The sequence below is a fragment of the Ceratotherium simum genome, chromosome 5, assembly GCF_057802395.1.
Source record: "Ceratotherium simum simum isolate JZ-2026a chromosome 5, ASM5780239v1, whole genome shotgun sequence".
Taxonomy (NCBI): domain Eukaryota; kingdom Metazoa; phylum Chordata; class Mammalia; order Perissodactyla; family Rhinocerotidae; genus Ceratotherium; species Ceratotherium simum.
Window position 1 is genome coordinate 46,698,202 of NC_141904.1, and position 141,915 is coordinate 46,840,116.

At 40.8% G+C, this 141,915-nt stretch overlaps 4 protein-coding genes across 9 annotated transcripts; 3 read left to right on the forward strand and 1 right to left on the reverse strand.

Moving 5' to 3' along the window:
* The first annotated feature begins 6,770 nt into the window (after window positions 1–6,770).
* ZNF502 (zinc finger protein 502) lies at window positions 6,771–28,285 on the forward strand. Its single transcript, XM_087431669.1, has 5 exons — window positions 6,771–7,671; window positions 12,390–12,476; window positions 13,077–13,190; window positions 13,736–15,301; window positions 26,060–28,285. Exons 3-5 carry the CDS (start codon window positions 13,136–13,138, stop codon window positions 26,935–26,937), a joined length of 2,499 nt encoding a protein of 832 aa, XP_087287795.1. The 5' UTR covers window positions 6,771–7,671; window positions 12,390–12,476; window positions 13,077–13,135; the 3' UTR covers window positions 26,938–28,285.
* A 5,726-nt stretch (window positions 28,286–34,011) lies between these two features.
* Window positions 34,012–40,586, reverse strand: KIAA1143 (KIAA1143 ortholog). The gene is made up of 3 exons (XM_004419588.3): window positions 40,428–40,586; window positions 36,331–36,475; window positions 34,012–35,641 (listed from the first exon to the last, which is right to left on the reverse strand). The coding sequence occupies exons 1-3, from the start codon at window positions 40,533–40,535 to the stop codon at window positions 35,427–35,429; spliced, it is 468 nt and encodes a 155-aa protein (XP_004419645.1). The 5' UTR covers window positions 40,536–40,586; the 3' UTR covers window positions 34,012–35,426.
* Window positions 40,587–40,701: 115 nt separating this feature from the next.
* On the forward strand, window positions 40,702–108,586 carry KIF15 (kinesin family member 15). 2 transcript variants are annotated; one of them, XM_087430838.1, is made up of 36 exons: window positions 40,702–40,809; window positions 51,088–51,130; window positions 51,518–51,701; window positions 52,069–52,117; window positions 53,485–53,561; window positions 58,503–58,540; window positions 59,568–59,665; window positions 60,798–60,977; window positions 67,069–67,278; window positions 69,127–69,252; window positions 69,419–69,541; window positions 71,620–71,743; window positions 72,827–72,903; window positions 73,318–73,527; window positions 74,412–74,589; window positions 76,560–76,701; window positions 77,444–77,585; window positions 80,865–81,056; window positions 82,152–82,259; window positions 82,670–82,775; window positions 83,694–83,859; window positions 87,609–87,759; window positions 87,966–88,051; window positions 89,083–89,152; window positions 90,040–90,126; window positions 90,734–90,838; window positions 91,923–92,045; window positions 96,990–97,136; window positions 97,783–97,884; window positions 98,185–98,349; window positions 100,418–100,527; window positions 103,037–103,109; window positions 103,599–103,636; window positions 107,089–107,254; window positions 107,505–107,636; window positions 107,966–108,586. In XM_087430838.1, exons 3-36 carry the CDS (start codon window positions 51,520–51,522, stop codon window positions 108,026–108,028), a joined length of 4,146 nt encoding a protein of 1,381 aa, XP_087286964.1. In that variant the 5' UTR covers window positions 40,702–40,809; window positions 51,088–51,130; window positions 51,518–51,519; the 3' UTR covers window positions 108,029–108,586. The 2 variants fall into 2 exon arrangements, with proteins under 2 accessions (XP_087286964.1, XP_014646693.2); XM_014791207.2 differs by lacking the exon at window positions 52,069–52,117.
* Window positions 108,587–116,749: 8,163 nt separating this feature from the next.
* Window positions 116,750–138,998, forward strand: TMEM42 (transmembrane protein 42). Of its 5 annotated transcripts, none has more exons than XM_087430842.1 (4): window positions 116,750–116,966; window positions 118,806–118,952; window positions 120,388–120,471; window positions 137,632–138,998. In XM_087430842.1, the coding sequence occupies exons 1-3, from the start codon at window positions 116,775–116,777 to the stop codon at window positions 120,436–120,438; spliced, it is 390 nt and encodes a 129-aa protein (XP_087286968.1). In that variant the 5' UTR covers window positions 116,750–116,774; the 3' UTR covers window positions 120,439–120,471; window positions 137,632–138,998. The 5 variants fall into 5 exon arrangements, with proteins under 5 accessions (XP_087286968.1, XP_087286967.1, XP_087286966.1 ...); XM_087430841.1 differs by lacking the exon at window positions 137,632–138,998 and adding an exon at window positions 121,971–122,178; XM_087430840.1 differs by lacking the exon at window positions 137,632–138,998 and adding an exon at window positions 121,991–122,178.
* The last annotated feature ends 2,917 nt before the right edge of the window (window positions 138,999–141,915 follow it).

Consider the following 141,915-nt stretch of genomic DNA (forward strand, 5'->3'; position numbering starts at 1 on the left):
ATGGAATGGAATAGAATGGAATGGACTGGAACGGAGCCAAAAATTATGGTCTCACTGCAATTTTTAGTGGCCTGAGCAGCACTGGAAAGCAAAGATAATGCTCCCTGCAGTCTCTGTCACAATGACTCAATTCTGCTGATGTAGAGAAAAGCAGATATCACACTACGTAAAGAATGATCATGGCTTTGTTACAATCAAACTTTTTTATGGATAATGAAATTTGAATTTTATGTAATTTTCACATGTCACAATGTGTTATTCTTTTTTTTTTTTTTTAACTTTTTCCCCAACCATTTAAAAATGTAAAAACCATTCTTAGCCTGTGGTCAGTGCAAAACAGCTGGTGGGCTGGATTTGGGATTTGGGTTGGTGGCCTTGATTTGCTAACACTTGAGGTAAGCAAATGCTGAGTTTATTTACTTTCTAGGCAAGGAAACACACGCTAGTTAAGAAATTCTCTGGCTAGTTTCCTGAGGAGCTTTCTGTGTTAGGAAAGTGGGGGTTCATGGTGGTTATGCTAGTTAAGCTTGCACGCTGGATAGGACTGAATGAGTCCATAAATCTGTACATGATTAGAGTTAAAACAAATCTCATTGTTCATTGGTCAAGAAAGATCTTCATTGACGTGGGTGAAGGTCTAGGTTGGTATGTTTCAGTCGCTCAAAGTTAGTAGACATTCACAGCTTTGACTGGAGGACGATCCAAGTTCATGGTTGTTTATCAGCTTCAGCTGCAGTGAAACACAGCAGTCAGTGTTATGTTAATATCTCCTAGGTAAGTGCTATTGCAAATAGAAAGTTTAGAGAAGGTTTTCAGCCTCCAGAAATGGAAAGCCCAACTCAGAATGGGTTAATCAGTAAGGAAATGTTTTCACTCAGGTTACTGGATAACCAAAGGTGGAGTGGGCTTCAGGGCTGGCTCAGGCTAGCAGCTTGGCTTATTTCACTTGGAATCCCTTGTTCTGCCCTCCTCTGAGTACGGCTTCATCCCCAGGCAGAGACCAAGATGGTTATAGTATTCTGGTTCTCACATCCACTCAAAACTTGGTCCCCAACAGGAGAGAACTGCTTCTGGAAGCTCACTCAGAATGCTGAAAATCCTTCCTAAGAGCCTCCTTTCTCTCTCCCTAGCCCCTAAAAGATCATATGTCCTGGATAGATTACAAAAATGGCTATACATTCTTCCAATCTCTGTACACATGCCTCTTTGCAATGCGATTTGCAGCTCCTCCCATTAAAGTGGTAGAGTCTATTTCTCTACCCCTTGAACCCGGGCTCAGCATGTGAGTTGTTTTGGTCAATGAAACATTAGCAAACTTGTTTCAAGCAGAGGCTTAAAAAGTGTTCCCACACTGGAGCTTGCCCTCATTTGCTGCTGTTTGGAACTCTGAGACTGCCATGTGAAGAAGCCCAGGATAGATTACTGGAGGATGAGAGACCATGTGGAGCAGAGACAAGCCATCCCAGATGAGACCTGGCCCCCTACACCAATCAGCCTGCCAGCCTCAAGACATGCAAGTGAGGCCATCCTAAACAACTCACCCTGAGCAGCTCGGACTAGGAAAACTACTTATGTGACCCACAGAATTATGAGAAGTAATAAATGTTTGTTGTTTTAGGCCATTAAGTTTTGGAGTGGTTTGTTAAAAGGCAAAAGCTAACTGATATATGCTCCTTCTGGAGGCAATCATAGGCAAGGGGAATTGTATTACTCTTCAGTGAATCAAGAGACTCCCTCAGAGCTGGGTTTAGGATCTGTTTCCGTGACATCCATGGCTGCATAGAAGAGGGGTGGATACCTAAACAAAACAGATTTTTTTAATTAATTTATTTTTTTTGGTGAGGAAGATCAGTCTTGTGCTAACGTCCGTGCCAATCTTCCCCTATTTTGTATATTGGATGACACCATAGCATGGCTTGATGAGCAGTGTGTAGGTCCATGCCCAGGACTTGAACCCACGAACCCTGGGCCACCGAAGCAGAGCGCATGAACTTAACCGCTACGCCACCTGGCCGGCCCAACAAAACATACTGTTGACAGGAAGTAAAAGGGGAGAAAATGCATGCTGAGTTTGACCACTAATAATATCTACCAAGTATACTCTCATACCAACCTTTATGATGCTTCTCTATATAAGAAAGAAAACTAAGCCACCATTAAAAGGACATCTCATAGGAAGCAACATATATTTCTGCACAGGGAGTGTGTCATGGAGCCTGCTTTGAGAGAGCAGCTGAGTTACCAAAACTTGGATTTCACTAGAGCAGGGGTTGACAAACTTTTTTTGTAAAGGGTCAGATAGTAAATATTTTAGGTTTTATGAGTCATATGATCTCTGTCACAACTGCTCAACTCTGCTGTGTAGTGTGAAAGCAGTCATAGACAAAAGCAAATGAATGGGCATGGCTTATTCCAATAAAACTATTGAAAAAAACAAGCAGTGGTCTTGTTACCGAGCCCTAAGGGACCAGTGACAGACAATGGGTCCTTTTGCATGGAGCGACTTGCACCAATAGAACAAGACCGGGTTTGGAATAGCAGAGCAGAAACTTTATTCATTAATCAATGAATGGGGAAGGCAGAGCTCATGCTCTAAAACACCTTCTCCCAAGGGAAGATGAGTAGGGTTCTTATGGGATGTGAAGAGGGAGGGGTCTCGGCATCATCGCTCTGGGCAGGGGCATTTGGGGAATGTGCAGATCTTCCCTTCTTGCACAGGGCACCTTTTGCACATGTTTCCTTTTGCACATGGCACCCCATCACCATCTTGGGCCTTTCTGGTTTGGACTGGTTCTGCAGCTTGGTTAGCTGGCAATGTTCTGTCTTGGTTCCTATAAGCAAGCACAACTTAAAAACAAAGCATCAGACGTGGAAAATGGTTTAGGGACTTCCCTGGGTGACAGGCTGGATCTGGCCTGTAGTCTATAGATTGCCAGCCCTTCCATGAGAGAAGCAACAGGCAATGTTGTGCAGAGTGTACTTCATGTAATCAGCTGCCACCCAACATGTACATCTGTATTGTACATATTTCACATAATTTTTTGGAGAGGATAGCTGAGTTACCAGCAGTTGTATTTCATGGAGAGAAGCAAGAATACAGTATTGTGCATTGGACAGTACATGTACCCTGATGTGAGAAGAAAGGTATGTTAACACCTTTCAGAGATAAACTTACAACTCTGTGCCCTGTTTTCTTTACATAACCTGATGAGGGGAATAAAGTTAGGCATATTTCTGTCTCATGTAGAGAAGCAGCATATATCTTTGTGGAGTGTGTAGTTCTAAACTTTCTTGGGAAGAATGCTGAGCTATCAAGAATTATACTTCAGGGGTCAGCCCGGTGGCACAGCGGTTAACTGCGCACACTCTGCTGCAGTGGCCCAGGGTTCGCAGGTTCAGATCCCAGGCACACACTGATACACCGCTTGTGGAGCCATGCTGTGGTGGCGTCCCATATAAAGTGGAGGAAGATGGGCACGGATGTTAGCCTAGGGCCAATCTTCCTCAGCAAAAAACAGGTGGATTGGCATCAGATGTTAGCTCAGGGCTGATCTTCCTCACACACACACACAAAAGAATTATATTTCACTCAGGGAAGGCAGCGTCTTTTCTGTACATTATAAACCATGCCCAATTACCCCCAAAGTAGGTTAAGCATGTTTAGGGTATAAGCAAAGCAGGAGCCCAAAGAAAAAGAAAAAAATTAAAAAGAATTTAATATTTCAAAAAAATGAATTGAAGTAGGAGAAAATTCAAAACTTGATTGAATTCCTTAAACTTATGGTTATTAATTTTTTAACTGAGTGTTGAGATTGGGGTGGCTCATCATACTTTTTAATGCTTAGTGCCTCAAAAGATCTTCTAAATCTAGCACTGACTGTGTATTATTCTGTGTTGTCTACTTCGGAAGAAGAGGTGAGTTACTAGCAAGAATATCTCACTAACACGAATAATATATATATTTCTAAACAGCATGTTCTTCATATAATGTGCCGTGGTGAAAAAAACCCCTTGGTTTCCCATAATTGTATCTAACAGAGAAGGGAAATTCACCTCTGTGGACTGTGTATTTCCTGTAATCTGGTTGGACTGAAAAGCTGAATTACTATTAGTTTTATCTTCCCTAGAGATAAAACTTTCCGGTCTGTAGACTATACTTTTTCATATAATCTCCTTCGGGAAAGTGAATCAGTTGGGAAAGCATTTGGCTGCATATTAAATACCCAACTATGGTGGATGGTCCAAAAGAGGTTAATTTTTTTTTTTAATCACTTAGCACGGCGTCCAGGGTGGGAAGTCCAGGGCTGGTGTAGTAACTCAAAAACCAAGCTCCTTCTTTCTTCTAGTCATGCCACTCTTATAATGTGGTTAGCATCTTTACACTTGCTCCTCATGGTTACAAGATGGCTGCTGCATCATCAGGCTCACAACTATGTTTCAAGATGGAAGAAGTACAAAGGACAAAAAAACATTTTTCAAGTGAGTCTGTTCTTTTTAATTAGGAAAACAGCAGTGTTCCTGGAAGCTCCACCTGTATGCCTTCCACTTTTATCTCTTAGGCCAGAACTGTGTCATATGGTCAGCTGTAGCTGCAGGAGAACTTGAGAAATCTGGGCACAGGGCCACCTTGAATAAAAATTTGGTTTGGTGAGTAAGGCAGATGAGGAGAATGGATATTTCAAGGGCAACTTGTAGTGTTTGCCCTGATATCCTTGCTAAAATGGTGATCAATGGATCTGAAATTCGTGTATGTAGTTCTGGCCCCCTTAGAGATAGTGTACGGAAAAAAGAGAAGATCTAGACAAGGACAATTGAAATGATGGAAAGGGAAGAGGAATGGTCTGCTGTAGCCTGCAAAGGGCATTGTTTTTGAAGTTCAAAGTTCTGGTCTTCTGGCCTGATTCTTTAACTTACAACCTGTGATATTGGGTTGAGTGAATTTTCCTAAGCATGTTTTCCTTGTCTGTAAAATGAGCACAGAGCATTAGAAAGAAGAGGAGAAATGGATACTGGGTAAACAATGGTAAATAGTACTAGTAGTTGCATCTCACATAGAAAACCTACTGACATCTTTGCAGCATACACTTCGTGCAATCTTTTTTGGTGGGGTGGTAGTGGGAGTTAAACATGATTTACCAGGAGTTTCTGTTTCCCAAAGGGAAGTAACATTTATCTCTGTAGAGTGTGTACTTTGGGTAATCTGGGGGAAGAAAGATGATTTTCCCGCAGTTTTTTCTCTCATACAATGTACAATCTATGTAGAGTAACTACTTCATGTAACTTATTGGAACATAAACTGTTACCAGCTCATATCTCCTATGACTCTGACGATGCTGAATTTGAAACTCTTCCTCTCATATTGCTGATTTTCCTCAAAAATTTCATGATTTTTAGTGGTCTATTTCTATTTAGAGATGATAATCTAGGTGGATCAGTATCAGTAATGAAAGTGGAGGTCCTTAGCTCCAGAAAGAATTCTGATTCTGCTGGTTCATTCAGTCATCCACCAAAAATCTATTGAGTGCCTACTGTATGTCAGCCACTGTTCTAGGTGTGGTTATAGTGTGAATAAGAGAGAGAAGGTCCCTGCCTTCATAAAGCTTACATTCTACTAAGGGAGACAGGAGTTGTGTAGACTGAGGTGATAGATGGGAATACGCCAGCTAGATGGTCCTTCCTTTCACATGTGCAGAGAGCTTGTTTTTTGTATTTAATCTATGACATTTGCATTTTTCAGTTTCTCAAAAATGCAAATAATCTTGTCTTTATCCTTGTATCTGATTAATGGATTCAACAAGTGCTTATTGAATACTTTCTCTGCCAGACACTGTGCTAAACACTGGGATATAGTGATAAACAATAGCTCCCTGTAATTGGGGAGAGTGGTATAGAGATGAATTGGGTCCCTCATAGTTACCCTTGGGTGGAATGTTACCTGTGTATATCTCCCTAATAATGTATAAAAGTGGACACGTGTGTATATAGGAGGCCGCTGAATAGGAGGCCAGCTAGAGCTGAACTACTCATAAGGAGCGATAACAGAGTGTAGGCAACAGCCACAGAGTCAAGTAAGGTTTGGCACCGGATTTTGAAGAACCAGTATGACTTGAACAGATAAGGTTGGGGAGAGTAGGTGGAGGGGAGGGAGACTATCCCAAAGGGGCAAATCCTGCAAAATAGATCCAGGGTCAGAGACTTCAGGGGGCCAATGGGAATTCAGTTATGCTAGAGGAGAATGTGTATGATAGCAGAATAAGACATATTGTTGGTTGAGGTCAGTGTATGGGGGCCTAGATTGAGAATTTGTCCATTATTCTAAGTAAATAGTGGATCATTCAAGGTTTTTAATCAGGGGCTATTTTTAGCAGATGGAATATACCAGGCCTTGCCAAGATGGCCCATTCTGACTTCTACCCAGCACTCTTTCCAAACCTAACGCATTCATCTACTGTTTTCCTGAGGGATGAGAGAGTCACTGTGTTCCGGGCCAACGTAGTCTTTAACGGGACATCAGGAACGCAGTTGGGTTTAGAGGGAAACCAGGCCGGCACGCCGCCTTTGAGGCCTCCGTCGACATGCTCCTCCCGCTTCCTAGAGAAGAGAGGAGGGATGCGCGAGACAGGGGCGCGGGGCCGCTGGTGACGCACTACCGGCCGCGCCACTGCTCTTCCGGCCTCGGCGGATAAGCCGTGCCTTGGGCGTCCGTGCACTTCTGGGATCGCAGTCGCCGCCCCGCGGGCAGCCCCGGAGCTCACGGTGAGCGGGCGGGGTCCCGGGGAGGGGAAAGGAGGCGCTCCAGGCGCGCCTCGGCGGGCAGCGGGTCGGAAGCTTACAGAGGAAGCCTGCCCGGGCCTCGCTCTCCACCCGACTGCTGCCTGCGCGTGCGGCCCGGAGCTGCCGGCGGCCGCAGCACTGCACTCACCAGGGCCCGGCGCAAGGCCGGGCACGGAGCACACGCCTGAGAAGACGGTGGAGTGAATGATGATTGAGTGATGGATAAATGGTCAAGAGCTAGGACCGGTGTTCGGAAATGAAATCCCGGGTCTCAGAGTTCTCGCTCTGGTTACCAGCTACTTCTCTCAATCGGTCTTGCAGCCTGGAAACTTTTTTAGGGACCGTCGTAATAGGAGACGGCACATAGTGTAAAGCGCCCTGGGTGGGGAGTCTCCAGACCAGGGTTATAATTCCCGAGGATACGGAGGCTGTTTGTTGATCTCTAAAGATGGACTGTCTAGTAGTCCCTGCCTTTCTTTCTTTACAAGGCTCATTTGACAGCGTGTGTGTGGTAGCGCGTATGCAAACGTTAATACTTTATAACAAAATGTTACTATCCGTTACTTGCCAGCTACTACACAGAATTCAGGGACGAGGCTACAGAATGAGTGACGTTGGAACCTGCCAAATGGGAAAATGCTTCCTAGTGCTGGATGATGTATAAATGAGCAGGTTCTTGTGATCATATTTTAAACTACATTTATTTAGTGCTTAACATGTACCATGCACTGTTCGAAGCAGTGGTGCTAATTTATTTAACCTTCACAACAACGTATTTGTCGTTTTTAACGAGGAAATTCAGGTACGGAGGGAATAAATGATTTGTCCAAGGACACATTGCTGCTAAGTGACCCAAAGCTGTGGAAGAGATAGATCTAGTGTGCCGCTGCAGCCTGGGTGAGTATGTTACTTTTGGCCGACCGACAAATCCAAGAAGGGCTTCAGAGAGGAGTACAATTAAGTGTGATCTTATTGAAGGAATTGTGATTTCAAATTCTTGAAAAACCTCCCCTGGCTTGCCCAGAATCCTTCAGCTAATTATTGAGGGGTAATGAGGTGGTAGCAGGGAGAAAGCTTACAAGGTATGAGGGGGAGCCAGCTCTCTATTGCCTTTAACAGGATGAAGCTATTAAAAGCTTCTTTCCTTTTATCCTTCACTGTAGTACCCATTTCCCCCCAAATCTAGATTTAGACCAATCTTTTTAGCATCTTTAAATCACTGACAGTCAGATTATTCCACACTAGGCTTTTGTGAAAGCGCCTGTACATTCCTTTCTGGGAAACTTGTAGATGAGAGGCTCAACAGACTGTGGCCCAGGAGCCAAATTTAGTCGACCACCTGAAACACAACCAAGCTCATTCATTTATATGTGGTCTAGTTCTGTTTTCAAACTATAAAGGCAAAGTTGAATATTTGTGACAGAGAGAGAGACCATATAGTCCGTTTAGCCCACAAAGCGTAAAATATTTACTTTCTAGCCCTTTGCAGGAAAAGTTTGCAGCTTGACATGAACAAACTGGTGACAGCGCAGATGATCCACGGTTGGAGGAGAGCGGTTGTCACCAAGATGTATTTTCTTCTCCGTAGATTTTCCTATCAAATATAATGATAATGCCTAACCCCTGTTGAGTGCCTACCATGTGGCAGATGTCTTTATAAATGCTTTACATGAATTAACTCATTTTGTCAAGGATTCATAGAATGTTAGAGCTGGAAGGACTCGTGGATATTATCTAATTTGTGACCTTTTTCTGATAAATAGCCTGTCATGTAGGCCCACTGACATGAGCTATGACAGAGCAGTTTCCAGACTCCCAGTCCAATCCTCTTTAGTCTTATTCTGAACGGAAGGCCAATGCCATATCCATTGGATCTGGCATTTTTTGTTTTTGTTTCTGTCTTTTGGGGTGTTGAAACCTGTAAGTGAGATCTGTCATTTTTGAAATAACTTTCTGTGACTATAAAAGTAATATATGTTTATTGTAGGGAAAGTAAAATGTATAGAAGAGTATAAAGGACGAAGTAAAGTAACCCATTAAATGACCCAGAGATCAGTGTGTTAACATTTTGGTGGGCTTTCCTCTGTCCTGTCTGTGTCTTTGTGTTTTGTATATATCTGTGTATTCATAAAAATTTCTGTTTATTGAATGCCTACTTAGTGCTGATATATGTGTGCATATTTTTTGTTTTAGTGTTTTGTGTCCTCCTCTTTTAACATACTGTATTTTCTCATGAATATTCTTTGAAAACATGATTTTTAGTAGTTTCATAATCTATCATATTGATATGTCAACAATATTTACCTGTGTTTTAGCAACTATAGTAACAATGTGATCTTTGTACATAAATCTCTGATTATATTTTTTTGACTTTTTTCTCTGATTACAGAAGTTATTTATTCCTACAGGAAAACTTCCAACATTACAAAAAGATAGGCCTTAAGGCAAAAGTTTACTGTAATCTTATTTCTCAGAGATGATCATGGTTAACAATTTGATATATACTTTTAGAGATTTAAGTTAGTTTTTAAAAAATAAAGCAAAATATAGGTAATAGAGGAAATTTGAGAACTAGAGGGGAAAATCATTCATGATTCACCATATCACTGTAGTGATTGATGATTAATTTTCCTTCTTGATCTTATTCATATGCATATTTTAACATACATATATGATGTTATGCTGTAGTTGAAATTTTATCCTGCACTTTTTTCCATTTACATATAGTAGAACTATTTTCAGGTGGTCACATATTTTTATTTTTTATTTTTATATTTATTTATTTATTTGCTGAGGAAGATTCGCCCTAAGCTAGCATCTGTCGCCATTCTTACTCTTTTTGCTTGAGAAAGATTGGCCCTGAGCTAACATCTATGGCCAGTCTTCCTCTATTTTGCATGTGGGTCGCTGGCTTGGTGAGTGTTGTGGGTCCATGCCTGGGAACTGAACCCTGGGGCCACCGAAGCGGAGCGTGCCAAACTTAACCCTTAGGCAACAGGCCAGCCCCACAAATTTTTATTTTTAATTATCTCAATGTCTATATAATTTCCACCAAGTGGAAGTACCTTAATTTGCTAAGCCTCAGTGTCCATCAATAGAAAAATTGTGTTTTCCAACAACATTGCAGGGGATTTTTTTTTACAGGTAACAATAGAATTCAGCTTTTTTCCTCTTTGGGAAGTTACTTCTCTATGAAAAAGTTTTAATAGTAGAATTAGTAGGTCAAAGAATGTAGGCATTTTTATGACCTACTAATGGTTTTGAGGATCTTCTGAGATACATCGCAAGTGTTGTATATACATAATGAGTATTCTCTTCTGAGTTCCTGTACCCACAAGATGGTCATCCTGGTATTCCAATTGCAACTCAACCTACACCTTTAAGACCTGATATATATTGCAAAATTACCTCTAGAAAGATGGTACCAGTTTACATTCCCACCGGTGGCATGTGAGAAGCTTTCTTTCCCTGCATCTTTGCCAGTCTTGAGTTTCAACATTAAAAAGAAAATTTCTAATTTGATATAAAAATTTATTTTTCATTCTTTTAGTTTCCACTTCTTTGATTACCACCAAGATGGAACTTTGTTTTGATATGTTTATTGGCCTTTCGTTATTCTTGGTGTATTTGTTGTGCTTCCCGTTTTTCTATCAGTTCATCTTTTTTCCTTATTCATTAATGGGTCTGTCTGCTCCTTGATGTGTAAACCAAAAATACTTTTCCTAGATTGTTTGTCTTCGAATTTTATTTGTATTTTGGATGTAGAAACTATTGCTTTTCTGTGGCCAAATTTATCCAGTTCTGTCCTTTGTAGTTTGTGCTTTTTTGTAAAATGCTTAGGAAAGTCTTTCCTAACCTTAAAATCAATCATTTGTCAATATTTTATTATGTGGTTTCATTTTTTTATATTTAAACCTTTAATCAGTTTAGGTTTATGTTGGTATATGGTGTGAGGTAGGAATCTTACCAAGTGTTCTTTCCAGGTATTTAAACAACAATTCCAACATAATTTATGAATAATCAAATTTTTATGATTAAAAATGCAAATTTTATTATATATTAAATTCTTTTATTTATTTCTCTCTCTTAGGGGATTAGGAATCTCTAAAATCAAAACCCAGAGTTAAACTTACTTTGAAATGTGTAAACTCACTGTTGAGGTTTTCCTAGCCACACTCCTGTGATGATTTTATCTGTTATTCCCAGGATTTCAGTTACTCTCTTTATGACAAAAACTCTAAGTATAAGTTTTCAGCCCCTACCTCTCTCCTCCATTCCAGATACTTATGCCTACTTTCTTTTTTTTTTTTGTGAGGAAGATCAGCCCTGAGCTAACACCCGTGCCAATCCTTCTCTTTTTTGCTGAGGAACACTGGCCCTGGGCTAACATCTGTGCCTATCTTCCTCCACTTTATGTGCGACGCCGCCACAGCATGGCCTGACAAGCGGTGTGTTGGTGCGTGCCTAGGATCCGAACCCAGGCCACCAGCAGCAGAGTGCATGCACTTAACCGCTACGCCATGGGGCTGGCCCCCTATGCCTACTTTCTATGTGGATATTTCAAAACTAAATGTGTCTTCTTCCTCCCCAAACCAGTGTTCCCACACTCACTAAAGGTCACTGTCATCACTTAAGCTGAAAACTGGCAAATTATCCTTGACTTCTCCCTCTCCCTCACACCTACCGCAATATTCATCCAATCCTGTGGATTTGGTCTCTTAGGTGGTCCAGTCTCCTTACTGGACTGCTGAAACAACCTCCCAAAGGGTCTTCCACCCTATACTTTGCCTCCCTACCTTCTACCCCTTATACAGACTTTTTCTCTATGCAATGGGCAAAAGGATGTGTTGTTTTTTTTAAACAGCAGATCTAATCATGTCACATTTTTTTTTCAAACCTTTTCAAACCCCTTTTATGGCTTTCTGCTCACTTCACACTCCCTAAAATGGTTTGCAGGGTTGTATTTGATCTGGCCTTTGCTTGCCTCAAGTTTACTTTATTTCTGGTGCTTAATACTTTGTTTTACTGAATCTCTTTCATTTTTCCAAAGTACTGGGCTTGATTTCTTTTGTATAGTCTGTTTCATCTCTGTGATATATTCTTTTCCCTCCTTATCTAGTTCCCATATATCTCTTCTTCAGAGAAGCTTTCTTTCACAGATGAGATTAGATCCCCCTGCTCTACATTCCATAGCACCCCATATTTCCACTTTTGTAATTTGTGTATTCGCAACTACTGGTTTCATTCTTTGTCTAGCTGTGATGCAAGCTCTGGGCAGGTGGGAGCATATCTGACTTTTTCTCTACTGTCTACCTCTGATTATACCCAAACCCAAACTGTACTTCATGAGTCTCTGTAGGATTATGTGGTGGGTCCCCTCTATGCCCCTCCTATGGAAGAGGATTAGGAAATCCCAGATAGGATCCTCTTAAACCTTTAAAACTCAACACAGAGGCACAGACCTTGATGAGAAGCCCTCAGGACCAGCCTTATTATGTACTTCAGCAGACTCTCCTATTCTTTCATGCCTTCTGAGCTCTTGATTATGGTAAAACCATCTCTCTGTCTTCTTTTTTTCCTTGAAATAATGCTGCCATTTCTCCTTCTCACTTCAGGGTAATATGGAGAGACATTTTTGGATGAACAGTTGTGATTTTGAATTCCAAACACCAGAAACTCTGTACTATTTTTGCAAATCTTTTGTAAGTCAAAAATTATTTCACAAAGTGTTTTTTTTTAAACTGCAGACTACAATGTTATATTGAGTTGTGCCTGAAGAAAAACTGTTCAATTGATATGACATCTAGAAAAAAGAGCAGTCAGTGTATCTCTAGGCTGTATCAAATAGAGTTTCGTGACTGCTCTGCAGCTCCTTGGCATATAGTGGAGGTGGGTGGATCAGACTTGTTGTGAGGCCATTTCCCCATGCAACTTTTGACTATAGTCGTTGGCTGTTCCTATAGATGATTGTTTGATGGACAGATACTAATTGACATAAATATTCTTGTCTATTTCCTAGTTATCTTTGTCATTATAAATAACATTCTGATTTACTCATTAAGCACTTGAGTGTTTGCTAGTATGTCAGTCTGAGTGGCTGTCACTTTTTGGACAGCTGACAAATGTTGTGAACCTAGAAGGCTGGAAGCCAACCTTGATTCTTGCTGATGTAGTCACATTGCTATCCTGACAGGTTTTCTGTGAGTTGTTAGTTAGTAGCCCTAGGCAACAGCTCTTTCTCATTTTTCTGTTTACTGGGATAGTGATATCCCCTCCCCCACCTTTTTCTCCCCTGTGAGCAGGGCTCCCAGTTTTCCAACCTTGAAGTGTTTTACAATCAAAGCAAAGAGAAGATTTGTGGATGTTGAATATGCAAGCAGGTGAAGAGAGAGAGATTGGAAGAGAGATTTGTCCAGGTGAGTGAGCAAGGGACAACCAGTGGGAGAAACAGCAGCGCTTTGGGAATTTTACAAGAGAAACTGAATAAAGCTCAGGAGATAAAATTACCTTCTCTTTTAGGGGTGTTGGGGGTGGACATGGGTGAGCATGTCTTGGGGCCAACTTTTCACCCATACTCATTTTATCTCTCTCATTTCCAGCATTTGCCCTTTTACATTCTCCCACTATCCGTTCTTTGAATATAAACCATCCATGTTTCCTGTCTTGCCCTAATCGTTAGCCTGTTTTTTTATTGTTTTCCCTTTGTCTCCATTGTCTCTGGTTCTCTCACGCCCTGGGTGTCTGCAGCTGCCCTTTCCATGGGGTTTCTCATTAATGGTGATCACCTTACCCTGGTGCAGATCTCTTCCACTCCTTGCAACTTTGAATTACTTGCCCCACTTGCTTTTATTGGTCCTTACTCAGTGGCCGTTACTGAGACCTGTCAAAGTTCGGTCCCAGAACATCAGGGGCCTCCACTCTGCCGTGCACAAGAAATACTCATTCTGATGGTTTCTTTCAGGTTGGGTGAACAAGCCTGCTTCAGAGCAGGATGTCTCTGTAATTGCTTCACCAGGGATGGTAGCAAAGAGACTCCAAGAGGATGAATACCAGGATTCTACATTTGAAGAAAAATATGCATGTGATAGCATGAAGGGAAACCCTCCCAGAGAGGTTCCTGGGCCACTCCTTTTCCAGGAAAGAGGTTTTGGAGGAATAACTTTCATCCACAAGGAAGTACCTCCTGAAATGACTGGCCAAGAATATCATTTTGAGAAAAGCTTGCTTTTGACCTCAAGCCTTGTTACACATCTCAGGGTTTCTACAGAAGAAAGCCTACATCAGTGGGAGACAAGTAGCTTACGCACCAATGAGATTTCAGACCAAAGTAAGTGTCCAACCCCCTCCACACAGAAAAAGTCTTGGCAGTGTAACGAATGTGGAAAAACTTTTACTCAGAGCTCATCCCTTACCCAGCATCAGAGAACTCATACTGGAGAGAGACCCTATGCATGTAAGGAATGTGGGAAAGCCTTTAGTCGTAGTTCATTCCTTGTTCAACATCAGAGAATTCACAGTGGAGTGAAACCATATGGATGTGAGCAATGTGGGAAAACATTTCGATGTCGATCATTTCTTACTCAGCATCACAGAATCCACACTGGAGAGAAACCTTATAAATGTAATGAATGTGGGAGTTCTTTCCGCAATCATTCACATCTCACTGAACATCAGAGGATTCACACTGGAGAGAAACCTTATAAATGTAATAGATGTGGGAAGGCATTCAATCAGAACACTCACCTCATTCATCATCAGAGAATTCACACTGGTGAGAAACCTTATTTATGCAATGAATGTGGCTCTTCTTTTCGCAAACACTCAAATCTTACACAACATCAGAGAATCCACACTGGGGAAAAACCCCATAAATGTGATGAATGTGGGAAAACTTTCCAAACAAAGGCAAACCTCTCTCAGCATCAGAGAATTCATACTGGAGAAAAACCCTATAAATGTAAGGAATGTGGCAAAGCTTTTTGTCAGAGTCCTTCCCTTATTAAACACCAGCGAATTCATACTGGAGAAAAACCCTATAAATGTAAGGAATGTGGCAAAGCTTTTACTCAGAGCACCCCCCTCACTAAGCATCAGAGGATTCATACAGGGGAGAGACCCTACAAATGCAATGAATGTGGTAAAGCCTTCATTCAGAGCATTTGCCTTATTCGGCATCAGAGAAGTCACACTGGAGAAAAACCCTATAAATGCAGTGAATGTGGCAAGGGCTTTAATCAGAATACCTGCCTCACTCAGCATATGAGAATTCATACTGGAGAGAAGCCCTATAAATGTAAAGAGTGTGGGAAAGCCTTTGCTCACAGCTCATCTCTTACTGAACATCATAGAACTCACACTGGTGAGAAGCTCTATAAATGTAGTGAGTGTGAGAAAACCTTCCGCAAGTATGCACACCTTAGTGAACATTACAGGATTCACACTGGTGAGAAGCCTTATGAATGCATTGAATGTGGAAAATTCTTCAGACATAGTTCAGTCCTTTTCAGACATCAGAAACTTCACAGTGGTGAATAAACCTGGCATTTAGGTTATGACAGTTTCTCTAGAAAGAGTGACTAGGAATCTGGCTGGCGGGAGAGGAGCAGGTAGAGTTCCTGGAGGGAAGGATGAAGAAGCCTTGGCCACTGCACTCTGAAGAGTATTTCCAGAAACGGAGGTGGGAGCTTGGAGAATGCAGAGCCTACTCCAGGTGGGCATATGGGAATATAGAGTAGGAAAGAAGTTCCTGCTTTTCACATAAATCCTTGCTGCTTGCCACTCTTCTCTCCCCATGCGACTCATACCTTGAGGTGCCATTTGTTAAGTTAGCGCTTGTGTTTTCCTCACTACACCCCTGCCCCACTTTCTCAACTTGTCATGTATGTTCACTGGCCAGTAGGCTGAGGTGCTTTCCAAACACTGTCATTGTAAAAGTGGCAGCAGTTCTGAGGTAGTGCTAAGTAGCCTCCAGGTGTCTGAGGCAGCTCTGACCATGCTACTGTGGGGGAGGCTGCCCATCTGTCGAAGTGGTCCTATGAAGCACAAACGAGTGAAAAACAAAAGAATACATTCATTCAACCAATGAGGGGATATGTGGCAAGAACTTGGCTGATTTCTACAGATACCTTGGTGAAGAAGGCTTTTATCATGTGAGGGAAGTCTTTCCTGACCCTTTCAAGCTGGAGGGTGACTTGAGGCTAAGAAGGTAGTAGGAGGTCAAGAGAGACTTCTCGAATGATGCCAGTTTGTGGGAATGGAGTCAGATTTGCTTAGACGGCCATGGAGAGGAAGGCCCAACCACTGTCCTAGAGGCATATTGGCTTACCCAGGTGGGAAATGGTCTGTGCTAGGCTGCTGGTGGTAAGAGGCCTCAGAGCAGGAGGCCTGTATGTGACTGAGCAAGCCACATATCCCTGCCCTGGACTAAGGGGTACACCTATCTCTTTTAAGTTTGGCTGGGCCACTGGTTTGCAGGGACCAGGGGAGAGGGACCCACAAGGTTAACAGTGTCCAAACAAAGTGAGACTTAGTTTGTTGGCCTTTAGGGAAGAGAAAGCATTAGTGATGAAGAAAGACAGCCATTTAGGTTGGCTGGAGTTGGGGGCTGCTGGACCAGTCCTTGAGAGAGTGTTGATCACTGTATTGGGGAAGGCTAGGTTTCATGTAGTTATGCTGTTACTGGCTATAACCATAGATTCGTTAGATCTCATGTGTTTCTGTTTTTATTGGGACTGTCTTATTCCTGGATATTTACCCTTCCCTGCAGGATAGGAGTATCTAGGGAAACATCTCTCATGGGATGAATTTGGAAAAAGTTCTGGAGAGAATTACCTCTTTTTCAAATCCCTGAAAATCAAGACAGCATGGTTTGCCACTGACTTTGATGGTATTTTATTCTTTTGAGAGAAAGGGCATGTTTTTCCCTTTGTTCCTCCACTCCTTTTCATGTTCTTAACTGCTACCCAGAGATTCAGCTGTAGAAGATTAAGTGAGGATAGCCTTTGATATTTGAAATAGTTTTTATACTCTGAAGCTTACACAGTTTTTGAAAGATGACTATTAAAACGACGAAAGTAAGTTGATTCTGGAATGGTTGGTTATTTGGAACTCAGCATTGATTTTTTTTCCAGAGCAATTGTCTTGTCAGCATTGTTTTTGGCCACTAATTACTATTAATGGGAATGTGGCAGAAATATCACATACACTTTGCCCTCTCCAGCTATGAAGATTATGTTCTCAAAACTTGGCATGGGCATTTCATAATTGAGTAAATTAATACCTTATGGGCAAAAATAACCCTAGAAAACTTTATATTTTATGCTCATGAAAAAATATATATATAGTCTACTAAAAGCAAATGTCAGTGTATTTATACTTTCCAACTGAAAAATACTATAGAGTTCACTGCTAGCACACAGTAAATGTTCAATAAATAAATATTTATTTGTTGAATTAATATAATTTAATGAACGTTTGCTCACCAGAAACCATAGGAACTTCCTGATATGTGGGTAGGTATTTGGAATACACGCATATGTTGGAGATACTGCGGGATTGGTTCCAGACCACCGCAATAAAGCGAATATTGCAATAAAGTGAGTCACACGAATTTTTTGGTTTACCAGTGTGTATAAAAGTTATATTTACACTATACTGTAGTCTGTTAAATGTGCAATAGCATTATGTCTAAAAAATAATGTACGTACCTTAATTTAAAAATACTTTATTGCTAAAAAATGCTAACCATCATCTGAGCCATCAGCAAGTCATAATCTTCTTGCTGGTGGAGGATCTTGTGAAAAACACAAATCTGGGCCAACCCCAGTAGCCTAGTGGTTAAGTTTGGCACGCTCTGCTTCAGCAGCCTGGGTTCGGTTCCCAGGTGTGGACCTACACCACTAATCTGTCAGTGGCCATGCTGTGGTGGTGGCTCACATACAAAAAGAGGAAGATTGGCAACAGATGTTAGCTCAGGGCGAGTATTCCTCAGCAAAAACCTGAAAAACAATACAAAAAAAAACCTCACAAATCTGGAAGCACAATAAAGCGAAGCGCACTAAAACGAGGTATCCCTGTAATATACACTACTGTCTTTGGAGTCTTGAGTGGAGATTAGAGAGGATAGGGAGAGTTTTCTTGAGGAAGAAATGAGAAAACTTTAAGGGTGAAAGATGTCTAAGTTCTTGTTAGAAAGTTTTTCTAAAATGGAATGGACACAACTCTGAGTTTGTAATTGTCAGGCTAAGAGAGCCTGGTACCATTTTCACTTCCTGGGGAAACAGGAAGGAAAAGAACTCATCGTCTTTCCACGGCCCTTATCCCATGGTCTGACACTTACAAATATTTGTTCCTGATTTTCTCTCAGTTGCTGGCCCCCCATCTGCCTAGTCACTCCAGCTTGGCCCCAAACCTGCGAATTGCCCTCTTCCTCAATCTTTCCTCTTCCTCAGTCTTCATATCCAATCAACCACTATATCCTGTTGACACTATCTCCTACGTCTGGAAGCCATCTTCACTGTTATTGCTGTAGTCCAGCTCTGCGGTTTATTTCCTAGACTTTTTTTTATTTTTGTAACCAGTCTTCAAGTTTCTTGCCCTACTAGGCCATCTTTCACATTTCTTCTGAATAGTCTTTGCAAGACATAACTGTGGCAGCTCTGTTGTTTTCTCAGAATGAAGTCTTAGCCCCTTAAAGAGGTGTCAGAGGCCCCTCATCTGGCCCATGGCTACGTCACCATTCTCAGTTGCCATTTCCTGCCTTGCATGTTCTGTTCCATAGTGCAGATTCCTGTGATTCTGCATCATCACTGGAGTCTACTTTGGCACCTCTGCACATACTGTTCCTATTGCCTCAATTCCCTTTCTTGCTTCTGCTTGCCTAGAAAGCTCCCATTTGTCACTTATGAATGTGCTCAGGTATGTATAAAGCTATCTCTGACCTCACATATTTTTAATTATTTCTGCATTTTCTGTATTACATTGTAATGGCTTGTTTACAAATCTTTCTCTTCCCACTGAACTGTCAGCTCCATCAGGGCAGGCGCCATGTGATATTTATTCATCTGTGTCCACAGTCTTTGGCACTTAGAATGTGCTCAGTAAATATTTGTTGAGCTCAACTAAAATATTGAGTCGGACAGTTCTCCATGCCAACCTACAGGTTGTGACTTAGGTCCACAGTTACCAGCAGAAGGGAGGTATAGTGAGTACATGAGTGTATCCATGAAGTGTTTGCCAGGAGCAAGAATTCTGAACCTTTCCCCAAGACACATAGTGTATGGTTGTATTAAGCCAACGATCCCATAAGAAAAGGTAACATTTTGTAGCAAATAAAAAAAAATATTGTCTTAGAAATTAGGCATTTAAATGTCCTATCACAGTTTAACAAAGTGCTTTCAGATATGTTGATGTCAGGCTCAACAGGAAGAGAGATGCATGCAGCTGTAGAAGCATAGCTATGTCAACTGGAATATCCATGAAATAAGATAGGCAGGAGCTGAGCAGAGATGCTGGCCTGGCAGGAGAGGAGTTGCGCTTAGAAATCCCAATGTGGAAGCACTTCCTGAGCTCATGGCTTTTCCTTGGGCTCTGGAATGAGAAAGGACTGGAATGTGTTGCTTATTCTCAGTGTGCTGAAATTAAATTTGTGCCTTCACAAGGACACGGGATGAGGCCACATCAAATCCTCAAAACAACGAAAGGGAAAACAGAAAGGTGGTTGGATTTGCCCAAAGTCGCACACTAGTAAGTGTCAGGTGAAATTGAAACTCCAGTGTCCTCTCTCTCTTTTCTTTCAGATTTCTCTTTATTGGTTGTACCTCTGCTCCATGATGCCTCATTACTTTTGTCTATTATAAGACACAAGTATATTGACCATTTATGGCTCCTACTTTGCTCTACTCCTGAGGACGGGAGGAACTTACTTAAGATCAAGAAGCTTTTTGGCCCTCAGAATCAGACCTTACTGTGTGTAAGTGAGGGTGAAAAATAAGTTGATGTTGCATTTTGACTTCGCCTTTCTTCCTACATAATGGAGAAATCTAGCCTTGACCCCAGGTGGTTTCAGTTTTACTCCCCTTTAGCTACTGGCCACAGCAGGGCTAAGGTCATTGTAGTTTTGTGGAATGTTTTTGGTGTCCATCCTTCCCATCCATTTTCCACCTGTCAGTGAAAGAAGCTCAGCCCAAATTGCGTTTAAGCACCAGTTTCCTGTTTCTAGTAACCTGCTCTGCCTGGGGTACCCCCTTCAGGGTTAGTTTCCACACAGCAGAGCCTGCTGACTTAGAGATTCTTTGAAGCCTTAAAAGTTAGAGGGAAAAATGATTAGGCCTAGGCTCTTTGGCCTATGGGACGTTAGGGCTAGGGAGGAGAACCTGCTACCTGATTCCAAAGAAGTGCTGAGAATGTGACACCTAGTAAAAAGTAAGGCAAGCTCACCATGATTGTTCCCTGGCATGTCAGGTGACAGTTCTACAAAGGGTCCACTTTTAGCTGAAGATGGTTAGCAATGGTCTCAGTCTGTGGCATCTCCACTCCTGATTTCAGCCTCCTAAAGGGACTCTATTTTGGGAAAACAGCCCATCTGGAAATTTGTGCAGATGACTTCTCTGCTGCATCTCATTTATTTATTGAAGTGTTTACTGAGTGCCTGCTACTGCACACTAGGGATATGATGATAAGCAGACAGCCCTATTTTTCTGAGCTTGCAGATAAGTAGGACTGCCTGGAAATGGATCAGGTGCCCTGCTGCCGTTGCCTTTATCCCTGGAATACCCCTGTGAGGATGAGCCCTAATGTGCAAGTATTTCCTGAATGAGGACCAGCATGACCTGAAGTTTTGCAAAACCGGGGCAGGGGCACTACCTTGAGTGTTGGAAAGGTCACGGAAGCCAGTGCAGAACAATGGGGACCGGGGCTGGGATTTGAGGAACATTATAGGACAAACATTTTTTAAGTATCAGAAGTGCTTGATAATTTACACGAATTAATCTCATTTAATCCTCACAAAAAAACCCTATAAAATTTGGTACCATTATTATCTCCGTTTTATAAGTGAGGAAACAGTCATAGAGAGGTCAAGTAATTAGCCCAAGTTCACACACTGAGGATCTGGGACTTAAACCCGAAGCAGAGCTCTTGTTCTTTTGGCCTACTGTTGAACAAAGATCTCGAAGAAGTAGGGTGTTTGGGGTTTCTGTGAGGAGGCCAATTTTCTGGCAGGTGAGACTGTAAGGAAGATTGAAGCCAGCTTTGTGAAAGCCTTGAGAAGACCTCCAAAGGACAGCGACATGGAAAAGAGTCTTTAGGAAGATAAATGTGATCGGGTTGGAGGATGAATTAACTCATAGTAAGAACTCCTTGTGGTCGGCCCCCCACTCTCACTTCCTTTCCTCTTCCTTATTCCGAGAAGGGGCATGACGAAATCAGTTTGCAGGCTGTTTTTGGAGCCGGGGCTCCTGGTCGGGGCACCAAAGCCCCCGACTCTGTGCCGGAGAGGAACCACCGAGATGAAGCCGCTCCCGCCTTCCTAGAGAGTAGAAAGCAGTGGTTATTTACTGTGGCGCGGATTGGTGACGTCACGCCAGCAGGGAGCGTCGGGACTTGTTCGGCGGCCTGACGCCCAAGTGTCGCGAGGTTCGTCGAAGCGGCGTAGTCGGGGGTGCCCTGGGGAGCAGTGTCTTCCCTGCCCGGCTGCGGCGGTTGCGCCCCGGCGCTTCTCTCGGTCCCGGGCTGGCCGAGCAAAGCGCCTCATCCTTCTAGGGGGCAGGGACCTTTGGCCAGCTCGCCCTGAAGAGGGAACGGAGAAGTCTGTTGAGAGCCCTGGTCTGGGAGTCGGGAGACCTGGGTTCCATTTGTGTGTACCTGAGCCAGCAAGTGAACTGTTGAGTACTTCCGTTTTCTGATTTCCAGAGCGAATATTATTCCACGCTTTGCCGCTTCACAGGGTTGTGCGGGTATGTGTGATAGTTATCTCCGTCCTTTGATTTTTCATTCTTTAATAGCAACAGAGTAGGTACTGTATGAAGACGTATAGACAATAATAATTTAATAGCAGGTACTATTTGTTACCAGCCGGTATTCTTCTAAATGCGTCCCGTATATTAACTCATTTATGCATCATCATAACCCTATGAAGTAGTTATTTCCATTTAACCTTTGAAAAAACTGAAGCACAAGAAGGTTAAATAACTTACCCAAGATCATTTAGCTAATAAATGGAACAAGGATTCAAACCCAGAGAGTGCTAGCCCCAGAACCCATGCTATGCTTGTCTTCAAGTTTAGTGGAGGAAGACAGAATGTAATAAGAGTATTAAAACTCAAGAGTGGTAAGTGGTACAGTAGAGACGTGTGAAATACTTTCCGAGTGTTGAGGAAGAAGTGCTTTGGAAAGGTGAAGAGAAATTTTCCGCAAGGAACAGATATGGTGGTTCACATTTGACCTGAATTAAAATTTGACTAGAAGTTTGAAAATAGTTTGTTCATTGTCACATAAGACGTGCTAGTGGAGTGGGATGGATTAAACTGGAAACCCGGTCCCTGCCATTTAATACAGTGTTCTTTCCTTTCTATTCAGAGGGCTTCTTAAAACCTTTCCTCTTAGGAGGTGGCCCTAACATCTTCAGACAGACTCCGCCTGTCCTTTGTTGGAGATTCTGCTCACACAGAGGCAGTCTTAACCTCTGATTGTGGAAGAATAACTACTGGGGAGTTTTCCCTGCTGTTGCCTCAGCCCAGTCTCAACAAGAGGTGATCTCACTGCTTGACACATAGTAGCTGCTCAGTTAGTACTTTTCAAATAAATGAATTGCATAACCAGCATCAATAAAAGACACACTGGAAGGGCTTGATTTGAGGTTTTTGTTCTTTTCCCATCTGTTTTTAGAATTAATCACAGAACCTTAGTACTAGAGGAAGCATTTTAGATAACTATTTTTTCACTTTCATTTCACAGATAAAAAAAAAAATCACAGTTGAAATTGAGTGTCTTGCTTCAGGTCATTGAACAAATTAGTGGCAGAGCAGAGACTAGAATCCAGACCTCTTGACTCAGTCCAGTGGTCATCTCACTGCCCTCTACTGTAGCCCACAGTCTTTGACTTTTGAAGTCAGTGTCTTCTTCATTAGGTTTGGAGTTGGGGGGTGGGCTTGAACCTTATCTCCTGTGGAGGAAATTTTACCCCAGGATGCTTAGTTCTTAGGAACACCTGTCCTCTTTTTTTGTGCATTGTCACGTCTCTCTGAAGTCTACCCACTCACTGACTTTTTTGTCATTGGTGATACTCTTCTAAGGAGAACAACGATATTCTTTCCTTCAGACTTAAAGTAGTCGTTAGGCATAGGCTATTCCTGGGTTCCCCCAAATCAAGAGTATGAAGGAAGTAGGCTGACAATTTATGAGTGCTCTCTCTCCTTCCTTCATGCCCCAGATTCCTGCCCTTCCTCAAGAGAAGAGTCCCCAGAAGACAAAGCAGTGTCACTTATGTTCCTAACAGCTTGTCTCTGGGTAAGTGAAATCTAACTAGGGAGCCCAGGATGGGTTGCTCTGGGGGTGCTCATTCAGCAGTGGTGGTAGACCTGTAGTGGGACCCACCAGTGACCACTGTACCTAGACCCTGCAGACTGAAAACACAGAACCACTCAGAAGTGGGAGCATCTTACTCAAATCAGAGTGAGAGCAGCCTATTGTGGAAGAAGGCTGTGGAGTAACTGGTTATAGGACAGATCAGAGAGTGTACTAATTTCTTATCACAGGCACTGAAACTGTAGCAAGACTAGCTACCTGCTCTGCAGTCATCTGGTGAAACCTCACACTGAACTGCTAAGTATGATGCCTTAATGGTGTAGTGGTTGGATCTGGGAAAACTAATAGTAAATTATTGGAAGACCCATTGCCAAGGTGATTGCTTCCTCAGAGAATATGCAAGGGGCTCCTGGCCCTGTTTGGAACAAGAGCCTAAGTAATCACAACTGCCATTGTTATTGGCCATCAGAAGGCATCTTGGAGCCTGGGTGTCTGTTAAACTCAGTAAGAACAGTACTGGGTAAACTGTATTTTTAGGTTATGGGAACTCTGTGAATAGATCATGACTATTTATGTCCTGAGGAATTCAGTCTAGTCTAATAGGTACACATAATATATGTATACATGGGTTTGTATATGTGTACATGTTGAAGAATGTTCATCAGAATACTGGTTTCTCTGGGTGGTAGGATTTCAAGTAATTTCATTTTTGCACTAACTGTTTTATAGAATGAGCATGCTTTCTTTCTATGATTAAAAAAACTTTTTATTTTGGGATAATACAAATAAAATAAAAGTGTGGTTAGCATTTTGGTTTTATGTTTCACTGTTTAAACCGCTTGGAGTTTATTTTTGTATATGGCATTCATACTGGAAGTTTATACAGCAGATAAAGATGGAGAGATTCAGGCAAAATAGTCAATGTATTTAACAACCAGTGTGGTACAGGACTGCCCAATCAGATCAGTCTCTGACTATAAACAGTTCGTGCAGATATACCAGTGTGTACCTGTTGACTCTCAACCCCAGTTGATCTGTATGTACCAACATGAAATGATCTTGAAGACGTGTTCATTAGTGAAGGAAAAAAAAAGCAAATTGCATAGCAGCACCTATAGAATGATTTTATTTATGGAAAGAGAATCAAATGCTATATGTGTACAGAAAAATATGTAGAAAAAAGAAGATTATACTCCAAACTTAATAATGATAATCTCTGGGAAGGGAATGGGTTTGTTTGGGTTGGGGGTGGATGATGGGTATAAAAATTACTGTTTTATCCATATTATCTAAATATTTTAAAGTGAGGATATATTGATGTGTAACTTGTATAATTAGAAAACTAAAATAAAAAGGAGCCTCAGCAAATAAGAATGTCAGTGTCTCCAGCGCCATCCAGGGAAGAGGTTGCTCTGATGTGTGGTAGCTGAATGTCTTCATTCTCTGATTCCATGTGCCTTTATTCAGGATGTCAGGGTTTCACAGTTTGGTGCCATTAAGATCATCTAAGTATTCCACTCTTTCTCCAATTCTTTGCTTCCCAAAGAATGTGCTGATGACAGTGTCTTCATTCCCATACTGTTTTTCTGTAGTGGAGAGAATGTGTTAACCAGCTGGACACTGAGCATAAAAGTTTTTCATTGTGAATTAGTAAAGTGACTTTCTGTTTTCTACATCATTCTCCTTGTGAATCTGATTAGTATATATCCGATTCTATATCCGATTAGTATATATCTGATTAGTATATATCTGAAGCATTTCTTTGGCTTCAGAGGTGAGGGCCAGGTCCTGGACCATGATGCTGTAGTGAAGTCACTGTCCAGTGGGACCTTCTTTTCCAAGGACCACCTCTGTCTTACTTTTCTGTAAACACAACAGTGGTATCTTATTTTCTTTCAGTAAGCAGGACTCGAGTTTTCAAATATAGAGATTCCCCAGTTGTACCTGGGGGAAGAGCTGTAGATGCTGAATGTTTTAGAGAGAAGGAGTAGTCCAAAGACACACCTGTCGAGGTGAGTGAATAAGGAAGGATTGGTGAGATGGACCTAGTAAAAGTTATAGCCTGGATCACGTTTGAAAACTGGAAAGAAAAACTCTTTAATTATCACTAGTCTGCCAAGATATTGCTTATAGGCAGCCTAAGGAAATATAATTACTTTTCACCTGTTTTTTGAGAAGTAGAGACTATAGGTAGGTAGTAATTTTCCCCAACACTTAATTTACCCAAGATAAGTATACTTACCCTTTCACATTCTCCTACTGTTGATCACTGTGGGTGATCCTGAATTTCCTGGATTAGTTTTTAGTATTTGAGTGTTTCAGAATCAATCACAATAAGGAATTTTACAGATTTCCCAAGACCTGTCACTACTTAATCTCTTTCTCACTATTACCTATTCTTATCTATTCCCCAGGTATTTGTGATCTCCTTTCTCTATTGTTGAGAAGAGGGTAAAAATCAGGATTCCACAATGCATGTCCCCTTTTCTGCATAGAAAACATTTTTCTTTGTGAATTTTTTTTCAGGCAAGACCAAGCCTGATGGCAAAGTGTTAAATGACTTGAGGAAGATGTGGAGGGTCAGAGAACCTGGTCATCAGGGATTTGCATTTGGAGAAGTTGAACCTGCATGCTGAACAAGGAAGAGGAATGATAGAGAGGACAACACGTGCACACATACACACGCACCTTTCCCAGGGGAACAGTGTTACTCTAACCATAATCGTCTTTGAGGAAGTACTTTGTAAGTATTGAATTTGAGAGAAAGTTTCCTCTAAGCCCGAACCTATTGGACAGACGCCCCTTTGTTGTGTTAAAAGCAGCATGAGTTCAAGCCAGATTTCATTGCAAATGAAACATCAGAGACTTAACGCACAGAAGAAACCTTCAAAGTGTGGCGAATGTGGAAAATTCTTCACTCAGAGATCATCTCTTACCCAGCATCAGAGGATTCACACGGGAGAGAAGCCCTACGTGTGTAGTGAATGTGGAACTTGTTTCCGTAAACAGTCAAATCTTACTCAACATCTGAGGATTCATACGGGAGAGAAACCTTATACATGTAACGAATGTGACAAAGCCTTTCAGACAAAAGCAATCCTTGTCCAGCATCTGAGAATTCATACTGGAGAAAAACCCTATAAATGCAACGAATGTGGCAAAGCCTTTTGTCAGAGTCCATCCCTTATTAAACACCTGCGAATTCATACCGGAGAGAAACCATATAAATGCTCTGAATGTGGCAAAGCCTTCAGTCAGAGCATATGCCTTACTCGTCATCAGAGAAGTCATTCTGGAGATAAACCTTATAAGTGCAAAGAGTGTGGGAAAGCCTTTAATCAGAGTGCATGCCTCATGCAGCATCAGAGAATCCATTCAGGAGAGAAACCCTACACATGTATGGAATGTGGAAAAGCCTTCACTCAGAACTCTTCCCTCATTGAACATGAGAGAACTCACACTGGAGAGAAACTTTACAAGTGTAGTGAGTGTGAAAAAACTTTCCGCAAGCAAGCACACCTTAGTGAACATTACAGAATTCATACTGGAGAAAAACCTTATGAATGTATTGAATGTGAGAAATCCTTTAGGCACAGTTCAGCGCTTGTTCGACATCAGAGGCTTCATGCTGGAGAATAAAACTTGGGACATAACCAGTGTGGAAACACTGGGTATGAAAAGCCATTTTTTTTCCTTCTAAATTCTTAGGAGTTTAAGATTCAGTCTTCAGCTGGCATGAATGTTTTGTATGTTGAGCAAGAGGCAATGTGTCCTAAAAGTTAAGAAAATAGACTCAGAACTAAATAGTCTTGAGTTTGATGCCTTTTCTGTCACTTAATAGGTGTGTGACCTTATCCTCTCTGAGCTTCAATTCCCCTCCCCCCAAAGAATAATGAGGACACTTACTAGGGTTCTCTAGAGAATAAAATGAGTATGTAATAAATAACTGCCATGAATTTTTTTTGAGATATAGATGTTCCAAAAGTTTATAAATCTGGCTATTGAAAACAGGCAGAGTTCAGCAATAGTTTTTTTTTTTTTGGTTCTCATAATGTATTTTTTCTTAAGAACATTCTTGAAATTGGGTTGTGATTTCATGCTTAATCTACAGAAGGCTATTTAAACAATAATGTCTAGATTTAAATGATAACACAATTTAAGACCAGTTTATCCTTGAAAAAACTCACATTTAATCAGAGGAAAAAAAATTGGGATTTGAGTGGACATTGTGAAATGTACTTCTGGGTACTCTGAGGAGCTTGAGTTAGATTTGGATACCACCCATTGCATCTAATTTCACTTCAAGCTCTACACCTCTCTTTGCCATGAAAAGGGGAGCCTCGCAGACTAACTGAATCAAAACTCACATTGCAGGACTTTTATGTGTATTTGGGGGCTGATGGTGAGGACAAGGTACATGAGAATAGAGAGGAGTGGAAGATAGAGGAGAATGTAAGCATGTTTATGAGGATGTGGCTTGACTTGTTTTAAACTCTTAACGGAAGGAGAGAGTGGGAGACTTGAGTTCTCAGGTGCCTGCAGGTAGTACCACTGACCAGCAGCTAGCTGCCCTTCAAGGGAAGGTGAGAACAGTGTCGGGGATGTGTATGGGTCGGGGGTGCCTCACTTACAACAAACAATGGCTTCTTAAAGCTCTCAAGAAGCAAAGAAATCAAAGGATACTTTTGATGGTGCTTCCTGCAATGCTAACAAGCTGTTTAATGTAAACAAGCACATCTAACACTAACAGTACCTTTGTAGGAAGGTAGGATCTATATTCCACATTCAGAGTCAAGGAAAAAGAGAAGATACTTAGACTTGCTCAAAGTCAAACAGGTAATGTCAGAGTTGAATCTCAATGGAAATCCTGGTAGTACCAAACTCACATACAGGTAATTTTCCGTCATTAAGCCTTCCCATTAAATTGTGAGATGCCAAAATTGTGAAAACCATTAAAGAAAATAAAGGTTTATTTTTTCAACTTAAAGTAATGTGTGCTTATTGAAATACATTTATAAAATGAGAAGAGTGGAAAAAATCGAAATGACATGCTTTCACCATTCAAATATAGTTACTTTAGTATATTTATTCCAGCCTTTCTTCTGTTTAGCTTTTCTTTCTTCCCTTTAAAAAAAAATAACTGTGATCATTGTTCTATATACAGTACTATATCTTGCTTTTTGATTTAACATAAGGATTTAGCCACTCTATTATAGACTTTCTGTAAACTTCATTTTAATAGCTGCCTAACATTTTATTGACCTGTTCATAGTTTACTGATTTGTTTTCCTACTGTTTGATATTTAAGTTAAGGCCATTTTTTTCTTATAAGTCAGCTAGTCCACTTAGTGCAAAGCCTGGCATGTGGTATGTACTCCTGTTAGCTTTCTTTTTTTTTTTTTTGTGAGGAAGATCAGCCCTGAGCTAACATCCATGCTAATCCTCCTCTTTTTTGGCTGAGGAGACCGGCTCTGAGCTAACATCTATTGCCAATCCTCCTCCTTTTTTTTTTACCCCAAAGCCCCAGTAGATAGTTGTACGTCATAGTTGCACATCCTTCTAGTTGCTGTATGTGGGACATGGCCTCAGCATGGACGGAGAAGCGGTGCGTCGGTGCGCGCCCAGGATCTGAACCCGGGCCGCCAGTAGCGGAGCGTGTGCACTTAACCGCTAAGCCACTGGGCTGGCCCTGCCTGTTAGCTATTAATTCAGCACTGAAACATCTTTGTATAGAAAGCTTTTTCATCATTTTAAATTATTGCCTTAGGATTTTCAGAGGATGTGAACTTTTTATCTTATTTTAAAATTTTCATTAATTTTTCTGACTAGATAATAGCTTATGGTTTAAAATTCTAAAAGTACAAAAAGCATAACAGTGAAAAACCTTCTTTCCAGCCACCCAGTTGTTCCCCCACTCCACCTTAGACACCAATATTGGAAGTTTTTTGTTTTCCTTCCAGAGATAGATGATTATAAATAAGTAAACATATGTTTCCCTCCTTCTTTAAAAATTGACTTTATTTTTTAGTAGTTTTAGGTTCACAGCAAGATTGAACAGAAAGTACATAGAGTTCCCATGTACCTCCTGCTCCCACATATGCACAACCTCCCCACTATCATCATCGTGCACCAAGTGATAAATTTGTTATAGTCCATGAACTTACATAGTCACACCACTATCACTCAAAGCCCATAGTTTACATTAGGGTTAACTAGCAGAGTTGTGCATTCTGTGGGTTTTGACAAATGTATGATGACATGTATCCACCATTATAGTATCATACAGAGTCATTTCACTGCCCTAAAAATCCTCTGTGCTCTGCCTATTCATCCCTCTTTCCTCCTAACCCCTGGCAACCACTGATCTTTTTACTGTCTCCATAATTTTGCCTTTTCCAGAATGTCATATAGTTGGAATTGTATAGTATGTAGCCTTTTTGATTTGGCTTCTTTCACTTCGTAATATGCATTTAAGTTTCTCTGTGTCTTTTCATGGCTTGATAGTACATTTCTTTTTAGTGCTGAATGGTATTCCATCGTCTGGATGTACCACAGCTTATTTATCCATTCACCTACTGAAGGACATCTTGATTGCTTCCAAGTTTTGTCAATTATAGATATAGCTGCTGTAAACAACTATGTTCAGGTTTTTGTGTGGACATAAGTTTTCAACTCTTGGGTAAATACCAAGGAGGGCAATTGGATCACATGGTAAGAGTATGTTTAGTTTTGTAAGAAAGCACCAAACTATCTTCCAAAGCAGCTGTGCCGTTTTGCATTCTCACCAGCAATAAATGAGAGTTCCTGTAGCTCCACACCCTTGTTAGCATTTGGTGTTATCAGTGTTCTGGATTTTAGCTATTCTTTTTTTTTTTTTTTTGTGAGGAAGATCAGCCCTGAGCTAACATCCATGCCAATCCTCCTCTTTTTCTGAGGAAGACCAGCCCTGAGCTAACATCTATTGCCAATCCTGCTCCTTTTTTTCCCTTTTTCTCCCCAAAGCCCCAGTAGATAGGTGTCTGTCATAGTTGCACATCCTTCTAGTTGCTGTATGTGGGACATGGCCTCAGCATGGCCAGACAAGCAGTGCGTCGGTGAGCACCCGGGATCCGAACCCCAGGCCGCCAGTAGCAGAGCGTGTGCACTTAACCACTAAGCCACGGGGCCGGCCCAGTGATGATCTTAAAGGGTCCCTTCTATCCCAGCTCTGGGATCATTTATGCCTAAATCTTGTTAAACCTGGGGCTGCCATTAGCCTAGAATGATTGTGGGGCCAATGGGGAGGATTTCTAACCTCAGGCCTGGACAGATGCCTTCTGTCTAGCCTTTCTCCTGCCTGAAAGACTTCATGCATGACTCGGGAGAAGCAGTAGGTTGGTGAGAGTAGATGTTAGTCAAAAGACTGTTTCCATAGCAGGAGGCTCCAGAAAGCAAAAAACTCTGGAAAAGACAGGGCCCAGGACTGGGAAAAAGGCCGAAGAAATGGAAGTTTGAAAATTTGGAAGACATATGTCTTGCTTCCCAGTTTGACAGTTTGGCCCTGGTTATCTTGAGCCATGCAGCCAGAGATGATTGTGTGTTGCACTGTTCTGTGTCAAATGTAAGAACACCTTTGACCTTTACATTGGGTGGGAGACTCCCTCATGAGCTGCAGGACTCCTAATGGTTTTCTTTTTTAAATCCCCCTTTACCCCAATAGTACCTCAAACTGCACTGTCCAATACAGTAGCCACTACTCATATGTGGCTATTTAAATTTAAATGAATTACAACTTAGTAGAAGGAAAAATTAAGTTCCTCAGTTGCTCTATCCACATTTCAAGTGCTCAATGGCCACATATGGCTAGGGACCACAAAGCTATAAAACACTGCCATCATTGTGGAATACACTATCAGACAGTGAGGGCCTTGATGTTTGGCTTCCCCAGACAATACATTTCAAAATTTTTTTGGAGGCTGATATAGATTTATCAACCTTTTATTTTCACAAGCACATTAAACTACCATTTGTTATAACCATTATTTCATAGAAGAAAGTATATTTTAACACCAAAGGATTAAGAAAGCTATAATCTCAGAATAAAGGACTTCTTCAGAAGAAAGGGTAAGTTGGCATCTTTGCACGGACACTTTTGGCCCCCAGAGAAGCCCGGGGGTCTGAACTGACATTCTTGTGCCATTGCTATCTCCTAGGATTTTGGTCTCTTCAGTACTGGGCACTGGTTGCCCTTGAGCCCTATCCTTGAAAAGGGCATCAGGAAGGCCTTAGCGGGATCTTCTTGGCCTTTTGGAAGTGATGAGCCCGTCTCAGTGCATCATATCAGGAGATCATGATGTCTGCATGAGTTATTACTGGTAATGTTACCTTTGATCATTTAGATGAGGTGGTATCTGCCTGGTTTCTCCACTGTAAAGTTACTAGTTTTCCTTTTGTAATTAGTAAGTATCTTGTGGAGAGATACTTTGAGACTATGCAAATATTCTGTTTTTCAGCATATTTTTGGCCACTAATTTTGACATCTTTTGATGAATCTTGAAAACACCACCTATGTATTAGTTTCCTATGGCTGCTGTAAAAAATTATCACAAGCTTGGTGGCTTAAAAGGACAGAAAGGTATTCTCTCACCATTCTGGAAGCCAGAAGTTTGAAATCAGCTTCATTAGGCTGAAGTCAAGGTGTTGGCAGGGCCACACTCCATCAGAAGACTTTAGGGAAGAACCTGCTCCTTGCTTCTTCCAACTTCTGGTGGCTGCCAGCATTCCTTTTCTTGTAGCTGCATCACTTCCATCTCTGCCTCTGTCTTTACATTGCCTTCTCTGTGTTGAATCTCCCTCTCTCTCTCTAAGGAAATGTGTGATGGTTTTTAGAGCTACCTAGATAATCCATAATTATCTCTTTGTCTTGAGAGCGTTAATTTAATCACACCTGCAAAAACTTTACCATATGAGGTAACATTCACAGGTTCCAGAGATTAGGACCTATCTCCTTGGAGGTTGCCATTCAGCCCATTGCAACTTATTACTGTGGAATTTGCCAAATGGTGATTTTCTATTTCCATCATTTCTCCTACATTTATTGATTAGAATTCTATTGTAAAGACCTATCCCTTCTCCCTTACTTATTTAATAATTTATTTATATTGATAAGAATTTTATTCTATGGGTTGCAATCCACTCCTATCATTATTTTTTTGTTCACATTGTTCCAGAGTTGGCCATTGGTAATTAGCGTTCTACTGTAAGGAAGATCTATCCCTTTCCCCCGCTTATGTCCTTTTGATATGCCCCCATTATTCTTTGAGGACCCCTTTACTTTTGGGTACAAGATGTTCCAGGTTTGTTTTTTTTTTTTTTTACTATCTTTGCCTCAGCCTGCAATCACACTATTGGCCTACCTGTCTAGTCCTGCTCATATGATCCATTCCTGAGAAGCAAGGGGGCGGTTCACGAGGAAAGACTGGCCTCTCTTCTCTGGCCCCAAACTCACTCACCTTTCTCAGCAAAATAGATCCTGCAGTTAACAGAACCCACTCTTCTTAGAAAGCAGTTTACAGAAGGTGAAGCAATTTGCTTAAGGCTGCTCAGCAGATCTCACATGCCAGCATATCTTAGTCTTGGGCTTTCATTACAAGATGTGCTAACTGGCTTCTTAACACTTATATTGTTAGAAATATCACCTACAGTAAGACCTCATCAATATGATAAACTTCAAGATTTAAGACCTTTTAAACAGTATTTCATATTGTTTAAATTTTACATTTTATCTCACTTATTGTAGTTCTTATATGACAGGTTTTATCAGTATTTTTCAAATTTGAGCACGCATCAGAACCACTGACAGGCTTGCTACAGAGAATGCTGGGCCCTACCTCTGAAGTTTCTGATTCAGTAGGTAAGGCCTGAGAATCTGGTTTTTAAGTTCCCAGGGGGCGCTGATGCCACTAGTCCAGGATCCACACTTTGAGAACCACTGGTCTATTAAAGAAAAAATATGCATTAGAGAAACTCTCATTCATTCTAACTATATTTCTTATGCTCTCAACATGCTAGGTACTGTTCTGTGTACTGAGGATACAGTGGTGAATAAGACGAAGTCCTTTCCCTCAAGCCTCCCACCTCTAGATATTAAGACATATTAAAATTTATAGTAATTAAAACAGTGTGGTGTTGGTACAAGAATAGAACAAAAACCTGGCTTATATAACAAGTATACATTAAAGACAGATAGTATTGCAGAATGGCTTCAGGACTAGTCTGTGTGATTCAGAGAGAGCCTACTTCAGGGCCCCCTAGCCCACTCACATGAATCACTTTCAAGTATTCTTTACACTAGGTCTTAAAATGGGGGAAAAGATAGATGTGGCACCAAATTCATGACATGGATGTTCTGAAATTCATAATTTCTGATGGATGTGGCTGGTGAAGCATGGGATATTGACAAGTGCCCAGTTTTGGTTGACTTGCATTAATGAGGAAAATTGTTAGGTTATTAAGCTAGGTCTTGAGGAACTACTTGGAAAGGTTCTGACTTTACGGTGCTTCTCTCCTTCCCCTACCCCAACACTTAAGAGAAATTTCTCATTCAGGTGGCCTTTCAAGTAAGTGGGAAAGAGATGTGGTTCTAGGACAATTAATTATTTAAGAAAAAATATACCAAATAAATCCCAGATGGAACAAAGATTAACATGTAAAAAAACACAAAGAACAAGAAAATATAGGTGATTCTTTATCTGATACAGAGGTTGAGAAACACACCACAATGAAAAAAGACTCATAGAATATATCATTTACAAATTAGTAAGAAAAATATGACTATGTTAATGGAAAATGAACAAAAAGTTAATTTAAAAAAGAAATACAAAATAGTCTGTTAACATATGAAAAACAGTTTGGCCTCCTTGGTAAGTCAAAGAAAGTGCCAATTAAATTTAACTATTAAACACCATTTTCAATACATCAAGTTGACAAAAACAAAAAGGCTGATACCAGCCCAAGACTGGTGCACTGTTATCATGGATGAGGTGAAGTGGGCTCTTGTAGATCGTCAATGAATAAAATGGTAGAAACCTCTCTAGAAAGCAATTTGAAAGCAAGCATCAAAAGCTTTAAAAATATTCAAACACTTTGATCCAGCAATTCTGCTTCTAGCAATTCATTCTAAGGAAATCATCAGAAATACACTTGGAGGTTTCTGTGCAAGCACGTTTGACCATGTAACAGAAACCCAACGGAGGCTTAAATAAGAGGGTGTTGACTCTTCTCATGTATCAAGAAGTCCAGAGGTTGGCAGTCCAAGGCTGGTGCAGCAGCTCCTCGAGGCATGCCATCAGGATCCAAGCTCCTCGAATCTTTCCACTGTCCCACCCAGACAGGGTGGTGCCTTCCTTATGCCTAAAAATGGCTCCAGTAGTCTTAGGTTTCCTCTCTGTGCTCCAGGCAGGACCGAGAGAGAAGGACAAAGGCTCATTCTTGCCAAATCTGTCCTTTTGTATCAAAAAACCTAGTTGCTTTATTAAGCAGACTTCCACTTATATATATCTTTTTTTTTTTTTTTTACAGTGTTATCAACATAGTCACCACATTATACATTAAATCCTCACTTGTATAAGACCCACTTGTATCTCTTAACTTGTCAGAGCTGTCAGATGGCTACCCTTAGCAGGAGCTGGGAAAGTATTCATAACTAGGCACATTGTTGTCTCTCCCATCCAAAGTGGTGTTCTGCTAACGAGGAAGATACAACAGGGGATCTGTTTAATTACGAAATCCTCTGTAGCTATTAATGTTAGGTTTTTGAATTTTACTGACCTGGAAAAATGCTCACAATATAATGCCAAATGAGAAGGAGAGAGAACGTACACAATACAATCTCAATTTTGTTTAAAAAAAATATAATTTACATACATACACACCCTGCACATGGGAAATAACAAAATGTTAACAGTTAACGTCTACAGAGTTAGCATTTCAAGTCAAAGGCGTATTGATGGAGACATAGTTTTTATCTTACTAAATTTTTTTCTGTATTTTCTAAAATGAACTTGTATTATTTTTATAGTAGGAAAAAATGTTATTTTAAAAAACACCCCATAAACTCTTAAAGAAGACTAAGTCCAAAGTGTTTACACTTATTCATTTTCATCTTCATTGTCGAAAGAAAGGAGGCTACTGTTTTTGATTTGCTTTTGTGAGTTCTTTTTAACTGAGTCTTGCTTATTTATTTCATTTTCATTTGTCTTCTTCTTTTTTGAGCTTGCTGTTAAACCTGAGTATTTTTCATCTGAGGAACGCTTGACTGGTTTTCGATACAGGATTCTTCCATCAGCTGAAGCTGGTTCTTCATCTGCAGCAAAAACAAAGTTAAAGAACTTTCTTCTCTCCTCATTATTCTCCCTTTATTGGAGAGTCAAATGGCAAGAAAATATCATACTGTATTTAAGGATGTCCTTGAGTCAATTCAGCCTGGTCTTCTCCACTGCCTCTAGCTCTGTCCCACAAGACATGCAATCACTTAATAAAAACTCACTTACTGAAGTATTCCATAATACTGCCAGTCCCAATTAATTAAAATCAGCCTGCATTTTCAAGTACTTTGAAAAGTGATTGGAACTCTAGCATTTTCCCCTAAAAGCTTTGTAATAAATATTTAGAAATAATGCAAAATATACTATATAGCATACCACACTTCAGGCACTAATTAAATAGACCTCTTTTGACAAGTTTGGAAACCAAACTACTTACTTTTTTAAAAACCAGATGTTTTTACTTAAATTCACACTTAATCCTGATAACAACCCAATAAGGTAGGCATAACAACTCAATAAGGTAGGCACAATTATTGTTCCCATTTTACTGATGAGGTAACTGAGGCTGAGAGGTGAAATAACTTGCTCCAGGTCACACCTCTGGTTAAGTGTTAAAGCCAAAGTTCGACCCTGGAACTGTCTCCTTCAAGCATACACTATAGATAAAATAATTTCATACTCCAGGCTCCTTAAATTGTTAGAAAAACCAGATTACTTTCAGACATACCAGCTTTGGCAGCCTTTATTTCTGCTTTAATTTTCATGACTTCTTCAGCTGACAGGTCTCCCTTTTTTAAAACCACCACTTGAGGCTGTTCATCTTCTTTGTCACTGTGATCACCATCTTCATCTGGGAGCTGAAGCTGGATTCTCTAGGGGAAAACACAAACACCATGTGTAGGTAGCTGACCCTGAACCAAATACAACCACTGTCTCGATGAGAAACTGTAATTACTAAAGTGAGGGGGTAACTTTATTGACTAAATGTGTTTGGCAATGAATTTTCAAGTAACTCTTAAGGGCCTAACCTCACCACCCTAGGGAAGAGGTATACCTGCCAGTTACCCCGGGGTGCCTATCCAATGGGATTAATTCCGATTTCAGCAGGACCCAGCTGGCAGTTCCCAGTGTCAAGGGCCCTCTGCTTCAGGTACTGCTGGCATTACCAGCCTACTCAGGGCAGTGCTGAACTACATGAGTTCTCTCTGCTCTTCATCAACGCTTTTCACTTCCATCTCAAAGTGTGACAAAAAATAATCCAACAGCACCAATGTACAGAAAGCAACACATAAAAGGTACTTTTTCTCCCACCTCTGCTCATCTCTCCTCCCTTCCAAAAGCTAGTTTGGTGGGTATCCTATCAGCTGTTTTCTAAGTGTATGAAAATATAGAGGTATATAAAACATTTTGTATACTAACAGATACTGTACATACTACTATATGACTTGTTTTCTTTTCTTTTTAAATTAAGAAACTTCCCAAACATAAAAAAGTACAGAGAATAACATAACAGAAACCATGTACTCACTATACACATGTAACAAATGGTAACATTTGGCCAGTTGATTCAGATTTTTAAAAATGTCAGTCACCATAAAAGCCTCACTCCTCCAACTTTATTACTGAAAAAATATCTTTGCACAATACCTTGAGATACATATGGAATTACCTATTTTTAAAAATCATTGCCTAGTATTTAATTATATAGATGATCATCTCATGGTTTATTTGGCCAGTACCTTGTAAACAAAAATTTTGGTTGCTTCTAGTTTTTTTCCACTATGCCAAAAATTTTGCACACATTTTTGTTCACTTTTGTGAACTTACATGTAAGATAAATTCCTGGAAGTGAAACTGCTGGGTTGAAAGGCATACCTACCCGTCAGACATTATTCAAATAGCTTGTTAGTCCATTTCTCACAGAGCCTTCCTTGTCTCCCAAGCAGGGAAACAAAGCCCTGCAGGATCTGGCCTCAGCCCACAACCACAGCTTTATCCTCCACCGCCCTCATGGCCTCTGGATTCCAGCCAGGTCTGAGTACTGTAGATCATGACTGTATTAGCTCCTTTGCCTCCCTGGTCTCTGAACAAGTACTCAGTGCCTAGAAAGCCCCACTGACCCTGGCCAACTCTACTCAATCTGCCTTCTAGACTCAGAGCTTCAGAAGTGCTTTCCTGATCTCACCCCCTCTTCTTTCTCACACTGTGTATAACTCATAGATAGTATATACCACACTGCGTTATCAATGTTTTTCTATCTGACTCCAGTAGGCAAGCTCCTTTGAGAGAGATACTATGTGTTTCATCTCTGTATCTAGAGGCAGAGAGCCTGGCAAATAGCAGGGACGCAAGAGGTATTTGTTGATCTGCTCATGAATGATCAATGGGATGAAAAATGATGAACTACTTGAAGCCCTGGCAAACTACTCACAGGCACACTCATCCATTCTGCCTACATCCCACGTCTGCTCAATCACTTGACAAGTGCATTTCTCTTTAATGATATCCATGTTAGTTCCCTGATTATCCATTAGTTTTGCCTATTTTTCTCTGAAAGTTTCCAATGAATGACCACAAACAAGTAGGTAATAAGTATTTTTAGCCAAGGAAATGGGAAAGTGAAATAAAGTCTTTCCTGGTGTTCATTAGATTGAGAATCATTATTTCTGACTCTCTTCTCTTATTGTTTACACAACTGGCTGGAAAACAAGAGAAACAGTCTAAGGAAGGGTGGCAGCAGCCACTGAGGACATTCAAAGCCACTCCTGAACTAACTCTGGAGAAGGTAATTAAGATGATTTAGCTCAATTATATAATGACTTCCCATGAAACTCTTCTTTTTAACATATCACTAGAATGATAATTATATGCCAAACTAAGAATGAAGTTGGTTTCACAAACACAGAAATACTGGGTATCTCTCTATGGAAAAGTCCCTTGATTAAATAAATAAGCCCAAATCACTGATATTAATTGGAAAGCTTTCCCCCTCAGCGTGCTCCTAAAATAGCATTCCAAGCTATAATCTTCAAGGTGTTAACTATGCACACATGATCATCACTAGGACCTAAAACAAACTATAAAATTAGGTCTCAGGGCCGGCCCGGTGGCATAGCAGTTAAGTGCGCGCGCTCTGCTGCAGCGGCCTGGGGTTCGGATCCCAGGCGCGCACTGACGCACCGCTTGTCAAGCCATGCTGTGGTGGCGTCCCATATAAAGTAGAGGAAGATGGGCACGGATGTTAGCCCACGGCCAGTCTTCTTCAGCAAAAAGAGGAGGACTGGCAGATGTTAGCTCAGGGCTGATCTTCCTCACACACACAAAAATATTAGGTCTCAAATTCTCATTGCTGAATCCATGTCCCTTTTTGAAACCTTATCCTCTTTGTCATCATCACCATTTTTGTCCTGGGGATCAGTTACTCCCTGATCAAGTTATCTCAAACCAAAAATGGCTCTTTGTTGCCTACTGCATAGTCCATATGGCCTCACCTCCATCAGTCCCTCAATCACCTCTACATACAGCCCATGCCTCACCACCTCTACACCTTTACCCCTGCTATTCCTTCCATCTCTACCTGGTGAACTACCTATGCTCAAGATTCAGTCTAAATATCCCCTCCTCTACGAAGCCCTGCCTGATGACAAGCATAGTCATCTAACCAATGTAACTAGTCACCCACCACTTGGTGCCAGGCACTGTGCCAGGTGCTGGGAAAATACAGAGGGATTAAGATCCTAACTTAGAGAGTCAGATTTAGTGGTTGAGATACACAGGAGAGCAAGTAGCTGCAAAGCAAAATGATGAGTATTACAGATGAAACATGGGTAAAGTGAAGAGAAGAACAGAGCAGGAGTAACTGTTTGGGGGAGCTTGGAAGGGCTTCACAGAGGTGGTGACCTGTGAAGGCAGAGACAAGGCAGGCAGGAAGGTGTTAAAGAATGTGGCATTTTGGAGATCCATCTCCTTGCCCTTTCAGAGCCTGGCACAGTGCCTGGGTTTAGCACATACTCACTGGATTGAGCAATTTCACGTAAGTCAGTCTTGTCTCCTCTAAGCTCTAAGTGACTTGAAGGGTGGTTCTTAGTGCAAGTGCTAGACACAAAGTGCTAAATAAATTCTTTATGTCTCCAGGCATCCCCTAAGCATAACAGTCTCTTCCTACTCAAAGAGGCAGGGCAGGTTTTGGTGTGAACCAGTTCAGGTAGAAGCCTGGGAGAGCTCAGAAGCTGACTCCAACTGAAATCCATCCCTAAACTATTCGGGTGTGGCTCCTTCCTTAAACTCCTCTTTTTCTACTCAGATCCAACACATTCCAGGCTTTTGTTTACTTCTTTAAAAAATATGCTTACTTTTTTTGTGTGTGTAACAACCAAGCATAGGAATAGATCCAGGGCATTCCTCCAAATGATTCCTCCAGACTCGAGGCCTAGGATATCAGGTCATTTAGTCGACTGGCCTCAGTTTCTTTACCTGGAAAATGGGACGACGCTACCACTCACCCTGCAAACTACAGGTTTTCGAATACCCAAGTGAGAAAGAAGACACAGGAAAGTGATCTTTCTGAACCCTCTATCGAGGACGAGGCGCTTTGCCTGCGTCGGGTCATTTTCAAGAACATAGCAGCACTCTGAAAACGACAAAAAACCTCCTGGGCGCAAGAGGCTGTAGTTGTTTGAAAAGGACCAACCTGGGGTCCGAAGCCCACCCGTACTGGGGGCCGGGCGCGCGTGACCCGTCAGTACCTGGCCTCCAAGTCGAGGCAGAAGCCGGAAGTGGCGAGGCGGCGGCGTTTCCCAGGTAACGCGACCAGCCCGGGCTCACCTTGGTCTCCAGGGTGGGCCCTTCCCTGTAGCCGACCCGTTCCTTGAAGCGAGCCAAGAACGCCGGCTCGGCTGGCCGCACGTACGACACCTGATTCCGCTTGCTCATGGCTGCTCTGCGGAAAAACAAGCTCACCGGGCCGCCTCGAGACGGTACAGGGGCGCCGACTCGTGACGTCACGTAGGCCCCGCCCCCTGGCTGGAGGCCGGGCAACATGGCGGCCTCCGTACTGGCGTCAACGTCCGAGCCGAGCGCCAAATTCAAATTCGCGGCCATCTTGAGCGGCCAGAAACTCTGCTGGCAGCGCGGCTGGAGGTGAGGGTGTCGGCTGCGTTGGTCTCGGGATCGATGCGTGAGGGCGCCATGGCGCCTGGCTGCAAAAGTAAGTAAGGAGCCTCGGCTTCGTGACCCTGTCCCCGCCCCCAAATACAGGTGTGAAAGGACGGCCGCCCTTGGCCGCCCGCAGGGTTCCCTGCTGGGCGTGAAGGGCAGGAGCGGACTGAGCGGCCGGGGGCGTTTGGAATCTCCGTCCCTCAGAGACAATACACCGACGGAACAGCCCTCTTCCCTTCCGTCTGTGTTCGGGCGCACGCTCCCAGCCAGGCACCGGTCTAGTCACCTGGGCTGAACCAGAAACGAAAGCCCTCATCCAGAGGCTTGGCTCAGCGACCTGCCCATTCTCCCCTCGCGTCCTCGGTCCTGCCGTTTCGTGTCCCGACCGGGGCTGCCTCTCACCACCTCCTGCGTTTCCACATTACTGACCTTCCTGAAGGGGAGCACTTACTCCTGATCCAAGCACGTCTTTCTCTCTTGGAGGGCGCGCTATAGACTCTCCCCAGATAAGGGACATTTAAAGCACAGAATTCAGCGGTTCTTTATCTTCTCACAATCCCTATTTTCTCCTCAAGGAGACCTGTCCAATTTCTTCCTTTTTTCAGGGAAGGGAGCGCTGTCATTTTTGCTTTTAATAAACCCTTCAATTTTCACTAATTTCTTGGTCCTTTGCTGTTCCTGAGTACGTACCGCATCTCTTACGTTGCGTAATCCTTGACGGAATCTTGCTTTTTAAGGCGGAGTTGATGGATCTCAGTGAATGGTATGAATGGTAATGAGAAGAGGCCTGTGTTAGAAGATGGAAGAAATTGTGAACTTCTGGTGTTGACCTTTCCAACAATGTTAATCCTTCTAGGTGTCGTTTGTAATTCTTTTCTCTGTTTGTTGTTTCATTATCCTTTTAGGTCGATCATACCATTACCTGAACAACTTATTGTGCTCTCTTTTTCCATCTAAAATGTTCCTTTTCCTCCACCGTTTTCAGTATTCAGGGAATATTAGCACACAAATTGTACGTGATTGGACCAAAATGTTTATTGTGCTTTCTGCACAACCACAGTATTTGTTCAGTAAATCTGGACTCAAGCAAGAGAACTGATGCCTGTGATATAATTAGAGCATCTGTTTGTTTAATGAGAAGTGATATATGTATGTGCCTCTCTATTAAAGGACTCTGCCCTGTCCATATATATCACTTGCTTGAAGTGATGGGTGCAAGGATTTTCATAGCTCCCCTTTGTGATGGTGGTGATTTCCATGGAGAACCCTCCCGCTCCTTTAAGTTTGTTGGCAAAGTTGAGGTTGATGACATCCCAGATAAGTGCCCTTTGCATTCCCAGCAGTCCAGAGACCTGGAGCGTGAAGTGGGAACACATGGGAGGAGGGAGCCCATGCAGTGCTCTCTGCAACTTTTACTTTTGTGCCAGTGAAGGTTATTTCTTGTGACGTCATTGGCACCATGGGTTGCTGACTGTGAAATCAGAGAAATGAGAATGTGAAATATAACCCTAATGAAATTGACTGAGTTTAAGATGACCTTTCCAGGGCCGGCCCGGTGGCTTAGCGGTTAAGTGCACGCGCTCCGCTGCTGGCGGCCCGGGTTCGGATCCCGGGCGTGCACCGACGCACCGCTTCTCCGGCCATGCTGAGTCCGTGTCCCACATACAGCAACTAGAAGGATGTGCAGCTATGACATACAACTATCTGCTGGGGCTTTGGGGGAAAAAATAAATAAATAAAATCTTTAAAAAAAAAAAAAAAAAAAAAAAGATGACCTTTCTGAACTTAATCGTATTTGGTCAAATGATCCATAGGTATTTATCTGGACTGCAGAGGTAAGCTTCTTATGGGCTTTTCAAAGCAGGAAGACTTTTTAAAAAATGTACTGTTTTGTTGAGGTATAACTTACATACAATAAAGGACACAAATCTTAAGACTACTGCTCAATGAACTTTTCATATGAATATACTCTTGTGACCACCACCCAGATCAAGAAATAAAACCGTTCCTGTACTCCAGAACGTTCCCTGTGATCCTTCCTAGTTAATAGCCTTCCCTTAACCATTACTCTGACTTCTGTCACCATTGATTAGTTTTGCCTATTCTTGAACATCATGTAAATGGTACAGTATTTATTCTTTTTTTTCTGGCTTCTTTTGCTGAACATTATATCTGTGAGCATGGTCTATCTGTTGTATGTAGCAGCAGTTAATTCTTTTTCGTTGCTGTTTAATGTTCCATTATGTCAGTATACTACAGTTTGTTTATTCTCCTATTGATGGACATTTGGGTTCCTAGATGGGCTATTATGAGTAAAGCTGCTGTGAATACTCTTCAACATATTTTAAGGCAGACAAATTGAGGATCTCAAAGTTGAAAGAATTTTACAGTGAATGCCCACAAAGGACCTTTTGTAATGTCAACATTTTATGGCAGCCACATGAGCAATTTTTATCTTCCCTTTATCCTTGGATTAAGATGCTGCATAACGAGGTGCTTAAGAGCAGGAGCTCTGGATCCAGAATGCCTGCGTTCCAATCCTAGCCCTCCTCAGTGACAGTATTTCCTCAGGTCTCATTAGGAATAATGCCAGAACTCCTTAGCACTTTTTATTTCATTTTATCTCACTATTGGCTTATAAGCTTTGCTGCTGCTTTTTTTTTTTTAAGTAAACATATCATTTTGGAATAGTTTTAGATTTACAGAAAAGTTGTACACATGTGTAAATTCATATTCATCCAATCACTAGCTCTCTCTGTGAACCTCTCTTCTCTGATTTTTTTACCTTACAAATTCTAGCTGCCTTGGCTTCCCCAAACTCTGAACTCTTTCTTCTCAACTCAGCAAGACCATTAAGCTCTATCTGCACTCCCCTTCCTGCACTGTGGTCTTGAGACCCCAGGCAGGTAAGCTGGAGCAACCAAAGGGCTCACCTCCATTTCCCTTCTCTCAGGATCACTTTATTGTGCTGTCTGTTGTCCAGTGTCTGAAAACTTATTGCATATATTTTGCCCAGTTTCCTGGTTACTTAAGACAGGAGAGTAAATCCAGTCCCTGTTACTCCATCATGACTGGAAGTAGAAGTCTGGATCTGTTTTTGGTTCATCTTTACACCTCGGGTATGGCCTTTCAGTCTCCCATTTGAAAGTGTGAAACATTTATCAATGCTCTGAGCACCAATTTTTGTTACTCTCATCTGTGAGTCTGTTAAAAGCTCTGCCCAAATGCTCAGCCTCTTAGCTGTAGCTTTTAGAATCTGTGATCGCTTCAAGGGAAAAAGCAGCCTCACATGCTGTGTTCACACCCCTGGGCTGCTGTCTCTCTTGGACTTTGGCTCCACAATTCCTGACCGCCTTGGCAGGACTCCAGTGCCTTCAGGTAGATGTTTGCTGTAGTTTTTCTGCTTTTCTACTTGCTCTCAGGCAGGAGGGTTGAGCTGAAATAAACTAGTCCTTTACTTCTAGACTGTAATATTAAGAAAAGCCTTACTCTAATAAGTTCAGTTTTCTTCCAGGATAAAAAAAAAAATCTGTATCTGAGGAAGCATGAAAGGTAGAAAGAAGATGAAAACAAGTCCTATTAGCATAAAGAAAAGCTATAACTGTGGCCCATGATAGTGTCATCGTTTTCTGCTACACTCCTGCCTAGCAACTCAAATCCTGGTTCTATTATTTCTAGTGCTGACATGCAGGGATGGCCTGAACCTTTTAATTTCAAATGGCTAAAAAAGAAAGCTTGGGTAAAATGGGATATCTTTTGCTGTTATCTTGAGGATTCATGGTTGTTATAGATGATAGTTGTGTTAGTCTGTTTGGGCTGCTCTAACAAAAATAACATAACCTGGGTGGCTTTATAAACAACAGACATTCATTTCTCACAGTTTTGGAGGCCAGGAACTCCAGGATCATGGCACTGGCAGATTCCGTGTCTGGTGAGGGCCCGCTTCCTCAAAGAGGCTGTCTTTTTGCTCTAATCTTACGTGGCAGAAGGGAAGAGCTGTCTCTCTGGTGTCTCTTTTATGGGCACTAATCTCAATTGTGAGGGCTCTGTCCTCATGACTTGATCACTTCCCAAAGTCCCCACCTCTTAATACTATCACTTTGGGGGTTAGGATTTGAACCTATGAATCTGAGAGGGACACAAACATTCATACCACAGAGGTGATAAAGAAATGACTTGTCTATCATTTGTATAGAATAAAAAGGTTGACTGCATTCATTGACTGCTTTCAGCATGGTACACTGTCTTTAAGGACAGCTGAGATTTAGGTGCCTGTTTTGAACTTCCTCCTCATAAAACCTCCAAAACGTCATCTGAGTTACCTGTCTGACTAAAATCTTCCTATTTTTTGCTGACCTTTTCTGCTGTCAGGATATATGACCCCTACTCCTATTATCTATTCTAATCTTAATTTTCTTCTTTCTCCAGCTCCTCATAAGGACCAGACTTCAACTTTCCTAACATGAACACTTTCCTTTTGTATCCTGGCTTTCTCATTTGTTTTTACTTTTGCTAAAGTTACAGAGGGGCTGTTTCTTTGATGCCAGCTCTTGGGGGAAGTGTGAATTGGGCAGGTGAGGAATTGGGCAGTCTGTGGTCTGTTTCCCACTTCACAGACATTCATTTGCTTGAGGGTGTAGCTGGAAAGGGTAGTCTCCAGAGATCAAATTGTTCTGTGGTAAACATTTACTTTGAGCTCTTATGCTATGAGCAGAATAGAAATTAAGAAGTCCTTTTTGCTGGTCTCCTAGTATCCATTCATTCAAATATATTTATTGAGTGCTTACTGTGTGTCAGGCACTGCTTAGGTAATGCTTTATAGTCAATTTGGTAGAGAAAGAGTAAACAAATTATATATTAATGACGGCAGTAGTAATAAGTTCTTTGAAGGAAAATAGGGCCAAGAAAGGGAGTTAGAGTGATAGATAGGTGGGGAGACATGCTGTTGTTTCACATAGGGAGTGGTTGTGGAATGCCTTATTAAGAAGGTGATATTTCAGTAAATACCTGAAGAAACTGGGGAAACGTTCCAGGGAGAAGTTACAGCAAGTTAGAGGTACTGAGTGTGGCATGTTCAAGAAATAGCAAGGAGTCCACTTTGGCTGGAGTGGAACCATGGGTGTAATAAGAAATGAGTTGTGAGCTGGCAGTGGAGGGAGGTAGTGGCACTAGATCGTGTAGGGTCGTGTAGGCTACTGTAAAGACTTTGCCTTTTACTCGGATTGAGATGGAAAACCACTGCAGAGTTTTGAAGAGAGGAGTGACTTGCTGTGCCACACACACATATATTTATTTATTTTTGTAACTTTTAATTTTGGTATTATTTAAACTTATGGAAAAATTGCAAGAGTAGTACAAGGAACTCTTGTATAATACCCTTTACCCGTATTAACTACTTTACCTTTTGCCACATCTGCTTTATCATTCTCTCTCCTCCCTCTCATTCCCAATTGTGTGTATATACGTATTATTTTTTATGAACTATTTGAGAGTAAAATGGTTAGTACTACTAAATGTTAGTACCACTAAATACTTCAGTGTATAATTTCTAAGAACAAGTATATTCTCTTAACTAATCACATTGAAATTATCAAAATCAAGAAATTTTACATTGCTATAGTACTGTTGTCTAATCCACAGTCTATAGTTTACATTTGTCAAATGTTCCAATAATGTACTTTTATATTTGTTTTCCCCTAGAACCAGATCTCATACCAGATCTTTCATTGCATTTAGTACTCGTCTGACTTTTTATTTTATTTTAGTAACTTAATTGAGGTATGTCACATACCGTACAGTTCATCCATATAAAATGTAAAATTAAATGGTTTTTATATATTCACAGATATGTGCAACTATCGGCGTAGTCAATTTTAGAACATTTTCATCACCTGAAAAAGAAATCTCGGGGCTGGCCCCATGGCCTAGTGGTTAAGGTTGGTGCACTCTGCTTCAGTGGTTGGGATTCATGGGTTCGGATCCCGGGTGCCAACCTACACCACTCGTCAGCCATGCTGTGGCGGCGACCCACATGTAAAGTGGAGGAAGATTGGCACAGATGTCAGCTCAGGGCTAATCTTCCTCAGCAAAAAAATAAAATAAAAAAATAAAAGAAATCTCATATCCTTTAGCTCTCACCCCCCTGCCTCCCCAGCTCCCACCAGCCCTGAGTAACAACTAGTCTACTTGCTGTCTAGCTCTATTCATATTTAAAACAGCATCTTGAAGTCTCTAACTATTATTGTTGAATTGTCTATTTCCCTCTTCATCGCCACCAGTTTTGCTTCATGTGTTTTGGTGCTCTGTTACTAGGTGAATATATGTGTATATTTGTGTTATCTTCCTGGTAGATTGATCCTTTTATCACTATAAAATGTCCCTCTTTATCTCTAGTAGCTTTTTGTTGTTGTTGAAGTCTATTTTGTCTGCTGTCGGTACAGCCGCTCCCAGCTTTCTTGTGGTTGCTGTTTGCACGAGAGATCTTTTTTTCATCCTTTTACTTTCAATCTATTTGTATCTTTGAATCTAAAGTGTGTTTCCTGTAGGTAGTATACAGTTGGAGCATGTTTTTTCATCTAGTCTGACAATCTCTGCCTTTTGATTGGGTTGTTTAATTCATTCACATGTCATTATTGATATGATTGGATTTACGTCTGCCATTTTACTTTTTGTTTTCTATATGTCTCATGTCTTTTTATGTTTCTTTATTCCTCCTTTCCTGCTTTCTTTTTTTGAAGATTTTTTTAATGATTGCTCTAGGGTTTAACATATACATCTTATCAGAATCAGCTTTGGATTTATACTAGCTTAATTCCAGTGATATAAACATTATTCCTATGTGGCTCTATTCCCTTTCACCCCCTTTTTTGGTATTATTGTTAAACATGTTACATCTATTAATGTTACAATCCAACAATACATTGTTATAATGATTACTTTACCATCTTTAGCCATTTCCTTAGTCTAATACAGCTTTGTTCCTACCCACCTTCTTTGTGCTGTTATTGGCAGATATGTTATACATATATTATGTTTCTTTTTGTTATAGATGCAAAAAGATATTATATACATATTATTTTATACAATTGTTTTTTTAAATCAATTACGAGAAGGAGAAAAATAGGCATTTCTGCTGTCCTTTATAATTATGTAATCACCTTTACCTGGTGCTCTTTGAATTTTTCATGTGGATTTGGATTACTGTCTGGGGTCACTTGCTTTCAGCCTGAAGAACTTCCTTTACTATTTCTTATAAGGCAGGCCTGCTAGCAACAAATACTCTCCAGTTCTTCTGGCCTTCATTCTTTCTGCTGAGAAGTCAGCTGTTAATCTAATTGGGAGGGTCTCTTGTAAGTAAAGAATTGTTTTTCTATTGCTGCTTTCCAGATTTTCTCCTGTCTTCGACTTTCAGCATTCTTTCTATGATGTGTCTGCTTGTGGATCTGTTTGTGTTTATCCTTTTTGGAATTTCTTGAACTTGCTGGATGGGTAGGTTGTTTTTTAATGAATTTGGGAAGTTTTTGGCCATTATTTCTTTGAATTTTTTTCTGTTCTTTCTCTCTTTTCTTTCCTTCTGGCACTCTCAATTACATGTATGTTGGTATGTTCAGTGGTGTCCCACATTTCTCGGAGGCTTGCTTCATTTTTCTTCATTCTTTTTTCTCTCTGTTCTTTGGCCTTTATAATCTCTAGTGATGTATCTTTGAGTTTGCCTAATTCTTTTTTGTGTCAGTTCAAATCTTCTGTGGAGCCCTTCTAGTGACTTTTTATTTCAGTTATATGTTTTCAACTCCAGAGTTTCTATTTGGTTCTTTTTTATAATTTCTATCTCTATTGATATTTTCTATTTGACGTGACATTGTCATCACACTTTCCTTTAATTCTTTAACTATGATTTCCTTTAGTGTTATATACATGTTTATAATGGTTGCTTTGAAATCTTTTCCTGATAAACCCAAGTCTGGGTACTCTCACAGGCAATATCTGGTACCTGCTTTTTTTCCAGTTTTTGGGTCACACTTTCTTGTTTCTTTGAATGCCTTGTAATTTTTTGTTAGAAACTTGACGTCTTAGATAATATAGCAACTCTGGGTACTTGTCTCCCCATCCTCGGGATTTGTTGTTTGCTTGTTTATTTGTTTAGTGACTGGCTGGATTATTTTAGTGAAGTCTATTTCCCTCCCACAGTGTTAAGTCTCTGATGTTGCTCCTCAGGGAAGCACAGCTTTGGGTATGCCCACAGTTACCCTGGGATGACAGAGGTTTTGGTGGGGATCTTTTTCTCTCTTTCCCTGACCACACTCAATTGTTAAACTCCAGGAATTGCTAGCTGATTTCCCTATTGTTTTCAACAATGCCCTGGGACATAAATTGTGCTACAAACTAATCCAATTAAGTTCTTGCTCCTTTGAAGGAATAGTTTCTGAGGTCTGTGTGTGATATTTGTTCTGACCCCAGTAGAGCTGCTCCCAGCAGTTTTATTCCCCAATTCTCTCCTGCAAACTAAGAGGTCTGCACTTTAGCTTGTATCTTGAATCTCCTCTTAATTGCCCTTCACTACAGCCTTCACTGTTTTTGAGAATGCCATTAGGCTTGAACTCCTCCATGCTAGGTTGCAAATGAAGTCAGCTCCTCTGGGAAGAATTTAGGAGCTATCTGTTTTATGGCCTCTCCGCTGAGGCAGAAATCTCAGTGCCTAGCCTCTGGAGCTGGGGGTGGGGACAATGACAATCTTCTCTCAGAGACTCCTCTGCTCTAGTTGCTGAGTATTTGTTAGTTTGTGTGTGTGTGTGTGTGTGTGTGTGTGTGTAGTAGGTCCTCTTGACTTGCCTCTCCTAGCCAGGAACCAACGCCTCACAAGTCAGGACAAGGGTGATCAGGGCCCCAGTGTTCTTCGCATGCTATGTCCATGGTAGAACCTCATTCCACGAGTGGGGCCTGGGTGGGAGAAGGGAGCCCCCACTTCTCAACCACGCTTGCCTGGGACTTAACCTCAGCAACAGGCAGCTGGCTGGAGGCAGGATGAGAAACTCTGGTAACCTGCTCTTCCTGGGAAGAAAGCCCTCCAACTGGGAGCTGAGGGGAGAGGGATCCCTGTGTTTTTGGCCTTGCGGTCTGGAATGGAGTCTCCAACTCACTGAGCTGGTAGGGAGGGAGCAATCTTGGTTCAAGTACCACAGACTCTCACCTTTCTTTTGGAATTATCGTAGATTTTCTTTTTCTTTTTTAATTTTTTGTTAGGAAGATCAGCCCTGAGCTAACATCCATGGCAATCCTCCTCTTTTTGCTGAGGAAGACTGGCCCTGAGCTAACATCCGTGCCTATCTTCCTCCACTTTATGTGGGATGCCGCCACAGCATGGCATGACAAGCAGTGCGTCGGTGCACACCCAGGATCCGAACCCAGGCCGCCAGCTGCAGAGCACACGCACTTAACCGCTACGCCACAGGGCCGGCCCCAATCATAGATTTTCTTGAATAGATATTTATTTGCTGTTTGCCTTTAGGACCATTTCTAGAGGCTTTAAATGGTTTTTATTTTTTTATTTCACCAGTTTCACTGGGCACTGGGTCAGTGGAGTTCCTCATGCTGTTATGCTGGAAGTTGATCTCTGACTTCTTTTTTAACTGAATCATTCTGCCTGTTGGGTTGAGAATAGATGGAAGTCAGGAGATGAGGGAGTGAGAGAAGCAGGGAGACTGTTGTAGTAACTCAAATAAGGGATGTTGCTGGCTTGATTCCATGGTGGTCACAGCAGTGGATTTGACAAGAAGTTGTAGGATTCTGGATATGTTTTGAAGATAGAGCCAAAGATTGGCTAACAGATTGGATATGGAGTCTGAGAAAGAAAGGGGTCAGGGATGACTCTAAGGTGTTTGGCCTGAGCAACTGGAAGTATGGAATTGTCATTAATTGAGATGGAGAAGCATGTTTGGGGTGGGAGTGTGATGATCAGGAGCTCAGTTTTGGACGTGTTAAATTTGAGACATTGCCTATTGGACATCCGACTGGAGATGTCAAGTAGGCAATTAGATGTAAGAGTTTGGGGCTCAGGAGAGTGGTCCAGGGAGAAGGTTTAAATTTGGGAATTGTCAGCATATACATAGCATTTAAAACCATGAGACTGGCTGTCATCACCAGTAGAGTGGGTATGGATAGAATAGAGAGGAAGATCAAGGCCTGGGCCCTGGAGCACCCTGCTGTCAGGAGGTCAGGGAGCTGAGGAGACTGAAAAGGAGTGTCAACAACTGAACAGCAGTCTAGATAAGAATGGGGTTTTATATTGCACTTTCAAACACCTCTAATGACTTCTTATTTTTTTTTCTAGCTGAGTTACGCAATGTGACAAATTGTCAGTCTAACCAGCCAAGGTAAGGAGAAATGTTGATGGGACCAAAAGATTTAGGGATGTAGTATTCCTAAAACAACCATTTAGCATAGTAAGGGGTACTTGTTTCAGACTTAAGCTTGCTCCTCGGCTGCCTGGAAATTTGGAAAAATCACATCTCCTCCCTGCTACCTGTACTCTCACTTTCCAGGCTAAGAGATAGAATCAGCATATCTGATCATCATAATTATCAACATAATTATGGATATTATCAACATAATTCTCCCTTGGGATGACTTATTTTATTATTGCTCTTAAGAGGGAAGTCAGAGACAAGGAGTGCTTGGAGCTCTTTGAAATCAGCTCCCTTAGAAACTTGCCTAGTTTTCTTTTCTCCAATAAACTTAGTTGCTATATTTTTTGTCTTTAGTAATGAAGGTGATACCATCAAAGTTTTTGTGCGAATTCGTCCACCTACAGAGGGTTCTGGATCAGCTGAGGGAGAGCAAAACTTATGCTTATCTTTGCTCTCCTCTACGACTCTCCGGCTGCACTCCAACCCTGAGCCCAAGATCTTCACGTTTGATCATGTTGCACACATGGACACCACTCAGGTAATGAAAGTTTGGAGGCTTAACTTTCCATTTGGAACATGTAAGATTCTGTTATTTGTGAGGATTTTATTTCTAGTCTCTTTCGTTTGATAGATCTCGGATAAGGAAGCTCAAACATTCCAAAAATATTTTAAATTTAATTTTATTAAATATTTTTCTTCCTTCATCAAACATCGTACCAGAATGACAAGCCTCCTTTACTTTACTTTCCCTCTCCATCTAGTGAGGGTATACTTTTGAGAGCCATGTGGATGATTGATAAGTACAGTTGGACTGCCTAGTTTAAGGAGAGTGTCTTAGTTCTGGCTGCTCTAACAAAAATATCTTAGACTAGCTGGCTTAAACAACAAACATTTGTTTCTCACAGTTCTGGAGGTTGGGAAGTCCAAGATCAAGGCCAGGAGATCCAGTGTCTGGTGAGGATTTGCTTCCTGGCTTGTAGACAGCTGCCTTCTCACTGTGTCCTCAGATGGTAGGGAGAGGGAGAGAGGAAGAGAGTTCTCTCATGTTTCTTGTTGTAAGGGCACTAGTCCCATCATGAGGGCTTCATCCTCATGACCTGATTACCTCCCAAAGGCCCCATCTCCAAATACCATCACTTTGGAGATGGAGTTTCAATATAAGAATTTTGGGGAGGACACAAACATTCAGTCTATGGCAGAGAGTGATAGATTTAAGATTACTATGATGTCAATAACTGCTTTTCTAATTAAGGACAATTTAGTTAAGATCTAGTCAGCACTATCCAATAGAACTTGCTGTAATGGTAGAAATGTTCTGTATCTATGCTGTCCGTTACAGTAGCCTCTAGCCACATGTGGCTATTTAAGTTTAATTAAGATTAAATAAAAGTTAAAATTCAGTTTCTCAGGTGCATTAGCCACAAGTAGCTATTGAGCACTTTAAATTTAAATAGCCACATATGGCTAATGGCTACCATGGTGGACATCACAGATCTTGATTATTCCCTTAGACACATGGATGCTTTTGGTAAGACATTTCGATCTTTAGATTTCTTTTCTTTTCATGTGGGGCATGGCTGGATGATGGAAATATAAAGTCAGCCACATATATAATTAAAAATTTTCTAGTAGCCACATTTAAAAAAAGTAAAAAAGAAACAGGTAAAATTAATTGTAATTCTGTATCTTATTTAACCCAGTACATCCAAAATATCATTTCAACATGTAGTCAGTAGAAAGCAATTTATTAATGAGATATTTTCCATTCTTTTTTTTCATGTTCATTCTTCCAAATCTGATGTGTGTTTTACATTTACAATGCATCTCACGTTGGACTAGCCGCATTTCAGGTGCTCAATAGCCACATGTGGCTCATGGCTACTGTATTAGACAATGAAGGTCTAGGCATTCTTGCCTTGTTGATAAGACTGCATCTACTTATACGTAAAAATGAAAATGAAAATCAGATATCAGTTATTTAGTACAAGCTGGTGAGAAAAGCACTGAAGAACACATAGGGCTATGTATGTTATGCTAATACTAGTATAATATTTGCATGCAGTGTGCTAAACAAAATTCTGTATAAAGTCTAGATGTGAGCTTTAAATCTAATTGTATAGGAGATTAATGGACATAATTATATTTAATGTTTTATCATCTTATATGTTTTAGCCTTTTTTCTATAGCGGATGTGATTTTCATGTTCACGAGTATTAAAAAATCTAAGCACACAGTTTTTATTGTTATATTTTAGAATGTAGTTTAGGAAAACTGTTTTCATTTTTATGGAATGTTAACATATTTAGTGCTTACATTTGTAGGAGTCTGTGTTCTCAACTGTGGCCAAAGGCATTGTGGAGTCTTGCATGAGCGGTTATAATGGTACCATCTTTGCATAGTAAGTTATTGACTGTGTCCTTATACAAAGGTACAATAATAAGTGCTTCTATTCATTTTCTATGGCTGCATAACAAATTACCACAAACTTAGTGGCTTGAAACAACACAAATTTATTATCTTAAAGTTCTGTAAGTCAGAAGTCTGACACAGGTCTCACTGAGCTAAAATGAAGGTGTCAGCAGGGCTATGTTCCTTTCTGGAAGCTCTAGGGGAGAATCTATTTCCTTGCCTTTTCCAGCTTCTAGGGGTCACCCATGTTACTTGGCTTACAGCCCCCTTTTCTATATTCAAAGCCAACAACATACCTCTCCAATTCTTCCTTAGTCACGTCTCCCTCTGACTACAGCTGAGACAAATTCTCTAATTTTAAGGACTCATTAGATTGGCCCCACCTGGATAATCGCAGTGGCAGGGCTACTATACCTTCTGGAGAGGAGAGTATCTACATATATTATTTGGAATTCTTCTGTAAGGAAGATTCATCTCTTCTCCCTCATTTATATATCCAGTTATTTATTTATATGGTATGGATTCATGTATATTTATTTTATAATTTGGGTTATCATCCAATACTACTATTTTTTTTTTTTTTTTGTGAGGAGGATAGGCCCTGAGCTAACATCTGTGCCCATCTTCCTCTATTTTGTTTATGGGACATCACCACAGCATGGCTTGATGAGGGGTACGTAGGTCCACGCTCAGGATCTGAACCCATGAACCCCAGGCTGCTGAAGTGGAGCATGCAACTTAACCACTGCGCCACTGGGCTGGCCCCAAATACTGCATTATTTTTATCTCGTTGCTCATATTGTTCTAGCTTGGTCGTTGGGAACTGTTTAAGATTGGTTTCTATGTCTCTTTGGCATGTCACATCCTTTTGTTTTTTGAGCACTTCCTTACTTTATGTTGCTACAAGATGGTCCTGGCTCGTCTTATATTTTCCCTGTCCTAGACCTAGAATGGGCCATTTTTGCCAAGGAGCCCTGGTTCCTTTTATTGGAGAATGGTATTTAGAAACCAAGATCTGGGCATTACGTGTGTTCGTTTTACTGGAGTGTCAGTGCTTCTAGGCCTTCTCAGCAGATAGAGCTAGGTAATATATGTGTATATACTAAGTCATGAATATAGACAAGTCCATAATTGTTTCTGTATCTATCCATTTGTATATATATTATGCTAGACATGAGTTCATACTGTTGTCTCTGACTCTAATCCAAGGGTTTAGAATCCATGTGAGTTCTTCTAGAATCCAGTGAATCCATAGGGTTCATTCTAGCCTTCGTTTCTTGTTTGTCTGTAACTTCTCTTGCTGACAGTGAGAAACCTGGCTCCCTTCTATCATCCATTTGTTTATTCGTTCAACCCCAGTACATGTGTAAAGCAGTTTCAGAATTGTTAGCCTGTATCCCTGTGAGAAACGAATTTACTGAATACAGTGTTTATGTACAGATCCCACTTTTTTAAGCCTTACAATTTCCAGTCAAAACCTCATTTTCTGGGGGCTGGCCCCATGGCATGGTGCTTAAGTCTGGCGTGCTCTGCTTTGGCAGCCCGGGTTTGGATCCTGGGCATGGACCTACACTACTCGTCAAGCCATGCCGTGGCAGCGACCCACATACAAAATAGAGGAAGATTGGAATGGGTGTTACCTCAGGGCTAATATTCCTCAGCAAAAAGAGGAAGATTGGCAAAAGATGTTACCTTAGAGCGAATCTTCCTCGCCAAAAAAAAAAACACCTCATTTTCTGAAGTTACTTAGATCAGCTTCTTTTCCACCCAGCCCCTTCAGTGCAGTTATGTCATGCACTTGTAATACAGTTAGACGCATTCTGTCCTGGGATCTCCAACATCCTAATTGATGTATTTTGCTTCTTTATTTAGTTTGCATATTTTGAAGTTCACCCTTTGTGATGTACAGTTGCATGATGTCTTGACAAACGCAGAGAACCATGTTTTTACCACCCCATACTGAAGAGAATGGTACCTTCACCTTAAAAGTTCCCTGTCTGACAAGGCCGACCTGGTGATGTAGTGGTTAAGTTCACACGCTGCACTTCGGCAGCCCAGGGTTTGCAGATTTGGATCCTGGGCGCGGATCTACACACTGCTCATCAAGCCGTGCTGTGGCAGCATCCCATGTAAAGCAGAGGAAGATGGGCACAGATGTTAGCTCAGGGCCAATCTTCCTCAAGCAAAAACGGGAAGATGGCAACAGATGTTAGCTCAGGGCCAGTCTTCCTCACCAAAAAAAAACCAAAGTTCCCCGTTTGTCCCCTTTGTAGTCAGCCACTCCTCCTTTCCCCAACCCCTAATGTCCAGGATCTACTAATATATTTTTCATTCCTATAGTTTTGCCTTTTCCAGAGTATCATATAAATGGAATCATACAATATGTAGCCTTTTGGCATCTAGCTTTTTTGTCTTAGTAAAGTGCATTTAGGATTCGTTTATGTTGTTGCATGCATCAATAGCTTATTCCCTTTTTTTGTTTTTGGTTGCATAGTATTTTATTGTATGGATGTATCACAGTTTGTTTATCCATTCCCCTATTAAAGGATATCTTGGTTGTTTCCAGTTTTTAGCAATTATGAATAAAGTTGCTACCAACATGCAAATATTGGTTTATGTGTGAACATAAGTTTTCAGATCACTTGAGTAAATACCTAGGAATGCAATTGCTGGGTCATGTGGTAAGTTTATGATTAACTTTTATAAGAAACTGACAAACTGTCTTCCAAAATGTACGTTTAAAGTGAGTGATGATCCTGAATTTCTAAATGTTGGCAGCCATAAAATATTGCTATAGGTTTAATGTGGGAATGTAAGCTGGAGGTCCAGAAGGCATTGTGACAACTTTGGCATGTATACAAGGTGAATTTTAGTATCCTTTCAGATTTATTTCATAAATAGGAATATAATTTGTAGTATAATTATTTTTTTTTCTTCTATCAATAGACTTTCTAATTTTATTTTGAACTAAAGGTTTTTAATAGGATGTAGTGAATTATATAATTTGTTTTGAGCAGATGTTTCTATTTGTGTATGTGTGCCCCTAGTTCATCTATAATTGGCTCAAAACACAGGACAATAAAAAATACTTTAAGAAGTTTAAAGCTTAGGCTCCTATTGCACATACATTCTTCCTTGAAAATTGAACTTTCCTTTCATGCTTATTTTTCAGTTGTGTTCAGCAGAACTAAATATTCTCTCTTGAGCAGTGAGGCAGATGACTGTTTTCTCATATGTCTTGTCAAGAGAAAAAAGATTTTTTTTTTCATAGAATATTTTGAGTGGTAAAGTTAAAAATTGTATTGGGGGTCCAGCCCGGTGGTGCAAGCAGTTAAGTGCGTGCACTCCACTTTGGCGGCCTGAGGTTCACAAGTTCGGATCCTGGGTGTACACCAACGCACCGCTGGTCACGCCCTGCTGTGGTGGCGTCCCATATAAAGTAGAGGAAGATGGGCACGGATGTTAGCTCAGGGCCGATCTTCCTCAGCAAAAAAAAAAAAAAAAAAAAAAGGAGGATTGGCATCAGGTGTTAGCTCAGGGCTGATCTCCCTCACAAAAAAAAAAAAAAAAAGAATTGGAAATAAGAGCCACAGTTGCCAGAGATTATACATCTTCAGAATTGTTTTCTTTGAAGACTTTGTAGGCATACTAGTTGTAATGTTTAATTTGTGGCATATTCATTAATAACTTAATCAAAATTGCTTTTGGTAGTCGAGGGTAGAAATGAGAAACACTTGGAGAGAAATGACCATTTGATTTTTTGGATAGATGAGCATGCTCCCTGGTTTACCTAAGACAGTCCCAATTCTAGAGTAATTATTAGCAGTGTCCCCTTCACTCTCAAGTAGGGGACTCAATAATATCCATTTCTCAGTCTGAGTTACTAAAGAACTTTTTTTTCCTACTTCCAAAAGAAAGAGGCAAACAAGTACACCATGCTGTTTTCTAGCTTTTGGGGCATTTAACCAAAAAGTAAATTCAAAATTTCATATTTGTGCTGTGAATCCAAGCTAAAGACATTTGACACTCTGCTTGACATCCGTCTTCAACATAAACTTTTTTATTTTTAGTTTTTTATTACTCCTGTTTCTTGGGATAGCCAAGGAGACACAACACTACACACAAAAATCAAGCCTATAGCATAAAGTTTTTTTAATTGCTTTATTTATTTGTTTATTTAATTTTTGCTGAGGAAGATTTGCCCTGAGCTAACATCCATTGCCAGTCTTCCCCTTTTCTTCTTCTTTGCTTGAGGAAGATTAGCCCTGAACTAACATCTGTGCCAGTCTTCTTCTATTTTGTATGTGGGTTGCTGCCACAGCATGGCTGACGAGTGGTGTAGGTCTGCTCCTGGTATCCAAACTCACGAACCTGGGCCGCTGAAGCGGAGCACGCTGAACTTAACCGCTATGCCATGGGGCCAGCCCCAAAATTGCTTTATTTTTAAATGAAGACATTTTAGTATCTTTTAAAGGCAGAACTTAGGAAAGGAATTGCTGCATTATTTAGAATAGCAAAAATTGGAAATAAAAGTCCAGGTTCTGGTTAAATAAATTATGATATGTTCGTGGAATACTATGCAGCTATTAAAAATAACAAGGTAGAGCTCTCCTGACTTAGACAAAACGGGTTGCAGAGCAGTATTGAAGAGCATCATTCCAATTTTGTAAATAAAGATTAGGGAAAACTCTGATGGCTGTGTTTGTATAATCCAGAAGCATACCAGACAATTAACAGTGATTAGCTCTTGTGGTAGAATAGGAGAGAAAGAAAATGAATTATTCACTTTTTACGTAATATAATTTAAAAAAAGAAGGAAAATAAGCTCTTAGTGGGAAAAATGTATATACTAATAGACCATATTAAAATAGGAGGGTAGTCTTCTAAATTTCACGTGTAAAAATAATATATAAAACATTCTTTTTTACAGTGGACAGACTGGCTCAGGGAAAACATTTACTATGATGGGTAAGTAAATTAAAGATTGACATTTGCTGGCTTAGTCTACTCTTTCTCTGATGACAGCACCTAGTACATTTTTGGGGAAGGCATAATTCTATATATGATGTTGACCTCATAAAATTAGGGCTATTTCCCAGGCTTCTCTCAGACTACGAGGTCCATGATAACAAAGTCCATATTTGCAGCTATGTTCCCAGCTCAATGCTTGGCACAAAGTAGGTACTCAATAAACGGTTTTTGAGTTGGGTTCAATGAATTTTTATATATTTATATACCTGTATAACCTCTACCCAGATAAAGATTCTTAGTAACTGTCCCCACCCCCATCCCCTGAAGTATGTATTACTCTGACTTCTGTCATCATTGGTTTTGCTCGTTTTTGAACTTTTACAAATGAAATTTTACTGTATGTACTCATTTATGTCTGGCTTCTTTCTCTCAGCGTTGTTTCTAAGGTTCACTCATATTGTTGCATGTAGTAGTAGTTTATTTCCATTGCTGTATATTATTGTATGACTATACCACAAACTTTCCATTCTACTGTTGATAGACATTTGGATTGTTTCCAGTTTTGGACCATATGAATAGTGGTGCTGTGCACATTTTTTCTTGTACCTGTCTTTTAAAGTCAGTCTGTGGGATATATATCTGGGAGTGGAATTGCTGTGTCAGCCCATGAGACCCAATGTCATATGCAACAAGTAAAGTACAATTATTTGATATTTCTGCTAATTTTGGTACCTGGCAGCAGGAAACATTTGAAACTTGATACCTAGGTGGATTTTTTTATTTTTCAAACAACAACTACTTTTTAAAATTGTGGGCCTTTCCATCAGTCCTATTGATAGGTAGGTTCTATTGTGCAACCTCTCACAGACCAAAATTTAACTTGTTTGGGGGCACAAATAGGAAACTGATTATACAATGTGTTATCTTATTTCTGTATAAATTGCCTTTCAGTGTTACCACTTCAAAGGACTCCTATAATAGAATAAAAATGAACAGCTATATATATTTTTTTACATTTTTTTAGGACCATCTGAATCTGATAATTTTTCTCATAACCTGAGAGGAGTAATCCCACGAAGTTTTGAATATTTGTTTTCCTTAATTGATCGTGAAAAAGAGAAGGTAAAACTTACCGTAAAAATAAAGCAGTTCTATGAATAGCTAGTTTTGAGTAGTTAGCTACTAATAATTAGCTCACGATACGTGGAGGGGTAGTACTTTACAATGTGGATAGGCAGTGTGGTACAAAAAAACTTTCAATTTTTAAGATAAAATTAAGGATTCTGAGTTTATTATTTTCTAAAAGTTTTCAGTTTATAAAACATACATCATTCATGAATCCAGATTGCTGGCTTAAAAGAAAGATGAGTGTAGTGCTTCTTAGTCTCTCAAATTTTGCAAGAGAGAAAGGTAAAGAAAATCTTAACTGAGGAAAACAGAGATTCGCTAAGCCCCATCACCTGCTACCTGTACCTAGGCTCACAGTTGACTGCAGATGTCCATAGATCCTCATGGCGTCCAGTAGTGATGGGCCCTTCCTTATCTCCTTTACAGCACCTGCCACCACCTGACCATGATCTCCTTGCTCCACATGTGGTGTGGCTCCATCACCCTGGGGATGGGGGCTTCCCTCGTCCATTGACTCCCAAGTTGGGCCATTCTCACGATTGTGCTTCTTTAGCTTGGTGAATTCCAGGCTTAAGAGCTATTCGTGTTATATGTTCTGTTCTACAAAGGAGATTGATATATAACATTGGTTTACCATTTACTCCTTTACAGAAACTATCCCTAACCGTTGCAGTTAGGCACATTGCATGCCAGTGACATAAGTTTAGTGCCGTGCATTTCTGTGGCTAAAAATTCTATAGAGAGGCTTTTAAAATAAATTATTTTTGGTCTTTTAAAGAATATTACACTTGCTTCAAATAAAACTTTATGAGGAAGTCCAATATATAAGACATAAAAAGGGAATTGCCCATCTGGACTGCTAAATTCCCATCTCCCTGACTTGGTGCTGAGGCATCTCTGGAAACTTCTAGGGCTCCTGGGGCCACAGTGATGCTGCTTTAAATGTAATGATATGTTGAAACTAGTTATGTAGATTTTTAAACTGACTTTTAGGTATCTTGTATCATGTAAAGGATAATATTGTAGGAAATTTATACCTTATGAAGCAAGTGAAAGATTAATGCTCATGAAAGATAGGGATGATCGCATGAAAATAATATATCTAAACGGGGCTTCTCTTTTACAGGCTGGAGGTGGAAAGAGTTTCCTTTGTAAGTGTTCCTTTATTGAAATCTACAACGAGCAGATCTACGACCTACTGGACTCTGCCTCAGCTGGACTGTACTTAAGGGAGCATATCAAGAAGGGAGTCTTTGTTGTTGGTGCGGTGGAGCAGGTGGTGACCTCAGCTGCTGAAGCCTATCAGGTACCCTGCCTTGAGCAATTTGATCCTTAGACAACATAACATGCTGTGAAAAACACCTTGGTATCAAAAAAAACAAAAATTGAGCTACTAAAAATATTTTATAAAGGCATAACACAGAATATTCATGAGAAGAAAAGAGCAAAGAATATGACAGTGTTTTATAGATCTCCCCTTAGTTAAACAGAACTTTGAGCCTCTTGATTTTGCATTATTTTGGTTCTATTCATTCCAATCAGGCACTTCTAAAAACCACCCTGTAGATCCCTGGGGGTCAGTTTGTTAGTGTCCTTATTTTTTTAGTGTTTCCTCCTGGGAGCTGTCCCTTTCAGGAGGTCCTGGGATCTCTGCCCTTTAAACCAGCTGGCTGGGCCGGCCCCGTGGCTTAGCGGTTAAGTGTGTGCGCTCCGCTACTGGCGGCCCGGGTTCGGATCCTGGGCACGCACCGACGCACCGCTTATCTGGCCATGCTGAGGCCGCGTCCCACATACAGCAACTAGAAGGATGTGCAGCTGTGACATACAACTATCTACTGGGGCTTTGGGGGAAAAATAAATAAATAAAAATTAAAAAAAAAAAAAATTTAAAAAATTTAAACCAGCTGGCTGTTCTCTTCCCTTTATTTGCTACCCTTGTTTACCTGTTAGGTATCAAAAGCCAACCTTTTTTTTTTTTTTTTTTTTTGGTGAGGAAGATTAGCCCTGAGCTAACATCTGTTGCCAGTCCTCCTCTTTTCGCTGAGGAAGGTTGGCCCTGGGCTAACATCTGTGCCCATCTTCCATCTTCCTCTATTTTATATGTGGGATGCCTGCCACAGCATGGCTTGATAAGTGGTACATAGGTCCGCGCCAAGGATCCGAACCTGTGAACCCCGGGCTGCCAAAGCAGAGTGCGCAAAGTTAACCACTGTGCCACCAGGCTAGCCCCAAAAGCCAGTCTCTTTTGAGCATTCAGCTCAGGACTAACAAATCTCTTGACAGGAATTTGTAAAATATTCTACTCACATTTGTGTAGAATCTGACATGGCCAGTTGATTTTAAACAATTTTTTTTAACAATTTTTTATTATGTAATATTTGATACATACAAAATATTGCCACATGCATATGAGTTATCAAGTATAATGTTAAAATAAACTTACAGGGGCCCATTAGACAATTGAAGACCCAAATATCACCAATACTATCCTATCTACCTGTGTGTTCCTCTGTATCTCATATCCTTGGTTCCTCCCTAAACATAAGCACTATGCCGAATGTCATCATTTTCTTCCACTTTTGTATCACATATGTATGTATTTCTTAATATGTTGGCTTTTGCATTTTTAAAAATGATATGTATTTCACCTTCTGTGACTTTTTTAACTCAACATGGTTTATGAAATTTATGTTGCATTTCATTTATTTTCGTGGCTGTATAATATTCCATTATATGAATATAAGATATATTTTATATATATCTTCCAGTTTATTAATTCATTATTCTGCCTTCAGCAAGTCTCCTGATTCAAACTTTTTAAACTATGACTCTTTCAGTAAGAGAGAGATTTTACATGTGATTCAGTGTGTGTATATATATATATATATATATATATATATATATATATATATATACTCAAAAAATTGTGTTGGGATTTTGACTGGGATTACATTGCAGTTATAGACCAGTTTGGAGGGATTGACGTCTTTACAGTATTGAGTCCATACATGAACATGGTATGTCTATTCATTTATTTAGATTTTTAATGTCTTGCAGTATAATAATTTTCACCATAAAAGTCTTACCTTTTTTTGTTAGCTTTGTTCTAATATACCTTATATATTTTTTTTGCTTTTGTAGATAATCTCTTTTTATTATTATAGACTGCTTTTATAATCAGCCACCTTGCTAACTATCTTATAATATCAAGAGCATGTGTTAAATTTTGTCACATGCTTTTTCTACCTCTCTTGAGATGATCATGTGGTTTTTCTCCTTTAACATGTTAACATGATAGAGTGCTGGATTAGATTTGTTAATATTTTGTTTAGGATTTTTCATCAGTGTTAAAGATAGAGATCCAGTTGTAATTTTCCTTTTTTGTACTCGCCTTGTCTTGTTTTATTATCACCTTTATTTTCTGGAAGTTTGTATGATTGGAATGACCTGTTCCTAAAAAGTATTGTAGAACTCATCCCCAGAATCATCTGGGCCTTGTGTTTTGTGAGATTTTTAACTACAAATAAAATTAGTTTAAGAGAGCTATGCAGGCATTGCATCTCTTCTTGGGTCAGTTTTGATAAGTTATGTATTCCTAGAAAAATTTCAGTTTCCTCTCAGTTTTTGTATATTGGCATAAAGTTGTTCCTAGTATTCTCATTTTTTAGATCTTTGCTTTTTCTGCAATTTGCTCTCTTTTGTGTAGTTGATATTGTTCATATGGCATTGCTCTTTAATTTTCTCTTTATTTTTACTTTCTTTGGGTTTATTCTTTTTCCAACTTTTTAAGCTTGATGCTTAGCTCCTTTTGGCCTTTCTTTTATGATATAAGTATTTAATGCTATAAATCTACTTCTTAATGTTGCTTCAACTTCACACAAGTTATAATGTCTTAATTGTCATGTAGACCTAAGTATTTTTCCATTATAATTTCTTTTTTGACTGATGTATTACTTAGAAATGTGATTTAAAATTCTCAAATTTATTAGAATTTTAAGTTTTTTTCTCATGTTGATTCTTTTTTTTTTTCTTTTTTTGGTGAGGAAGATTAGCCCTGAGCTAACATCTGTGCCCATCTTCCTCTATTTTGTATATGGGACGCCACCACAGCATGGCTTGATGAGCAGCGCATAGGTCTATGCCCGGGATCCAAACCTGCTAACCTTGGGCCACCAAAGTGGAGCAGGCAAACTTAACCACTACACCACTGGGGCAGCCGCTCATGTTAATTCTTAATTGCATTGAGATCAGAGAATGTGGTCTTGTGTGATGCCTAATCTTTGAGATTTATTGAGAAATGGTTTATGGATTAATACAACAGCCAGTTTTTATAAATGTGTGCTTGAGAAGAATGTATATCCTTGGATACGAAGTTTTGTATTTTTATTAATTTTTTTGTGTGTATAATCTATTAATACTTGAGAGAGATGTATTAATCTCCAACTAAGGTATTGGTTTTGTCAATTTTGTCTTGATTCTTGTCAATATAAGTTTATGTATACATGTAGAGATAGACTGTTTTATTAGGCTTATATAAAAGTAATAGGATTAGTTTATCTTCCTTTGATTTGAATCTATGATTTTGTATGACCCTATATTTGCCTGTTAACACATTTTGCCTTAAAAATCTATTTTGTCCAGGGTCGGCCTGGTGGTGGCATGGTTGGGTTCATATGCTCTTCTTCAGCAGCCTGAGGCTCACAGGTTCACATCCCTGGCATGGACCTGCGCACTGCTTGTCAAGCCATGCTGTGGCAAGTGTCCCACATGTAAAGTAGAGGAAGACGGCATGGATGTTAGCCCAGGGCCGCTCTTCCTCAGCAAAAAGAGGAGGACTGGCAACAGATGTTAGTTAGCTCAGGGCTAATCTTCCTCACCAAAAAAAAAAAAAATCTATTTTGTCTGATATTCATGTACCACTTAGTATTTTTTTGACTAGTATTTGGTATGTTTTCCCATCAGTCCTTCTGTCTTAATGTTTTAGGTGTTTTTCATAAACCATGTAGCTGTATTTTGCTGTTTTTTTTTTTTAACCTTTCTTGACAGTTTTTTACCTAACTTATTTACATTAATATGATTGTTGATATTGTTGGACTCATTTCTACCATCTTCCTTAGTGTTTTTTTGTTTTGTTTTATTCAATGCTTCTTTTCCTTTTCTTGCTTTTTTTTAAGACTTTATCATTATTTTTTTTAGAGTAGTTCTAGGTTTCAGAGCAAAATTGAGAGTAAGGTACAGTAATGTCCCATATACTCCCTGCTCCCACACATATGTAGCCTCCCCCATTATCAACATCCCCCACCAGAGTGGTACATTTGTTACAATTAATGAACCTGCATTGACACATCATGATCACACGAAGTCCACAGTTTATATTAGAGTTCACTCTTGATGTTGTGCATTCTATGGGTTGCCTTTTTGTTTTTGATCCAGTATGCAGCACTATTTATTGAAAAAATCATTTCTTTGTCCTACTGAGTTGTCTTTGCACCTTTGATGAAAATCAGTTGACCATACATGTATGGGTTTATATCTGACTGCATTCTGTTCCATTGATCTATGTCTCTTTTCTCCAATACAAAACTGTCTTAATTATTGTAGCTTGTTATTGCTGAGTAGTAAGTCTTGAGATCAGGTAGAGTAAGTCCTTCAACTTTATTCTTAGCAATTATTTTGGTTATTCTTGGATTTTGCATTTTCATATGCTTAAAATCAGCTTGTCAGTTTCTGCAAAAAAGGCTGCTGGGATTTTGAATGGGATTGTGTTGACTCTGTTAGTCATCTTTGGGAGAATTAACGTCTCAACAATATTGAATCTTCCAATTCATGAACATTCCCCAAGTAGTTTTGTTTTTTGTTTTTGATTTTTGTTTGTATTTGATTTTTGTATAACTGTTTTAAAAACGTGCTTGTATTTGCTTTTTCTCCTTACATTGCACAAGTGGTATTTGTGCTACTTTTGCACCTTGCTTTTTTAAGATAATAGTGTTTTGGAATTTGTCCCCTGTTTGAGGATCTCTCTCTCTCTCTTTTGCAGTTGTATGAATGTATAATGGCTTATTTAATATTTAGTATACAGTGTTTAGTGTTATGCAAAGGAAGCATAAAGTTTGTTGTTAGTGCCGTGGAGTCGATTCTGACTCCCAGCTACCCTGTGTACAGCCAAGCGGAACTCTGCTGGGTCTTTTTGCACCATCCTCTCACCTTCTGGCACTATATCAGGCAATGCTCCACTGCTGTTCATAGGGTTTTTATGGCCAGTTTGTTGGAAGTGGGTGGCCAGGTCCTTCTTCCTAGTCTTTCTTAGTCTGGAAGCTCCCTGGAGCCTGCCCACCATGACTGACCCTGCTGATATTTGAAATACTGGCGGCACAGCTTTCAGCATCATGACAACACACAGCTGCCACAATATGACAACTGACAGATGGGTGGTGTGGTTTCCTGACCAGGAAACAAACCTGGGCTGCAGTAGTGAGAGTGCTGAATCTTAACCACTAGAACACCAAGCATAAAGTACTATCCAAAAAATATAAAGATACAAATAATTGCAATTTTATGCTGTCGCTGGTTAATAGAGTTATAATAGCTCCATTTATTGAGTATATGTGCTAAGCACTGTGCTAGCTTATTTTGATACATTATTTCATTGAATTTCTAATCTACTTTTTGAGGTAAGATACTAATTTGCCCATTTTATTCTGTACTATTATGACCTTGCTACTCAAAAATGTAGTTCTTGGACTATCCATATCACCTGGGAGCTTGTTACAAATGCAGAATCTCAGGCCCACCTCACAACTACAGATCCCTAGCTGATTAGTAGGCATATTACAGTTTGAGATGCCCTATGGAGTAGTTGCCCATATTCCCATTTTGCAAATATGGGCCTGAGCCTTGAAAAGGTTCAACTGGCCCCAGACCACACAGCTAGTAAATATTGGAGCCAGGAGTTGAACTCATGTTCATCTGATTCCAGCGCCTGTAGTCTGAACATTCATATCCTGCTTGCCATAGGGAATAGAGAGGGAAAACAAATACTTTGTAGACCAAAAGAGCTGACAGAACTTTGGGCTTGAAGGTAATTTTGAGATTTATCTTGTCTAACTTTCTCATTGTCTAGGTAAAGAAAGGGGTTCAGAGAGATTTTGTGATTTGCCTTAAGTTGACATGAATAGAGAATGGCAAAACCAGTTCTAGATTGTATGCCTTCTGATTTCCTGCTTGTTCTCGGTCCATAACAGGGAGAGAGGACAGAAAAGGAAAGGAAAAGGAAAATAACTTGAGTATGTTCCTCGATAGACCACTATTCTCTCACTGCCCTCTACAAATTTCCTACTGATGTTAGTGGCTGTTGTGACCACCTGGAAGTTGTGATAATATATTTTTCTTTTGCCTAGGTGTTGTCTGGAGGATGGAGAAACAGACGTGTGGCATCGACATCAATGAATAGAGAATCGTCTAGGTCTCATGCAGTCTTTACAATTACGGTAGAGTCAATGGAGAAAAGCAATGAGACTGTGAATATTCGGACCTCCCTACTCAATCTGGTGGATTTAGCAGGATCTGAAAGGCAAAAAGATACCCATGCAGAAGGGATGAGGTTGAAAGTAAGAATGGAATTATGGTCTTCGATATCAGCTTGTGTGTGATTATTACTAGAAGTCAATACCAAACTAAATGTTGTGAGGGCTTCAAAGGAATAAGAAATTGCTCCATTTGTAAGGTATAGAAATTTTTGTTGTGGGGTAGGGACAGTAAACATACATGGGATAGGACAAGTCTATCAGTAGCAAGAATGTTTGAATTCATGCCAGAAAGGATGATGGTACAAGTGGCAGCAGGGGTTAGAGGAAGGGTGTGACATGGACTGCTTGTGGAAAGCATAGAAAAGAAGTTGAGTTGTGTTTTCAAAGGGGGCAGAATTTGGATAGGGAGAGAGGAACAGAGAATACATGCCTGGCAGGGGGACATCTCAAGGGTTATTGTGGAGGCAGAGTGAGCCTGGCATTTGGCATTTCAGCATGGATCAATGCATGGGTTGAGTTAGAGATGCAAGTAGGCCCAGATCACTGAGGACCGGGAGTGTCAGGCCAAGTTTGCTCTTAACTCTCCAAACACTGGGAAACACTTAAAGGTTTTGAGTGATTTCATGTAGAAAGCCTGTTTTATAAAAACTTAGCCATCTGGCTCACACTACCAGATTCAAGAGGGGAGAGCCTAAAGAGAAAGGAGAGCAGTGACACTGCTTAATATTTCGGGGAGAGGGTTAAGGACCTAGTGGGAGGTTCTCTGTAACGTGTATTGCCAAAGTGTATATATGTATTGTAATACGTATTGTCAATAAAATATGTGTGGATTCTATAGTTTAGGATATATGAGGACTAGGGAAGCGGAGTCGGAAATGGTGAAGGAGAGTCTACTTTTTGCATTAAAAGTGAGGATTTGAGCCTCCTGAGCTCTCAGGCAGTTTCGGGTAATCATGGTCTCATGTTTCTATTGAGACATAAAGCATAAGAAAAATAGCATACGTTTATAATAGGACATATGCCAGGCTTATTTTAAATGCTTTATGTATATTACTCATTTAACCTTCCCAACAACTCTGGAAGTAGGTGCTATTATCCATTCTATTTCAGTTAAAGAAACTGAAGTAAATTGTCCAGGGGCACACAGCTAAGAGTAGAGCTGAGATTCAAACCGAAGTAGTCCAGCTCCACAGACAGTGCCCTCGACTGTGGCACTAAACCACCTTTCTGGTTCACTTAGTGGTAACAGATAGTGGCAACTCTGAAATCAGCACATCTTGCTTTATAATTTCTACTCTTTCTGTCTTTTTCTGTACTTTCACCACTGCAGACCCAGTTATTGAAATATGCTCCTTACAGTAAAAATCCAGTGTAACATAGTTAACCCAAACATTTTTCTTTTCTCCCTGTTTTAAAGGGTTTTCTCACTGTTTTAAAGGGTTTTTATTATACTTTGCAGAATTAGACTGAATATTCTTTTGTAATAAGTTCATCAGTGGCTTTGTGGGATGTGGGGGTGGGTTATTAGTTATCATAATGTAATAAACATTTTAACATAAAAGGATTGAAAAATATGCCTATTAATGCACTACTCCAACATTTTTTTCTCTGTTATTTTCTAGTTTTTATCCCTACCTACAGGTCAGTTTTAAACTATTACAGTCATGATGTGACATTGATTTTTTTCTCCTTCACGTGATTTTTGTGTTTGTCGTTGAATATTAAAAGTGCGTTGTGCGTCAAATAGGAAAAAGTTAGGGGATAGGTGAGGACATCTTTTTTGCTGAAAAGTTAGTTATCCTTAACTAATATTATCCCTAACTTGCCTTTGCATTCAAAATTGTCACCCTTCTGGGTATATTTTAATTCAAAATAACTAAAAAGAAACCAGTGCACCTAAATTTTTATTCTCTTTCCCTTTCACTTTAGGAAGCAGGTAACATAAACCGATCCTTGAGCTGCCTGGGCCAAGTGATTACCGCACTTGTCGATGTGGGTAATGGAAAACAGAGACATGTTTGCTACAGAGACTCCAAACTTACCTTCTTACTCCGGGTAAAGTAGATCATTGGGTTCCTGGGCCCTTTTCTTGATTGTGCTTGCTGCGGTTGATAGTCAGATAATCTCTCAGTCTTCGTGGTGAGAGTATATGTTTTCTTTGCTTAAAAAAGGTCTTGTGGGTTCTCCCCTGAAAATGTGTACCATTCATATCGTTAAACAGGACTCCCTTGGAGGTAATGCCAAAACAGCCATAATTGCAAATGTTCACCCTGGATCCAGGTGTTTTGGGGAAACCCTATCAACACTTAATTTTGCTCAAAGAGCCAAGCTGATTAAAAATAAGGTAAAATACTGAGTACAATTAAGTAAATTAGAAAAATACTTAAGCTTCTAGTATCTTACTTTTGTGATTGCCCTAATATTAACGTTAGCTTTTATTTATTTCTCTGTGCAAGCTTAACTCGAAGCAAGATTTCTGTTTTGTCTTTCCTAGCCTTCTGTATCACTCATGTAATTTGAGACCTAGATTGGGTCTTATGTTTGTTATTGTTTGGCTAGTTTTTTCTTAAGGGAAGGCAAAGTTTTGCCTTTGTAATTGGGTTGGAAACTAAATTTATTTACCTAAATCTTGTTAGCACAGCTGTGTGTGTGTGTGGTGTTGGTGGTAGGGATTCACTATGAAAATAATTTGATGATATTGACAAACTTTGTCTTTCAAGATGTCAGTAACTCCAAGGATTCCCTATTTTTCTTTATATGCAAGAAGCTTCCTTGATATTCGTGTATACCAGTGGTCATAAAACTTTTCCTGTAAAGGGCCAAATGGTAAATATTTTAGGCTTCTTGGATCATATGGTCTCTGTCCCAACTACTCAGCTCTGCCTTTGTAGTGAGAAAGCAGTCATAGACAAGGTGTAAACATATGGCTATGGCTGTGTTCCAGTAAAACTTCACAAAAACAGGGGGCAGACTGTATTTGGCCCACAGACAAGCAGCACTTTGCCAACCCCTGGTGCAGACTGTCAAAATACCAAGGAGTCCCCACTTGTTTTAGAGAGGTTGGAGGCCCCTTTGGTTCTAGACAAAAGAATCATAGTGCCATAAATTGGCAGATTAATTTCCTCTCTTTCAAAGGAGAAATTGGTCATTCTTACCCCAAAAGTAGACTCCCTGATCATCTTATTATGGTAAGAATGAAGAGGTCCATGTTGCCTCTTCCCCTGAGTAAGTCAGAAGAGTATAGGTCTACTCATTCATTCGTTTTATTGGATTATGACTCCTGGTAGGGTATTTGTAATACAAGGAAGAAAAATTAGAGCCTCCTCACCCTGTCTCTTGGGACTTACTAGAAGTTTTTAGAGAGTAGAGAACTGCAGAGATAATTAGAATTGTGATGTCACTGATGTGACAATGATGTCAGAATGTACAAGGAATGCCTTATAATGAGGCTGGCCATAAGAATGAGGAGCAACTAGAAATGGCTTCTTAACACATGAACAACAAAGCCAGGAGCCTTATACTAGTCACTATCAATGGTAAGTCCCCTGCTGCAGCCTGTCAATGGAAAGTGGCTAGGATATCTGGGACTTGTTTAAGGATGAACTATTTAGCTCTTTCCTAATAGGCAGACCTGGTTTAAGACAGGAACACGGGGACCTTGGGGCTGTCAGGGTTTTTTCCCTCACTGAAGTATTGGGTATTCACAGCTGGGTCCCTTTGATCTGGTTGGCACTCTGCCATTGGCTCTTGTTATCACCCCGTAGGTTTTGTGGGCCTTTTTGAACTTCTTAGAAGTAGTCTCAAGACATTTCTTTAAGAGAATTTCTTAAAGAGACATTTCTTTAAAATAGCATTTAGTGTGGTAATAAAACAGAAATGGAGCTGTCAAACCAACCCCTCCTTCCAGAAGGGCTGTTAGGACATAAAGGGTTGGATTCCTCTGGAGAGGGTGGTTTCTGCCAAGCTGATGGAGCTCCAGCCAGTCCTGCAGTTCATCACAGCCTTTATAGAGAGCCAAGACAGATGGGAGATGACACCCATTGAGGTGTTTGCTCTCCTCCATGGGTGTGGAGCTCTCTGTCTTAAGAAGAAGGCAATGTTAGATGAACATACCTAGATCCCAGGCATGACCCAGGCCAACAGGGTCCAGGACTAGTCAACAGAGCAGAGACCTAAGTGGGAGCGTAAAGGAGGAGTTGTGAGCAGGGAACGATCTCTGGCTCTAGGTATGAAGGCACAGGGAAAGGAAGCTTCCTCCCCTCTCCAGCACCCTGTGGTTCTGGTGGCCTTTTGACTGTTTGTGCAATGGGAGTGCAGTTTTGTTTGGTGTTCATCACTCCAAATCATACAAACAAATATAAACACAAGACTCTACAACTCAATAAGTGCTCTTTTAATGCTTTTTAAAAAATTCTTGACTAGGCAGTGGTAAATGAAGACACCCAAGGAAATGTGAACCAACTCCAAGCTGAAGTGAAGAGGCTCAAAGAACAGTTGGCCCAGTTTACTTCAGGGCAGATGCTACCAGAGAGCTTTCTGACTAGAGGTAAGATGAGCACAGTGTCCTTTATCCTGAAGAAGACCACGTGCAAATATTAGTATGACAACCTTCTGACGACAGTTACTACACAATAAGGCTACCCAAATTTTTCCACAAGTTTCTGTTTATTTCACCTACATGGGAACATGGTGCTTAGTCTGTAACCAGATACAGATACCACAGATACTGAATTCTGTGCGATATAGTGGGAAAGGAGAGTAGAAATAATTTTGAATAACTCGTCCCTAATAAAACTGCTAAAAAGAGATACTAATAAATTTAATTTACATCCACGTCCAAGATTTTGTCATGTCATTTGTAATCTGTATATGTTTACTAAATAGGATAAGAGAGACTTATTTTTCTTTAAAAAATAGCTAATATGTAGACTGGGTTAATTCGAAATCCATCATCTGGTAATAACAGTCTGATTCTTTTTTGTGTGTGTGAGGAAGATTGGCCCTGAGCTAACATCTGTTGCCAATCTTCCTTTTTTTTTTTGCTTGAGGAAGATTGTTGCTGAGCTAACATCTGTGCCAATCTTCCTCCATTTTATATATGGGATGCCACCACAGCATGGCTTAATGAGTGGTGTGTATGTCCACACCTGGGATCCAAACCTGCAAACTCTGGGCCGCCAAAGCGGAGCACGAGAACTTAACCACTACGCCACTGGGCCAGCCCCAGAATTCAGCCTGGTTTTTTTTTTTTTTTTTTTTTTGGTGAGGAAGATTGGCTCTGAACTAACATCTGTTGCCAATCTTCCTCTTTTTGTGGAGGAAGATTAGCCCTGAGCTAACATCTGTACCCATCTTCCTCTATTTTTTTATGTGGGATGCTGCCACAGCATGGCTTGATGAGCGGTGCATAGGTCCATGCCCGGGATCTGAACCTGCGAACTCCGGGCCGCTGAGGTGGAGTGAGCGAACTTAACCACTACGCCACTGGGCCGGCCCTCAGTCTGATTCTTTTAGATTAATTGAGAGCAGTCAATCAAAGGCTGTTTTAGCTCATCTCTGGGTTTTAAAATTTAAGAGATAAACATTATTTTTTTCCCTTTCCCTTTCTTTCTTACTGGATCAATTACAGATGGAGACAAGACTAATTACATGAAGTATTTCCAAGAGGCAATGTTATTCTTTAAGAAATCTGAACAGGAAAAGAAGGTAAGAAACTGAATTAGTATAAAGGGGATTCAAGATGCTTTAGGCTTTTGCTATATGGTGCCTTTCTGAGTAAAATAAATGTCACAAATAAATAAAACTAAGGAAGGCTATGAAAAATCTAATTTTGCCTTTGAGATTAAATGTGAAGTTAGAGAGGAGGGTGAAAGGGGTGATTAGGCACATTTGTGTGGTGATGGATTGTAATTAGTCTTTGGGTGGTAAACATGATGTAATCTACATAGAAATTGAAATATAATGATGTACATCTAAAATTTATATAATGTTATAAACCAATGTTACCACGGTAAAAAAAAAAATAAGTAAATAAATGTGAAGTTAGTGTTTGTTGATTGGTTTGTGAAAATTTAAAAGCTGAATTATTTTTCATGTTTAACAAATTATGAATTTCTTAAGTCTCTGGTAGAAAAAATTACCCAATTAGAAGACCTCACCCTCAAAAAAGAAAAATTTATTCAGTCTAATAAAATGATTGTGAAATTCCGAGAGGATCAAATAATGCGCCTGGAGAAGCTCCACAAGGAATCTCGGGGAAGTTTTCTACCCGAGGAGCAGGATCGTTTGCTGTCCGAATTAAGGGATGAGATTCAAAATCTGCGAGAACAAGTGAGTGTGTGACATTTGCCGTATTTCTAAAAATAAAAGAAGTTCAAGGCAAAGATAAATTTGTCACCAAATTCTTGTAATTTAATACAGTGGGAAGTGTTTTAAATGAATTCAACTGACAGTATGATTGCATAATTTCTTTTCCCCCATTTTCCAAAATAGTAAAACCTGAAGGGAAAAGGGCGGAAGTTGTGGTAATGTTTCTAGAGCACTTAGCCCCAGCAGGCTAAGCACCATTCATCCCAGTGGGCAGTTGTGGTTCTCTGAATCAGTGGTCTCTTTACAGTTGAGCCCTTTAAAGTTGTTTTGTTGTTATTTTTCCTTTTCCCTGGGTAGGGTGGATAATTAATCCAGGCACATCATGAAAAAACAAAGATCACCTCTTATCAGTTTTATATATCGTTCTAGAGGTTTTTATGCATATTCAAACTAATATGGATAGATATTTTTACTTTTATTCCTTTTGCACACAAAAGGCAGCTCACCATACACACTTTTCTGCACCTTGCCCTTTTCACTTAATGTCTCTTGGAGGGCATTCAATTCTGGTCAAAAGAGAGTTTCCTTATTCTTTTCAATGTGTTAATTTAAGCAGTCTTCTTTGCATGAAAAGTCTGCCACAGTGTACACCCTTTTGCTTATCTCCTCACGTGCCTGGGTGAAAGTTTTAAGGGTACAGACCCAGATGTAGAATAACGGAGTTGTAGGATATGCACATATCCAGTCTGATCGCAAATGCCAAGTTGCCTTACACAGTGGTTGCAGCAGGCTGCCACCAGCAGTGCATGCGGCATTCTTTGTGTTTTCTAATGGCTGTTCAGAAAGACTTGTTCATTAAGGAAATGTGTGTAAATGTGTAAGTCTGTGATTCTTTTATGTCACAGATAGAGCACCACCCCAGAGTCGCAAAGTATGCTATGGAAAATCATTCCCTCAGGGAGGAGAATAGAAGACTGAGATTATTAGAGCCTGTGAAAAGAGCCCAAGAAATGGATGCCCAGACCATTGCAATACTAGAAAAAGCTTTCTTTGAAGTATCTGGCACAGAGAAAAATGACAAAAGTAAGAAATGATTGTTGTATACATGTCTTATAGGGGCAAAGGGCTGTTTTAAAGGGCGTTTATATTGCCCTGCAGGTGGGGCCTTCATTTTAGCCTCTAGACTTGGTGTGCTAATTTCTTATATTCATACTTAATGCTTTTATGTTATCAAAGTCATTTTCTACACTTTCTTCTCAAAAATCACAGAGTAGTAAATTATGTAAGCTAATAGACATATCAAGGAAATATCGATTATATTTTTCTGTTTTGTTGATAAAAGATTGATTCAGATATTACTCTTAATTTTTTTGTTTTTGTTTTTCTGTTTAGGAAGATTAGCCCTGTTGCTAACATCTGTTCCCAATCCTCTTTTTTGCTGAGGAAGATTGGCCCTGGGCTAACATCCATGCCCATCTTCCTCTACTTTACACGTGGGACGCCTGCCACAGTGTGGTTTGATAAGCAGTGTGTGGGTCCGTGCCCGGGATCCAAACCCACACATCCCGGGCCGCTGAAGCGGAGCGCACAAACTTAACTGCTACTCCACTGGGCCAGCCCCGCTCTTAATTTTTATTAAACGAAATTTTCTTATTTTAAGTATTTGAAATGAAAAGTGGTTAACTCATCACACCATGAATGAATGTAGAGTTGAGATGTTTATCCACCTGCTCTAAGATCTGTCCAATGTGAGATGGCAGAGCACTCTGACTTGGGGTCCCAGCACAGTGTTTTGGTCCTGATGTGGTTGTGGCATGCTTGCTAGTATACACTCTGTTAGTTATATGATATTTTCGTTTACTTTTATTCTGTGAAAAATGGTTTAGTTAGTACTGAATTTAACTTACAGGCTTGGCAGCTATTGGTATAGAGTGAATATTTTCATGGTCTTTTATTATAGTCTGTCGCAGCCTTAGTTTCTTTTCAGGTTTAAATTGAGAAAACTCTTATGTTCTTATTCTGTACTCGTAAAGAAACCTGTTGTGTCCTTTTTAAATTTTCCTTTTCTAAGTCTTCCATTCTGTTATGACTTAATAAAAGAATAAAATTCACAGTATTTGGGTTGTGGAGAGACCAAGATTTTAGATGCAAATTTAAGATCAGGTTTTCTGTATTAGTTTGACTATTTTTCCCTACAATGTTCTGTATTTTATTGGCCAGTACCTTAACTTACTACCTTTGAAAGATACTAATGGTAATTTCTGGTCCCCACCATCTTCTAAACATATATCATTCTCTAAACAACTTTTACATATTTTCCCACACTGAAACTCAGTGGAACTCTTTTCAACATATTCTCCAATCACTGAAAGTTAGTATTTTCTACCTGGTAGATGACACCAAGTTCTTTCATCTTGTTTCTTTTCTAAAATTCACTGACTGTTAAAACATTAGCTACTAGCACTAATTCCTGCAGGATTCAACTAATGGTGTTTCTCCATCCAGCAGTGTGAGTGTTGTACTTTAGTCATTATTTTCTCTTTCTCCTAATGGAAAAGGTGGTGCCTTAAATATGCCCCTCCATCTGTGGCTTCTCAGCTTCTCAAAAGCAACTTCTGGGGCCGCGCCATGGCCTAGTGGTTAAGTTTGGCACGCTCTGCTTCAGCAGCCTGGATCCCAGATGCAGACCTACACCATTCATCAGCCATGCTGTGGCGGTGACCCACATATAAAGTGGAGGAAAATTGGCACAGCTGTTAGCCCAAGGCTAATCTTCCTCAAGCAAAAAAAAGAGGAAAATTGCCAACAGATGTTAGTTCAGGGATACTCTTCCTCAAGCAAAAAAAAAAAAAAAGAAAGCAACTGCTAATACTCTTTGACATACTGTGTTGTGTCTCCTGTTGAGTTAAAGGCTTTTGTATTTTAGGGCCTACTTTCCAACCCATTTCTCATTTTTCCTCCTTGTGCTTCCAACTTGATACCTGGCAGAGAACTTAGAAAATGTATTCTGTTATTTTTGTCTTTCAAAGACCAAGTTGTTTCTTTATTATCAGGTCAGCAGGGATTCTCTCCTAAAGCTCTGAAAGAGCCATGCTCATTAGCAAACACTGAGAAGTTAAAAGCACAGCTCCTGCAAATTCAGACAGAGCTGAATAATTCCAAGCAAGAATATGAAGAATTCAAAGAACTAACTAGGTAAAGTGTAAACGCACATTCGTTCTCACTTATTTTCATATCTTTTAGTGTTGATTTATTTTAGTGTTTAACATTGACCATTTAATTGAGCATTTTACTTTAAATATTAAATTCTCATACAGCAACCAACTTGTTTTGACATAAAGGAAAAGGGCTTGCTTCTAGCTCTTTTTTTTCTTTTAAGTTGAGGTATAATTGACATAAACTTCCAGCTCTTTAATAATATATTTAATGAACTAGATGATATGAATGTTTTAAGGGATATACCTGTTGAGATGAGTGTTTATTGAACTTATGTAGTAAATTCTTAATCTGGCCACCAAATTTAAATCACTATTGTTGTGAATTAAAACAGGATTTTTAGAAATTACAGATTTATTAATATTCTTACTTGATGCTCTTTGTGTAAAAGAAAACAAAGATAAACCACATTCATAATTAAGATTAATCCTGTTCTAAAGTATAAAGAAGCGTTTGTTTTAAAAATAACATATCACGTATGGAATCATCCTGGTCTGTTTGGGCTTTGAATTGGAGCTCTACTGTTTGCTAGTTGAACACCTTAAACAGTCATCAATCTCTGAGCTATATTTTACGCAACTGGAAAATGGGGGTAATAATTGGAGAATATCTGTGATATAAAGAGATAACTATAAAGTTATGTGAGAGTATAAACTGTAAAGTACTCTACAAATGTGTGACACTATTCTTTACCTGAAATACTCGATTTTATATCTATTAGGAAAAGGCAGCTAGAATTAGAATCAGAGCTTCAGTCTTTGCAAAAAGCAAACCTTAATCTTGAAAACCTTTTGGAAGCAACAAAAGCCTGCAAGCGGCAAGAAGTTTCTCAGCTGAATAAAATTCATGCTGAAACACTAAAGGTAGGTAATCTGAAGCAATGCTTCAACTTTAAATCAGTGCTATCTCATTTTCTTAATAATGGAGAAAGTCTGTGCAGATTATCCCCCCTGATACAGATAGAATCCCTTGCAGATGGTTAACCCCAGGGTGACACAGTCTTAGTGTTCTGATATATACCCCTAGTGGCAGGGTGGTGTAGGAAAGAATACAGCATTTGGAATCAGACCTGGGGTCAAACTCTAATCTGTAACTAACCGTGGGCAGGGTTTCCTAACTTCTGAGCCTCATTATTGTGTCTCAGTTGGAGATGAGGGTAATTTAATTGCAGGTTTTTAGAGCATTAAATGAGATAATAAAGTGCCTGGCACCTGGTAGATCTCAGTAAATGGCAGCTGTTGCTATGCTGTATCATGTGCTCAAAGCTTGCAGTGGAAGAATAGAAATCCTAAAGACAGAGACCACTAAAGGATCACAGGTACCACTGGGGATAACAGGAGGCATAAATAACCATGGCCCTCATGAAAGAAAAAACTGAGCATCTGAGGATGAGGAGAGAGACGGAAAGTACACAAGGAGAGCAGAAGGCCAGGAAGTGATGATGCTGATGCTGATGCTGGTGATTGTAGCTCTTTGTACCAAATTCTCTGAAGGCTAAAAAAACTTTCCTTATATGTCTTTAAATAGATGTTTCTCTCTAATGGTTACCTTTAACAGTAATGTTTTTTGTGTCACTTAATAGTAAACTGCTTTTAAAAGTAATTTTATTCATTTGTTTGAGTAGATAATTCACATGACTGAAATTTTTAAAGGTACAAGGAGTATAGTGTCAAGTCACTTTCTGTCTGCTGTCTTTACAACCAACCACGACCCTCTTTGGAGGCAATGTCACCAAGTCTTTCTGTTTTTTGTTTTCTTTCTTTTTCTTATTTTCTTGTGTTATACACGCAGTAGCATACAATACACATCATTCTACACCTTGATTGTTCTTTTGTTTTTTTTTTTTAATGATGATATTTTAGAGTTTGTCCCATGTCTGAAGGGAAAAAAGGAACTTTCTCTCTTTTTTTGTTTTTGGTTTGTTTTGGCATCTGCACAAGAATATATTGTATGGATATTTCATGATTTATTGAACCTGGAAAATGCTATTTTTCCTTATAAAGGTAGAATTTTTTTTCTTTGCTTTTTAAAAAAAGGTAGCCTTTAATATCTCTGTAGTAAATTATTTTAAAGTACTTGGAGAATATCGCCAAATGTTTTACAATTTGTGTCTGTAGCCCCTTAACCCAGTAGAATTATCGAGCTTGAAGCACTATGGCCTTCTAGTCCTGCTTCTTTTCTTTATAGCTGAGGAAACAGGACTAAGGGGATTAAAACGTTTGCCAAGAGTAGCATAACAATTCAGATCTGTTGTTGTTGTTGTTCATTTTTAATTATATGAGTACTTTATGAATACATTCTCCTTGTTGAAAAGAAATATGCATATGTATACAAGTTTAGGTTAAAGCTCCTTTTGAGCACCTTTGCCAATCTGGGTCTAATCTAGTCCTTCATCTCCCATAACCCAGGGGTAATTTGTTATCAATTTGAGAATCTTTTTTCTTAGCAATTTTGTGCAATAAATATACATGGACTGAGAAGATATGTAGAGTTATAGATTTTTTATTATGCTTTGTTTTTAAAAATGAGTGGAATCATCCTACATATGTTATTCTGCAGTGGGCTTCTGTTAACTCAGGGATATGCCTTGGTTCTTTCCACATTAACTAGTCCCTAGAGCTCTACCTCATTTTAAACCTGGGCTTCCATGTTTTGGATGACCCCTGGCTTATTTTGGTGGTTTCCAGTGTAAGCATTCTCTGGGGTGGATTCTGTGAAGGAGAGGTGGTAGTCTTAGGATGTCAGCAGTGGAGTCAGTCCTGCTGAAGTGCCCTCCAAGGGCTGCACCACACGCCTTCCTGGGAGGTCTGGGAGTGCTCATTGGTCAGCACCGGCCCCCGGGAGTGGTGTTGTCAGGCTCTTTAATGCTCGACAGTCTGAAGAGTGAAAAATGATATCTCGTTAAGGTGTTTTTTTTTTTTTTTTTTTTTTGTGAGGAAGATCAGCCCTGAGCTAACATCCGTGCTAATCCTCCTCTTTTTGCTGAGGAAGACCGGCTCTGAGCTAACATCTGTTGCCAGTCCTCCTCCTTTTTTTTCCCCAAAGCCCATGTAGATAGTTGTATGTCATAGTTGCACATCCTTCTAGTTGCTGTGTGTGGGACGTGGCCTCAGCATGGCTGGAGAAGCGGTGCGTCTGCGTGCGCCCGGGGTCGGAACCCGGGCCGCCAGTAGCGGAGCGCGGGCGCTTAACCGCTAAGCCACGGGCCCGGCCCTCGTTAAGGTTTTAATTCTCATTTCCCTCATTTCTAGTGAGGTTGAATATCTTTTCCTATGTTCACTGACCATTTGTATATCCTTTTCTATGAAAAAAGAGCCCTTTTTCCTACTAGTTGTTCATCTTTTTCTTCTGATTTGTAGGAGTTTTAAAATGTTAATCTTTTGTTTATTATCTGTACTGCCAATATAGTCTGCCATCGTGTTGCTTGTCTTTCATCTTTGTATATGATACTTTTGTTATACAGGAGTTTTAAAATTTTGATATAGCTAGGTTTATCAATCCTTTATCTTTGTGACTTTTATGCATTTTTAAAGGCCCAGACAATCTCAAGACCATCAGTATATTTTACTTTATGTTACTACTTTTCTAATTTTGTTTTGACATTGAGATGTTTAATGCATCTGCTATTTTATTTTTGAATGGTGTGGCATAGGGATTCAACTTTTTTTTTTAATAGTCCATGTTTTTCTCACTAATCTGAACTTTACACATATAAATCATTCTATTTCTGGACTTTGTATTTTTTTCCAGTATTCTGTTTGACTGTTCTATGCTAATAATTCTATTCATATGCTAATAATGACTATTTTAATGTCCAGACCCTTATAATGTATTTTTATATTGGCCAGGGAAGTCTTCCCAATTCGTTCTCTTTTTAATTGTCTTTTCTTGCATGTTTATTCTTTGTATAAAGTTTGGAATTGGCTTATCAAGTTTCATTTTTAAAAATCTTATTAGAGACTGCATTGAATTGATAAATTTGTTTCCACTTGGGCATTTCTATGCTGCTTCTCAAGGATACTTTTTCTTTTCTTTTGATGAATAGAATTTCAATTTTATGCTCTCTGTTCAAACAATTACTAAATACGCTATTTTTTTCATGTGTGCTAATGTTGTTTTCTGTAATCATTTTTTTGCTGCAGATTATAACTACACCAACCAAGGCTTATCAACTTTGGCCTCGACCAAAATTAAGCCCTGAAACAGGGAGCTTTGGCTCTATGCACACGCAGAATTCTAGCAAGTTAGATGATGATATCTTAAATGAGCCAGTTCCACCTGAGATGAATGAACAAGCTTTTGAGGCCATTTCTGAAGAGCTCAGAATGGTGCAGGTAATGTTTAGTTTTAGAAAAAGTAAATAGAAATTCTTTTAAACAAATTTTCTATATCATTTTAACTCTCTATAATTTGCAGTGTTCAAACCTCTTTAGTATTAAAATCATATCTTTTTAAGTATGGGTTTGTAAAGGTCCCTGGCTTAGAAATCGGCCTACTGTTATTCTTTTAATGCGCTTTGCAATATTTAGCAAGTCACTCTCCAATCTCACTAGGCTTTGGTTCTCTCTTATGTAAAAAGACCAGTTTGCCACTAGCTTCAGGTTTCAGAACTGGTTTATATGGCACTGTACTGTGTCTGCTAAAGGAAATTAAAATACCATAGTTGAAAGAATCTTATTACAGATCAAATTTTAGACAGCTTTTGGTGTATTTGAAATAACATGTAAAATGTGTTTATCTCAGAATTCTGGTGACTTGTTTATTTTTAAAAAAAGATTTTCGGGGGCCGGCCCCGTGGCGTAGCGATTAAGTGAGTGCACTCCACTGCTGGCAGCCTGGGTTCGGATCCCAGGCACGCACTGATGCATTGCTTGTCAGGCCATGCTGTGGTGGCGTTCCATATAAAGTGAAGGAAGATGGGCACGGATGTTAGCCCAGGGCTAGTCTTCCTCAGCAAAAAGAGGTGGATTGGCATGGATGTTAGCTCAGGACTGATCTTCCTCAGAAAAAAACCCAAAAAATTTTCTACTGTCTAATAAAAGAGTAAGCCAGACCAGCCCAAATTTCAAAATTCTGCCCTTTCCGAGGCATGGAGGTTTTCTGATGAGGGCACTCCATGCAGCCCTGAGAAAGCTTCTTAGAAGTCTCAAGATGCCGCTATGATTTAATTCATGATTTTAATTTTAATCACTTCTTTCTTTTGTGTTTCAAATGATCCACTTTTATGGACTATAAGTGTAATTCTGAAACGTGAGAAATCATTAGTGTAGTCTTTGGAAATTGTTTTCTGGCTCCAAACTGGCCTTTGATACCTTTGTTCATATGAGGTTTTGAGTTTTGTTTTTCGTTTTTTTAATGCAGAAGAAATGGTGGAATGTTTGAGATTTCCATTAAAAGAATTTTTGACATCTGAAGTTTTTGTGTTATAGGAACAAATGAATGCCCTTCAAGTCAAGTTGGATGAAGAAGAACATAAAAACCTAAAGCTCCAGCAGCACGTCGACAAACTGGAACATCATTCTACACAAATGCAGGAGGTGAGGCCAAGAGTGTAGCCTCAGAAAACGTATGAAACAGATCCTCAAAGTCAGAGTATTACAGGAAGAAAATGACTTGACAAAGTCCTAGTCAAGGCTTACTTGAGTTTTATTCTCCATTTTACTTCATATACTGCTCACAGCCCTGGCCTGAAGTCGGGCCCACTTAGTCAATAGTGCAGATAGATCCCTTGCTGTTTGTTTGGAAGAAAGCGGGATGGATGGTCCAGGTGCTTGTAGTAGTCCTTTCCTTTGTTGGTCCTCCTCACTGCAATTCATGGGAGCAGCCAGTTTTCTTTGGTCAGAGACCTTATAAAACTAGATTTTAAAAACAGAAACAAGGTCATGATTTGTAGTGTATCTTGGTGTGCCAGTGTTCCTTTTCCAGTAAATTTATCTCTTTCTCAAAGCTTTTCTCATCAGAAAGAACTGATTGGACCAAACAGCAGCAAGAGCATCTCTCACAATTAAATGTCCTTGAAAAGCAGCTTCAGGACACTCAAACTAAGAACGACTGTAAGTTTGAGCAACTGGGAGCTTTGTGATCTGAATCCTGTAACTCAGTATTTTTTTACTCATATGAGTAAATCTTGTCCCTGCATTTTTGATTGGTTGTTTTTTGTTTGTTTGTTTTTAATTAGACGACCAGACTTGAGTTTGCATGGCAGTGGTAACAGTAATATATCATAAAGCGTAATTTCTCTAGGACTTCTCACAAACAAATGATGCAACTGTTTGCTTAAAGTTTTAATACTGCTTTGAAAATGAAGTGTCTTGAATTCATAAGATGAATAATGTTTTAATAGTGACAAAGCATATATTATATATATGTATGTATTCATAAATGTGGGAGTATCATTTGATTCCCAGGTTTTTTCAGTTTATTTCTTCTTTTATGAAAATGTTTGCACTAGTTTGTGATAAAGCTAAAACAAAAAAGACAGCCATTTTATTTTCTTTGATCTAAAAAGTTACCTAATTTTACTTCCAGTTGGAATTTCCTTAGAGGACCAGAAGTATGTAACCCATTTTGGAAAGTTCCAGTACATTTCCAAGGGGTTTTCAATAAGTAAGAATAGGTCACTTAAAATACGTTAAATATCTTGATTTTTTTTCCCTTATATTAAGAGTTTTGATGCACATTCTACGGGAGAAATGTAGAAAAATCAAGTGATCTACAAGTCAGGGACAGATGTTAACTCTTCCTTTTTTGGTAGAAATATACCAAAAACCATGAGCAAGGAAATGGCAGAAAATAGAAATCTCAGTGCTCCTAGGTACCTCTCGCTTAGTCATTAAACATCTTTACTTAAAATGATCTCATCAACTTGTTTTTGCTGATTGTATAAAGAGTACCTATCAAATTTATTTGCCTACTTTATAAAAAATACATGTAAAGAAACCTGCTGAGGATTTGTTTTGTTTGTTTTTTAGTTTTGAAAAGTGAGGTGCATGACCTGCGAGTAGTTCTTCATTCTGCAGACAAGGAGCTATCTTCGGTGAAATTGGAGTATAGTTCATTCAGAGAGAGTCAGGAGAAAGAACTCAACAACCTTTCAGAAAGACACATGCATGTACAGCTTCAACTAGATAATGTCAGGTAGAGTTGTTCTGTTATGGTTTAAGTTGCCTGATTGGCCTGTAACCCACGACTACTTAAAGTGCAAGTGCTATAACCCCAACTCAAACTAGTTAAGCAAACAGAAAGGTAATTTATTGGCTCACAATATTGGGAAGCCCCAGAGGTGAATTTGGTTTCAGGGACAAACTAGATCGAGTCTCAAATAATATTGTCAGTACACATTCTTTCTCTCTCTCTCATTCTTTTTCTCTCTCTCTGTCTCTCTTTCTCTCTGCTCTGCTTCCCTCTGTGTGTTGCCCTTATTCTCTCCTCCTATCGAGGGCCTTCCTCTATGTGACAGGGAACAGATTGCCTCAGACAGCTCCATATTCTCGCTCCCAGCATTAATAACCCCTGTGAAAGAAATCCTCTTCCCAACAGCTGTATATCAATCCCAGGAAAAATTTGAATTGGTCTTGCTTGAGTCATCTGCTTAGCTCAGGACCAGACACTTACCAGGGTTTGAGGTGGTATTGGCCCAACGCAGGTAATGTGACTGTCCCAGAGGGAAAAGTGTGCCCTTATTAGAAGAAGGGACAGTACAAGGTAGACCACATGAATAGTTGGCACCACTGTGCGCAGTAACTCTCTGGAGGCTAGTGGTTAGTCAAGTGCTGGTAATCTTGAAGCAAAGTAATCTAAGATGTGAATTGTTGGTTTGTTTTTACTGGTTTTTTTCCTTGCTAATGTCAGCCTTTTGTAAAACATAACTTAAAACCATTTTGTGTTTTTGATACTATCCCCTGGATCCATGGCAATAATTTAATAATGGATATTTTGAATGTGATACTGTAAGTGTGGTATGAGTGTGACTTCTCACTCTAGAAAAACTGTTAGTAGGCAACCTTGAATTTAATTTTTATAGAAGTTGCAAAGATTAAAATCTATAGCTCTCGTGTATTTTCTAAATGTACAACAAGGAATTAAAATAGAGGAAGAGGGGCCGGCCCCATGGCATAGTGGTTAAGTTCAGCATGCTCTCCTTTGGCAGCCCGGGTTTGCAGCTTCAGATCCCAGGCACAGACCTACACCACTCATCAGCCATGCTGTGGCGGTGACCCACATACCAAATAGAGGAAGACTGGCACAGGTGTTACCTCAGGGCTCATCTTCCTCAAGGGAAAAAGGAGGAGGACTGGCAACAGATGTTAGCTCAAGGCTAATCTTCCTCAGCAAAAAAAAAACAGAGGAAGAAAACTTGAGATCTACAGGCCAAATCCACTCATAGACATGTTTTTGTTGGGCCAGAATGGTTTAAAAAAAAAGTTTAACAGGGCTAGCCCAGTGGCATTGTGGTTAAGTTCGCGCACCTGCTTTGGAGGCCCAGGGTTCTCAGGTTCGGATCCTGGATGCAGACCTACACGCCACTTATCAAGCCACAGTGTGGCAGGCATCCCATATATAGAGTAGAGGAAGATGGGCATGGATGTTAGCCCAGGGCCAGTCTTCCTCAGCAAAAAGAGGAGGATTGGCAATAGATGTTAGCTCAGGGCTAATCTTCCTCACAGAAAAAAGAAAAAAGTTTAACATAGCATTTTTAAAATTGAGGGCTTTTTAATAAAAATCCATGTTTCAGCATCTTCTTAAAAATAAGATAGGGGCTGGCCTGGTGGCATAGTGGTTATGTTTGCATGCTCCACTCTGGTAGCCCAGGGTTCACAGGTTTGGATCCCAGGTGTGGAGCTACACATCACTTATCAAGCCACGCTGTGGCAGGCGTCCCACATACAAAGTAGAGGAAGATAGGCGCGGATGTTAGCTCAGGGCCAGTCTTCCTCAGCAAAAAGAGGAGAATTGGCAACAGATATTAGCTCAGGGCTAATCTTCCTCACAAAAAATAAAAATAAGACAGTCTGGTGGCACTGGGTCCACATTCCTGCATGGCAACCATTGCTCCTTTCTCTTTAGAGAGGGGCGTGTGCTGTTTGGATCAGCACAACCTCCACCACCCCTGTGCTATTATATCCCCAACACCAAGGCTGCAAGTCAGTTGCCATTTATCACCACAGGTGCACTGTTGCCTTTTCTTATACCTGGCATTTGTTTTTAACATCTGAATCACTGAATCTAATCTTGACTTTGTCATAAATTAGTTTTGTATCAGTTTTTTTCTTTTTTTAATCTTTTTATTTATTTATTTATTTATTTATTTTTTATTTATTTTTCCCCCCAAAGCCCCAGTAGATAGTTGTATGTCATAGCTGCACAGCCTTCTAGTTGCTGTATGTGGGACGTGGCCTCAGCATGGCCGGAGAAGCGGTGCGTCAGTGCGCGCCCGGGATCCGAACCCGGGCCACCAGCAGAACCCGGGCCACCAGCAGCGGAGCACACGCACTTAACCGCTAAGCCACGGGGCCGGCCCTGTATCAGTTTTTAAAAAGTCACTCCACTAATCTCATTGAATCTTAATTTCCTCATGTTTACATATCAGAGTTGAACTAGGTTTAAAATGTTAAGAATCCAGTATATTTGGCTATGTACTTAAATTCTATCTTAAAAATATCAAGGGGCCGGCCCAGTGGTGTCGCGGTTACGTTCGTGTGCTCCACTTCGGCGGCCTGGGGTTCACAGGTTTGGATCTCCGGCGCAGACCTATGCGCAGCTTATTGAGCCATGCTGTGGGGGCGTCCCATATAAAGTAGAGGAAGATGGGCACGGATGTTAGCCCGTCTTCCTCAGCAAAAAAAGGAGGATTGGCAATGGATGTTAGCTCAGGGCTAATCTTCCTCAAAAAAAAAAATCAAGTACTTCCTTGCTTTTTATGTTGGACATAATTTAATTTTTTGCAGTGTCTCAGCTGTAACATTATGTACATCACTTATTGGGCTGCTTATACTCCATTGTGGCACTCAAAGGTTGTTAAGGCCCCTGCATGAAACTGCACAGCACTGCTATGTGTTTCTTGAATTATCTTGCCTGCTTTATATATCAGTTTGTATCATAAATACATTTCCCCTCCCACCATCTATGATCTATATATCTGTCTTTTGCAACTGACTTACACCACTTTGTAATGTGCTGCTTCTGCTCTGCTTTGAGTTAGTAAAGCAGGTAGATCTATGTCTAATGACCTTCTGTGTACAAGCTGGGACATCTGCCTTGGATGGTCCAGTGGTCAGGTTGGTTGTTTACTAGTTCCTGTGTGACCTCTGGATGTTTGAGCATGTCACAATATGTTGCAGAAGGGAATGAGAGGATGAAAACCTAAAAAGCAGTACATAATAATCGTGTGAATTAAAAGATAGTTCTATACCAAGGGAGTTTTCTCTCTTGCTTAAATTAAAGCCACATTTGTCATCAAAAAACCTTCCTAGAGTTGGGAGAATATGTGATGAATGGATAGAGTTGAGCTATCAACAAAACTAAATTAATGGCCAGTCTTTAGCTTATATGAGGGTTATATAATGACTCTCATCAGCCTAAATTGCCCATCAATTAAGCATGTCTGGTTGAAACCATGGGAGAGAGAATGAGCAAGCAGAAGGCTATAGGCTAACATGCCCACCCTGTTTTTTCCATCCCCCTCAAACTGCTCTGTGATCCAGTGTGTCATATGTTTGTGCATCATGGACATTTCACTTAAGTTTATGAGGAGCTTTATATCTGTCAAGGCTTCTCTAAGTTGGGAATGGTCTGTAAATGGGAGAAGTTGAACTGCAGATAATCTGACTAGCAGAACTACATTTAATGTTTATATTTACCATTGTGAAAATGTTTTCCTGATAAAGATTAGAAAATGAAAAGCTTCTTGAGACCAAAGCCTGCCTACAGGATTCCTATGACAACTTACAAGAAGTAATGAAGTTTGAAATTGACCAACTTTCAAAAAACCTCCAAAACTGCAAAAAAGAAAATGAAACTCTGAAATCTGATCTGAATGTAAGTTAAGAAGGGTAATGGTTATTGGTGAATTTGTCCTGGATGTGTGACTGTTCACTGGAGTGCAGGGCAAGGACTGTTTTGACCTCTTCCTAACTTCCTGTACTGGCCCATCGTGCCTGCCACATAGAAGGTACTTGATATGTTTGTTGACTACACATTGCTAGTAACTATTACTTAAAATCTAATATAACATTGTCTTTTAGAATTTGATGGAGCTTTTTGAGGCAGAAAAAGAACGCAATAACAAATTATTATTACAATTTGAAGAAGATAAAGAAAACAGTTCTAAGTGAGTGCTATTTATCTTTTCCATTAGTTCACTAGAATATCATTTACTACCACATTCTTTATCTTGGGTTTTTTTTTTTTATTGCTAATACCCTGTAAATTTATTTTTTTAAGCATTCCATAATGAATATCAGATTATTTTGTATAAATGGCTATGTAGAGAAACTTAATTTTTCAAAATATGCAATAATTAGCTATAGTACTTTTTAAATAAATAGCAATTGGTTGTGATCAGAACTGAAAGCCTTCTATAAATAAATCACAGTATATATAATAAGATCACTTCTTTCCTTTATAATTGGAAGATGGGGGCTGATTTTTCTTTCTATGTCTACTATTCTTTTTCTAGCTGCTCTTTTTTTCCTCTTGGTCCCTTTATATGAATGCCATTGTCTTTCTTCCCTCTGTCTCCAAGTTCTTTTCCTTGGTAATCTGTCAGCCTCTTGGCATCAGCCGACAGGATGATTATTATTCTAATGAGAAGAATTTGTTTATTCAACAGATACTTACAGAGTTCTTAATATGAGACAGATTCTTTTCTAGGCTGTGGTATACAGTGGTGTATACATCTAGAGGATGCATACATCTAGTTGGGAAACAGACAATTAACATTTAGTCATTCATTCAAACACTGAGTGATATCCAACAAGACAGGCACTATTCTGGTAAATGCCAGAACATTTGGAGGTAAGACAGTGAGCAGAACATCCCCATCCTCATGAATTTTACATTCTAGCACAAGATGACAGGTAATAAAGAAATACTGTTATATGTTATGTTAGGGAGTCCTAAGTAGTCTGAAGAAAAATCAACTGTCATGGCACAAAAATGGGTTCTCATTAAATAGTTGTTGAAGAAATGGTTCAAATTTCTGACCCCTATTTCTGACCCCTACTGGAATACGACATCTGACACCAAGTATGTGCCTCATAAAATTCAGTTGCATTGCACTGAATCTCTTCTGTATGAATAGACCCAGTTCCTGTTTCCACTGAATGATGTCGTGAGTAAAAGATAATAATTCTCTTCCAGAGAAATCTTAGAAGTTCTTGAGGCTGTACGTCAGGAGAAACAGAAAGAGATGGCCAAGTGTGAGCAGCAGGTAAACGTCCTATACTCTAACTCTAAAATTTGAGATTCGTAACTTTTATTCCTGATGTCTAAAGAGGTTTATTATAAAAACTGTTTCAGCTTTCAGATGTTTAAAATTGGTAATAAAAAGATGGAATTTTTGGTTGGTTGTATTATTTTTCAACTCTTGTTTTTCTAACTCCAGATGGCTATAATCATAATTTGTTGGTAGTCTCTGATAGAGACCACAAAATCGTTGTCTTTTAACCCAAGTTATCATTTTCAAGTATTACTCCTAGAGTACAATGTATAATATGAAAAGCAGATTTGCACGATAGCCAAGACTTGGAAGCAACCTAAGTGCCCATCAAGGGACGAATGGATAAAAAAGCTGTGGTATATATACACAATGGAATACTACTCAGCCATAAGAAACGATGAAATCCAGCCATTTGTGACAACATGGATGGACATTCAGGGCATGATGCAAAGTGAAATAAGTCAGAGGGAGAAGGTCAAATACCGTATGATTTCCTTCATTAAGTAGTACATAATAACAACAATAAACAAACACATAGGGACAGAGATTGGATTGATGGTTACCAGAGGGGAAGGGGGGCGGGAGGAGGGTGAAAGGGATAATTGGGTACATGTGTGTGGTGATGGGTTGTAATTAGTATTTTGGTGGTGAACATGATGTAATCTATGCAGAAATAGAAGTACAATGATGTACACCTGAAATTTTTACAATGTTATAAACCAATGTTACTGCAATAAACAAAAAATTTATAAAGTGAAAAAAAAAAAAAAAAAAAAAAAAAAAGAAAAGCAGATTTCAACTCCCTTTTTTTATATGTATGTGTGGTTAACTTTGTGATTTAATTCTTTTTTTAAAAATGTTTTTTTTTTTCCCCATAGATGGCAAAAGTACAGAAACTAGAAGAGAGTTTATGTGCTACCGAAAAAGTAATCAGTTCTCTGGAGAAGTCTAGAGATGCTGACAAGGTAGTAAGGTCGAAGCTATATTCCTCTGCATTTTCTTTGTAAATGCTGCTTTAACATTCCAGCCTCCTGTTCCCAGGTGACTGATAGCTAGTGTTTCTGTATGCACTTAGGCCTTGTTCATCTTCCAAGGTTGCTAGAGAATGAGGTCGTCTGTTTAAGTTAGTTCTCTGCGTAACTTCAAGTGCAAACTGTTCTGTCACTCTTGATGGCAATGTTTCTAAAACACATCCTGCCCCTTTTAACTAGGATGTGATTAGTGTGACCCTTTCTTGTTGAGCCCCATGATACAAATTCTCAAATCTCTGGTATTGACTTTTACTAGACTAATAGACATAATATGTATGTCCAAGTATAAAATTAGGTATAAATTCCTTATATGTCCAGCTCTTATTCATTAATAAAACCAAAGCAAAATATTAAATAACATAGTATAAAGCCATTAAAATTTGAATTGGTAATATTAATGATGTAATTTGACATATGATATTTTGCTAAGATAAAATTGACTTCTCTTGTTGTCATTAGGAAAGATAAATGATTTATTATTTAAAAATGATCTCTTCCTTAAAGTCATTAGGTGTGAAGATATTGTTTCTGTCCTTGGCAGGAAGTTGTAGCAGAGCTCATGAGCCAGATCCAGGAGCTAAGAACATCAATCTGTGAGAAAACAGAAACTATAGACACCCTGAAGCAAGAACTGAAGGATATAAATGTAAGTTCTGTCACCAACCAGATATTAAATTTGAGCATGAGGCACACTGCACAGACTCCTCGAGATTAACAAATGCTCCACCAGAAAAAAGATTCTGTGGTCAAACAGGTTTGGAAATACTAGTTAAAGGAAATACTAGTATTTGCAGAACTTGCAGAGCCTTTAATATGCTAACGTGCAGTGTGCATCTCCAAGAGGCAGTGTAGACTGCAGCGTTTCTCTGATTTCACTGACCCAGGAACAGTGTTCTCTGTGCGCCAATTGGGACTTATTGTTCCAAACTAGATCAGAAACAGTCTGGTTGTTGCCTGTGATAGTTAAGGGTAGTGGTGTTCCTAAGTGCTTCAAGAAGAAAATAACACATTTTAGTTAAATTCAAAGACATTAATTATGTAGAAAGTGAGTTAGTTTTTCCATTATTGGACTTTATCATTTCCTAAAATAACTACTTATTTCTCCTGCATATATATCTGAGTTGAATGTCAATGCTTCTTCCTTCTCTTGGGTCAAGGTAAGGGTTTTGTCAATGTTCCTCACTCCTCTGCTCCACAGGTTGCTGCTGCACTCCACGTTTCTTTCTTTCTTTTTTTTTTTTTTTGAGGAAGATCGGCCCTGAGCTAACATTTGCCAATCCTCCTCTTTTTGCTGAGGAAGACTGGCCGTGGGCTAACATCCATGCCCATCTTCCTCCACTTTATATGGGACTCCGCCACAGCATGGCTTGCCAAGCGGTGTGTCCGTGCGCGCCCAGGATCCGAACCGGCGAACCCTGGGCTGCCGCAGAGCGTGCGCACTTAACCGCTTGCGCCACCCGGCTGGCCCCGCCATGTTTATTTCTGAAGGCAGTCTCCTGATAAAGATGGCAAAATCAGGTGTTTTTTTCACTGATGCCTGTGGGATTTTTCCACTTCTCTTCACCATTCATGCATTTATCTTTCCATTCCTTCATTCAACAAGTATTGAATTAATTTGTGTTAATCTGGCCATCACCTTGGAACTTAGACTCATTCTTAAGTTATTTTAATCTAAAAATAAACTGATAATAAAGCAGACAGCTCTTGTATCATGACTTTCTTTTCTGCAGTGCAAATACAATTCTACTTTGGTTGACAAAGAAGAGAGCAAAGTATTGATTAAGAGACAGGAAGTGGAGATTCTGGACCTGAAGGAAACCCTTAGGCTGAGAATACTCTCTGAGGACATAGAGGTAGATGTTAACAATGATGACTCTTTTTTTTGCTTTATTCCTTGTCAATGTGTATATGTGTGTATGGAGATTATTAGTGAATAAATAGAGGATTTTTTTAAAGGAATGAGTAATAATTAGAGCCATTTTTCCTAGAGTAGTTAGGCAATTAGTAGATAACACTAAAATTGTTATATTTTATCTGGTTGATTTATTTTCATTCATTTGTGCTAACAGCGTGGTAATTTCCTATAACTGACCCTCTTCCAAATGGGGAGCAGAGTGGAAACTGCATTTACTTGGGTGTGATGGTAGCAGCAGGGAGCAAAGAAAGGGCTGGTTAACAACTTGTCTCTTGTGTTTTAGCTAAAGTAGGTTTTAATTTTTTTTGTTGCTGATGTAAATTTATCTTTTTTAAAATTAAGCAGTACTGTCATATGTTTCAAAATTCAAAATATATAGAGCAATATACATTCCCTCAAGTGTATCTTTCCAGAGGTATTTTAGGCAAATCCTATATACCTTCAGTTTCCTTCTTTTTTTTACACAGATGGTAACCCACTGTGTATACTCCTCTGTACTTGCTTTAGAAATAAAGTTTTCTTGCTAGACTTTCATAGGTAAACTATGCTATCCATGAAACAAATTCAACAAATATTTATTGAACCCACCTATCATACAGCCTGTACCTGGCCTGGCATTTGGGAGTGGAAGAATGATTGAAACACTGTTACTTACCTCAAAGCATTCAATCTAGCTTAAGAGATAGATGTATTATGATGTAGTAAATGACCTGGGAGCATAGAAAATGGAGACAGGGGAGTAATTATGCTTGGAGAATTCCAAAGAGCTTCCCAGAGGAGATAGTATTTGTACAAGACTTTGCTAGGGAGGGAAGCTTGGCAGCTGTGAACTGTGTTTGCGGGGCATCCCCAGCAAGGGGAACAGTTGTGTGTGAGAGCTGAGGTGGAGATGGACGGAGTCTGTGTAGTGAAGGGTCTTACAGAGCATCTGCTGTATGTTTTAGGAAACCAGGACTGCATAGGCTTGAAGCCCAGGCAGAAGGCGATAAGGTCTGAACCAAGAAGTGCTAGTGGGAATACTGGGTGAGATAGAGTTGAGTAGTGTTTCAGAACTACAGTTGACAGTTGTTGGTGTCCATTGGGATATATGGTGTGATGAGAGAAAGCAGTCAGAATGGGCACCAAGGTTTCTAGCCTGGGTGACTGAAGATGGTTCTGTGTACCTCTAAGATGGAGAAAATAGAGGCCTGAGGAAAGTTAAGGAAATAAATTCTATACGTACTGGTTTTGAACTTTAAGAACCTATAGGGATAGATATCTAAGGTGGATATACCCAGTAATTTGTATTTATATCCTGCTGTATCCCAGAAAGGATTTGAAGCTGCTGATATACATATGATGTAAGAAGATTAAAATAGACAACTAAAATCCGGGTCAAAGGAAAATAAGAGTAGAATAGTAAGTTGTTAAGAGCACAGGCTGTCAAGTTGGACTTCTTAGGAGTCTGAATTCTGGCTGTGTGACCTTGTGAAAGTTACATTTGTCTCTGTGCCTCATTTGTCACATCTCTAAAGTAGAGATAACAATACTGCCTATCACATAAGATGTTGTGAAGATGAGATGAGGTCATATACGGAAAGTGCTTAGAACACTGCCTGGCACCTTGTAAGTGCTCACTATGTGTTAGCTGGGAATATTTTTAGGAGGCCAATTGAAAACTTAGTCCACAAAAGCCATGTATAAAGTATAAAATGTAGACTAAAAATTGCACACTGCCTATTGCCAGAGTAAAAAGGGAAATCTAGCTATTTGGGTGGCAGTAGCTGGATGATGAGAGCTCGTGGCAATTTACCTAAAAGCTCTTCCTTACTTCCTCTATCTCTTTTGGCCTCTCTCTCTTTCTTTCTCTTTCCTTCTTAAAAAAAATTGTGGGGCCGGCCCCGTGGTGCAAGCGGTTAAGTGCGCGCGCTCTGCTGCGGCGGCCCGGGGTTCGCCAGTTCGGATCCCGGGCATGCACCGATGCACCGCTTGGCAAGCCATGCTGTGGCGGCGTCCCATATAAAGTGGAGGAAGATGGGCACGTATGTTAGCCCAGGGCCAGTCTTCCTCAGCAAAAAAAGAGGAGGATTGGCAGATGTTAGCTCAGGGCTGATCTCCTCACATAAAAAAAAAAAAATTGTGACTACGCATATTGAAGTATCTTAGATTCAAGTGGAATTGACCCCACACACAGCCAGTTCACATTCCCTTTCTAGTTATCTTCCATATTTATTAGCTAAAATCTATATTTTTGGCTGTGGTATGTGAATTTTCATTCAAATTGTTTATATATCATTGTTTTTCAACAACGTGCACTCCCAGCCAATGCAATAAAATGGGAGCACAGTAAGTGAGATATAAATATTATAAAAACTGAGAGAAAATGACTTATTTGCAGGGATATGAGTGTCTACATGGAAACTCCAAAGTATTGCCTGAATATCTATTAGAAAAATGAGTTTAGTAATCAGTTATAAATTAAGTATTAAAAAATACATTTACTATATACCATCAATAACCATTTTAAAATATAATGAGATTAAAAAGTCCTATTCACAAAAACGACAGAGTATCAAAACCTGAGAGGAGGGCCGGCCCCGTGGCTTAGCAGTTAAGTGCGCGCACTCTGGTACTGGCAACCTGGGTTCGGATCCTGGGCGCACACCGACGCACCGCTTGTTGGGCCATGCTGAGGTGGCATACCACATACAGCAACTAGAAGGATGTGCAACTATAACATACAACTATCTACTGGGGCTTTGGGGAAAAAAAGGAAGGAGGATTGGCAATAGATGTTAGCTCAGGGCTGGTCTTCCTCAGCAAAAAGAGAAGGATTGGCATGGATGTTAGCTCACGGCTGATCTTCCTCACAAACAAAAAAAAAACCTGAGGGGAGAATATGTGATAACTGTTAAGGGCATAAAACTTGTCTAAGGAATCTGAAAAGAAATTTTAAAAAAAAGAATAGCTTTACTATATATCAGTAACGACCAGTTAAAAAACATAATGGGATAAAAAAAAAAAAGTCTTGTTCACAGAAACAACAAAGTGTATCAAAATCTTAGGGAGAAAATTTAAGGACATAAAACTTTCTAAGGGACGTGAAAAGAGACGTGGATAAAGGGATCCAAAGAGAGACTTGAACAGGAAGGCACAATATTGCTGAGACATTAGTTTAGAAATTTTTGTAATTCTAATCCAAATCCCAATTTTAAAAATTTGACCAGATGATTTTAAAGTTCCTTTGGAATAAATACAAAAGATTTCTTGTGAAAACTTAGAAAAATAATGAGGAGGGACTTGTGAACTAGATGATAACTATTTCCATGGGACAGGTGATAGGAAGAGATCATTGCAACAACTTTGAACATCCACAAATAGACCGCAGTGAATGCGAGGGGTTTAGTGTAATGGTAAAGGGGTATTTCATGACAGGAAGAAAGGATGGATTGATTCAGTAAATGTGCTGGGAAAATTGTCTCACGAATTTGAGAAGGTATGGTTAGGGTCTTACCAAAACCAAACAAATTCTGGATGGATTAGAGTTCTGTATAAATGATGAAATCTTGGAAGTATTAGAAAATACGAATACATATCTAATCTTGAAATTGAGTGGTTCTTTGAAAGAAATCTTGATACTAAAGTTAGAAACCATAGGGAAAGATTATACAATATTAAAAATAAGACTAACAATAGACTTGGGGAAAATATTTACAACTGATGACAAAGGGATCATCACCTTAATACATAGAAGAGCTCTTATGAGTCAGAAGACTCAAGAAAGGACAAAGACATCCCTGATGGAAAATGGACATAAGGAGGTGTATGTATAGTAGCCAAGAAACCTTTTTGAAATCAAAGAAATGCAAATTAAAATAAGAGCTATTTTGTGATCTTACAACTGGCAAATATTAAAACTCGAGGAAGATGTGCAGAGAAGGGCAATTACTCAAACTTCTGGTGAAGTTTAAGTTCAGCCTTTGGGGAGGTGGTCTTGTAACACATAGCCTTAAATTTTTTGCATATGCTTCGGAGTTTGCACTTTGAGAAATTTCACCTAAAGTAATAATCTAGATATGAGTATAAAATTCATATAATAGTAAAAAATTCAAATCAACCAAAATATTTAGTGATGGGTTAAATTGTGGTGCATCCATAACATGAAATAGAGCCCACCCAATGAAAATGATATAATAGAAGAGTTAGTACATGTAAAAATATTTGTGATATATCAAGAATATATGTATATACACACACAATTATTGTATCTATAATATTGTTTATATTAATGTATATATAACTATATACATTATTATATATATGCACATTTGGAAAGTTAGGGTAAGCAGATTCTGCTCAAATTTGGTGGGGATTACATATACTGTGCACATAGGAATTACATATGCAACCTACAGGACTTCTAATTCCCTCTGCCACTTTCCATCAAGCTACTCCGCTTAAACTTTGGTGGCCTGTAACTATGTATCACAGTCTGTTAAACTGCCCAGCCCCTCCCCAACTAGCTGAGGGGTACTCATCTTTACAGCTGTTTACCTTCCAGTGTATAAAGGACTGAAGGCAATTGGTGAGACAACAGGTAAGCTAGAGACCTGTGCCCCGAATCTTCCCGAGGAAAGAGAGATCAGGTTTGAGATCCTGGGGGTGATGGGAATGCAATTAAACTTCAATTGGGATAGCTATGTGAATTTACTATAATATTCACCTCTAGACCTGTTCGCTTAAATATTAACTGCTTGGTTTGTCTTGGAATGAATTAGCACACCAGCAAAAAAAAATTCTTAAAACTTTCTTAACCTTTTAATAATTGAATATTGATTTGCGAATCCTTATTGGAGTACCACAATTAAGAAATTCTCCTTGTGTGGGGATTGTCCCCTAACAGAAGGAGATGCTCTGTGAGGACCTGGCTTATACCACTGAGCAGCTGAGCGTGCTCACCAAGGACTCGGAAAAGCAGTCGGGGCTACTGCAGTCTACCCAGGAGGAGCTGGCGAGGAAGGAGGCCCTCATCCAGGAACTTCAGCAGGAGGTGAGATATAGGGGGAAGTGTCGCTCAGGATGGGGCTGGCCGGCGGCGGGCAGGAGGACTGCAGAGTTGTTGAGGTTGTCGTCATGACGTCCTGCCTAGGCTAACTCTGTATATACAGACAGGTGGGCTATCAAGGCACTTAGGTAATTAATCTTAGGTAGTTGGGCAGCTGTGCTGTGAGCTTAGATTTGCTTGGCTGTCTTGCTTCTGCCCTTGACCCTTGACATGTGCCAGCAAGTTCTAACCACCAGTAGGGTTATGACTGATTTTTATCCTCTTTTTCGCTGTTGTTTTATATTTCGTAATTTTCCTCAAAAGACCCTTTGATTACTTGTGAAGCTTAAAAAGAAAGTTTTTTTTTTCAAGTGTAAATAAATTTGTGAGGGAATGGAAGATGAGAGGGTTATAGTAGCAACTAAGGTATATAGACACAAATGGCAGCCCCAGATTTTACAGTTTATTACTTTAAAAATTGTTGTGGTTTTATTTTAATATGTTACTGCTTTTCAAATTATTCATCAGGTCCTGAAAAGATAACATGAAAAGCCTATGTCTACGTGCCTTGGGAAGATTGTCTGTCCTAATTGGACCATGTGCCCCATTTTATTTTCTGACTGGTAACCTTACATCTCTTCAATTTTTCCAGCTAAACCAAAAGAAAGAGGAAGTAGAACAGAAAAAGAATGAATATAACTTCAAAATGAGGCAACTAGAACATGTGATGGACTTTGCTGCTGAGTATCCCCAGGTACTTCTCAGAAAGAGAGTGGGTTTCAGGAGGAATAAACAGTTTTGTGAGTGATAAAAGTTTGGAAATTTACTAAGACCACAGCTCTGTCTTTTTATAGAAAAAGATTTTCCCTGACACCTTTTCTGCTTTTTACTTGATAAAAAGGTACCAGTGTTTTATTTGTTTTACTTGGACAAGAATTAGAATAACAAGCTAAAGAGCCTGGGTATTTTCTATATGCTTGGCATCTACATTTAAAATGATATCTTTATAACGTCACTTAATTGGGTATTTGGATAAAATTCGATTTTATTTTAGAGCCCTAAAACACCACCTCATTTTCAAACACATTTGGCAAAACTCCTGGAAACACAAGAACAAGAGATAGAAGATGGAAGAGCCTCTAAGATTTCTTTGCAGCATCTTGTAACAAAGCTAAATGAAGACAGAGAAGTCAAAAATGCTGAAATCCTCAGAATGAAGGTAACTGGGTAATTATTTTCAATAAGTTTAATGTTTTAAAATAAGCAGTATCTTTCATGATTACTGAGGATACAAAATTCAAAAGGCACACAATTCAAGGGTAGACAGAGAACAGGCTTCCTGCCACCCTTGACTCTAAGTTACCTGGTTTGCTGTCCCTGGAGGCTTCCAGTGTAGTCAGTTTCTTATTTAGCTTTTTAGAGTTTTTCAGTGCATATATAACCAAGTCTGTAAGTATTGTCTCCCTGCTCCATTTGTTTTTTATATGATGGTATCATATCATATAGGCTGCACCAATTACTCTCATCACAGTGCTGTTTGACTTTTAGATCTTTGCCAATTTAATAGCTAAAGCATGTTGTCTCACTGTAGTTTTAAATTTGTATTTTTCTTATTAGGAATAAGATTGAGCATCTTTTGTTTTTCTCTTTCTGTGAACCATATTCTTTACTCATTTTTCTATTGTTGGACTTTTTCTTAATGATTTGTAGGCATTCTTTATATATTAGAGAGATTTGCTTTTGTCTGCGATAATTAAAAATACATTTCTCTTGTTTGCCATTTCTTTAAACTTCCTTCTAGTTTTTTTAATCCAGGTACCTGGGGGTATGGTGTTTGTGTGTGGGGAGAGTGTGTTTAGAGTAGCATTTAGGGGTGGGAGGTGTGTGGAAGAGTGCTTGGGTAGGTGATGTGTAGGTTTGTGGGGGTGGGAGTGGGTAGGGAGAATGTGATCCTCCATAGAAGATACCATTTAGCCTGTGACGTCATTGCTCTACAGTGAGTTTTTGTTTAGGAACAAAATTAGCTTACTGTAACCAAGTGACGTAAAGTATGTGAAGATGGTATCACTCTTCAGCTTTGTTTCTCGTGGAGAGGATCATTCCTGGCGTTTTTATTCAGGGCAGCTCTCAGTATGCTGCTATCTCAGGAATGGGGCTGTCATCCAAATTGGCATGATCTTGGTACTTAGAAGAAATTGGGTCAGGTTAAAAGAAATCAAACAGCAAACAAGTTGAAGTATATCAAAAAGGACACTCCTTACAGACAAGTATGTATTTCTTCTGGATGGTTATGCTCATGATTTTCAAATTAAAATCCACTTAAGTATTTTGAGGGATGGGCTGTGGCACATCAGTTTGTTTTTTGGGGTTTTTTTGGTGAGGAAGATTCACTCTGAGCTAACATATGTTGCCAATCTTCCTCTTTTTGTTATTTATTTATTTTTTTGTGAGGAAGATCAGCCCTGAGCTAACATCCATGCTAATCCTCCTCTTTTTGCTGAGGAAGACCGGCTCTGAGCTAACAGCTATTGCCAATCCTCCTCCTTTCCCCCCCCCCCAAAGCCCCAGTAGATAGCTGTATGTCATAGTTGCACATCCTTCTAGTTGCTGTATGTGGGACGCGGCCTCAGCATGGCTGGAGAAGCGGTGCGTCAGTGCACGCCCGGGATCCGAACCTGGGCCGCCAGTAGCGGAGCACGCACACTTAACTGCTAAGCCATGGGGCCAGCCCTCCTCTTTTTTTTGGTTGAGGAAGATTAGCCCTGAGCTAACATCTGTGCCAACCTTCTTCCATTTTGTATGTGGGACACTGCCACAGTACGGCTTGATGAGTGTTGTAGGTCCATGCCTGGGATCCGAACCAATGAACCCAGGCTGCCAGAGTGGAGCGTGCCAGACTTAACCACTATGCCACAGGGCCGGCCCCTGGGTTTGTTTTTGTTTTGTTTTTGTTTTGTTTTTGTTTTTTAATTAGAATCTATTAAATAGAACATTTACCAAAGTAGACGCTTTTTGTCATCTTTTCTCAGAAAGGAATTTTAATGAATTATGTGATACTGATAAGAGACTATGTTTAAGATGCTGTGGATATGAAAATGAATCACAGTTCCAGGCTCCCCAGAGCTTGATATATAGTAGTCTACTCTTTATCCAGTGATACCCAGTGCAGTGTTCTGTGTATAGGAGGAGCTTCGAAGACAAATACCTGTCTACCCGTGGCCGTGGGGAGCAAAATAATGCCTACTGTAATGTGTTTTCTGAAAAGACATGATTTGGATTGTTATTAGGAGCAGTTGTGTGAAATGGAAAACCTACGCCTGGAAGCTGAGCAGTTGAGAGAGAAAAACTGGCTCCTGCAGGGTCAGCTGGATGATGTTAAAAGACAAAAGGACAGCAGGTGAGAAAGAACCACCAGAACTCTATGGGCTAAATCTCGGCCTGCCTGGTTAGAGTGAAATGAGTGACGTTGGAATTGGTTTCACAGTGTGTATGATGTTTCCCACTAACCCAGGAGATGCTCCATCAGTTGCTTTTGAATCAGGTCTGATGAGTATCTTGCTTTTTCCAGAGTAGGAGGATAAGGCATTCATGATCTTGCCTACTCTTTGTATTGTTGTAGAGCTATTGAAATGAATTTCAAACGTGAAATACTTGAACCAAACTATCTACTTCTATTTGTGGGGGAGAGGAGGGCAGAGGAACAAATACGTCAACAAGACAAGGTTCAAGACGTTCTGCAGGAAAAGGGAGAACTTCCTACCAGTTGGTTTTGCTTCATGATTCATGGTCTAGGGAAGGCTTGTGGGCAGGAGCTTTACAGAGGAGCGTTCCCTCCGGTTTGGGTATCTCTGTGTGTGTGTTTGTGTGTATTAGCTTCAGCTAAGGCAGTTTTCTAGTTGTATTTGCTAATGGCACAGCAGTGTCACGGGCAACCACACCCAGACTATGCCCTGTCTCTGATTCTTGAAAGTTGTGTGATTTTGGACACGTTTTTTAACCTCTTAGTGCCTCAGTTTCCTTAGCAATAAAATGAAGAAAATGATAGCTCTCTCACAAGGTGTTTTAAAGACCAAAAATAACGTGTATAAAATGTTGGTTACAGCGTGTGGCAGAGGGGAGTCACTCGATAAATGGTAGTTATTAAGTATACAAGGTTGAATTATGATCTTGCCTATTAACTTTCTGAGTGAGGGATGGTAGATGAGGAGGGCCTGTAAAATTATGCAGTAAGCTGAAGTGAATCAAAGGGGGTCTCTATTTGGGATGGAGGCCCTTACTGAATTCAGCTTCCCAGGTTAGGGGTGTCTGCTCTTCTTCTCTTGGCAGAAGGCCCTTGACAGATGCTTTCCCACTCCTGCAGCTGCCCATCCCTGTCCAGAAGCAGCCCTGAGATGCACTGTCCAAAACCCAAATGAGACCACAGATATTTGAGGATGGTACTGGTAGCTGTGCTAACAATCTATTCCCAAATGGTTCTCCTTAAGTTTTAGCATCGGAGATGCTCATTTTAGTGGCGTCCCCTTCTAGGGGTTTTACTTCCCCTTCTGGGTGATTCTGATGCAGGTGGTCCATGGTCTGCTTACCTAGTTTCCATATGCTCTGTCCAGTCATATTAAAGAAAAGCATTGTACTTGGTATATTGTATTTCATCAAGAGTTAGAGTATGGAACATAGAATGTTTCTAGATCATTTATAAAACCACAATTAAAAATACTGTATTTTATAATCTTCCGTGCCTTATGAGGAGACATGCAGAACCTTCTTCGTGAAAGATTAGAGTATGAGAAAACTGTAGCCCAGAGGTCAAATGCAGCCCACAACCTGTTTGGTAAATAAAGTTTTATTGGCGCATAGTCCTGTCCTTTTATTTAAATACTGCTATTGCTGATTTTGCGTTACAACAGCCAAGTTGAATAGCTGTGACAGAGACCATATGGTTCCCAATGCCTAGAATATTTTCTATGTGGTTCTTGACAGAAAAAGTTTACTCACCTCTGGATTAGAGCACAGAAAACACATCTTCCCTAATGATTTCAGGTGTTTTCCTCATTGAGGTCTCATTACCATTTTTGTCTAGGTTGCCAGAGCCATTAAATGAAAGAAACTATGTAGCTTCTGTTTTCTTTCAAGAAACGATCTTTTACTCACCAGTGAGAGAGAGATTCCTAAAGAATCCTGCAGCATTCAGGCAGGTTCTCCTAGGGGGGATGTCTCCCTGGTCCAGGGGCTTCCCACAGAAACTCAATTTATTATGTCGGCCTGGTGAGGCTCACAGAGATGGACTCACATTAATCAAATTCACATGATACTGATACATCATCCAGAATGTAATTTTCTTTATCTAGAGGAGCATTCCTTTACCATGAAGAGATTTATGGCTGGTGGTTGGATTCCCTAACCACCAGCGTACACGGTGTCAGCATACATGGGAAGCTGGAGTATCATCAGAAAATTGCCAGCTGATTATGAAATCCAAGCAGAGGGGGTGTCAGGGACTCCACGGGCCAGCCCAGCCTGAGGAACTCTCCCTGTCCCCTCCCAGCTGATCACATTCATACCAGGCTCCTGGACTGCCCTTCTTTCAGCCCCCTTTTACTCTCACTTGATGTTCAGATGATACCACTGTTGACTATGTTTCTGTTTTATTTTACTTTCAACCAGGCCTTGATTAGATTTCCCAGTTTTGCTCATCTCACTTTGGCACGAGAGGAATCCTGAATTCTGGGGAGGTGCCTTATTTCATCCCCATGTGTTGATCACATTTATCAACTGTGCTAACTTGACCTAATCATCATAGAGTTAGCTTTTCTCTGCACAATTTGGCATTGCTGCACATAATAGATATGAAATTGATACTTGAGTATACTTGACAATGTTTCCCCATCCTCCTTCCCTAATCTGTGCAGTGAACAGAATCATCCAGACAATCAGCAGCTGAAGAATGAGCAAGAAGAAATTATCAAAGAAAGACTTGCTAAAGTATGATTTTTCTTTTTTACATAATAGTTGCAATTTCTTTTGCCCGAGAAATGATTTTATAGTTAGCATTTATGGTTATATATTCTAGAAACCATTTTACTATTGAAATTTCTGTCTTTTCTGTATTCCCACTGTTAAGTTGATATTTACCGTCAGTATTTAGACATAGCTGAGAATTCAGACTGAATTTGTCTTCATGCCTAGATGGTAAGCCTACTGCTCAGGATACCCACACAGAGTTCTCCATTTAGAAGCAAGTATTGAGTGCCTGTTTGAGGCCTTAGAGGGCATATAGTACATGAAGTCTTATAAATAAGAAACCCCTTTAAGTGTGTGTAGCTGGGATTGTGGAAAAGGATGTTGGTTTAATTGATTTTATGAGGGAGAGATTTCATGAGGGAGAGTGGACTGGTTACTTTTGACCTTTTTTTTAGCAATGTTATTTAAGAACTTAAGCCTAAATCTTTTTCTTTTTTTATCTTATTATAGAATAAATTAATTGAAGAAATGCTGAAAATGAAAGCAGAGTAAGTGCACTATTTTATAATTCAAGTTCTTGTTGATCTTTTCTTTATTCTCCTGGAAGGGAAGAAGTACTTACTATATCCAGAAGGCAAGTAACTTCTTTCCTTCTGCAGTAATATGTGAACATAATAGATGTTTACAAAATTAATGTCTTATATACCATTTGCTAAAGAAGTTCCTCGCATGAAGCCACTCTAAAAAAAAAAAAACTTAAATAAGTGCCAGGAAAAGCTTAGTTTCCCTGGAGAAATTGATGGCTTTTCTCCTCTAGGACAGTGAGAACAATGTAACTGACCAGCTTTCCCTTTTCGCCTCTTCTGGTTTCCTCTGATTTAAAACCGGAGGCCCTCTGAGACCCAGAGATCAGTACTCACATTTCTTCTGGTCTTGACCTGGGGCTCTTTTATATGTTTCTTATAGACATGATTTTAATTTATTCATATAGTTTTTATGTTAATTTATATAATCTTATAAACTGCCTCATTCTTTGATGAACAAGATATACTGTATTTTCTGTTAAGTTCAAAGTAAGTAAACTGGTTGTATTAACAAATAAAATGTTGAAACTTTAGAAAGATATTGGAATCTCTGGATCGATACTCCTCATCAGGAACAGAGATCCTCAAACATTTTCACTTATTACACCTTCCAAAAGAATTTTGGAACACCTGTACCCTCTTGCACACTTTTGAACTTGACTTTATGTCTAAAATTTTTCATTGTAAGTTTAAATTGTTGCAAAGGATAGAAGTTCCGGCATACTGAAAATAGTAACATTTAGAAATAAAGCTCTTGTGGTGTTCTTTTAAAAGTATCCGACTGATTTGCTGTTTTCTGTCCGTTCAAAAATACACGAACAAAATCCTATCTAAAATTTTACATTGTTCCTTTTTTCTTTGAAATTGAGTTTCCATTCTATACCTATGCAGAATTATATCCTAATTTATTATTTAGAAAAATTTTTATTGATTATCCTATCATACAACTTAGCAATGAAAATATGTATACAAATTAAAAGTAATTTGTAAAGGTTTGTTGTATTCATATGGCTCTAAGTTATATTTCTTCTGGATTGAGTTCTCATTACAGCTATTACTAATCAGAGTATCCTAAATTTATTGTAAATTTTACAAATAATTATTATACATAGTAAAATTGTATTGGAAATGCATCTCTCAGTGCATTTTATCTTAATGCTTTGTCTTCAGTTAGCTCATTATTCTGTTATACTGCATTCTGGAATGAGACAGTATTCAGTATCAATTCTATTCCTATTTTCTGTTTTTATAGATATAAATGCTGAGAAATCTTATCCACATAGTAAGTAAATGGCAATGGAAGGAGTTTTGTTAAGAGTACTGTCATCCAATTATTTGAACTCCGTCCAAGTTAATATGCCAAAAATTACATAGTCATCTGTCATCCAAAATTCTTTTTAATGATCAACTGACAAAGGCCACCCAACCTATGAAAGATTTGTTACCCAGTCATTTGCTTCATAGAATCAGAGTAGAGATGTGGAACAGAGCATGTTCCACCCTTTCCTCTGGGTGTGAGCAGTTCAGGGACTGGCTCCCAGCCAGTGAATTGTAGAGCTAGGACAGAAATCTGGATCACTTACAGGAGCTATGAGAATCCAGCTGTTCAGTTTGTAGAATTGCCGCTAATTTAGAAATTATATCCATTGAGAACTTCTAGCACAAAGAATAAAACTAAGTTGGCATGTAATTTATTTCATAATCTAGTAACCGGTGATACACTGTCCCTGGAACATATAGGAGCCATACTGTGGGCAAGTGAGGCACACTCCAGAAATGGCACACACAGTTTTATCAGTCCCAACCTACAGCAGTGATTTTAAACATTATGTTGTTTATATGCATATGTGAGGATGCTTTAAAAAAGCTACAAGGAACTGAATACCAAGCTAACAGTGGTGTAGGCGAGAGATGTTTAATTTCATATAACGAGAGGTCTGGAGGTACATTGACTTAATGATGCCATCAGGAACCCAGACCCTTTCCATTCTTTTGTTTTTGGTACTCTTGTTTGTGGCCTCTTGGCCACAAGAAGGCTGTCGCAGCTCCGAACATCATAAACAAGAGGATCACAGCTTACAGTAGGGTGGGTTCAAAAGGGCTTTCTTTTGTCAGGGGAAAAACCTCCCTGAAGCCCCCCAAGAATCAGCTTGTGTCTCCTTGGCCAGAATTGGCACACCTACAGGGCAAGCTGAGAAAACCAATATCTGGCAGTGGGGTAGGGATAACCATGCTCAGCTTAGACCAGTTATTATTTACTAACCCTTGGGAACTGGATTTGCTTCTTCTCTCCCTTCCCTTTCCCCCAAATAAAATGAGTTTTTATAAGTAAGGAAGCAGCAGGGGACTGGCTTTTGGGTAGGCAACTGTAGTGTCTGCCATTTCATCAAACTGAAGCAAAATACACAAGACAAATGCAGAACAGCTCCACATGAATTGGGAGAACATCAGTGCCCTCCTCCCCACACTGTCCTTCGGAGGTTCCATGGAATGTAGTCTGAAAACACTGCTCTAGAAATTAGTTGGCCTTAAATGGTATATTAAATTCTGTATATTTCATCACTTAAATATCAGCATTTTATTCCATATGTGTTGTAAAATAAAAAGCATTTGTTTCTTTTGGGAAGCTTATAGGATTCATTCAATTTTATAAAATCAGTGAAATTCTATATAATTCTATAGTAACCTTTTTCCATATGTTTCTTTTCAATTGGTAGTTATATAAAGTGTGTAAATTCTAAATAGCACATCTTTGAAATTACTAGTGTCCCACTGTCCAGGAACTTGTTTTGGAAATCAAAAATGATTACTCTAAAATATGGGGCACTGACTAAAACATGCAGACTGTAATAATACTTGTTCCCTTTGCTCCAAGTGGGCTGAATCTAAAAGTTTCCATTTTAAATTTTTATTATTTAAAAAATGGTTTGAGAGGCTGGCCCAGTGGTGTAGTGGTTAAGTTCATGCGTTCCACTTCAGTGGCCCGGGGTTCACAGGTTCCGATCCTGGGCACAGACCTACTCACCGCTCATCAAGCCATGCTGAGGCAGCATCCCACATAGAAGAACTAGAAGGACCTACAGCTATGACATACAACTCTCTACTGGGGCTTTGGGAGAAAAAAAGGAAAAAAGAAGGAAGATTGGCAAAGATGTTAGCTCAGGGCCAATCTTCCTCAAAAAAAAATTGAAAAAAAAATGGTTTGAAGAGTTTTCCAAAACAAAAATCTTGGGTAAAGCAACAAGAAAAAAGCATGTATGCAGCTCTTGCTATCTTCCTGAGCTGTAGAAGGGGAGGGCTGAATGTTAGTGATACTTTCACATCAAAATTCTGGGCTTGGGTGAAAAATATCTAATTTGAGTACTGTTTTGTAATTAGTTCCTTTGGAATACCATAAAGTGATTTTATTGTTATAGTCTAGAAGAAGTCCAGAGTGCCCTTCAGAACAAAGAGACAGACTACCTTAGAATGACTGAGGAAGTTGAACGAACCAGAGCTTTGGAGTCTAAAGCATTCCAAGAAAAGGAACAACTGAGATCCAAGCTGGAAGAATTGTACGAGGAAAAGGAGAAAACAGTGCAGGTGCATCTGTGTGTTGGTTTGTCATGTACTTAGGACACGTGAATTAAGAGAACCAATCAGCATGAGACTCAGGTCTGTGATTGGGTGTCCTGTGGTTCAGAGCTGCCCTAGCGTGCGCAGAGATGTGTGATCACCAGAGCTAGGAACCTGGGCTCTTCCTCTCACTGTGCTCTTGGAAGGCATGAAATAATGTTACTTAAAAGAAATTAAGAGCAGCTCATTTCTCCCTCCTGGATTGATTTACCTGCAGGAGATGGAAATGTTAAGGAAGCAGGTGGAGTTTCTCGCTGAGGAAAACGGAAAGTTGGTAGGTCACCAAAACCTACATCAGAAGATCCAGTACGTAGTGCGGCTGAAGAAGGAAAATGTCAAACTTACTGAGGTAAACTCTGGAAATTATTCTGAATAAACTCACTCTGGTTTTAAAATGATTATTTAATTAAATTTTAATTTAATTATTGAATCACTTAACTGCTTTCTTCAGGGAACTTCCTGAATTCAAAAAAAAAATTTAGTCATTGCCATTCCAAGCCTAATTCAGTCAGTTATCATACACATCAGATTCTTGTTTAATGTTAAATAATTTACAGATTGAAAATTGTAGTCTTAATTTGAAATACAAACTTAATGAATGCCAAGAATAACTCTTCCTGTAAGAATTGGAGCCTTAATTTTTTTTCTTTTCCTTTTTTTTTTTAAATTATTTACTAGGAGAGAGAAAAGTTGCGTGCTGAAAATGTATTTTTAAAAGAAAAGAAAAAGAATGAATCGTAATGATCCCTGTCGACTAACTACCCAGGCATCACCTTGTTTAGAGACTTTTTTTTCCTCTTATGAAAGTAAGACCTACCCTTGCTTACTTAGTAGAGCTGAATTAGGGGCCGTAATGATTAACTGTATGTGGTGGGGGTGCTGACCCTCAAGTTTCTGATGTACATTCTGCATCCATCCACGCCCTGTGGCAGTCAGCAAACTGCTGTTAGGGGTTGCCACTCCATTTGAAGGCTTTAAATCAACTGGGAAAACTTTTCATCTTTTTAAAATAAAAGCCGGTAGCTCAAGTTTACAGTGGACGTTGGCCAGATCATTTTTCCTTAGGTACTGCCATAATCTCCTCTGAGTCTTCCATTGGCAGCTCGAACAATATATAGTGGTTCCAAAACTTGCAGTGAGGTTAATGACTAACTGCGCAGCATGTATGAAAAGCAAACTTGTTAATATAGATTATTTTTGTATTCCTACTTTTTCTCGTGAGCATTTTTTATGACTGTAAATATGGCCATTTTTCAAAATGTAATAAAATCTTCTAAAAATAAACAATTTAATACAGTGGTTTGCATTGTTCATTCACTTTACACTTAATGAGCACCTACTGTATGCCAGGCCCTGGGCCTCAGTGCACAAAGCACAGAAACCCAAACCCCTGCCCTTAAGGAACTTCTGTGTATCAACACTTCATTCCTTTTTATTGCGAATACGAGTCCATTGTGTGGATGTGCCATTTTATTTACTCACTATTTACTCATTTGATGGACATTTGAACTGTTTGCAGTCTGGGGCTATTATGAATAATGCCGGTATAAATATTCGTGTATAAGTCTTGGTACGGACATCTGTTTCATGTCTCTTGAGTAGATACCTTGGAGTGGAATAGCTGGGTCATCTGGTAAGCACGTCTTTAACTTTTTAAGACATTACCTGTTTTCCAAACGCACTATTTGGCTGCACCATTTTACATTCCCACTGGCAGTGTGTTTCAATTTCTCCACATCTTCACCAACACTTGTTACTGTCAGATTTTTTTGCTATAACCATCCTAGTGGGTGTGTAGTGGTATATCACATTTTCCTAATGACTAATGACATTGAACACTTTTTATATATTATGAAATACTACTCAGCAATAAAAAAGAGACAAACTGATATTTGCTACATGAATGAGCCTCAAAAAAACACATACTAAGTGCAAGAAGCCAAACCCAAAAGACCACATATTGTATGATTCCATTTATGTGAAATGTCCAGAAAAGGCAAAATTAGAGAGAAAGCAAATCATTGGTTGCTTGGGGCTAGGGATGGGAAGGGGAATGACCATATGGGCACGAAGGAACTTTTTGATGTTATTGGTTTGTAGTGACGGTTGCACAACTCTATAAGTTTACTAAAAAATAAACTACATTCAAAAGGGGTTAATTTTATGGTTTGTAAATTATACCTCAATAAATCTGAAGAAAAACAATTTTAGGGGCCGGCCCCGTGGCTTAGCGGTTAGGTGCGTGCGCTCCGCTGCCGGCGGCCCGGGTTCGGATCCCGGGTGCGCACCGAGGCACCACTCCTCCAGCCATGCTGAGGCCGCATCCCACATACAGCAACTAGAAGGATGTGCAGCTATGACAGACAACTACGTACTGGGGCTTTGGGGGAAAAATAAATAAATAAAATCTTTAAAAAAAAAAAAAAAAAAAACAATTTTAAAAAATTAATGCATAGTTGAACTCTCAAGGAATAACAGTAATTCCCTAAGAGCTAGAAACAAAAAAAGAACTAAAATTCAGTGTAAGGTAGAGACACTGGGACTGCCTTGGAGGTGGGAGGAGGAATATTGAAGCTGGTAATAAAGTGGCCTGGGTATTATCACCTGTATGCGTTTCCTAGGGCTGTCCCAACAAATTACCACAAACTGAGTGGCTTAAAACAACAGGAATTTATTTTCTCACAATTCTGGAGGCCAGAAGTCCAAAATCAAGGTGTTGGCAAGGCCGTTCTCTGTGAGGGCTCCAGGGGAGAATCCCAGGCCTCTTAGCTTGTGGTGTTGTCAGCAATCCTTGGAGTTCCTTGGCTTGTAGATGCATCACTCCACTCTCTGCTTCCATGTCACAAGGCATTCTTCCTCTATGTCTCTGCCTCCTCTTCTAAGGACACTAGTCAGATTAGGGCCCACCCTAATCATCTCATCTTAATTTGATTACATCTGCAATGACCCCATTTCCAAATAGTGTCACATTCATAGGAGCTGGGAATTAAGAGGTCAACATATCTTTTGGGGAACACAATTCAACCCATAACATCACTTATAGCAAGGAGAGAAAGCCTTAGGCTAGCTCAGGACAGGGAGTTAGAACTGAGGTGTTTGTAAAAAGCCAGAACCCAAAAGAGTGCAGGAATCTTAGTCATCTTGGCAACTCTGCTGCCTGGGAACACGGCCTGGCCCAGAGTATGTGCTCATTTGTTTGATGGAACAGAGCAAAGAAGGGGCAGAGAAATGGACACAGAGTGAAAAGAGAGGAGAGAGGAAGAAACTGAGGTAAGGTTGGAGAGAGGGCAATAGAGAGACAAGACATTCACTCCCTAGATCATCACAGGCCCCACCTATCCCTACTGTCTCACCCCAGGGCTTCACTCATTTAAATACCCTCCTTGGCTCCTAAGGCCTCTTAAATTTGTGACTTCTAGCCTTTAAAGGTGAGGGAGAGTTTGAATGGGTCTCCCCGAATTCACTGAGGCATCTTTTGCCCATAAGCCATCTTTGAGGTTTGTTTTAATTGCTTTTTTTTTTTTTTTTTTTTTTTGTGAGGCAGATCAGCCCTGTGCTAACATCTGCCAATCCTCCTCTTTTTGCTGAGGAAGACTGGCCCTGGGCTAACATCCGTGCCCATCTTCCTCCACTTTATATGGGACGCCACAGCATGGCTTGACAAGCAGTGCATCGGTGTGTGCCCGGGATCCGAACTGGCGAACCCTGGGCGCCACAGCAGAGCGCACGCACTTAACCGTTTGCGCCACCAGGCTAGCCCCTTTAATTGCTTTTTTAATAAATGTGAGATGAGGTATTCCTTCCGTTCCACACTGTCCCAGGTCAGGGTGTTCTAGTTTGCATCATGTTGCTGTTAGTAAGTTTTAAAATTTTATTGTATTTATTTTTTGTAATCAAACATTTGTAGCAAGGACATGAGCTGGTCACAGTATTGGGCACTGGCAGGAACAAAGAAAGAGAAAACACACATGGCTTCTGCCCTGATGGCTAGGGAGGCAAGTATGTTGCAAGGCATGTGAGTGCACTGAAGGCAACAGTCAGAGCCTTGCTACTCAGTGTGGTCCTCCGACCTGCAGCATTAGCACCATCTGGGAGTCTATTAGAAATGCAGACTTGGGCTGGCCCCGTGGCTTAGCGGTTGGGTGCGCATGCTCCACTACTGGCGGCCCGGGTTCGGATCCCGGGCGCGCACTGACGCACCGCTTCTCCGGCCATGCTGAGGCTGTGTCCCACATACAGCAACTAGAAGGATGTGCAACTATGACATACAACTATCTACTGGGGCTTTGGGGGAAAAAAAGGAGGAGGACTGGCAATAGATGTTAGCTCAGAGCCAGTCTTCCTCAGCAAAAAGAGGAGGATTAGCATGGATGTTAGCTCAGGGCTGATCTTCCTCACCAAAAATAAAAAAGAAAGAAAGAAATGCAGACTTTGAATCCAGCTCCAGACCTAAGCAGAATCTTCATTTTAACAAGTTCCTGGTAGGTGATATTTGTGCTACACGAGAGCTTTTGTCTAGGAGGCAGAAATCACTTCCCAGTGGAGTGGCCGAGGATGGTGTCAATTCACCATCATCACCAGAACAAGGACCTGTGCTGGACACTGGGGACCTAGAGAAGAAAGAAATTTGTCCCTGCCCTCAGGGAGCTTGCTGGCTAGCAGGAAGACAGACATACAACCACAGGACTGGTGCGAAAGTAGAGGAGCAGCAGAGACTGCGTTACAGAGGAGGTGGCTCTGAGATGCTCACCCTCTAGTGCTAGTAGAGGCATCATTTGTTTTAAGAAAACTTGTTTTATATTCTTTAAAGCAAGCAGAGTTGATCAGTGCAACACCACTTGATTTCTTGTAGGTTCCACATAACATAAGAGCTTTCAGAGGGGATCCCCTTTGAGCAGGGGGCTCACATGGCTCTCTGTTCAGTGGCATGGTGCCTCTCTGAGCCTCAATTTCCTCAACTACAAAATGGGGCCATTTGTACCACATAGGAGTTATCACTGTTATCCATACTTTTATTTGAGCCACAAAACCACCCTGTAAGAGACGGTGGCAAGGAAGTACTACCACAAAAACTTCCTGAATGGAAGAAAATATGCTGCTGAACAGTATGTTCACTGTGAAGTCATGTTTTTAAAGAATTTCCATACATATTATATAAACTATTTTTAATATGTGCTATATATAAAACTAAATATGCATAGAGAAAAAGTACTCTAATAACAGTAATTTTCCTGGAGAGTGGAAGTAGTCTTTTATACACTTCAACAGCACTTTATTTTCAAAGAAATGTACTATTTTTTAAATGAAAACATTTTAAACATTCTTTTTTTTGAAGAAGAAGATCAGCCCTGAGGTAACATCCATGCTAATCCTCCTCTTTTTGCTGAGGAAGACCGGCCCTGAGCTAACATCTATTACCAATCCTCCTCCTTTTGTAGTAGTTGCACATCCTTCTAGTTGCTGTATGTGGGACGCGGCCTCCGCATGGCCGGACAAGCAGTGCGTTGGTGTGCGCCCGGGATCCGAACCCGGGCCGCCAGTAGCGGAGCGCGCGCACTTAACCGCTAAGCCACGGGGCCGGCCCTAAACATTCTTAAACATAGTTAAGTTCATAGGAAATTAGAAGTACAGTCATGCGTCACTTAACGATGAGGATATGTTCTGAGAAATACATCATTAGGCAATTTTGTTGTGCGAACATCACAGAGTGTACTTACACAAACCTAGATGGTATAGCCTACTACACACCTAGGCTCTAGGGTGTAGCCTATTGCTCCTAGGCTACAAACCTGTACAGCATGTTACTGTACTGAATACTGTAGGCAGCTGTAACACAATGGTATTTGTGTATCTAAACATAGAAAAGGTACAGTAAAAATATGGCATAAAAGATAAAAAATGGTTCACCTGTACAGGGCACTTACCATGAATGGAGCTTGCAGGACTGGAAGTAGCTCTGGGTGAGTCAGTGAGTGACTGGTGAGTGAGTGTGAAGACCTAGGACATTACTGCACACGACTGTGGACTTTACAAACGCTGTACACTTAGGCTACACTAAACTTATAAAAAGTATTTTTCTTTAATAATAAATTATCCTTAACTTACCGTAACTTTTATTTTATAAACTTTTAATTTTTTTTCAACTTTTTGACTCTCATAACAGCACTTAGCTTAAAACACAAACACATTGTACAGCTGTCAAAAATATTTTCTTTCTTTATATCCTTATTCTATGAGCTTTTTTCTATTTTTAAAACTTTTTCACTTTTTAAACTTTTTGTTAAAAACTAAGACACAAGGACACACCTTAGCCTAGGCCTAGCCAGGGTCAGGATCATCAATATCACTGTCTTCACCTCCACATCTTGTCCCATTGGAAGGTCTTCAGGGGCAACAACATGCATGGAGCTGCCATCTCCTGCGATAACAACGCCTTCTTCCGGACACCTCCTGAAGGACCTGCCTGAGGCTCTTCTTGAGGAGCTGTCACTCTTTTCAGAAATATGTCCATGGTGGTCTGCTTGGTTTGTTTCTGTTTTTCATCATAGATTTGCTTGCAAGCAGATAATGCGCCATGAACACTCCTCTGTATTAATGAAAACTTGCGGTGTTGGGATCCCTGTTTTCAAATTTCTTAAGGAGTTTGTTGAGGTCTGAAAAAGCTTCTGCTAAAGATTCACTATATATTTTCTTGGGGGTTCTTCTTTTTCTTCTCCTGCAGGCTCCTTTTCTCTTGCCTCTCCTTCAGCTGTGCATTCCTGTTCCAGTTCCAACAACGCCTCATTAGTCATTTCCTCAGGAACCACCTCTATGAGCTCCTCAATGTCATCCTTGTCCACACCCAGGTTAAAGTTGTTTGCCATCTCAACCACAGCCTTGTTGATTTTTGCAACCTCCTCATCCTTGGCAAATCCTTTGAAGTCATGGGCAAACCTCTTGAGTGTCTTCTTCCAGATGCCATGCAACCCTTGGTGACATCACCTCAAGCCCAAGCAAGGTTTTTTTTTTATGAGGAAGATCAGCCCTGAGCTAACATCCATGCCACTCCTCTTTTTGCTGAGGAAGACTGGCCCTGGGCTAACATCTGTGCCCATCTTCCTCCACTTTTTATATGGGACGCTGCCATAGCATGGCTTGACACGTGGTGCATCAGATGTGCGCCCGGGATCCGAACCCAGGCTGCCAGCAGAGGAACGCGCGCACTTAACTGCTACGCCACAGGGCTGGCCCCCCCAGGCAAGGTTCTTGATGCAGTCATAGATGTTGTAATCCTTCCAGAACTGCATCTTCCCCAGTAGCAGCAATAGCCTGGGCAAAGGTTCTCCTCAGATAGTAGACCTTAAAAGCTGCTATAACTCCTTGATCCATTGGTTGGATCAAAGAGGTGGTATTTAAAGAGAGAAACACTGCTTTGATATTGGGATGAAGATCACCAATAAAAGGAGGATGTCCGGGAGCATTATCAACAATAAGCAAAATCTTGAAAGGTATGTTATCCTCCAAACAGTACTTCTCCATTTTACTGTCATAGCAATTCAAGAGGACATCTTGGAAGAGGAGCTGAGTCATCTATGACTTCTTATTGCTCCTGTGATACACCAGCAGTGTGTGCTTACTGAAGTGCTTGAAGGCCCTGGGGTTCTCACTGTGCCAGATCACAAACGGCTTCAACTTGTAGCCTGCAACATTGCCCCCAAGCAAGACTGTTATCCTGTCCTTAAAACCTGATCATCAACTTGGCATCAACTTGGCCTCCTAATGGATGAAGGTCCTTTCAGGCATCTGTTTCCAGAATAGGCAGGTTTCACCCATATTGAATGTTTGCTCTGGTAAATAATTTTCCTCCACAATCAGCTTATCTAGAGTTTCCAAAAATTCTTCAGCTGCTTTCACATCAGCACTCAAAGACTCACCACTCACTTTCATACTATGTAATGAATAACAATTCTTGAATCGTTTAAACCACCCAGAGCTAGCAGTAAATTCAACATCATAGTTGGGTCTATCCTTTTCTTTCAACATCACAAACGTTTTGCTTTGGCGATGATTGTCATCGTGCTGAGAAGGATACACTTCGGTGTCTAGCCTTTAATCTAGGTCCTTAGACATTTCTCCATGTCTGATATAAGCCTTTCTCGAATTTTTGTTGCCTTCAACCAAGCAGATCCTTTAACAGCTTCCATCACTTTGTTCTTGTTCTTCAAGATCATAGCTATGGTGGAATAGGACATGCCTGACTGGCGAGCAATAACCATCACAGATTTTCCACCTTCATATTCCTTAATCACTTTTAATTTCATTTCCAGGTCAATGACTCGACGTGGCCTCTTACTGGCAACACTAGCAGTGGATTTTGTATGCTTAGGGGCCATGATGAACAAAACAACACAAGATTAAATCAAGCACAAAGGAAAATGATGCAATCAACAGACAGCAATAAACACAAAATATATGAGGCTGCTACTGGCATAATCCGGCATACTGTTTCACAGTTAACTTTTTTCATAAGTAGAAAGAGTACACTTTAAAATAACGATAAAAAGTATAGTATATTCAATACCTAAACCAGTAACATAGTCGTTTGTTATCATTATCAAGTATTATGTAGTTGACACAATTGTATGTGCTATACTTTTATAGGACTGGCAGCACAGTAGGTTTGTTTACACCAGGATCACTACAAACGTGAGTAATGCATTGTGCTCAACATGAGGACAACTACATCACTAGGCGATAGGAATTTTTCAGCTCCACAATAATCTTACAGGACCACTGTCGTGTATGTGGTCCATCGTTGACGGAAGCTGCACATGACTGTAATGTTCATCTGGATAATCTGAGTGGAATGATTATGGATGACTTATTTTCTTCTAATTATAATTTCTAAATTTCCTAAAATGAGCGTGTATCCATCTGGGTCTTTTGATTTCTCAGAAGTCCTAACCGGAGCTTGTCTTCTTGCTGTGGAGGTCTCTAGCGCCCTTTGCCCAAACATCTCTCCATTTTGTGCTTCTCCAACTGGAAGGTGCAGGTGAATCTCCTAGGGATCTTGTTAAAATGCAGATTCTGATTCAACGGCTGTGGGCAGGGCCTGGGATTCAGCATTTTTAACAAATTCCTAGGGGAAGCAGATACTGGACCACTCCGAGCAGCAAGGACCAAAACTGCTAGACTAGTTATTCCAGAACAGCAACCTCAGTACCACAGTCTCAGCCTCAGGCAGCGGTTCAGGCACGCACCCGGGTAACCCTAACCTAATACTGGAGGCCACCCACCGCCGGCAGAAGGCTACACGGGGCTCCGCCCCGACGGCCCGGCCCCCCCCCCCGCCCCGCCCCGCCCCCCGCCCCGCCCCTTGAGGCTCTCGCGGAGCGCGAACTGGCCTCCCTGCTCACGTGAGCGCCACGTCACGTGAGGCCGCCGTCCAATCGCGGGGCGCGCTCGGCTCTGCCGGTGGCGGGCGCGCAGAGAGGTGGCAGCGGGCACCATGGCCGAGGGGACGCTGCCCCCAGGCGGCGCCGTGCGCTCGGTCGCCTACCCCGACTCCGCTGCCGAATTCCCCCCGCACCTCCAGGCTGGCGCGATGCGGCGCCGCTTCTGGGGCGTGTTCAACTGCCTTTGCGCCGGCGCGTTCGGGGCCCTGGCCGCCGCCTCCGCCAAGCTGGCCTTCGGCAGCGAGGTGGAGCCCGGGGCGCCGCTGCGGCGGGCGGGCGGGTGTGGCCGGGCGGTGGGGGCGCGGCGCGGCTCCAGGGTGGGGCGGGGCTGGGGGCGCAGGGCTCCGCCTCGTTCCCGCCGGTCTGTCCGGCCCGATCCGCAGCGGGGCGCTGCAGTCTGCCGGGGCGGGAGAGCTTCCCTGGACTCTCAATTCCGTCAAACCCTCGTCCAGTGTAGGCGGTAAGAGACGTCGGACACTGAGGCCTCTAACCTTACCAGGGACCTAAAATCTGTCCTCCGATTGGGCTAGTTCGCTCTCGGGGAAGACGCACACCTCCTACATCCACTCTCTGCCTCTCATTTTAAGCCCCTTGTGCCTGAACGTTTCTCTCCACGTGACTCTTCAGGTGAGACGCCTGTTGCCCATGTCTTTACTCCGTAATTAACTGTTTCAACTGGGCTACCCTGCTGCCAGGAAACTTGAGTTTGGGATACCCTAGGTATAGGGAAGACTGAGAGAAACGTCCTGGACATTCCCCTGATACTGAGAACTCCTAAACTGCCGCCCCACATCTGCTAAGGATTACCTCTTTGCCTCTCCGATCCCGAGTCACAGGCCAGCTTCTGCTTGCTAGCGGGGTTTCCTTGCATCTGCAACCCAGGGTTAGGCCCTGACCTGGATAGTGGACAGGCCGATTCTTCAGGTTTAAGCCTATTTAGGTCTAATCCAATGGGAGCTGCCATGCTTGAGGTTAATATCCTGTTGGTGGTAATTCTTGGGGTAAGTGGTTCAAAATAAGATGAGCGACTCTATGAGCCATGAGGTTTTCTAGTCTTTTCAGTTGTGCACCAGGCCTTCATAACCTTTATATAAGCAGGCTCCACTGGCACAAACAATGCTTTTGTGTAAATTATACGAAGACACCCTTTTCTCAAGACACAATGTATTCAGCTGCTGGAAAACTGTTAGGAGAAATAAGAGTATGATGTTTAGATGAGCACAGCCCCGGGAGGAAGCAGCTCTGTCTGCAGGCGGGTTTCTAACTCCACACCAAGCAAGGGGGCCTGCCTATCCTTTGTGTTGGAGACCTCTAAAGACCCTCTGTTCTCTCAAGGTTCTCTCCTTTAAAAACGAAAGCTGCAAGTTCTCCAGTGATGCCAGGCAGTGTTCTCCCTAGGCAGGGCTGTGTTCTGGTTAAGCGCATGGAGCCACAGTGCCTGGGTTTGAATCCTAGCGGCTCCCACCAGCTGTGGCACTTTAGGCAAGTTACTTAGTGCCTCAAGTTCTTTATTTGTAAAATGAAGCTAAGGAATAAATAAGAATGCTGCACTTAAAACATTTAGCACAGGGCCTGGCACAGAGTAGAAGCTCAAGACTGCCCAGTGGGACCAGCCTGAGTGGGTTGTAGCTGGCACAGGATGGGGGAAACATGACTATTTAATTCATGATTTACCTGGTCCCGGGAAGTGAGAGTCTGCCGCTGATTTACTTACACTACATACTGAATGATAACTGCTTGGCCTGGGACTGAACTTCAAGCATTGGTCACTGTAGGACCAATAAGGGACTGGTGTTCAGTAGAAAATACTGGTAATGCGTTAGCATTTTACTTCTGCCCAAGGTCACATGGCCAGCATGATGGCTAAATGTGTCTTCTCTGAGCTTGTTTCAGCTGTAAAATGGGTGTACTTCCCACTGAGGGTCAAGTGAAGGCCTGTTCAGGAAAGCTCTGCGGAGCCCCCAGGCTGTGGGGGATCTCAGTAGGGGCCCAGCTGCTGGTAACCACGACCCTGGGTGTGCTGTGAAGGGGCTGCTGGTTGTGCTGTTGGGCTGGCGTGGCTGCAATGACACCTTCTCCTGCAGGTGAACATGGGCGTATGCATCTTAGGCATTATTGTGATGGCGACCACCAATTCTCTGATGTGGACGTTCTTTAGCCGGGGCCTCAGTTTCTCCATGTCCTCAGCCGTTGCATCTGTCACAGTGACTTTTTCAAACATCCTCAGCTCGGTGAGTAGCCTGAGGGTACGGTCCCCTGGCCCAAACCTGGGTTCTGGGAGGTGGTTTGGGGGGTTGTCCTTGGGCAACCCCTCCTATCCCAGATAGGAGAAATGACAGGAACAGAAGCAGAGGTTGCGTGTGGCTTGACCCCTGGTGGCTGCTCCTCTAATCTCTCAAACTGGGAGGAATTCTCAAGTTGGATGGGAATGAAGTCCAACTGTGAAGAAGCCTGCCTGCTTCCTGCCCCTCGGGCTGGAGCCCTCATTGCAGTCTGTGTGCAGCCCAGCCGTCTCCTGGGGGTTTGTGAACTCGAGCATGAGATGTGGAGGGTCGGGGTTCTTCTCTGGTAGCCGGGGGTCAATCAGGTGGGGCTGAGCCCAGTCAGTCCTGCATCAAGGGAGGGAGGACTTGGTAGGCCAGATCAAGCCAGCGAACTCCAGGCACCAGCTCTGTGCTGGGCCTGGCTGCTAGCCTCTGCTGGGGTTTCTCGTGCACTTTCCTGGGGTCCAGTGCTGTGAGGAAGATTCCCTCCCCACTTTATAGGTGAGACGGAAATGAATAGAGTGACTTGCTGAAGGTGGCAGCTGGGTTTCAAGCTCAAGACTTCCGGCTCTAGACCTTTCCTCCTGCCCTAGGAGAGCAGGCAGCCACAAGGGAGTGAGGTTGTGCCCACCCACCGTGGTCTAGTCCTGTGCGCATGTGTTTACCCAGCCTCACAGCTGTCTCTGTCCCACAGGCCTTCCTGGGCTTTGTGTTGTATGGAGAGTACCAGGAGGTCTTGTGGTGGGGAGGAGTGTTCCTCATCCTCTGCGGACTCACCCTCATCCACAGGAAGCTCCCACCAACCGGGAAGGCCCTTCCACACAAGCAGCAGTAGCATCACTTGGTTGGATGGACCAGCTGGAAAGACAATAACGGCCGCTCAGGCTTGGGTTGGTGTGTGGGGACTGCTTATACCCAGGTGATCTGGGTGAGCAGCCTTCCGACCATCAGCCAAAGGGAGATGCTCCCAAGGGAAGCAGGCCTCTGACTGAGCAGGCTTGGGGGTGGATAGCTCTGGCTTCTGTAAGAGGAAGTACACCCACAGCAGGGGTCTGCCTGAAGCGTTCTCAATACATCTGCTCAGTACTTTTGATTCTCACGCTTCCAGGACACCCAGGGAGCCTTGGCAGGTGCTGGAGACCCTGGGGTTGGTCTGCTTCATGTGTGGACTTGAAACCACTCTGTAATTGTAGTCCTGTTGTCTAACAAGCCAGTCACGTGACATCGGAATCAATGACTGGTGGGGCTTTCTGGCAACTTCACGCTGATATATCAGGCCATCTGTGTCATGCTTTTGTATTATGGCAAGAGAAGGAAAACTGGATTAATAAATACTTTTTTGCAAGTTAAAACTACCAGGTGTGGAATTTTAATTCTTTCCTACTTTTTTTCTCTTTCCTAGTTTTTCGGAGTAAGAGGGAGCAGCCAGGGTGAGCTGCAGTTCCTAGAGTAGAGCTGATGATCCCCACCCCAGGCCTGGGCTCAGGTGAGCGATGGCTCCTTCCCGATGTCACCCAGGCTGGTGCTCTTCAAATTCAGGAGGGTCTGTCTGTTCTCTTGATATTCAAGGAGAAAAGCTTGACCTCACTTTGGAGACCTAGTTTTATTTTACTAATTAGGAAAGGAAACTGCCCCAGAGGTCGTTCCCGCTGCCCTGTTTCACTGTGAAGCCTCTTCTGCCCTTTGGTTTCTCTCCCAGATCCCTGTGACGTTTTTGTATCTTACACCACCATGGGAATGTAACTCCTAGTTCACAATGGTCTGTGTGCTGCCTGCACACTTTCCCTGTGTGTAGCTTCCAGCATGACGCTCACCTGCTCCAATTCCCTGGGGGCTCCTGGATGTCCGAGAGCCCTCTCAGCTCTCCTGAGCCTTCAGACATTCCCTGTGGTTGAGAGGGACTTGGCGGCCTGTTGGCAGGGGGAATGTGTCACATCCAGGCTGGCCCCTCCTTCCTCCCCATACACGGAGCATGTTCCTTGCATTCTTCCGTTACTCGTTGTACAGTTGACAGATGAGCTTTCTAGAACTGTTCTGTGGCTCCTACTGCTTGGCACCCGGCCCTAGCCGCCTCTCCAACTTCTCTCTTGCTGCCTCCTCAACACCCCCACACCCACACTGCTTGAGTCACCCTGAACATCTGTATCTCAGCAGTTCTCAAGTCTGTCAGGTCCAGTCCCACCTTGCTTTTTCCTTTGCCTTGGATTCCCTTCCCCTTTCACCTCTCCTGGGCAAACTCCTCCTCCGCCTTCAAAATCCCCAGGGCACACAATATGCTGCACTTTCTGAGCTGCCACAGGGGCCAAGGCAAAGCTGTGATTCACAGAATGTTAATCGATTAGCCCCACTGTGACACAGGGAAGCCTCCCAGCCATGCTGTGAAGGAGGTACTCTTGTTATTCCCATTTTAGAGGGGAGGAAACTAAGGTTCAGGGAGGTTAAGTGATTTGCCCAAAGTCACACAGCTAATGAGTGCTGGAACCACAATGTCAGCCCAAGTCTGTCTGACTCCAGGGCTTGGGTCTTAGTCCCTACAATTGTCCTGCCTCCCACACATTAAAGCATGTAAAAGCCCCAGAGAGGTCCTGTGAAGAGGAGCCTGTTTCACAGTGTCTAACAGTGTTCCCCAGAGCTCAGAACCCTTTTTTCCCCAACCACCTCCTGCCCCTCTGAGGGTCCCTAGTGCTCCCTGAAACACTCTTCAAGTCTCCCTGATCTAGTCTGACCCCTTCATTCTACAAATGAGGAAGATGAAGGCCAGTCAAGACTCTGTAGGGTGTGGTCACACGTGTGGGTTAGGCACCCAGCCAGGGCCAGACATGAAGGCTACTGAGAGCTGGTGACCGGGCCTCCCTGGCAGTCCATGAAAAGGGCAGAAAGAAGTCCATCTTGGAGCAGCCATTGTCCTGAGGGGACCCAGTCTCTCATCCAGGCACGTGCTGAATACGTAAAGATGGTGTTGACCTAAGACCTTCTCACTCTCAGCTCAACAAATATGCCTACAGGGGGACCACAGGATACAACGAGATGTTTCTCTAAGAGGAAGATTCGTCATTTTTCAAAAAGCAGAGAGATACATCCTTCTAATCATCTAAGAAGATGGAGTAGTGTTCACTGTGTCTCTTCTCTCATTTCAGATGTATATTATCTCAATAAGAGAATAAACTGTGTATCAGTATTTGTCTTTCTGGTATACACCCTGGATGATGGATTGAACTTTATTTTGTTTGCTCTGGAGCTGGCAATTTGACTTCCAGTTTCAACAGCCAGTGGCCTGATACATCAGTGTTACCATTTTTTTGGTTTTTTGTTTTACTTATTTCTTTTTGTGTGCGTGTGTGAGGAAGATGGGCTCTGAGCTAACATGCATTGCCAATCCTCTTTCTGCTGAGGAAGATTAGCCCTGAGCTAACATCTGTGTCCATCTTCCTCCATTTTGTATGTGGGCTGCCACCACAGCATGGCTTGATGAGTGGTGCATAGGTCTGTGCCCCGGATCTGAACCTGCAAACCCTGGGCAAACAACGAAAACTTAATCACTACGCCATGGGGCCAGCCCCCATTATTTCTTTTTTAAAGTGTACGATTCAGTAGTTTTTTAGTATATCCACAAAGTTTCCAACCATCACCACTCTATTTCCAGAACATTTTTATCACTACAAAAAGAAACTCCTATACCCAATGGGAGTCACTATCCATTCCATTCTCCCCCCAGCTCCCGGCAATTACTAATCTGCTTTCTGTCTCTATGGATTTTGTATTCTGGACATTTCATATAAATGGCATCATATGGCAGGAGGAAGTCAAGAGGCGGCATAGGCAGACTCTGAACTCACCTCCTCCCGCGGACACAGCCAATTTACAACTACTCGTGGAAAAATTACCCCTGAGACAGAACTGAAAACTGGATAAGAGGAACTCCTGCAACAACAGACAATCCTAATTGAGGTAGAAGCGGCAGAAACTCCCTTTTGGAGAGGAAAAACGCCGCCTTCATAAGCCGCCAGCTTCACAGCCGCCGGGAACAGCCCACAGGTACGCAGCTCTCCCTGGAGGCGGGGGGCCCTGAGCCGGGGAGCGCACCCGCTGTGGGCATTTTGTGGACCCAGCACAATCGAGACAAGTGGCCTAATATCTGACTTTGCCTGCTACTGAAACATTGGGGAGTACTCCCAGAAAAGCTGGTTCACAAAGAAATTAAAACTGGCTCTTAAAAGGCCCATGCGCAAACTCACCCATTTCAGAAAGCAACCTAAAATCATCAGAAAGAAAGGTGCACAGTGCTTTGGTGAAAAGAGGCTAACCTAATAGGCCGTGAGTGCATCTCGGTGAGAGGTGAGACCTCTCCAGGGACTGGGACATTGGCGGCGGCCATTGTTGTGGCCTGGTGTGGGCGTGCTGACACAGACACTGTTGGAGTTCTCCCTGAGGCCTACTAGCCCAGGGTCTGCCCCACCCACTAGAACACCGATTTAATCCAGTTCAGCCAGGGCAGGCAGCCCACCCTAGAGACTGGCCCCACCCAACAACAAGCCCTCAGGCAACTTGTGGGCCTGCGTAGATTGGTGACTGGATTCCCTGCAGCCTGGCAACTGAGGCTACTTCAGTGGGGCAGTGCGGGCACAAGGAGTGGGTGGAGAGTGTGGGGTGGTGGTGGAGTGTGTGGGGCTCCCGCCGTGGAGAGACTGGGTCCACTTCAGGAGGTCGGGGAACGCACACGGGGCAGGACTGTGTTGACTGTGTGTGGACCTGTGGGCAGCAGGGCTTGTCAGCTGCAGAAGACTTGTGCTTCTCAAAGACCCACATAGGGGGTTTGCCCCACCTTCCAAAGCCTGAAACAATTGGGTGCTCCGGGGCGTGAGGCCAGCCCCACCCAGCTGCAATCCTCAGAGAGCTGACAAGAGACCTAAAGGCTGGAGGCTTATAGCAATTGTAAGGCCCTGAGCCTAACAACCTGCCATGCTGGGGGCCTACTCACTTAAAAGAAATACTGCAACACAAATGTGATATTAGAACATGCAGCCAACTGTGCTGGGGCTCTCCATACCTGATAAAGAGACTGAAGGGCCCACAACAACTACAAGCAGCTGAGCATTACAACAGCTGGCCAGGAGCATAACTCGGCCTCCCTGGGCGCCTACAGGGAGAGCAAACAGGCCACAACAGAAGGACACACGTAGCCCACATAGGGGTCACCCTTGGAACATTGAGAACTGAGGGAAGCACACTGCAGGCCTCCTAAGCCATCAATTACATAAGGTCACCTATCCAAGAGCAGGAGACATAGCTGACCTACCTAATATGTAGACACAAGCACAGGGAAAGAGGCAAAATGAGGAGGCAAAGGAATACATTCCAAGTAAGGGAACAGGACAAAACCCCAGAAAAGGAACTAAGTGAAACAGAAATGAGCAACCTACCCGACAGAAAGTTCAAACAAAGAGTGTTAAGGATGCTCACTGATCTGGGGAGAAGAATAGATGACCTCAGTGAGAATGTCAACAAAGAAATGGAAGATATAAAAAAGAACCAATCAGAAATGAAGAATACAATACTGGAAATGAAAAATTCACTAGAGGGACTCAAAAGCAGAGTAGAGGATACAGAAGAATGGATCTGTGAGCGGGATGAAAGACTAGAAGAAATTACCCAAGGTGAACAGGTAAAAGAGAAAAGAATTAAAAAGAGTGAGGACAGGGCCGGCCCGGTGGCTTAGCGGTTAAGTGCACGCGCTCCGCTGCTGGCGGCCTGGGTTCGGATCCCAGGCGTGCACCGACGCACCGCTTCTAGGGCCGTGCTGAGGCCGTGTCCCACATGCGGCAGCTGGAGGGATGTGCAGCTATGACATACAACTATCCGCTGGGGCTTTGGGGGAAAAAAGAAATAAATAAAATCTTTAAAAAAAAAAAAAAAAAGAGTGAGGACAGTCTAAGGGACCTCTGGGACAACATCAAGCGCACTAACATCCATGTTATAGGTGTCCCAGAAGGAGAAGAGCGAGACAAAGGGGCAGAGAATCTATTTCAAGAAATAATAGATGAAAACTTCCCTAACCTAAGGAAGGAAACAGACATCCAGGTACAGGAAGCACAGAGAGCCCCAAACAAGATAAACCCAAAGAGGCCCACACCAAGACACATCATAATCAAAATGTCCAGAATTAAAGATAAAGAGAGAATCCTAAAAGCCGCAAGAGAATGTCAAGTTACATACAAAGGAAACCCCATAAGGCTATCAGCTGACTTCTCAGCTTACAGGCTAGAAGAGAATGGCATGATATATTTAAAGTGCTAAAAGGAAAAAACTTACAACCAAGAATACTCTACCCAACAAGGTTATCATTCAAAATGGAAGGAGAGATCAAAAATTTCCCAGACAAACAAAAATTAAAGGAGTTTGTCACCAAGAAACCAGTGCTACAGGAAATGTTAAAGGGACTGATTTAAGGGGAAAAGAGAAGAGCACAAATAGGAAAAATTATCTATTTCCATGATAAGAAGGTAATGGATACAAATGCACAAAAAAGAGGTTAGATATGATATCAAAAACATAAAAGGAGGGAGGAGGGGAGTTAAAGAGTAGAGCTTTCAGACAGAGGTCAAACTAAAGAGACCATCAATTCTGTATAGAAGAAGAAAGGAACAGAGTAGGACTACTAAAACACTGAGAAAAAAAAAGTTAAAAAATGACAGTAAGTACATACTTATCAATAGCTACTTTAAATGTCAATGGACTAAATGCTCCAATTAAAAGTCATAGGGTGGCTGATTGGATGAAAAAACAAGACCCATAGATATGCTGCATACAAGAGACACACTTCAGACCTAAAGACACTCACAAACTGAAAGTGAAGGGATGGAAAAAGATACTCCATGCAAATGGCAATGAAAAGAAAGCTGGGGTAGCAGTACTCATATCAGACAAAATAGACTTTAAAACAAAAACTGTAAAAAGAGACAAAGAAGGGCATTACATAATGATCAAGGGAACAATCCAACAAGAGAATATAACACTTGTAAATATCTACGCACCCAATGTAAGTGCACCTAAATATATAAAGCAATTATTAACAGACATAAAAACAGAAATAGACAGTAACACAATAAAAGTAGGGGACTTGAACACTCCACTTACACCAACAGATAGATCATCCAAACAGAAGATCAATAAGGAAACATTGGCCTTAAATGACACACTAGAACAGATGGACCTAGTAGATCTATACAGAGCATTCTATCCAAAAACCGAAGAATACATGTTCTTTTCAAATGCACATGGAACATTCTCCAGGATTGATCACATATTAGGCCACAAAACAAGTCTCCATAAATTTAAGAAGATTGAAATAATACCAAGCATCTTTTCTGACCACAATGGTATGAAACTAGAAATCAACTATAGGAAGAAAATCAGAAAAGCCACAAATACGTGGAGATTAAATAAAATGCTACTGAACAATGACTGGGTCAACGAAGAAATCAAAGAAGAAATCAAAAAATACCTGGAGACAAATGAAAATGAAAATACGACATGCCAGAATTTATGGGATACAGCAAAAGCGATTCTAAAAGGGAAATTTATAGCAATACAGGCCTATCTCAACAAACAAGAAAAATCTCAAATAAACAATCTAACAATGCACCTAAAGGAACTGGAAAAAGAAGAACAAACAAAGCCCAAAATCAGTAGAAGAAGGGAAATAATAAAAATCAGAGCAGAAATAAATGAAATAGAGACCAAAAAAAAAAAAAAGAAAAAATTAATAAAACCAAGAGCTGGTTCTTTGAAAAGATAAACAAAATTGACAAACCTTTAGCTAGACTCACCAAGAAAAAAAGAGAGAAGGCACAAATAAGTAAAATCAGAAATGAAAGAGGAGAAATTACAACAGACACCTCAGAAATACAAAAGATTATATGAGAATACTATGAAAAGCTATATGCCAACCAATTTGACAATCTGGAAGAAATGGATAAATTCTTAGACTCATACAACCTTCCAAAACTGGATCAAGAAGAAGTAGAGAATTTGAATAGACCAATCACCAGTAAGGAGATCGAAACAGTAATCAAAAACCTCCCCAAAAATAAAAGTCCAGGACCAGACGGCTTCCCTGGTGAATTCTATCAAACATTCAAAGAAGACTTAATACCTATCCTTCTCAAACTCTTCCAAAAAATTGAGGAGGGGGGGAAGCTCCCTAACTCATTCTACGAAGCCAACATTACCCTGATACCAAAACCAGACAAGGACAACACAAAAAAAGAAAATTACAGGCAAATATCACTGATGAACATTGATGCAAAAATCCTCAACAAAATACTAGCAAATCGCATACAACAATACGTTAAAAAGATTGTACACCATGATCAAGTGGGATTTATTCCAGGTATGCAGGGATGGTTTAACATTCGCAAATCAATCAATGTGATACACCACGTTAATAAAATGAAGAATAAAAATCACATGATCATCTCAATAGATGCAGAGAAAGCATTTGACAAGAGACAGCATCCATTTATGATAAAAACTCTGAATAAAATTGGTATAGAAGGAAAGTACCTCAACATAATAAAGACCATATATGAGAAACCCACAGCTAATATCATCCTCAGTGGTGAAAAACTGAAAGCTATCCCTCTAAGAACAGGAACCAGACAAGGATGCCCACTGTCACCACTCCTATTTAACATAGTACTGGAAGTCCTAGCCAGAGCAATCAGGCAAGAGAGAAATAAAAGGGATCCAAATTGGAAAGGAAGAAGTGAAACCATCACTATTTGCAGATGACATGATTTTATATATAGAAAACCCTAAAGAATCCACCAGAAAACTTTTAGAAGTAATAAACAAATATGGTAAAGTTGCAGGATACAAAATCAACATACAAAAATCAGCTGCATTTCTATACACTAACAATGAAGTAGCAGAAAGAGAAATTAAGAATACCATCCCATTTACAATTGCAACAAAAAGAATAAAATACCTAGGAATAAACTTAACCAAAGAGGTGAAAGAGCTGTACACCGAAAACTATAAAACATTTCTGAAAGAAATTGAAGAAGACACAAAGAAATGGAAAGATATTCAGTGCTCTTGGATTGGAAGAAATAATGTAGTTAAGATGTCCATACTTCCTAAAGCCATCTATAGATTCAACGCAATCCCTATCAAAGTTCCAACAACATTTTTCACAGAAATAGAACAAAGAATCCTAAAATTTATGTGGAACAACAAAAGACCCAGAATAGGTAAAGGAATCCTGAGAAAAAAGAACAAAGCTGGAGGTATCATACTCCCTGATTTCAAAATATACTACAAAGCTATAGTAACCAAAACAGCATGGTACTGGCACAAAAACAGACACACAGATCAATGGAATAGAATTGATAGCCCAGAAATAAACCCACACATCTATGGACAGCTAATCTTTGACAAAGGAGCCAAGAACATACAATGGAGAAAAGAAAGTCTCTTCAACAAATGGTGTTGGGAAAACTGGATAGCCACATGCAAAAAATGAAAGTAGACCCTTACCTTACACTATACACAAAAATTAACTCCAAATGGATTAAAGACTTGAATGTAAGACCTGAAACTACGAAACTTCTAGAAGAAAACATAGGCAGTATGCTCTTCGACATCAGTCTTAGCAACATATTTTCAAGCACCATGTCTGACCAGGCAAGAGAAACAATAGAAAAAATAAACAAATGGGACTACATCAAACTAAAAACCTTCTGCACAGCAAAGGAAACCATCAACAAAATGAAGACAACCTAACAATTTGGAGAAGATATTTGCAAACCATACATCTGATAAGGGCTTAATCTCCAAAATATATAAAGAACTCATGCATCTCAACAACAAAAAAACTAACAACCCAATTAAAAAATGGACAAAAGACATGAACAGACATTTCTCCAAAGAAGGTATACAGATGGCCAACAGACACATGAAAAGATGTTCAAAATCATTAACTATCAGGGAAATGCAACTCAAAACTACAATGAGATATCACCTCACGTCCGTCAGAATGGCTATAATTAACAAGACAGGAAACAACACATGTTGGAGAGGATGTGGAGAGAAGGGAACTCTCATACACTGCTGGTGGGAGTGCAAACTGGTATAGCCACTATGGAAAACAGTATGGAGATTCCTCAAAAAATCAAGGATAGAACTACCATATGATCCAGCTATTCCACTGCTGGGTATTTATCCAAAGAACTTGAAAACACCAATGCATAAAGATACATGCACCCCTGGGTTCATTGCAGCGTTATTCACAATAGCCAAGACTTGGAAGCAACCTAAGTGCCCATCAAGGGACGAATGGATAAAGAAGATGTGGTATATATACACAATGGAATACTACTCAGCCATAAGAAACGATGAAATCCAGCCATTTGTGACAACATGGATGGACATTGAGGGTATTATGCAAAGTGAAATAAGTCAGAGGGAGAAGGTCAAATACCGTATGATTTCCTTCATTAAGTAGTAGATAATAACAACAATAAACAAACACATAGAGACAGAGATTGGATTGGTGGTTACGTGAGGGGAAGGGGGGAGGGAGGAGGGCGAAAGGGATAATTCGGCACATGTGTGTGGTGATGGGTTGTAATTAGTATTTGGGTGGTGAACATGATGTAATCTATGCAGAAATAGAAGTATAATGATGTACACCTGAAATTTATACAATGTTATAAACCAATGTTACTGCAATAAACAAAAAATTAAAAATAAAATAAAGACATTTTCAAACAAACAAGAAATGCTGAGGGCACTCACAATGACCACCCTCTCAGAGAAAGAACTTTTTGAAGGAACTTGAGGAAGAAAGACAATGGTCCACAATAGAAGGTCTGGGATGCAAAAAGATACCTTTAAAACCAACAAATAAATGTAAAAAGAAAGTAATAATGCTTATTTGGGGGGATTAAAATACGACTAAAATGTTAAAAAAAAAAAAGAAGAAGTGATGACACTCTAAATAATGCATTTTGAAGGCAGAGCCATCAGGATTTGCTAATGGGTTGGATGTGGAGTATGAGAGAAAGAGAGGTCAATAATGCCTCCATGGTTTTGACCTGAGCAATTTAAAGAATGAAGATAAGAGAAGGATCGTGCAGGAAGATCAAGAGCTCAGTTTTGAACCTGTCAATTTTAAGATGCTTATTACACATCCAAGTGGAGGTGTTGGATGGGCAGTAGGACGTACGAGTCTGGAGCTCAAGGGACGATCTGGGAGTCAGCAGCATAGAGGTGATATTTGAAGCCATGAGACTGGATGAGATCATCTAGAGAGAAAAGGTCCAAGTACTGAGCCTGGGCACTCCAATGTTTAGAAGTCAGGGAGATTGGAGGAACAGTAAGCAGAAACAGCCAGTGAGGTAGGAGCCTAACCAGGCAAGTGTGGCATCCTAGAAACATCTCCAGAAAAAGGCAGCAATCTCCCGGGCTAATGCTGCTGAAGGGTCAAGTAAGATGAAGATTGAGAAATGGCCATTGGATTGGCAAAGAGATAACCTTGACAAGAGCAGCTTTGAGGAGTGGTGGGAGCAAGAGCCTGACTATATTAGATTCGTGAGGGGATGGTGGGTCATCTCAATTGATGCAGAAAAAGCATCTGACAAAATTCAATTCCCTTTCATGATAAAACACTCAACTAACTAGGAGTAGAAGGAAAATTCCTTAACGTGATAAAGACCATATTTGAAAAACCCACGGCTAACATCATACTCAATGGTGAAACACTGAAAGTCTTTCCCCAAAGATCAGGAACAAAACAAGGATGCCTGCCTTCACCGCTTCTACTCAACATGGGACCGAAAGCTCTAGCCAGAGCAATTAGGCAAGAAAAGGAAATAAAAGGCATCCAAACTGTAAAGGAAGAAGCAGAATTATCTCTGTTTGGAGATGACATGATTTTATATGTAGAAAATCCTAAAGATTCCACAAAAGAAAAAAAACCCATTAGAGCTAATAAACAAATTTGGAAAATTGCAGGATACAAAGTCAACACACAAAAATCAGTTGCATTTTTATACGCTAACAATGAACAATCTGAAAAGGAAATTAAGAAAACAATTCCATTTGTAATAGCACCAAAAATAATAAAATACGTAGGAATAGATTTAACTAAGGGGGGCATACTGGTCACTGAAAACTATAAAACACTGCTGAAAGAAATTAAGGAAGACATTAGTAAATGGAAAGACATCCTGTCTTCATGGATTAGAAGATTTAATATTGTTAAGATGATAATACTACCCAAAGCGATCTACAGATTCAATGCAATCCCTATCAAAATCTCAATGGTGTTTTTTGCAGAAATAGAACAGCCCATTCCAAAACTCATATGAACCCTCAAGGGATCTCAAATAGCCAAAACAATCTTGAAAAAGAACAAAGTTAGAGGACTTATATATCCTGATTCCAAAACTTTCTGCAAAAAAGCTCTGTAATCAAAACAGTGTGGTACTGGCATACAGACATATAGACCAGTGGAACAGAATAGGCAACCCAGAAACAAACCCTTTGACAGAGTGTCAAGACCATTCAATGGAGGAAGGATGGTCTTTTCTTTTTTTTCTTTTTTTTTGTGAGGAAGATCAGCCCTGAGCTAACATCCATGCTAATCCTCCTCTTTTTGCTGAGGAAGACCGGCTCTGAGCTAACATCTGTTGCCAATCCTCCTCCTTTTTTTTTTTCCACAAATCCCCAGTAGATAGTTGTATGTCATAGTTGCACATCCTTCTAGTTGCTGTGTGTGGGACGCGGCCTCAGCATGGCCGGAGAAGTGGTGCGTCCGTGCGTGCCTGGGATCCGAACCCGGGCCACCAGTAGCGGAGCGCACGCACTTAACCGCTAAGCCACGGGGCCAGCCCCAAGGATGGTCTTTTCGACAAATGGTGCTGGAGAAGCTGGATATTCATATGCAAAAGAATGAAGTTGGACCCTTACATTTCGCCATATACAAAAATGAACTCAAAATGAATCAGAGGCCTGAAACGTAAGAGCTAAAACTATAAAACTCTTAGAAGAAAATGGAGGAAAAGCTTCATGACATTGGATTTGGCAGTGATTTTTTGGATATGACACCAAAAGCAGGCAACAAAGGAAAAAAATAGATAAATTGGGCCTCATCAACATTAAGAACTCTTGTTCATAAAGGACACCATCAAGAGAGTGAACACACAGCTCACAGAATGGGGGATATTTGCAAATCATATATCTGAGAAGAGATTAATATCCAGAATATAAAAAGAACTCCTACAACTCAACAACGACAAAAAATTTAAAAACACGAAGGAGAGTTTGGACATTTCTCCAGAAAAGATACACAAATGGCCAATAAGCATATGAAAGATGCTCAACATCACTAGTCATTAAGGAAATGCAAATCCAAACCACAATAAGATACCACTTCACACCCATTAGGATGGCTACTATCAAAAAACAAAAACCAAACCAAAACAAACAAAACACAGAAAATAACAAGTATTGGTGAGTGTGGAGAAATTGGAACCCTTGTGCATTGCTGGAAGGAACGTACAATGGTACAGCCACTGTGGAAAAGAGTTTGGCAGTTCCGCAAAAAGTGAAACAGTTATTGTGTGATTCCAGCAACTCCCCTTCTAGGTATACACCCGAAAGAATTGAAAGCAGGGCCTCTTACACCGATGTGCGTAGCAGCGGTATTTACAATAACTAAAAGGTGGCAGCAACCCAAATGTCCATCAGCAGAAAAGAGATAAACAAAATGTGGAATATACATCCAATGGAATATTATTCAGCCTCAACAAGAAATGAAATTCTAACAAATGCTACAACGTATACGAACCTTGAAAACATTTTGCTAAGTGAACTAAGCCAGACACAAAGCACAAATGTTGTATGATCCCACTTATATGAGGTACCTAGAATGGGCAATTCATAGAGACAGAAAGTAGAATGGTGGTTACCAGGGGCTAAAAGGAGCGGGGGAATGGAGATTTATTGTTTGATGAGTACAAAGTTTCAGTTTTGGATGAAAAAAAGTTCTGGAAATGGATAGAGGTTATTGTTGCACAACATTGCAAATGTACTTAATGCCACTGAATTGTATGCTCAAAAATGGTTAAAATGGCAAATTTTATTATTTTACTATATTTTTACATAATTAAAAAAAAAAAGAGGGAATGGTGGGAAGAGGAATTGGAGACAGCAAGTAGTGATGACTCTTTTGAGTTTTCCTCAGAACTGTATCTCAGTATAGTTTCAATTTTCACTTCTCTTATTAGGTACAGGGTTGAGAAGACTTTCATATGTTTAAAAGCTGTTTACATTTCTTTATCTGTGAGCTCTCTGTTCATTTCCTTTGCCCATTTTTTTGAGCTAAAGGGCTCAGACTTTAGCCACTCAGTTACTTGGTCTCACTTCACCCTTTTTTAATTCTCTGAATAGCACTTCTCACTTTCAGAAATTAACTTATTGGTTTACTCATTTTCTCTCCAACCTAATTGTAAGGACCTCGAGTGCACAGGCTGTGTCTGTTCTGGTTCCCCACCGTGTTGCCAGGGCTCCATCATTTGGCAGGTGCTCAATAAAATTTGCTGTGAAGGAATGAATGAAAAAATAAGAAAAAATACAGATAATAAGGGGTACAACTGTGCTATCAGTGAAATATATATATAAATTAAAATAAGAATGCAGTTTAGAAAGTAATAAAATCCAATGCTGGTAGAGCTGTGGAGAAAGCAGCAACATCTGCTGGTTCAGTCCTGCTCACGGATAATCTATCAGAATGTCATCAGAGTTAAAAAAAATCAGACCCTGTACTCTTAGACCTGGTGCTTCTACACCGGGGGAAAATCCAGAAGAAAAAATACAAATTTGGACAATAGGGTTCCTAGTTGCATTACTTCTATTAGCAGGTAGCTGCCTGAGAGTTGAGAGATGGTGAGGCAAATACAGTAGCACATCATGTGCCCATGAACCTGGATACGAGGCAGTGTCCACCGGGCAAGGTACCAGGTACCAGGTGTGTCCTGAAGGCGCTCTGGTTGTTACATGGCATGTAACACTCCTGTACAGTGGCAAGCACTAGGAGTGGCTTAATGAGAGGGGACTTCGGGGTTTATTGGATTCTTTTATTTTCTCCTATGAAGTTGTTTACATACATGACAAGAAAAGGAGTCAGATTAGAGATGAGTTTATAGCTTCAGATACGAAAGGACAAGATTTTGCTCCTGTAGATCTGTGGATGTGTATTTTCTAACTCCTCCCTGTCTCCACATAAAGGGAGAAAATGTAGCAGGACGAGTATCTTTATAATTTAGACCCAGGGCTTCGCGCCTGAGTGGCCCCCACGGTGCCCAGGACAGCTGACAGGGCCTCGCCTCTCTTTCTTCCTCAGAATTGGGAGGTGGGTACAGAGCTTGGGGAGGGAGCAGGTTTGAATCCCCCAAAGCAATGCTGACCAGGCTGTCCTTCCAAAATGGACTCCTGGCTTCCTTTGGGAGAAGAGGACATAGTCTTCCCGCCCTCTGGGCGCCCCGTCCTTTTGTGAACCAGTCATCCTTCTATTGGCCCAGATCTGATTTAGGACCTGCCGTGTGCCAGGCGCTGGCCCTGCCCCGAGAGAGCCGTGGTGCAGAGCCCTCCCTCACACATTAGCTCAATAAACAGAACGCTCTCTGAGCTGTTCACTTGCTCCTTTATCCACGCATTCATTCGTCTCTTGAGCACTGACCATGTGCCAGGCTGTGTGCTGGAGACAGAGAATGAGAAGTTCCATTCCTGGCTGTAAAATCAAAGTCTCCTGAGAGTTCCATTTTGAAATGTGTCCCTGTCTCGCACCCTCACCCAGTTGTTTTCAGACCCTTCCTGCCTCTCTCTCTTCTCCTCATCCCATCATCTGTGGGTTAATGGGAAGTTCAGTCCATGCCTGTTTTTCTAGGAGAGTTTGCATTCAGACACTGTCCCGTGGTGGGGCCTGAGACCTGTCCCCTTGAACAGAGAGCAGAGGGTCTCAAGTGGGAGGCCCCTGACCCCGATATCCCAGGGGGTGGCAGGGATCCATCACTTGGGGTGAAGGCCAGCCCTGGTGCGATGTGGTGGCTGCAATTCTGGAGTCCTCACAGTCCCAATGGCCTGTCACCAGACCCTGGTGTCAGCTGTGCCCAGGCAGGAAAGGTGAGAATAGACCACTCCCTAGGACCAGCTGATGAATAAAATGCCATCGCACAGGAACTAAGAGCCGGCTCTGCTGAGGCCTGGAAGTTCTGTGTAGGAAGAGAGAAGGAAGGCTCACAGCGTTCCTCTACCAACACCAAATATGTCCCACCCTCTCTGGGCTGCACCTTTCCCATCCATAAAAAGAGGGTGTTGGAATGGACACCCTCTCTAAGGTCTCCCATAGAGCTCATTTGTAGAGAATTTGGAATTGCTGTCACCTGGTCACAGCACCCTTTACAGAGCCAGGCACCGTAGAACCTGCTTTAGACACACGACACCCTAGTCCTCCCAACAGACCTGTGACATGTGTGTTCTTATGTCCATTTTCCAGATGAAGAAATGGAGGCACAGAGAGGTTAAGTAACTTGCCCAAAGTCTGTAGAGGAACCAGGACTCAGGCCCAGTTCTGTCTGACCCCAAATTCTGTTCCCTTTAGATGCTTTTACACTCACTCTGGTGCCCTGGATTTTCTGGCCTGGAAGGTACCAGAGAAAGTTCATCTTGTTCAAGCACCTCATTGGTCAAAGGAGATGAAGGAGGCCCAGAGAATTGAAGCAACTAAAGCCCAGACCCTCTCACACTCCATCCAGGACTCTTTCCAGAGAGGCTTCTCTTCCTTTCTGTTTTAAATGGTGAATTTAGCTTTAAATAGAGAATTGATGCACATGGTGCTAAATTCTGATGAATCAAAAGGAAATACAGAGGAAAGCAAGCATCCCCCTCCCATCCCTGGGCCCTGGGTGGAAGGGTCCAGGGCCTCCCTGCAGGCAGAGCCCAGCCAAGGCTTCCTGTAAGTGCCGTGTGCACTCCAGGGATGGGTTTGTTTTATTATATCTGAAAATGCAGTGCTGAGACACTGGTCCTCAGGACAGCAGAGAGCTGCTGACCTCAGTCTCATTATTCAGCGTGACTGGGGTTGCTCTCTGCCTCTCATTAAGCCAGCAAAGGGGATTGCTGTTCCTGGGCGTCATCATTCCGTCCGTTCCCTTGACAGGTGAGGAACCTAATGAAGCTGACTTTCCCGTGACATGCTGTGAGTTACTGCAGCATTGGGGCTCCATCTTGGATCTCCTCACCCCTGGTCTGGGACTTGTGCTGCTGCATCAGGCTGGCTCCTTTCAGTAGAATTAACCCCTTATTAAAAAGAAAATTACAAGTGCCCCTGTGGAGAGCAGAATATTAATATCTATCAAAATTACAAATGTTTATGCTCTTTGACCCAACATTTCCACTTCAAGGCATTCAATTCTTCCTACAGGTATACCCACATATGGGTAAAATGATCTAAGTGCAAACTTGTTCTTTGCAACACTGATTGAATAGTGAAATGTTGAAAGCAACTGAAATGCCTATGGATAGGATGCTAGTTAAATAAATTATGGGCCATCTACACAATGGAATACTATGCAGCTGTTAAAAAGAATAGGCCAAGTCTCCACATGCTGATAGAAAGATCTCCAACATCTCCAAGATATATTATTTCATGGAAAGACTCAAAGTGCAGAACACATTGATATGCTCCCACTCATGTAAATAAGAGGGGAAATTACACACCTTTGCTTCTCAGTGCGTACAACATCTTTGGGAAGATCTAAAAGAAACTGGCAACTAGAATGCATCAAAGTGGCATCAAAATTTTAAAATTTTGAACCATATGGATGCATTTTGTATTCAAAATAAAAAACAAAATTTAAAAAATCACAAGCATCCCTTACTTTTTTAATTTGAAGGGAAAAAAAAAAAAGAAAACCCGAAAGTTAATGGAGGTTAGTCTAGCTCTTCTAGAGCTGATCTTGATGGTAACCAGAACAGCAAGCCACACGTGGGTGAGGTCACGGGGTCCTGGCTTTTGGTGACCCATTGTTGGGGTCACATAAGAGACAAAGAGGTGCCATTCCCCATTTTCTTTCCCTTTTAAATCAGCTCATCTTGGCTCCTGATTTCCTAGGTCTGATATGGAAGTTTCCAAGGTTTTATTATTTCTAATCATTGTCCCTTTCCCAAGCCCCACCTCATGGCAGGATCACATCTAACCCAAGACCACATAAAAAGGGTCTGTTTCCTCTGCCAAGGACCAACTCTGAGGAGTGCTGGACATCAGGGCTGGAGTCTTCCCTGGCATTGCAGGAGAGAAACTGAAGGGATCATGGAACCATCCAACAGTGACTGGGTGAAATCTCCGTGGCACCCCTTGTCTGGGCCAGCTGGCATCTGATGCCCCTTCAGCTAGCTGGCCCCAAACCACTCTTTCCTCTGGGGGATGCCCAGGGCTATAGCCCTCTCACCCCAACTGTGGCTGTGTGGCCCTGTGCTGTTCCCTATCTTATCTCTTTTAAAAAAAAATCTTTTTATTTTGGCATAACTTCAGATTTACAGAATATAAGAATAGTAAGAAGAATTCCCTATAACCTTCCCCCAGGTTCCCCAAATGATGACCACATGCGCTGACTCCCGAGCCCTGGGTGATCTCCTGGCAGGCTCTGCTCGGCAGGCCCACCTCTTGCTTGAGAAGCAACACAACAGGCGGGGAATGGCTGCTTTGAAATGCTGCAGAAGGACCAAGTTTCCAGCTTCTCCTACTTTTTTGGAGTGACATCTGAGAAGAAATCTGACTCTTCCCTGTAGGCCATGGAATTCTGAGTTCCTCTCCAGGTGGCTGACTGTTCTCCCAGACTCAGACGTGGAGGGCAGAGAGGACTTGGGACTGAAAAAGGGCGGTGTGGTGTGATGGGAAGAACTTGCTGATTTGAGGGAGAATATGCAAGTTCAAGTCCCTACTGAGCTTTAATTAGCAGTGTGGCCTTGGGCAAGTCAGTGAACGGATCTAGGCCTTGGGTTTTCTCAGCTATAAAAAACATCAAACCCGTGGAGAAAAGTAAACCCTCATGTACTGCTGATGGGAATGAAGACTGGTGCAGCCACTATGGAAAACAATATGGAGATTTCTCAAAAAATTAAAAATAGAAATACCATATGATCCAGCTATCCCACCACTGGGTATTTATCCAAAGAACATAAAATCAACAAGAGACTTATGCACCCCTATTTCCATTGCAGCATTATTCACACTAGCCAAGACATGGAAGCAACCCAAGTGCCTATCAACAGATGAATGGGTAAAGAAGATGTGGTATATATCTACAATGGAATACTACTCAGCCATAAAAAAGATAAAATCGTCCCATTTGCAACAACATGGATGGACCTTGAGCGTATTAGGCTAAGTGAAATAAGCCAGACAGAGAAAGACAAATACTGTATGATTTCAATCATATGTGGAAGATAAACAAACACATAGATAAAGAGAACAGATTAGTGGTTACTAGAAGAGGAGAAGGTGGGGGGAGGGCGAAAGGGATAAAGGGGCACATATGTATGGTGACAGATGAAAACTAGGCTATTGGCCGTGAACATGATGTGGACTATACAGATACTGAACTATAACATACACCTGAAATTACACAGTGTTATAATCCAACATGACCTCAATAAAAAACAAAAAACCAAACCTGTGCATGTGCTTTATAGATTGCCAAGAACTACATGAAAGAAAGGTAGGATTACCTGGGTCATGCCATAATTTTAAAGGGGGTAATCTGCTGCTCAGGGAGGTTTGAGGACTTGCCTGACCTCTCAGCTGTGAGCAGCAGGGCTGGGACACCAGCCTGGTGTGTGTCCATTTAATGCTGCATCACAGTGCCTCGCCTGCTGGGTACAATTTGACTTTACTCTCAAGGTCAAAATGACCAAAGACAGTAGCCTCGTGGCCACCAGTGTTAGGGTGTTGGAGGAGGGTGCTGATGCTTCTTGAGACATCCTTTCTGCTGGGCTTGCCCGAGGAACAGTCACAACTCAGCATGCAATGGCGGTGGGTGTGAGGCTCACATGGTGTTTTCATGAGCAGTATTTCACTTGTTCTTCCAACAGCTGTAGGAGGTTGGGCTGTTCCAGGGACCTGGAAAATGGTGGTAGGTGTGGGATAAAGGTAGCATTTCATAAAAGAGAGATTGTGCAATTCGTGGTGTTGGGACAACTGGATAGTATTTAGAGAAGAATAAAGCTGGATCCCTACCTCATGGCACAGTAAATTCCCGAAAGGTCAAAGATGAAACTGTAAAAGAAGAAAATGAAGACAGTATGAAAAATAATCTTAGAGTGAAGATGTTTCAAAGGAACAGAAAGCCTAGAAACATAAAGTAAAAGATAGGTAAAACTGACTACATAACAGTATGTGTGGCAAAACTTAAAGGTAATGGAACTGTGAAAAGTACTTTCAATACATATACAGTAGTCCCGCCTTATCCGAGGTTTCGCTTTCCGTGGTTTCAGTTACCCAAGATCAAATGTGGTCTGAAAATGTTAAATGGAAAATTCCAGAAATAAACAATTTTTAAGTTTTAAATTGTGTGCAATTCTGAGTAGTGTGATGAAATCTCACACCATCCCACTCCATCCTGCCCAGGACGTGGATCATCCCTTTGTCCAGTGTGTCCACGCTGTATACGCTGCCTGCCTGTTAGTCACTTGGTAGCCATCTCGGTTATCAGATCGACTGTCAAGGTATCACAGCGCTTGTGTTCAAGTAACCCTTATTTTACTTAATAATGGCCCCAAAGCACAAGGGTAGTGATGCTGGCAATTCGGATACGCCAGAGAGAAGCTGTAAAGTGCTTCCTTTAAGTGAAAAGGTAAAAGTTCTCAACTTAATAAGGAAAGAAAAAAAATCATATGCTGAGGTTGCTAAGATCTATGGTAAATTTTATTACACTATATTGTTATAATTGTTCTATTTTATTATTGGTTATTGTTGTTAATCTCTTACTGTGCCTAACTTACAAATTAAACTTTATAATAGGTATGTATGTATAGCAAAAAACATAGTATATGTAGGGTTCGATAGTATGCGTGGTTTCAGGCATCCACTGAGGGTCTTGGAACGTATCCCCTGTGGATATGGGGAGACTACTGTAATAAGCAAAAGCTGCTCTGTAGTATAAAAAGAGCTCCTGTACACCTGTAAGAAAATGACCAGTATCCCAAAAGATAAATGGACAGTATTAGGTAGTTCAAAGTATTATAACATGTGAAAAGATACTCAATCTTACTTGTAAGGAGGGTGGTAATAAATCAAACAGAAACTGCATGAATTTCATTTTTTTCACCTATCAGATTGGCCAAGATGAAAAGTTTAGTAGTAAGCAGTGTTGTTTTGTTTTAAAGGCATCTCCCCATCTTTTTATGGGAGTATCGCTGACACAGTCTCTGGAAGGCTCTTTGCAACATTTGCTGAAATTAAAGACGCAGACATCCTGTGACGCCGCAATTCCACTATGGAAGATTTCTGTTGCAAATATTGTCACACATAAGTGCAAAGACACGTGTACAAGGAAGTTGTAGCAGGTAGGAAGATTTGAAACGATCTCAATGACCCCCCACCCCTAGGCAATAGTGGTGACTAAAAAGAATGAGATCTACTTGGGTGGTTAGGAAATAAACTCCAAGATGTTTCAGAGGGAAAAAAATCAAGGTACAGAATGGTATGTTGAAAAAGCTCCCACATGTGTAAATAAATGCTCGTTTATGGCAGAGAAAATTGGAAAGATACCTCATAGTGGTGCCCCTGGAGAGAGGGTCTCAGGTTCTGCGGTGGGAGAGAGACTTAATTTTTACAATGGGCATTTATTACTTTCTATCCTGTTTGGTATTCTTCTCGATTCCTAAATAAGAGGATTCATGTCTCTCATCTATTTTAGAAGGTTAGCATTATCACTTTGATGCTGTTGCTCTCTCATTCTTGGTTCTATCCTTCCAGAATCCCTGTTACATGTATCTTGGACTTTCTCATCTAAGCCTCCACATCTCTGAACTGCTCTTTCATATTTACTTTCTATTTCTCTAGGCTGCGTTATGGATATTTGCTTTTGATTTATGTTCTAGTTCATGAATTCTCTTTCAATCATGTCAAAAGTTATGTAACCTATTGACTGAGTTTTTTAAACTTAAGGAACCATATTTTTATCTTTAGAAGTTATTTTTTTTAAATCTGTCTTGTCTTTTTTCTTTCTTTTTTTTTTTTTTTGTGAAGAAGATCAGCCCTGAGCTAACATCCATGCCAATCCTCCTCTTTTTGCTGAGGAAGACCGGCCCTGAGCTAACATCTATTGCCAATCCTCCTCCCCCTTTTTTTTCCCCCTTTTTCTCCCCAAAGCCCCAGTAGATAGTTGTATGTCATAGTTGCACATCCTTCTAGTTGCTATACGTGGGACGCGGCCTCAGCATGGCCGGAGAAGCGGTGCGTCGGTGCGCGCCCGGGATCCGAACCGGGCCGCCAATAGTGGAGCACGTGCACTTAACCGCTAAGCCACAGGGCCGGCCCCCAAAAAATAAATAAATAAAATAAAATAAAATCTGTCTTGTCAATTTTATCAGTGTCTTATTCCTCTCCCATCTTTTTGATCCCTTCTTTAATGCCCGTAGCCATTTTGAATTGCTATTTCATGTTCTATATATTATTTTATAGTTTGTGTATTGTATTATCTGATTTCTTGGGGCAATACTTATTTGGTTTTTGCTGAAATAGTGGATTGTTTCCTTGTGTTTTTCAATTTGGGGCTGTAAGCTCATCTTGAGTGTGGCCATATCTATGAGAATCCTGTGAAACCTTGGTTGAGAGTAAACTCCTCTAAGGAGGATTAGCGTTTGT

What these genes read in the sequence shown, in the direction of transcription:
- TMEM42 (XM_004419591.3), top strand. Translation starts at nt 116,775, where the DNA reads ATGGCCGAGGGGACGCTGCCCCCAGGCGGCGCCGTGCGCTCGGTCGCC. An exon ending in AGCTGGCCTTCGGCAGCGAG is followed by an intron (nt 116,967 to 118,805) that starts GTGGAGCCCGGG and finishes CTTCTCCTGCAG; the next exon opens with GTGAACATGGGCGTATGCAT. An exon ending in TTTCAAACATCCTCAGCTCG is followed by an intron (nt 118,953 to 119,679) that starts GTGAGTAGCCTG and finishes TCTGTCCCACAG; the next exon opens with GCCTTCCTGGGCTTTGTGTT.
- KIF15 (XM_014791207.2), top strand. Translation starts at nt 40,776, where the DNA reads ATGCGTGAGGGCGCCATGGCGCCTGGCTGCAAAA. An exon ending in GAAAACATTTACTATGATGG is followed by an intron (nt 58,541 to 59,567) that starts GTAAGTAAATTA and finishes ACATTTTTTTAG; the next exon opens with GACCATCTGAATCTGATAAT. An exon ending in TCAAAGAAAGACTTGCTAAA is followed by an intron (nt 103,110 to 103,598) that starts GTATGATTTTTC and finishes ATCTTATTATAG; the next exon opens with AATAAATTAATTGAAGAAAT.
- ZNF502 (XM_087431669.1), top strand. Translation starts at nt 13,136, where the DNA reads ATGTTGAATATGCAAGCAGGTGAAGAGAGAGAGATTGGAAGAGAGATT. An exon ending in TGGAAGAGAGATTTGTCCAG is followed by an intron (nt 13,191 to 13,735) that starts GTGAGTGAGCAA and finishes GGTTTCTTTCAG; the next exon opens with GTTGGGTGAACAAGCCTGCT. An exon ending in ACATCAGAAACTTCACAGTG is followed by an intron (nt 15,302 to 26,059) that starts GTGAATAAACCT and finishes ATTGAATTTGAG; the next exon opens with AGAAAGTTTCCTCTAAGCCC.
- KIAA1143 (XM_004419588.3), bottom strand. Translation starts at nt 40,535, where the DNA reads ATGAGCAAGCGGAATCAGGTGTCGTACGTGCGGCCAGCCGAGCCGGCG. An exon ending in GGCCCACCCTGGAGACCAAG is followed by an intron (nt 36,476 to 40,427) that starts GTGAGCCCGGGC and finishes GTTTTCCCCTAG; the next exon opens with AGAATCCAGCTTCAGCTCCC. An exon ending in AATAAAGGCTGCCAAAGCTG is followed by an intron (nt 35,642 to 36,330) that starts GTATGTCTGAAA and finishes TTTTTGCTGCAG; the next exon opens with ATGAAGAACCAGCTTCAGCT.